The 144,179-nt window shown below is 37.9% G+C and overlaps 9 protein-coding genes and 4 pseudogenes across 14 annotated transcripts; 12 read left to right on the forward strand and 1 right to left on the reverse strand.

Moving 5' to 3' along the window:
• The first annotated feature begins 561 nt into the window (after positions 1-561).
• LOC129900163 (uncharacterized) lies at positions 562-1,141 on the forward strand (annotated as a pseudogene).
• Positions 1,142-4,483: 3,342 nt separating this feature from the next.
• On the forward strand, positions 4,484-5,660 carry LOC129900164 (uncharacterized; annotated as a pseudogene).
• A 7,750-nt stretch (positions 5,661-13,410) lies between these two features.
• LOC129899197 (uncharacterized) lies at positions 13,411-20,372 on the forward strand. Its single transcript, XM_055974058.1, has 9 exons — positions 13,411-13,692; positions 15,081-15,285; positions 15,589-15,679; positions 15,767-15,912; positions 18,463-18,706; positions 18,806-18,910; positions 18,997-19,179; positions 19,266-19,470; positions 19,733-20,372. The coding sequence occupies exons 1-9, from the start codon at positions 13,473-13,475 to the stop codon at positions 20,218-20,220; spliced, it is 1,887 nt and encodes a 628-aa protein (XP_055830033.1). The 5' UTR covers positions 13,411-13,472; the 3' UTR covers positions 20,221-20,372.
• Positions 20,373-29,637: 9,265 nt separating this feature from the next.
• On the reverse strand, positions 29,638-30,478 carry LOC129900165 (uncharacterized). Its single transcript, XM_055975105.1, has 2 exons — positions 29,761-30,478; positions 29,638-29,642 (listed from the first exon to the last, which is right to left on the reverse strand). The coding sequence occupies exons 1-2, from the start codon at positions 30,476-30,478 to the stop codon at positions 29,638-29,640; spliced, it is 723 nt and encodes a 240-aa protein (XP_055831080.1).
• Positions 30,479-36,849: 6,371 nt separating this feature from the next.
• On the forward strand, positions 36,850-39,587 carry LOC129900166 (uncharacterized). Its single transcript, XM_055975106.1, has 4 exons — positions 36,850-37,174; positions 38,528-38,653; positions 38,749-38,799; positions 38,935-39,587. Exons 1-4 carry the CDS (start codon positions 36,850-36,852, stop codon positions 39,585-39,587), a joined length of 1,155 nt encoding a protein of 384 aa, XP_055831081.1.
• A 2,039-nt stretch (positions 39,588-41,626) lies between these two features.
• On the forward strand, positions 41,627-60,852 carry LOC129900167 (uncharacterized). Its single transcript, XM_055975107.1, has 5 exons — positions 41,627-41,864; positions 59,309-59,394; positions 59,481-59,663; positions 59,750-59,954; positions 60,217-60,852. Exons 1-5 carry the CDS (start codon positions 41,627-41,629, stop codon positions 60,702-60,704), a joined length of 1,200 nt encoding a protein of 399 aa, XP_055831082.1. The 3' UTR covers positions 60,705-60,852.
• Positions 60,853-63,081: 2,229 nt separating this feature from the next.
• On the forward strand, positions 63,082-72,608 carry LOC129899194 (uncharacterized). 5 transcript variants are annotated; one of them, XR_008769486.1, is made up of 12 exons: positions 63,082-63,114; positions 63,244-63,490; positions 64,881-65,085; positions 65,389-65,479; positions 65,567-65,712; positions 66,245-66,292; positions 66,448-66,691; positions 66,791-66,895; positions 66,982-67,164; positions 67,251-67,455; positions 71,767-71,858; positions 71,939-72,608. XR_008769486.1 is itself a non-coding variant. In XM_055974054.1 (11 exons), exons 2-11 carry the CDS (start codon positions 63,271-63,273, stop codon positions 71,200-71,202), a joined length of 1,554 nt encoding a protein of 517 aa, XP_055830029.1. In that variant the 5' UTR covers positions 63,082-63,114; positions 63,244-63,270; the 3' UTR covers positions 71,203-71,660. The 5 variants fall into 5 exon arrangements, 3 of the variants coding, with proteins under 3 accessions (XP_055830029.1, XP_055830027.1, XP_055830028.1); XR_008769487.1 differs by having other exon boundaries at positions 72,195-72,608; XM_055974054.1 differs by lacking the exons at positions 71,767-71,858; positions 71,939-72,608 and adding an exon at positions 71,096-71,660.
• On the forward strand, positions 72,313-73,252 carry LOC129900168 (uncharacterized; annotated as a pseudogene).
• Positions 73,253-84,783: 11,531 nt separating this feature from the next.
• LOC129900169 (uncharacterized) lies at positions 84,784-94,906 on the forward strand (annotated as a pseudogene).
• A 15,755-nt stretch (positions 94,907-110,661) lies between these two features.
• LOC129899192 (uncharacterized) lies at positions 110,662-115,993 on the forward strand. 2 transcript variants are annotated; one of them, XM_055974049.1, is made up of 11 exons: positions 110,662-110,760; positions 110,890-111,136; positions 112,527-112,731; positions 113,035-113,125; positions 113,213-113,358; positions 113,891-113,938; positions 114,094-114,337; positions 114,437-114,541; positions 114,628-114,810; positions 114,897-115,101; positions 115,364-115,993. In XM_055974049.1, the coding sequence occupies exons 1-11, from the start codon at positions 110,671-110,673 to the stop codon at positions 115,849-115,851; spliced, it is 2,052 nt and encodes a 683-aa protein (XP_055830024.1). In that variant the 5' UTR covers positions 110,662-110,670; the 3' UTR covers positions 115,852-115,993. The 2 variants fall into 2 exon arrangements, with proteins under 2 accessions (XP_055830024.1, XP_055830025.1); XM_055974050.1 differs by lacking the exon at positions 113,891-113,938.
• A 2,134-nt stretch (positions 115,994-118,127) lies between these two features.
• Positions 118,128-129,323, forward strand: LOC129900171 (uncharacterized). Its single transcript, XM_055975108.1, has 4 exons — positions 118,128-118,516; positions 118,611-118,705; positions 120,349-120,447; positions 128,742-129,323. The coding sequence occupies exons 1-4, from the start codon at positions 118,128-118,130 to the stop codon at positions 129,314-129,316; spliced, it is 1,158 nt and encodes a 385-aa protein (XP_055831083.1). The 3' UTR covers positions 129,317-129,323.
• A 2,133-nt stretch (positions 129,324-131,456) lies between these two features.
• Positions 131,457-132,511, forward strand: LOC129900172 (uncharacterized). The gene is made up of 3 exons (XM_055975109.1): positions 131,457-131,538; positions 131,634-131,684; positions 131,844-132,511. Exons 1-3 carry the CDS (start codon positions 131,457-131,459, stop codon positions 132,509-132,511), a joined length of 801 nt encoding a protein of 266 aa, XP_055831084.1.
• A 6,969-nt stretch (positions 132,512-139,480) lies between these two features.
• On the forward strand, positions 139,481-140,630 carry LOC129900173 (uncharacterized). Its single transcript, XM_055975110.1, has 3 exons — positions 139,481-139,562; positions 139,658-139,708; positions 139,856-140,630. Exons 1-3 carry the CDS (start codon positions 139,481-139,483, stop codon positions 140,506-140,508), a joined length of 786 nt encoding a protein of 261 aa, XP_055831085.1. The 3' UTR covers positions 140,509-140,630.
• Positions 140,631-144,179: the final 3,549 nt, after the last annotated feature.

The following is a 144,179-nucleotide window of genomic DNA, read 5'->3' on the forward strand; positions in this document are numbered from 1 at the left end:
TCATAATGACAATGCAGGGATTGGGGGGATAGCCAGAGACTGCAATGGGGATTTTATTTCCGCTTTTACTATTCCTGGACAGTGCCAAAATCATAATATAGAAGAGACTCTGGCTGCTCAATATGTAGGCCAATGGATCAAAGACAACAATCACAGGTTGTGCACAATTGAGATAAAAAACTCTTTGATTATAGTGAATATGCCGAAGAAGAAGAAGACCAACAACCTGAATTTGAAGACTTTTGTGGATGAAACTGTGGGCTTGATTGATGGAGCAGGTGTTACCTTCTCACACTGTTATAGAGAAGCTAATAAAGTGGCAGATTATCTAGCAAAGTTAGCCGCTATTCTTGATCCTGAACTAGTGTTATAAACTTTAGACCATATCTTTCTGATTTCCAGAACAGCTGCAACTTTTGCACTGTTTGAAGAATGATCTACAGATCGGCTGTGCACGTAAAGATTAATGCGACATTTGAATTTATTTAAGAGATCATGCTCGATGATCGTCAAAAATTGTAAATGAGAATTATCATTTCTTGTAGCATCAGACTGAACAAGCTCTCATATATATATATGGGGACAAATACAGGAACTACCATTTTAAATGCTGTGAAAAACACAATCCATCCATCTACACAAGTGGTCTACCAGGACAATCCAGACGTAAACTTTGTCAAGTCTAACCACTTCTCCTATGCCATTGTTGTCATGGTTGAGACACCCTACGCAGAGATGTCTGGCGATAGTGCAAACCTTACAATAGCTGAACCTGGTCCGAGCACCATATCCAATGTCTGTGGGGTTGTGAAGTGTGTGGTAGTTGTCATTTCTGGGCTTCCAGTTGTGATGGAGCAGTATCTTGCAAATATAAACAAGTGAAGGCCAAGGTGTTGCCGATGTTCTGTTTGATGACTATGGATTCAAAGGCAAACTCATGCGCACTTGGTTCAAGTCAGTTGATAAGCTTCCCATGAATGTTGGTGATCCACATTATGATCCTTTGTTTCCTTTTGGATTTGGTCTCACTACTGAGCCTCTTGAGCTAAAATTCACCAATGGGCCCGGACCATTAACTCCCCCACTCTCCCAATATCCCTACAAACTCCCAATAAATGGCTCCTACACCACCTGCAGATGATCGGTTAAACTTCACTTCTATTAAAAAAAAATAAAAAAAATTCACTAATGGGTTCGGACCATTAACTCCCTCACCCTCCCAACCAACTCCCAATAAATGGCTCCTATCCCAATCCGGCTGAATTAATTGCTGAATCTACTCAATAAAAAAAGAGATTTGTCTAATCCCAGGGGAAATCCCTAATTAATGAAGTGGAAGGGTCATCCCCTCTCTCCTCCTAAAAAGGCTTCAATGGTAGCGCGTCCTAACCTCTATCCTTACCAAAGCTTCTCATACTCTGAGGAAAATAATCATCATTCCGGTTCAGTTGAAGTGACCATGGCCATCGCATCAACAAAGCCCTCATTTACTATTAGTAGTAATGAACAAAGGCAACTTCTAACTCCTGTAGGAAACAACACTCCTAACCTACAGCCCAGAAATGGCAAACAACTTCCCATTTTCCCAGCAACCTCAAATCCCTTCGATAACACTCACAACGACACCGCTTTCTCCAGTCGTGGTTGGAGCTGGCTCTGCAAGACAGTTGCATCACCTTATAGGTGAATATCGGAGGGAGACAAGTCTCTCTGCTACTTCGGCACCTAGCCTTCCTAGCCCAAATAATCAAGGAAGGGATGAACCACGCGATAGAGGGACTAGGAGCCCAGATATGGATGGAGACACTAAGGCAGACCCAACAAGAGGGCAACATCAATAAGCATAAATTTTTTTATGAGAAGGCAACAAGACTGGTGGGACTTAGTGACCTTTATTAGTATCAATCTGTCATTTATTCACTTCACATGGAATTTTCTGTTATACTGGGCAAGTTTGGATTTGATGATCTAAGAATCAATGCTATTGACCAATACTTGTTGGCCACAACATATAACTGGTCCTATCATGGTCAAGTATATACAGTAATTATCTTGACAATGACCTTTATCTTTGTATCAAAAATAATTTAACGGTTTAAGTATTGTTTAAGTTATGTTAAAGTGAGTTAAAGTATTTTTCAAGATAATGTTTTTTGGTACTAGAATAATTCTAAACATGTTTCTATTTGAGTAACTGGTAAAATTGTTGCCATGTGACCAGGAGTCACAGGTTCAAACCTTGGAAACAGCCTCTGGCAGAAATGCAAGGTAAGGCTGCGTACAATAGACCCTTGTGGTCGGGCCCTTCCCCGGACCCTGCGCATAGCTGGAACTTTAGTGCACCGGACTGCCCTTTTTTTTCTATTTCTGTTGTCCTTTGTTGTGGAACATTTGCTTGATTGCACTTTAAACTGGTTAAGGTCAAAGGTAGCAGCCTGCGCCAAACATTATGTGGGAGATGGAGGCACACTGAGGGGAATCGATGAAAATAACACTATAATAAACTCATCCTAACTCATGCATACACTTCACAATTGTCGGGTTCGATCCTACAAGTATACGAAGAAGGGTTCGAATCCTAGAGAAGAATTTTGGGGGGTGTTACATTTAGCTTGCTGCGAACTTGCTTGTCCATCTTACTTATTTTTGAGTCGATTTTCTTCTTTTAAGATAATGGCTGTAACTTCATTGAAAACTAGATTGTCTGTATTATTCGTCAGGTTGATGATGAGTTGATCATACTAGTCAGACAGACTTTGAAGTAGAAGCTCCGCACGTTCAGTCCCCTCTATTTTGCAGCCCATTGTTATAAGTTGCGAAAACAGAGTATTCAAAGTATTGATGTGTTCAGTAACCGACACGGACTCTGCCATTTGAAGAGTATACAATCTTCTTTTAAAAAAGATTTTATTATACAAAGACTTGGCCTCGTATAATTCCATAAGAGTATCCCATATTTCCTTCGCCGTCCATTTTTCAGCCATACTAGACAACACTTGATCAGCCAGTGTCAAGTGTAGATCAGCAGCTGTGTTGCTGTCTATGTCCTTCCACTTGTTGTCATCAATAAAGTTTGTGGGCCTGCCTTCAATTGCAACTAAGCAATTGTCTTTTCTCAATATCGCTCTTATTTTCAATTTCTATAATGAGAAATTAGTCCCATTGAATTTCTCAACGTCAAACTTTATTGTACTTGACATTGTTATTTGCTTCACCCTTTTAGATTGTTTCTGAATATTTTTTGCGAACAATCGTGACAAACTATACTGTCACCAAAATTTACTATTCACAGATAGTACCTTTGCATAAACAGACAGAATAACCGAGGGCTCATATACAATTGTTAGGGGGAGGAAGCACCACAACTAAAGTTTGATATGATAATAAATAATGAAAATAAATTAGATACAAGAATTTTACGTGGAAATCCCTCAAACAGATAAAGGGGAAAAACCACAGGGTAGAAGGATCTTACTATGATAATATGGGAGTACATTGCTCTCAAATACAAGAAGAAAACAACAGTAAACACTTTTCTCTTGTAAAAGGAATAACTCACTAAAGAGGACACTCAAGACTACAATATTTATCTTGGTGTATAACTCTCTGTGCTCTTACTCTTTTGGATTATATTTTTGTGCACTGATATAAATGAGGGCAAGAGGCCCTCTATTTATAGGAAACTGAAAATGCGTAAAATACACATTTTCGTATAAAATACATGTTTTCTCGTCAAAAGTTGTTAAAGGAGGCAACAACTTTTGAAACGTAGTGTATATTGGAATTCATTTTGTTGTGTATGACCAAAATTCAAAAACAACTCGTAAGTTATTTATGACCAAAATTTGTTTTTCTCACTCTTAAACATTGAATGATTTTTCGTTGTTATTTTCATTCGATTATATATAACTTCTTGCATGATACATCTGCCATTATAAAAAGCAAATAGACTACCGTTTCGTAAAGAAAAAGTAGAAGCTTCTTAATTCTAGCTAGACATGAGATATTCGCAAATTGCAACCATAGCTAATAATGTTGGTAATCTTAACATTTAAATCATGTGTTGCATGCGAAATATTGAAGAAAAATGGAAAGAAACATGGCTAACTGCACATTCGGGTATATTGGAAATACAAAATTAAAATTGTTCGAACATTATTTTGTTGTAATGAATTTTAACAACAAATATAGGATATACTATTTCACATTCATGAAAGCAGTATACAATATAACTTGAATCTATTCATCAATTTCAACTGGCATTGTTTCTGGCCTTCAAATGTTATGTGTAACTCACCACACATTGTTCTAATAGTATTAATTCTAATTAGTATGGGATAAACGTGCAACACACATATCCAGAAACTAATATGTATAAATACACAATGTTTGAAGAATGATCTACAAAGCTGTGCACGTAAAGATTAATATGACATTTGAATTTATTTAAGAGATCATGCTCGATGATCGTAAAAAATTGTAAATGAGAATTATCATTTCTTGTAGAATCAGGCTGAACAAGATCTCATATATATATATATGGACAAATATAGGAACTACCATTTTAAATGCTGTGAAAAACACAGTCCATCCATCTACACAAGTGGTCTACCAGGACAATCCAGACGTAAACTTTGTCAAGTCTAACCATTTCTCCTATGCCATTGTTGTCGTGGGTAAGATACCCTATGCAGGGATGTCTGGTGATAGTGCAAACCTTATAATAGCTGAACCTGGTCTAAGCTTCATATCCAATGTCGGTGGAGTTGTGAAATGTGTGGTAGTGGTCATTTCTGGGCGTCCAGTTGTGATGGAGCCATATCTTGCAAATATAGACACCCTTGTGGCTGCTTGGCTTCCGAGAAGTGAAGGCCAAGGTGTTGTCGATGTTCTGTTTGGTGACTATAGATTCACAAGCAAACTCAGCGCACTTGGTTCAAGTCAGTTGATAAACTTCACATGAATGTTGGTGATCCACATTATGATCCTTTGTTTCCTTTTGGATTTGGTCTCACTACTGAGCCACTTGAGCTAAAATTCACCAATGGGCCCGTACCATTCACTCCCTCACTCTCCCAATATCCCTACAAACTCCCAATAAATGGCTCCTACACCACCGGGAGATGATCGGTTAAACTTCACTTTTATTAAAAAAAAGAAAAAGAAAATTCACCAATGGGCTCGGACCATTAATTCCCTCACCCTCCCAGCATCCCAACCAACTCCCAATAAATGGCTCCTATCCCAATCCGGCTGAATTAATTACTGAATCAACTCAACAAAAAAATAGATTTTTCTAATCCCAGAGGAAATCCCCAATTAATGAAGTGGAAGGGTCATCCCCTCTCTCCTCCTAAAAAGGCTTCAATGGTAGCGCATCCTAACCTCTCTCCTTACCAAAGCTTCTTATACTCTGAGGAAAATAATCATCACTCTGGTTCAGTTGAAATGACCATGGCCATCGCATCATAAAGCCCTCAATTACTATATTAGTAATGAACAATGGCAACTTCTAACTCCTGTAGGAAACAACACTCCTAACCTACAACCCAGAAATGGCAAACAACTTCCCATTTTCCCAGGAACCACAGATCCCTTCGATAACACTCACAACGACACCACTTTCTCCAGCCGTGGATGGAGCTAGATCTGCAAGATAGATGCATCACCTTATAGGTGAATATCGGAGGGAGACAAGTCTCTCTGCTACTTCGGCACCTAGCCTTCCTAGCCCAAATAATCCAGGAAGTGATGAACCACGCGATAGAGGGACTAGGAACCCAGATATGGATGGAGAAACCAAGGCAGACCCAACAAGAGGGCAACATCAATATGATATCCATGTAGGAGATGGTCGGTTAAACTTCACTTCTATTAAAGCTTTAATTTCTCCATTCTATTCTCTATTTTTCTCACTCTTAAATCCTTTATGGGGAGTGATTTTTCGTTGTTACTTTCATTCGATTATAACTTCTTGCATGATACATATGCCGCTAAAAAAGCAAATAGACTACTGTTTCATAGAGAAAAAGTAGAAGCTTCTTACTTCTAGCTAGACATGAGATATTTGTAAATTGAAACCATAACTAATAATGTTGGTAATGTTAACATTTAAATCATGTGCTGCATGCAAAATATTGAAGAAATATGGAAGGAAACATGGCTAACTACACATTCGGGTATATTGGAAATACAAAATTAAAGTTGTTCGAACATATACCCCTACCGTCACAAATGACCCAGAAATACCGTTTTGGTCTAACGGGAGTGGAAAGATTAATGCTGTGAAAAACACATTCCATCCACCTACACAAGTGGTCTACTAGGATAATCCAGACGTAAACTTTGTCAAGTCCAACCACTTCTCCTATGCCGTTGTTGTTGTGGGTGAGACACCCTACGCAGAGATGTTTGGTGATAGTGCAAACCTTACAATAGTTGAACCTGGTACAAGCATCATATCCAATGTCTGTGGGGGTTGTGAAGTGTGTGGTAGTTGTCATTTCTGGGCGTCCAGTTGTGATGGAGCCATATCTTGCAATTATAGATGCCCTCGTAGCTGCTTGGCTTCAAGGAATTGAAGGATGGGCCACGCGATAGAGGGATTGGAACCTAGATATAGATGGAGACACTAAAGCAGACCCAAGAAGCGAGCAACATCAATATGATGTCCATGTAAGAGATGGTTGGTTAAACTTCACTTTTATTAAAAAAAGATGGAAAAAAAGAAAAAGAACAAGAAAATTCACCAATGGGCCTGGACCATTAACTCCCTCACCCTCCCAACATCCCAACCAACTCCCAATAAATGGCTCATGCCCCATCTCTTACACCACCTGGAGATGGCCGATTAAACTTCACTTCTATTAAAAAAAAGAAAAAAAAAAGAAACAAATTCACCAATGGGGTCGGATCATTAACTCCCTCACCCTCCCAACATCATAACCAACCCCCAATAAATGGCTCCTACCCCAATCTGGCTGAATTAATTACCGAATCTATTTAACAAAAGAATGGATTTGGTAAATCTCGGGGGAAATCCCCAATTAATGAAGTGGAAGGGCCATCCCCTCTCTCTCCTACAAAAGAGGCTTCAATGGTAGAGCATCTTGAAACCTTTCCCTACCAAAGTTTCTCATACTTTGAAGAAAATAATTATCACACTGGTTCAGTTGAAGTGACCATGGACATCGCATCAACAAAGCCCTCAATTACTATTAGTACTAATGAACAGAGGCAACTTCTAACTCCTGTAGGAAACAACACTTCTAACCTAAAGCCTAGAAATGGGAAACAACTTCCCATCTTCCCAACAACTACAGATCCCTTGAGTAACACTCACAAAGGCACTGCTTCCTCTAAACAACTTGTCACGACCCGAGTTCGGGTGTGATGACACTCGCCTAACCCACCAAGACGAGTCAACCTAAGAGTCTGAACAATTCTAAATAAGCGAAAATGAACACGGAGATATAAAGTTTAATATGATATAATAAGGATAAGCGAAAAATAGATTCTACACTACCCAAGACTTGGTGTCACATGTACAAGCCACTATTTCAACAAAAATGAAAAAGGTACAAATATATATGTCTCAGTTCTTAAGTAGAATAAAACATAATGTAAATGGATGACGAGAGTCTACCGAAGAGGACAAGTTGCTACCTCTCAAATGTCCAGAAGCTCAGCCTGATCAAGGAGTACTAAGATCAAGAGGTGCCGAGCACAGATCCTACATAAATGTAGAAGCAAGGGGTGAGCACTAACAAGACGGTACTTAGCAAAACGGAAACTAAACCCTAATTAAAGCAATGCGGAACACAAGTACCCTGCACTCAAACAGCCCAATCTATATAGACTATATCACAATTATACCAGAATACTAGATAGTTCATGAATAGAAAGTACAAATACGTTCTCACTACCATTCTCTGGCAAACACAGGAAATCTCAAATCATAATCAATCACAGGTTGATATAGATGCAAATGCAATGTCAGATAATCGTGATGCATATCTGTACTATGATACACATCCACTGATCACCTCAGATTGGAACTCATGGGGGCCTCACATAGACCATGTATCCACCAGAAAAGACCTCGGCCAATATCTGCCGGAAGAGACCTCGGCCATAATATCCGTCGCCGAAAGAAATCTCGGCAAATCACTTCGACCGGTAGAAACCTCGATCCCAATATCCAGTACCTCACTCACACCATTTCTCAGCCATCACAGATAGAACATATGCACAATAATGAGTGAAACAGGATAAATGTTCACATAAGATGTCATATATTCCACAATCACATCATAGATCAATGCCTCGTAATTGACAACACTTAGACAATTACCCCTATTCAAATTCTACTATCACACTTCAAATAATATAATTCAATTCAATCTAAGGACCCAACACACCCTAATCCCCTCACATAGGAAAATACAAGGTTCAACATACTTAACAAATCTTAGAATTCTACTTGTCTTAGCCAAACGTCACAAACAATCCGAATTCAAAGCTTTTAACCTCGGATGATACTCCATATCACCACAATATAATCAAATATAGACTCAGAATCACATTTCGAAACTATTGACACTAAAATCAAGCAATTTGGGTGAAAAGGGTAAAATGGTCAAAAAATCCATATCGGAAATCAAACTCAGAATCTGATTATTTCCTTAAGTAATCAGGAATCTAGTGGTGAAAACCATTTCAAAATGAGGTTAAAATGATTTCAAAATCCTCATTTCTCCTTCAAAAGTTCATGTTCAAGAAAATTCAAAATCTCCGATTTGAAATCCACAATTTAAAGTTAAAATACAAAATTATTAAATGGAATTTAAGGAAAAGTGTTAGAAATACATTACCCAATGGTTTTGTCATGAAAAATCTCTAAGAAATTGCCTAAACTGAGCTTGGAATGTTAAAAATTGTGAAAATACCTTAAACCTCGTCTAAACCCCTTCAAATGTCGCTCAAGCGACTGGACCTTCGTTTTAACAGAGGTTTGCTTTCGCGAACCCCGCCTAAGTGAGTCCCTTCACTTAAGCGATGGGTCTCTCTTAAGCGAAGGTTCTCTTTGGCAAACCTGGTTCGCTTAAGCAGACCCTGCCTCCGATCGAACCCTTGAGATTTGATCGGAACCCCGTATACACATACCATATATGCAACCCTATTAAATTCAATATTCCAGACTCAATGGAATCATCATAATTTGAATTCGATTCCTCCTTGACCCGGAATACGATAAGTAGAAATTAAACTAGTTTCGATACTTGAAATACCCAAAATACCCTCAGGATCTCTAAAAATTATAACGAAGCCATTTCTAGCGTAAGAATCACACCCCGAAACCATTGGAACCATCAAAAATCCAATCCAAGCACTCAAACCTAAAATGTTGACCAAAGTCAAACTTGGATCAAATTTTAACTCAATTTCCAACTTCGGACCTAAATTCCATGTTTGAACTCCAAATCTAATTCCGACAACTCTCTTAGACCAATTTCCACATTTTGGAGCTGATGAAATCGACGGAATTCCATTCTGAGACTCGAAACTCCAAGTGACTTCGAAACTCAAATTTTGACTACTTAAGCCTTTAAAACACATTTATCAAGCAAAACCTCATTTTTCACAAGATTTCCCAAAAACTAACTTTCACACCCAAAGTAAAGTGACTTGGGGAAACTAACGGGAGGGTTAAATGGTAATTTTATCAAAAATGTCAAAAATGACCTTCAGGGTCATTACACAACTTCCCCAAGTCGTGGTTAGAGCTAGTACTACAAGACAGAGGCATCACCTTACAGGTGAATATCAGAGGGAGACAAGTATCTCTAGTACTTCGGGACCTAGCCTTCTTAGACCAAATAATAAAGGAAGGGATGGGCTACGTGATGGAGGGACTAGGAACCCAGATATGGATGGAGACACTAAGGCAGACCCAACAAGCGAGCAACATCAATATGATGTCCATGCAGGATAAGGCTAGTTAAACTTCACTTCTATTAAAAAAAAGAAAAAAAAAGAAAAAAGAAAATCCACCAATATTCCTGGACCATTAACTCCCTTACCCTCCCAACATCCCAACCAACTCCCAATAAATGGCTCCTTCCCCATTTCCTACACATCTCGGAGATGGCAGGGTAAACTTCACTTCTATTAAAAAAAAAAATTCACCAATGGGCCCGGAACATTACCTTCCTCACCTTCCTAACATTCCAACCTACTCCAATAAATGGCTGCTATCCCAATCTAGATGAATTAATTACTGAATCTACTCAACAAAAATATGGATTTGGCAAATCTAGGGTAAATCCCCAATTAATGAATAGTAAGGGTCATCCCCTCTCTCTCCTCCCTAAGAGGCTTCAATGGTAGCTAGTCCTGAGCTTCTCATACTCCGAGGAAAATAATCATCACGCCAATTTCGCATCACCAAATCCCTCAATTACTATTTGTAGTAATGAACAGAGGCAACTTCTAATTCCTGTAGGAAACAACACTTCTAACCTAATGCCTAGAAATTGGAAACAACTTCCCTTCTTCCCATCAACTACAGATCCCTCCAGTACCACTCATAACAACACTGCTTCCTCCAAACAACTTCCCCAAGTCTTGGTTGGAGCTAGTACTACAAGATAGATGCATCACCTTACAGGTGAATATAGTACGGAGGCAAGTCTCTCTACTACTTCAGCACCCAACCTTCTTATCCCAAATAATCAAGGAAGGGATAGACCACGCGATAGAAGGATTAGGAACCCAGATATGGATGAAGACACTAAGGCAGACCCAACAAGCGAGCAACATCAATATGATGTCCATGCAGGAGATGGTCGGTTAAACTTCAGTTCTATTAAAAAAAAGAAAAAAAAAAGAAAAAAGAAAATTCACCAATGGGCCCGAACCATTAACTCCCACACCCTCCCAACATCCCAACCAACTCCCAATTAATGACTCCTACTCATCTCCTATACCACTTGGAGATGGCCGGTTAAACTTTACTTCTCTTTAAAAAATGAAAAAAAAATCACCAATGGTCCCGGGTCATTTACTCATTCACCCTCCCAACATCCCTATTAACTCTCAATAAATGGCTGCTATCCCAATCAGGCTGATTAATTACTGAATCTACTCAACAAAAAAATGGATTTGACAAATATCGGGGGAAATCCCCAATTAATGAAGTGGAAGGGTCATCCCCTCTCTCTCCTCCCAAAGAGGCTTCAATGGTAGCGCGTCCTAAACCCTCTCCCTACCAAAGCTTCTCATACTCTGAGGAAAATAATCATCATGTCAGTTCAGTTGAAGCGACCGTGGTCGTCGCATCAACAAAGCCCTCAATTCCATAGGAATTAAGTTATGGAAAATTTCATGGGAATCAAATTATGGAATATTTCTTTGGAGTTAAATATAGAAAGTTTTGAAAAAAATTTATTCCTACAAATTATGGAAAAACTATAGTTGGAACCAAATTATGGTAAGTTTCTATTGAAATAAATTATGGAAAATTTGCCTTGGACTCAATTATGGAAAGGTTTGAAAAGCTTCCTACGAAAAAAATATATCTACTTCACAATACTTCAAACATTGTCTTTGAATATTCGACAAGTCGAGCACCCCCAACAAGGCTCAAAGCAGGTGGCATTTTTAGACAGTGAAATTTTATAGATAAATCCATATTATGTTTTTGATTAATCCTTAAATTCATGATATACTGACCAAGTCAAATTATTGAATAATAAAGTTGGATCAATATTTATGTTAAATTATATGACTTAAATGAAGTTCAAATTATATTTGGGCCAGTCAGCGAAGTTGACAAGACGAACCCAACTCATGCTCTTCTAATCCAAGGTCCTGTAAAATTACTTGAAGTCCAAAATAAACCAAAAAACCCTAGCGCACACATATATAAAGGGGTGTTCATAAGAGTAAAAAGAAAGACAGATGAAGAACAAGAAGAAATACATAAAAAAGCTCTGCTCTTCAGTGGCGGTCCCAAGTCTTCCGCATACAGAAGTCTTCGTCTCTAAGTTGTGAGCCGCAAATTTCCATACCTCTGCGATTGTGATCAAAGCTTGGCTCTGCATTCGTAGTAAAGTTCCAACAAGTATTCCGTCGATTCAAGAATAAAGCAAAACTCTTGAGTTGACAATCTTGCGGATAAATATTAGAGGATTACGTCTTTTCATTAGCTTTTATAAAGATTGTAACCTTCACATAAATTCTTGATATAAATATCAATATTTGTTGCTATTTTTCTTTCTTGATTACTATTTTCAGGAACGAAACTTAGTCGGATACATGGAGTATATATGAGCCACTTTTATAATAATAAAGGATATATGTGAACCACTTTTGAACAAGGAGTATATCAGTTTTAAATTGTAAAGTTTAGGCGTATATCATGCTTTTTTTTCAATATTAAATTTAGAACCCAGTTATTAACACTTAAAGTAGTAATTTCAAAACCCATAAAATTGGTTTCTCATTCCTTAACTAGAGGTCTCGGGTTCGAGCCTGGGTGAGGAAAAATTCTTAGTAGGAAGCGTTTCCCACGAATGGGCCCCTACACGACGCGAACCAGAATGGTCAGGCTCCAATACGGGTAACGGAAACCGAGTGGGAAAACAAAAAAATCATAAGATTGAAATCCTTACTCGCCTCTACCAAGTACCCGTAGCCACTATAATCTTTGGCACAATCTTTATTCTTCTGATGAGCACTATGGGATGAACACTTTGTGTGCACCAGATAACCTCTCACTATGTAATAGACTGCAAATCACATACGGAATGTAAACCGCACTAGACAAGTCCTATGTGATCGACTCGACTCATAAAATATTAAAGAGAGATCGATTCCAAATTATTCGTGTAGATGACCACCTTCCAAAGTCCAAACCAACTGAGCCATCCCAAAGACTAGTTTAATTTTTTGTGATAGTCCAAAGTATTTTTTTGTCCTTTTTGGGTATAAATTAATGTTTTTAAGACAATGGGAATCACAAAAAAAAAGTACATATTTGTTGTAGGTATGGTTGACGAAATAGTGTAAGGGGAAGTTCACATTCATGAGTGCGAAATTTTCCAATTTCAAGGTACGCATTCAGTATTATTCAATCGTGTGGAATTTCTATTTCTTTTACGGAATTAATCATTTATGATTATTTGAATGGAGCTTAGCTGCAACATGCTTCTTCTTTCACTCAATGTGCATGGTGTGTGTAATGTGTATATATTCTGACCAACTCCAGCTTATTCTCAACAAAATTGCTTGTTTCAAAGTAGAAGCTCAACAAGTAAGTTATCCATTTCTTGTTTATAGCTGTTTCTTTTTTCATACTTCTCAACAAACTTGTTTCTTGTTTGTTCACATTTTTTTTTTGTAATGCTCTTCAATGTGTGCTATTCTTTTGTGAGTTTTACCAGATTGTCCAAGAAGAAGGCACAAAAAGAATGGGAAGATTTTCAATATCCATGAAGGGTTTTGTGTTGTTCTGCCTATGGGCAGTTATTGCGGAAGCAGAGTACCTAAAATACAAAGACCCAAAACAGCCAATGGTTACAAGAATTAAGGACTTGATGAAAAGGATGACTGTTGAGGAAAAGATTGGTCAGATGTCTCAGATTGATGACAGATTAGCCTCAGCTAATGTTACGAAGCAATATTTCATTGGTATGTTTTGAAAAATTCATTCTTTATTTGTTTATCACTATGTTTATAATCGGAAGCAACCTCTCAACCCAATAAAAGTTCGAGTAAGATTTGTGTTCATCCCAATGTTATCAAAGGCGCGCTTAAGTCCTAAAGTGAGGCTCAAAATGTGTTGAGCGCTCACCTCGCTTAACGTGCCTTTCAGTGTCGTCATCAAGGTTCTAAGGCATACTTTCCTCGCCAATGAACCTCTTTAAGAGTCGACACCACTAAACAATTGATATTTCACTTTATCGTAATTGTTTTTCAATTTCTTTGTTTATAAATTTGTCATTCATGCTTATAAATTATTAGTGTTGGACTAACATATACATTTGTATTTTTTCTCCCCTTGCGCCTTTTTTTGTTAAAGTCCACGCTTTATCTGCGCTTTGCGCTTAAAGCCCCAACAGACCTTAGAGTTTTTTTGCGCTTTTTGCTTTTGATAACACTGGTTCATCCTAACCTCTCCATACCCCGCTTGTGGGATTACATTGAGTATAGCTGCTTATTATAAATGTCATACAGATTACAGAAAACTGATTTAAATCAAAGCGATTGATCCTAGGATGATAGAATCTTTTGTAATAACATTAGCGTTTAAATGAATGGAGCCTTGGAGCGACAATAAAGTTTTTTATATGTGAAATACGTCAAGTGGTTTGAACCGTGAATAGAAATACTAAAGTTGCTTATGTCTGACCTATGTCACATGGTTCGAACCGTAAATTTAGTCACGGCTTGTCTCAAGGTAGGTTGCCTACATCACACCCCCTTGGGTGCGGCCACTCCCCAGATCGTGCGTGAACTCCGGATGCACAAGACATGGATTCAGCAACTTATGCTTGTTTCAGGGTAGGACACCTACATCACACTCCCTTGGGGTGCTTCCCTACCCAAAACTCTACTTGAACGCAAGATACTTCATGTACTGGGAATAGCCTATGTTATACCAAAAGATTTTATCTTTTTAATCCTAATTTGAGGGGAAAAAAAGATATTTAAAGAGAACATGGGAAAGGGGGTAGCCTATTTTCTTTATCCATTGTTATCCTGCATATTGGAGTTCATTTTATCTCTAGATTGACATGACCAGTCTTAAAAACATGCTTGTATGTTCACCAGATATTCCAGAACTTTGCTCATTTGTTGTTAGAAATATCACGTTTTTAGATGTATATTTGATTACATATGTTATCTCATACAGCTTACAGAAGAGTGATTCTAAATCAGGGTGCTTTATCGTGAAAATGGAGGATCTTTTTTTTGTAGTAACATATGCATATTATGGAAAAAAGAAAAAGGGGATTGTTCTGCCTTTTACTGTAGTGCATATTGGAATTCATCTTTTATAAAAATTCTTCTGGCAGGGAGTGTGTTGAATGTTCCAGTGCATGTTGCTGCACCTAAGGCCTCTGCTGAGGATTGGGTGAATAAGGTAAACAAGATTCAAAAGGATGCTCTTTCGACCCGCCTTGCTATTCCAATGATTTATGGGATTGATGCAATTCATGGACACAACAATGTCTATAATGCTACTATCTTTCCTCACAATATTGGGCTTGGTGTCACCAGGCAAGTATATAAATTATGCATCTGATTTTTGTTCTGACTATCGGAAGGTACTAATTTTGCGTGCTTTAAGAATGTAGTGAGAGCTCATCTTCTAAATTTGATTAATAAAGATGCATGATAGGTAGTTTTCACATTTGTCAATCATTTGATACCTTAGGATCAAGAAATGATCCTCAGGAGGTCAATTATGTTCCAAAAAGAAAATAATCCTGCTATGTATTTTCAACTTCTCCTAATGCTTCATGAATCTCCTGATGCTTGTCTTTCACCTATTTGAGTTAAAAGTTTGTAACTTTAATGCAGGGACCCTTCTCTTGTCAAACGGATTGGTGCTGCAACTGCACTTGAAGTTAGAGCCACAGGAATCCCATATGCTTTTGCTCCCTGCATTGCAGTAAGTTGATATGATATTATTTGAATGAACTTTTTGGTAAAGTTGCATTTCAATTTCTTTGTTATCTGAATCACTGTATTATGGTAGGTTTGCAGAGATCCTAGGTGGGGCCGTTGTTATGAAAGCTACAGTGAAGATGTCAAAATTGTGCGAGCCATGACAGAGATAATTCCTGGTTTACAAGGAGATGCGCCAGCTAATTTTAGCAAGGGTGTTCCCTTTGTTGGAGGAAAGTATGAATCTTTATCAATTTTCACATCAACTACTTTCCTATTCCTATTAGTGATTTACACCAGTTGCATGCTTAGAAATGAAAATGAAGATCACTTCATCAGAAAACAAAAACAAAACAACAAATGATGATTATGTTACAAACTCCTTAATAAGCATAATTTTTTTTATGAGAAGGCAACAAGACTGGTGGGACTTAGTGATCTTTATTAGTATCAATCTGTCATTTATTCACTTCACATGGAATTTTCTGTCATACTGGGCAAGTTTGGATTTGATGATCTAAGAATCAATGCTATTGACCAATACTTGTTGGCCACAACATATAACTGGTCCTATCATGGTCAAGTATATATAGTAATTATCATGACAGTGACCTTTATCTTTGTATCAAAAATAATTGAACGGTTTAAGTATTGTTTTTTTTTTTTTTAATGAAATTTTCCTTTTATATATAAAATAAAAGTACAAGTACAAGGAGGGGGACATGAAAACCTTACCTCCAAACTTAAGATGAATGATAACTTATGAGAGGACTCCTCTCGATACAATGTGACTAAGGAAAACGAAAATGAGGGAGACTCTCCCCTTCCATGTAAATACGAGAAAGAAACCTACACTAGTCCTATTCAACTAAGCTACACTCAAATAGCTAAACTGAAGAAGAACAAGTATACGAAACTTCCCATTCGCATGGATCGAGATCGTTCATGTCATCTTTGTCCTTCTTAATCTTTTCATACCGAGTTTGTCCATGAGTCGTGTGATCATCATGCAAAGGTAGTGCATGGTGCTGCTGATTTGGATATGTAGACAGTATACCTCATTGATGAAACTTAAGTCGGCTAACTTTTTCAGGGTCTCTCGACTAACGTTTCCAAGTATCCATTCGAGCTGCAACTTCTTGGGTTTTGCAGATGCTGGTTCAAGAAATCCAAGATCAGCTGTAACTCCAATACAAGGCTCAAGGTAGCAGGACACCTGTACCAAGAGACACACAACAGTGAACAAAAATAGAAAACTAGTTTCATTTTTGATGGCTGTTGTGTGTGGCTCCAAGTATTGGATGTTGCGTTGCTGGTCTGGATTCTTGTTATTGTTGTTGTAGGGTTCATGGAATCTGCATAAGCTGGATGAAGGTGTTTTTGTTGGTGTTGCAGCTTGTTGGTGTTACCCTGCAGCTTCTTGTACCTAGCTGCATCTTCAGTTTGGTTAACTTGTTGGTAAAAACAGCTCCTCTTGTTGTTGTTCTTGGCATCTGCACAGAGAAACAACCAGAGGCCATTCCACATGTTGGCCCAATGGATGCAGAGATGCAGATCAGCCTTGAAGCTTAGACTGCATTTCTGAAGTTGTTGTTGTTGGATATGTTGTATCTTTGCTTCTGCTTTGTGAAGGTGCTGTGAATCAGCTGCTGTGATTGTTGCTCCTCCTCTTGTTTTGGTATTGGAATTTGCATGTTGAAGCATTTGTGTTGTTGTCCAGGAACCTGCAGCTTTGGATGTGCTGCATTTTCCTGCAATTCCAAATACATGTAAGCTGCAACCTATAAGTTGAATTACATACAGCCTGCTCATGCTCTGCGTAGCCATATTTTTCCTGTGCCATTAATAGCACAATTCAAAAATGAAAATCCAGAATTCTGAAGTAGTTGTGCTACTTATTTTCCCAATTCAACTACTGTTTCCCCTAAGTACGCACAATCAGTTGGGACTTGAATAAAATTAAGTCTCCTGTGGGATCTGTCTTTGAACAACTTGCTGCAATTGTGGTGTTGCTGCTCCTCCAATTCCTCATCATCATCAACCTCCACAGTAACCATGTGGACAACAGTAGCATTTTCATTATGATCATGTGGATTCTCTTTCAAAGACTCAAATAACTCAACCATTCTATCTACAGTAAATGGCCCTGAAGTAGTGCTGCCCCCTTATCTCCTCAATGGAGCAACTCTTAAATATGGGATGTTTAACTTATCGTTGTTTATTATTCCCCTTCCTTTTATCTCTAGGCTGCTGAAATCTCCATATTTGCAATTTCCCTTTTCTAAAGCAATGTTAGCTAGGTAGTCTGCCAGCTGATTTCCCTCCCTCATGATATGCTGAAACTGATAATGTCTTCCTTGTAAGCATGCTTTGATTTCTTCTACAATGTCATTTATTATCGGTTTAAGTATTGTTAAGTTATGTTAAAGTGAGTTAAAGTATTTTTCAAGATAATGTTTTTTGGTACTAGAATAATTCTAGACATTTTTCTATTTGAGTACCCGGACCCTGCGCATAGCGGGAGCCTTAGTGCACCGGGCTGCCCTTTTTTTTTTTTTAACTGGTAAAGTTGCTGCCATGTGACCAGGAGGTCATGGTTTCAAGCCTTGGAAACAGTCTCTGGCAGAAATGCAAGGTAAGGCTGCGTACAATAGACCCTTGGGGCGGGCCCTTCCCCGGACTCTGCGCTCAGCGGGAGCTTTAGTGCACCGGACTACCCTTTTTTTTGCTATTTCTGTCGTCCTTTATTGTGGAACATTTGCTTGATTGCACTTTCAACTGGTTAAGGTCAAAGGTAGCAGCCTGCGCCAAGCATTATGTGGGAGATGGAGGCACACTGAGGGGAATCGATGAAAATAACACTGTAATAAACTCAACTACATTACATGGCATCCACATGCCTGCATATATTGATTCCATCATAAAGGGTGTTTCAACGGTGATGGTGTCTTACTCAAGCTTGAATGGGGAAAAGATGCACGCTAACCGAAAACTTGTCACTGGCTACCTAAAGAACCAGCTCAACTTCAGGGTAATAATGATTAGCTCGACTCATTCAGAATCAGGAAGTTAAGGTCAAGTAAGGATATATCCATGTATAACACCTATTTTGGCCTTGCATCTTTTTCAGGGTTTCATCATTTCTGATTCGGAAGGCATTGACCGGATTACAAGCCCACCTCATGCTAATTACACTTATTCAGTATTAGCTGGAATTTTAGCAGGAATTGACATGGTTGGTTTGTTATGTTTGATCTCGAATCATTTTTATCAACATGATAGTTTTAGTTACTCTATATGATTGTTTCATCTATGATGCAGGTTATGATTCCAGTGAATTATGCAGAATTTATTGGTAATCTTACTCGACTAGTGAAAGATAATATCATTCCCATGAGCAGAATTGATGATGCTGTAAAGCGGATATTGAGAGTTAAGTTTACCATGGGTCTCTTTGAGAACCCACTGGCTGACCTAAGCTTGGTAAACCAACTTGGTAGCCAGGTAACTTTGATATTCAGAAACTGTTTCAATTCTTGGGATCTAAGTCTGTTATGTGTGATCTATGATGCTTCAACGCCTCTCTGCAGGAGCATCGAGAGTTGGCAAGGGAAGCAGTAAGGAAATCACTTGTCCTTTTGAAGAATGGCAAGAGCACTAGTCGTCCATTACTTCCCATTCCAAAGAAAGCACCAAAGATACTTGTAGCTGGAACTCATGCTGACAATTTGGGTTACCAATGTGGAGGCTGGACAATACATTGGCAGGGCGTCGCAGGCAATGATTTAATAGTTGGTATGTCTTCTCATGTCCTATAGTTTCCACTTCACCACAAGTGACATTTTTGGGCCCTCTTTTGGTAAGGAATCTGCTATTTCGCTAGATAGCAGAAACATGCGTTTTCAGGTTTTACTAATTCCATTTTTTCGTGGGAGATTAATTGTTGGACCTGATAATATGACAATTCTTTTACATGACAATGTATAGAATTTAAACTGATAATTGTTGGACCTGATAATATGACAACTCAAATGTAGCATTATTCTACATTTGACAGGAACCACCATTTTAAGCGCTATCAAGAAAACTGTAGATCCGTCCACGCAAGTAGTGTACCAGCAGAATCCTGATGCAAACTTTATGAAGTCAAACGAATTCGACTATGCCATTGTTGTAGTAGGTGAAGTCACATATGCAGAGATGTATGGTGACAGCTCAAATCTTACAATACCAGAACCTGGTCCGAGCACTATTAACACTGTCTGTGGGGCTGTGAAATGTGTTGTAGTTGTCATCTCTGGTCGTCCAGTCGTGATAGAACCTCACGTCGATAAAATAGATGCACTCATCGCTGCTTGGCTTCCGGGGACTGAAGGCCAAGGTGTTGCAGATGCTTTATTTGGTGACTATGGTTTCAGTGGTAAACTTGCTAGGACCTGGTTCAAGTCAGTTGACCAGCTTCCTATGAACGTAGGTGATGACCACTACAATCCCCTCTTTCCCTTTGGATTTGGACTCAGAACTCAGCCAGTGAAGATGAATTAATAGACAGTATTGATACTATAGTGTGTACTTGCAAGAAAAGCTAGTAGTAAGTTATTATCATTAATAAAACTGGAAGAAAGAGCAGAAGGCAGAAAATTGTATTGAGGGCTTCCCTTTGAATATATATTATTATTATTATTAATTGCTATTAATTACGATTTTGATGGGTTGTTACTGCTACAAAAGTATTTGTAGGGTGGTCATGTCTCTTTAAATTTGAGAGTACTTAAGACAAAAGATAAATCAAAGGACGAAATATAATTTCCTAAAGAAACAACAAGGTTTTAGAAAATACAATGCTTAAAATTTCCACAAATGGGGTGGGTCTTAATGCTACATCATTTTCCTTTATTTTGTAATCTACTAGAAACTAACCAGTATTAGTATGAAACATGTTGAAAACTATGTAGACTCATTCAAGTAAACTGAATACATGGGAAATCCCCTAATGAATTTATCGATAATACAGATATTAGTTCACCTGGGAACTCTTGAGGACTTGGTTTAAGGCTATCCATGACTGTTGGAGATCCACACTATGATCTACTAACTCCGCACCCCCTACCAAATCCCTCCCTTGAGATTACTACAATAAGCAAGTAAGCAAGAACCTATTGCTTCTAGATAGAGATGGATCTGAGAAGACAATGACAATGATGATATCTATTTCCTAGTTCTTATTTCAATTCTATTTAGTTTATGTGTCTTTAAAAAAAGGACATGCTCTTTCTGTAGCACCCAACAATTTCGATTGATCTTATATGTAGTACTGTACAAAGTACTCCAAGATTTGAAGTTCTCTGCATTTATTTTACATGAATCTGTTGAATTTGCTTTTATTTATGCACTAGTTTTTCGTAAAATAAGTTGTTTAGTTTAAGATAAATTTTAATTTTGAATTTTAGTTAGGTTGTTGAGATATTTTAGGTTGTTTTAAATTTCAAATTATTCTGATTATGTGTTTTATGTTGGCTATTTAAAGCCCCTCACTAATAAAATTATTGAAAGTTATTTCAATCCATTGAGAGTCATTTTAACTTCTTTTTTGTGCCTCATCTTTTAAAAAACCCAATAGAATCAAGATGTTAATTGAGTAAAAAGATAATTCACAAGTACCCCTCAACTATAAACGAAATCGCTAGGACACACCTTAACAAGTACCCCGGGAGGGTACCCTAGGCGTGGCCGGCACTCGAAGGTTATTTCTGACCTCCGAGCGAACCACCTGGTCCAGTCACACATTCAATCAATCACATTTTCTTAGCGGAAAACTCAATTAAAGAAATACTATTCATATATGGGGGCCGAGGGCCAAACATTTACAACCCAACAAGACAATAAAATAAGACTCCTCAAAATAACAGTTCGACCTCCCCACACTCCAGTCTATGAAGTCTCTATCAAAGTCTAAGAGGTGTCAATGACAAGTCCATGGCTACCAACAATAAAAATAAAGGAAATGTCAACAAAACTGTACATGAAGGCTCAACATCCTCCGGAAACTAGGAGGACTCACCAACTAGCTGAGGGTGTATGTGGATCTTCAACGGAGCGCTAGTTGATGATCTCTAGTACCTGTCTCTGCATCATGAAACGATGGAGGCCAAATGGCATCAGTACATGGAATGTACGAGTATGTAAAATGGCCGAATACAACGAACATCAAGGAAGAATTAATCAACTCGGAAGCTCAACTCAAGAGGAATAACAACTCAATCAAATGTCCTAAGTCTAAACAAGAATATGATTTAGACGGGACCAATCACATACAATTCAACTCAATCTGACTCAGAGTACTATCAAAACCTATTTGGGAGTTTCTCTTAACCGACAACCATCACTTATGAGCCAGTGAAAGTACAACAAACCGACGTTGTTGCCGCGTCCGTTCATACCTTGCCAGGGTATGAATGAATCAACCAATCATGGATCCAATCCAACCAGGTCCTATAATGTCAGGACAAACATTTTGGGGAAACATCCGACTTTAACGGTTCAATCCCCTCCTACGTTTGGCGACGTAGTTATTGGGCTCGAGTATGGACTTTACTCTTTCCCAATTTGGTGCTCGATACTCCTCCCAAGACTCAATGCTCATAAAACTCCATCCAATCAACTCAATCAAATCATATCGACAAGTTTCATTACAACCTTGTCAACTCATCAACTCTATCATGATCAAATCTTTTCCAATCATACTATCCGGTCAATCTCAGTCATATCTTTCAAAAGAAATTTGAATGCACATTTATAGCAACATGTAAGCACAACCAATCATTTCCTCTATCCATTTACTCAATCTTTGAAACTCATCACAACTCTAAGGCTTCAAGTCAACAATTGAAGATAAGCAACATTTTTAAGAAAATAGCATCCTTCATCATAATCCACATAATTAAGAAGATCAATAAAACATATTTAACAACTCATTTTCATCGACTCATACTCACATAAAGGCTCAATTTAGGAACTTCTTGTCTCCACAACATCAACACATATAGAATCAAATACATAGGGAACAAAGTTCATACAAGCATAAACCATACCAAGAAACTCCATTTTTATGGACATCTAACCTCAAAGCAAGAGTAGGGCACATGGGTGGACTCACCCCATGTTTTAGATGGCCTTACATACCTTAGGGAAGACTTGGAGAAACCCTTGATGTTGGGTCTTCAATGGAGGACTCAAATCTTGAAGCTCTTGGGACAAATCCTTGTTGAGAATGGAGAAGAAGAAGGAGATGAAGAAGAGAGAGAGGAACTTCTAGGGCTTTTAGAGAGAGAGGGCTGGAAATTTTGATCCCAAAATGACCAATGGCAATACATATATAACTTGGGTAAGTTCCCAAATTACCCCTCCTCAAAAGTTCTGAAAATAGGCTAAAAATGCACCTGGCGCGATAGTGGCGCGTCGCGCCATTGCAGCGCCAGGCCAATTATGCCTAAAATCTGTACACCTCGTAGTGGCACGCCGCGCCAATGACCAAACTACTGAGGCATGTTTCTGGCGCGATAGTGGCGCGTCGCGCCCTTATAGCGCCAAGGCCAAAGTTTCTGGGTTCTGGAAATTTGTCCTGAAAAACCCTGCACAACTTTTAGTGGCACGTCGCACCAAGGACCAAACTACTGAGGCATGTTTCTGGCGCGATAGTGGCGCGTAGCGCCCTTACAGCGCCAAGACCATTTCCCCAGCAGTTGCAACCCAGGCCAAAAATGAAATTCCTGCCGCGCTAGTTAGTCTTAGGAGCGTCATATCTTTCGACTCCGAACTCCAAAATTCGCATTCTTAGTAGCGTTGGAAAGAAGACTTGACGACCTTTGATTTAATAGATTGTGGGCTACCCAGATCATCATCTATCAAAAGATAGGGTCGTTAGAAGTCAACCCCTCAAGCGAACTCCTCCTCGAACTTAGTCACGACGAATCCTTGGGTTAAATTTGGTCCTAGGGGTCCTTCATGACCCCACATCACCTCTAATGCTGCAACATTTCTCAACAACTCATCTTACTCACACGAAGTCTCCACAATAATCGAGTCCGACCCTATCCGAACACAAGAAGGATCCGAATCTTAGGGAAAACTTTTGGGGGGTGTTACAGTTGTTGAGATATTTTAGGTTGTTTTAAATATGTTGTGAAAAAAATATTTATATTTCTAAAAATGATAAAATTGGGTTATATTTCAAAATGAAAAAAAAGAAATTTTAATTAAAAAATATCAACTTAAGTTTTAATGTTAACTACTTATGTGTATTATTTAATAATGAAAATGGACATGTGTCCAAATTAATAAGATTTTAATATTATTTTTTTCGTCTCTCACATGCCTCCAAGAGAGTGAACAAACTCTTTGTGCCACCCCAGCACTAAAGGGTGTGTTTATTACACTTTAAAATAATTCAGGGGGGTAATAGGATCATGTATAGTTAAGGTGTGTCCTGGCGATTTCGGTTATAGTTGAGGAGGGCACTTGTATATTATCCCTTTGAGTAAACAAGTCAAAAATACAAAATATACGTATATACATGGAAAACTTTAGTGATTTAAGCTTTCCTCGAAACCAAATTTTCAAGCATGATGGAATAGACGAATAAACAAAGCCATCTTTGTTCATATATTACATAAGTACGTTTGTATGAAGTAAACGTTACATCAATAAAGTTGTCAACATTTACAGAAATGATCAACACCCATTTCTCATTAAAGTTAGCATTAGTAATCCACAAAACCAACTAAGATGTAGTTGATGTAATGTATATGTATATAAAGTTTGTACTAATTGCTGCACAAGGTGTTGTTAAGCTTTTAGATTTACCTTTGTCGTGGTGGTTGAATGAAAAGCTATTTTTCTATGGTTTTAGTGAAGTGTGAATATTCTGATGGTGGCCGGGAGTGTACTGAGTGGTGGAGGAAGTGTGCCATTTCCACAGCATTCTTCGCAGATTTTGAAATGTTTATACAAATGTGAAATTCAAAGTAACATACATTGATTAACGATTGTGATATATAGTCTAGACTTGAATATTTGGACACAATATGGCTTAAAAGTTTGTTCTTTTCTCATTTTGGTTCTATGCCTGTGGATTCCTTAGATCACATTGCATATATGTGGGGGGAGGGGCTGACATGTTGATTTAGAAAATTTCCGAGTCTCTCATCAGGAGTAGTTTCGAGAGGATGAGTATTTGAAACCAGCACACTCTTGGGAAGAATTGAAATTAGATCCTGTGTTGGAAATCTTTCTTTAAACCTTTGATCAATTTTGCTGACAGAAATGGGGGTGATGCTTAGACATCCCCTATCTATCTTTACTGATCGGGATGAGATTGGAAGCGTGACTTCAAGAGTCTGGCTGAAAATTTATTATGCCGTAAGTGTTATTCTCAGGGAATTTGGAAAGATCACACTCAAATAAGAGATATTTTGTTGATATATAAGAGATTTAACAATTTAATTGGTTATTTTACTACTTTTTCTTGAAGTTCTTTCATCTCATTTGCTGATTCTTGGAATTATCTCAACTTTGTAATAGAGACCTACAACTTGTGAAGCGGATTGGGGCTGCAACTACCCTCTGAGGGCAGAACCACAGGAATCCCTTACACTTTTGCATGGTGCATCGCAGTGAGTACCATCACATCATATGCAATCTATATATTCTTTATTTGATATCTTTCATCATAGGTCTGTGTGTTCGTCTGCAGTAAAACACTTTGAACATATTTTCAATCTTAAACCTCCTATTATGGATCTCACAATTCTTGATTGCATTCCTACTTTTATTGTCATGAGGATAATACAATTAGCAGTGTGATCCTTTGGACAATGCCAAACCAAGGAAGTATCAATAATATTAATACCGATGGGAGATACACAGATCATAATGACAATGCAGGGATTGGGGGGGATAGCCAGAGACTGCAATGGGGATTTTATTTCCGCTTTTACTATTCCTGGACAGTGCCAAAATCATAATATAGCAGAGGCTCTGGCTGCTCAATATGTAGGCCAATGGATCAAAGACAACAATCACAGGTTGTGCACAATTGAGATAAAAAAACTGAAGAAAATAAGGAAATGAAGACAGATTTTTTGAACTTTTTCTTTTGATGATCTCCCCTCTACAACCTTCATGTCTATATATACAAATATAAAAGATAAACACCAATAAAAGCCCATACTAGTTTAAATAACAATAAAACCCATAAAAGATAAATAACAATAAAAAAACCCATACTAGTTATATTAACAATAAACCCATACTAGTTAACAATAAACCCATACTAGTTTGCTTATCTTTGTCTTCTCTTCTTTTCTTCTCTTCTTTTTATTCCAACATCCCCCTCAAGTTGGAGGAGAGAGAATTAACCCCCAACTTGCGAAGAATGGTATTGTGAGCTGGTCCTGATAAAGGCTTTGTGAAGATATCTGCAACTTGAGATGCAGATGGAACGAAATTTAGAGAAATGAGACCTGCGGTGAACTGTTGACGCAAAAAGTGGCAGTCAAGTTCGACGTCCTTTGTGCGTTCATGAAACACAGGGTTTCTAGCAATATGGAGTGCCGATTGACTATCAGAATGGACCGGGATTGGTAGCTTAGGTGGAGCTGATAGATCTCGAAGAAGACGATTCAACCATGTGACTTCAGCAAAAACTCGTTGCATTGATCTATATTCTACTTCCGCAGATGAAAGTGATACTGAAATTTGTTTCTTGGATTTCCAAGAAATCGGAGAGCCACCCATGCTTATAAAATACCCGCTGACAGATCTTCTCGTATCCAAACACGAGGCCCAATCGGCGTCACAGAAAGCAAGAATGGAAAAAGAAGGATTGCTACTGAAGAACAATCCTTGACCTGGAGATTTTCGAAGATATCGAAGAACACGAATTGCAGCATCGTAATGAGGTAACCTTGGGGACTGCATATACTATGACAAATGCTGAACCGCAAAGGCTAAATCTGGACGAGTGTGAGTTAAATAGTTGAGTTTTCCGATCAATCTTCGATAGGAAAAAGGATCTGTGAGTGGTGTCCCTTCATCAGCAGAGAGTTTTTGCGAAGGATCAAGTGGAGAAGGTACTTCAGCTAAGTCATCACAGTTGTACTCAGACAGAAGTTCAAGAGTGAATTTTCTCTGATTCACTATCAGACCATGGTCTTCTCGTACCACCTCCAATCCAAGGAAATAATGTAAGCTTCCTAGGTCTTTTATCTTAAATTCAGTGTCCAAAAATTGCTTGAGGTTAGACAACTCTGTAGAATCATTCCCAGTAATAATTATATCGTCGACATAGACTGCAACTAAAGAAACTGAGTGACCTGAATGCTTGTAGAATAAAGAGTAATCATTCAGAAATGAAACATACCCCTTGAAATTAAGAGCAGCCCTTAATTTTGCATACCATTGTCTTGAGGCTTGTCTCAATCCATACAAAGATTTGTTTAGTTTGCAAACTAAGTTAGGATTAGAAGATTCCATACCTGGAGGAAATTTCATATACACCTCTTCTTGCAATTCACCATGCAAGAAGGCATTATTGACATCTAGTTGAGATATATTCCAACCTTTCTTGACTGCTACTGCAAGTAAGCATCTTATTGTTGTCATTTTGACAACAGGAGAATACATTTCATTGAAGTCGATGCCTTCTCTTTGGATGTCTCCTCTTACCACCAATCTTGCCTTTAATCTCTCTATAGACCCATCTGCTTTGTGCTTTACTTTGTAAACCCATTTACAGGGTAAAGCTTTCTTATTTGGAGGTAGACTCACAATTTCCCAAGTGTTGTTGGAATTTAATGCCTCAAATTCAGTGTCCATAGCTTTTAACCAACCAGGATCCATAGTTTCCTGGGAATAATTCTTTGGTTCACTTATACTTGAAATTGCATTCAAAACCTGCTGATTAGAGATAGATAAAGCAGCAAAATAGAAAATAGGAGGATCAATGGGATCAGTAAAACATGAAGTGGAAAGATCAGTGAGATAAACTGAGTTGCAAACATACTCATCTAGATACACAGGCCTTTTAGGAATCCTCTCTGATCTTCTTTCAGGTGCAACAGAGACGGGATCCACATCATGAATTTGAAGACTATTAGATGAGGAAGATAGACTTGGGGAAGGTGGAGGAACATCAATAGATGAGCTAGATGAAGGAAGTGAGCTAGGAATGGACCCTAAGGAATCATATTCATCAGGGTTAGAAACCAATGGAGATAGTGTAGGAGAAAAAGAATTAGATGGTCCTGAACCAGCTGTGGTTGTAGTGAAAATACGAGGAGAAGGAGTTTGAGTGTGAAAAGGAAATGTAGTTTCATGAAAAACTACATTCCTTGAAACGATGATTTTCTTAGAATTCATTTCCATGACTTTATACCCTTTCTTCCCTATAGGATATCCAAGAAATATACAAGGGACTGCCCTAGGAGCAAATTTGGGTCTGTTATGTGAAGGAGTTGAAACAAAACACAAACATCCAAAACTTCTCAAAAACTTGTACGAAGGACAAGTTCCAAAAATCAATTCAAAAGGTGTTTTTCCTTTTGAGCACAGATGAGGGAAACCTATTTATTAGAAAAGTTGCGGTCAATAAACAATCACCCCAGTAGCAAATAGGCACTTTAGATTGGTGTAACAAAGCTCTAGAAGTCTCCAAAAGGTGTCTGTGTTTCCTTTCCACAACTCCATTCTGTTGTGGAGAGGAAGTGCAAGAAGTTTGGTGGATGATTCCTCTTAAGAGAAAATATTCTGAAAGAATCACTCCACTGCCTAACTCAAGAGCATTATCTGACCTTATCATTTTTATCTTAGCCCCAAATTGTGTGTAAGCTAGGTAGTTCTTTAGTGTAGGAAAAGCATTGCTTTTAGTAGTCAAGAGGTAAGTCCAAGTTGCTCTACTAAAATCATCTGCAATAGTAAGAAAATACTTGTATCCATTATAGGTAGATGATTTATAGGGTCCCCAAGTGTCCACATGGATTAACTCAAAAATTGCTTTAGTTTTGATGCAACTAGAAGGGGATGGCAGTTTAGTTTGTCTAGCAACAGGGCATATATCACATTTGTGATCAAAATGAGAAAAGGAAGAAGAAGAACTGATGTTTTTCATTGAATCAAAAGGCATGTGGCCCAATCTAATGTGCCACAATTTTACATCATCCCTATTGTTTACTGGAATAGAAAAAGAGCTAGGAAAAGAACTACAACTGGAGAGTAAAACATCAGATTTAGAACTAGACTTGACAAGACTTTGTAGACCTGAAGTGGTGGTCATGATATAGATTCCATCCTTTGCTTCACCAATAACCAGAGGGGTCCTCATTGAATGGCCCTGCATAACACAACGAATGGAAGAAAAATTTAGTGTGCAATAGAATTGTTTGCAGAATTGATGAATTGATATCAAGTTGATTTTAAAAAGAAGGGACAAGCAAAACATTCTTTAGTAGCAAATTATGAGGGAGAGTGACAGTTCCTCCATGTGTCACCCTTACCCTGAAAGAATTTGGGAGATTGACATAAATAGGAGAAGACAAAAGTGTAAGAGTAGTAAAGAAAGCAGGGTCAAAAGACATATGAGCAAAAGCTCCTGAATCTAATATCCAGTAGCTAGAGCTAGCATGGGTTTGATATAGTCTTGGATCACTGAAAGTGTTACCAGAAAAACAGTGCACCATGTTAGCTGAAACCTCACTTCCTGCAAATGGCACATCTCCAATCTGTGCATTCTGAAACTCTTCTCCCAAACCACCATAGTTCTCCTGAGCAACAAATCCATTTGCTTGTTCCTATTTGTTGCGTAACCTGAGCATCCACCTGTTGTCACTGCATTAGCCATAGAGTTCCCTTTGTTGTTTGGTTGTGATTTTGGCCCCTTGGTGAACTTAAAATCAGGTGGATAACCTATTATTCTGTAGCATTTTGCAATTGAGTGCCCAGATTTCTTACAATTTGTGCAATACAGATTATTGTTGTAGTTATTGCTGTTGTTCTTTCTTGCTCTAAAATCAGTATTGTTGTACCTCTGACCTGAGAAATTCTGATGTGTTGCAAGAAATGAAGATGTGTCACCTGGAAAGTTAGGATTAACATATGCCTCTCTCTGTTTCTCATCTTGAATGAGGAGAGAGTACGCATGATTCACATTTGGGAGAGGTGACATCATGAGTATGTTGCTTCTTACTGCTGCATAAACATCATTAAGTCCCATTAGAAATTGGATCAATCTTTTGTCCTGCTTGGATTTGACTACTTTCTTCTTTCCTCCACAGGTGCAGTTGCAAGAACATATTTCTCTGCTAGAGAGAGCATCCAGCTCATCCCAAATCCTCTTGATTCTTGTGAAATATCCTGCTACATCAGCTGTTCCTTGCATCAGATCTGTGAGGCCTTTTTGAAGGTGATAGAGTTGAGCTCCATTGGACTGACCAAACCTGTCATGAAGGTCAGTCCAGAGATCTTTAGCGGATTTAGAGTATATCACACTCCCTGCAATTTCTTTTGAAAGAGAGTTAAGCAACCAAGAAATCACCATATTATTGCACCTAGTCCAAAACTTGAACTCAGGTGTATCAGCAGATGGTATTTCGGAAGAACCATCAATAAAACTCATCTTGTTCTTAGCTGATAGAGAAATAATGATGGACCTTCTCCACGCAGCAAAACCAGTTCCATCGAAAACGAAATTCACAAGATTCATTCTTGGAGAATCTAAGGGATGAAGATAATATGGACTGCTAGAATCCATTACTGCAGATGAAGAAGAAGAAGAGTTTCCCTCATATAATTGTGATGTGTTTTCCATTTGGATTGAAAGAACAAAAATAAAGAAAAGATTTGGATCCTACTGCTGCTCTGATACCATGAAGAAAATAAGGAAATGAAGACAGATTTTTTGAACTTTTTCTTTTGATGATCTCCCCTCTACAACCTTCATGTCTATATATACAAATATAAAAGATAAACAACAATAAAAGCCCATACTAGTTTAAATAACAATAAAACCCATAAAAGATAAATAACAATAAAAAAAACCCATACTAGTTATATTAACAATAAACTCATACTAGTTAACAATAAACCCATACTAGTTTGCTTATCTTTGTCTTCTCTTCTTTTCTTCTCTTCTTTTTATTCCAACAAAAACTCTTTGATTATAGTGAATATGCCGAAGAAGAAGAAGACCAACAACCTGAATTTGAAGACTTTTGTGGATGAAACTGTGGGCTTGATTGATGGAGCAGATATTACCTTCTCACACTGTTATAGAGAAGCTAATAAAGTGGTGGATTATCTAGCAACGTTAGCCACTATTCTTGATCCTGAACTAGTGTTACAAACTTTAGATCATATCTTTCTGATTTCCAGAACAACTGCAACTTTTGCACTGTTTGAACAATGATCTACAGATCGGCTGTGCACGTAAAGATTAATGCGACATTTGAATTTATTTAATAGATCATGATCGATGATCGTCAAAAATTGTAAATGGGAATTATCATTTCTTGTAGCATCAGACTGAACAAGCTCTCATATATATATATGGACAAATACAGGAACTACCATTTTAATGTTAGAAAATGAGATTTTCTAGATAGTTTTTTTAGTCTAATAGTGTTCTCTTTTAAATATTATGTTTGGTTTGTAAAGGAAGGGTAATCCTTGTTTTATGGAATTTGTTTTGTAAGTGGTTGGATAGGTATAGACTCTACTTACTTTTTGAAAAAGCTTATATAGCTATATGTATTCAAGCCTTATGTAAGATGTCATATGAATGTAAAATCTGTTGCAAAACCTTATTTTTTTCTTATCTGTTTAAAAATCTAACAGTGGTATCAAGAGCCCTTCTTCTTGAGGGATCTGTGAAGGCAAGAAAGCCAAGGTTTTCTCCAGTTCTTCTAAGGTGAGCTGAGCAGTGAGCAGCAGTAACATGGCATCCAACAGCTTCTTGGGTGCAGGCCCTCCTATGTTTACAGGAGAAAATTATCACATATGGGTGATAAAGATGAAGGCTTATTTCAAAGCTCTTAGTCTATGGGAAACAATTGAAAGAGAAGATGATCCTCCTCCACTTGGACCAAATCCAATAGTTGCACAAATGAAGATTTATGAAGATGCGAAGTCAAGGAAACCAAAGGCTCTCACATGTCTTCATTCAGCACTTTCAGATGTGATTTTCACAAGAATAATGACTTGTGAAACACCTAAAGAAGCATGGGATAAGCTAAAAGAGGAGTTCGATGGAAGTGATAGAGTGAAGGCTATCAAACTCTTAACTCTCAAAAGAGAATTTGAGATGTTAAGGATGAAAGAAGGAGATACTGTGAAAGAGTATTCTGCCAAACTTGTGGAAGTTGTAAACAAAATAAGGTTGTTTGGTGAAATCTTTCCAGATTCAAAGGTGGTGGAGAAGATGATGATAAGCTTACCAGCAAGGTTCGAGTCCAAGATTTCAGCAATAGAGGAATCTTGTGATTTAAAGACTTTATCAGTTGCAGAACTGATCAGCAAGTTGCAAGCCCAAGAACAAAGATCAAGCATAAGAGATGGAGAAGTAGCAGAAATGGCATTTCAGGCACAACATAAAGGCAAGAAGCTTGTGAAGGACAATAGAAAGATGGAAGGAGATAAAGTAGCAAAGGGAAAACCATGGAAGGAATCTTCAAAGAAAGGGAAGTTTCCACCTTGCAGCCACTGTAAAAGAACCAATCATCAAGAAAAAGATTGCTGGTTCAAAGGAAAGCCATCCATTCAATGTAGATTCTGTAAAAAGATGGGTCATATTGAGAAAAATTGCAGGGTCAAGCAGAATCAGCCACAACAACATCATGCGCAGCAGGCAAATTTTGTTGAAGAGTCGGAAAAGGAAGAAGAAAGCTTGTTTATGGCTTCTCACGAAGAAAACACAAGCAACAAATCCTCATGGTTCATAGACAGTGGATGTACGAGTCATATGTCACACAATGAGCTCTTGTTTCACACACTTGACAAGTCGTTCAAAGCTAAAGTTAGGATGGGAAATGGTGAATCAGTCGATGCATATGGAAAGGGTTCAGTTACCTTTCAAACTACACAAGGTACAAAGTTTATACATGATGTGTTGTATGTTCCTTGTTTAGTATGTAACTTGTTAAGTGTGGCTCAAATGATGTCGAAAGGTTGTTCCTTAATTTTTAAGGGCAAACATTGTTTGGTTTTTGACTCAAAAGATAGTTTGATTGTTACAGTAGAAATGGTGGATAAATCTTTTCCTTTAGATGGGAAGTTTGATAATGCAAATTTTGCAAGTATGGATGAGTCATGGTTGTGGCACAAAAGATATGGGCATTTTAACTATGCTACTTTAAAGTCTATGTATGAGAAAAACTTGACTAAAGAGTTACCTGAGATCACACTGTCTAAAGAAGTATGTGAGGCATGTCAGATGGGTAAGGTACACAGAAAATCATTTCCTAAAAGTGCTACCTGGAGGGCAACTGAAAAACTTGAACTAGTTCATACTGATGTGTGTGGACCTATGCAGACATCATCTTTAGGACAAAATAAATATTTTGTTCTCTTTATTGATGACTTAACAAGGATGACTTGGGTGTATTTTTTGAGTAACAAGTCCCAAGTATTTTCAGTTTTTAAGAAATTTAAAGCTTTTGTTGAAAGACAAAGTGGTTGTAAGCTGAAGTCTTTGAGATCGGACAATGGTGGTGAATACACTTCAAATGAGTTCAATAAGTATTGTGAAGATATGGGGATTGATCACAAGTTGACAGTAAGTTATTCACCCGAACAAAATGGAGTCTCGGAGAGGAAAAACAGGACTGTTGTTGAAATGGCTAGATGTTTGTTGCTTGAAAAGAAACTACCGCAAAGCTTTTGGGCAGAAGCTGTTTATACTTCAGTATATCTTTTAAATAGGTTGGCAACTAAAGCTGTGGATAAGAAAACTCCTATTGAGGCTTGGAGTGGAATAAAACCATCTGCCAAGCACTTAAAAATCTTTGGTTCGATTTGCTATTCTTATGTTCCTTCAGTCAAAAGAAGCAAACTTGAACCGAAAGGTGAATTGGGGATCTTTATTGGTTATTCATCGCAAGCCAAAGGTTATAGAGTTTTCAGCTTGCAAACAAAAAGTATTTCCATCAGAAGAGATGTTGTAGTAGATGAGCATGCTTTTTGGAACTGGGATAAGGAGCAAATTGAGAAAGATAATGCAGATTTTCAGAACTTGCGTCCGCTGCCTGAAATCCAATCATTTGGCTCTGAAAATTTGGAAAAAGATGAAGAATCAGATGGGGAATCCTCACTTGATTCGCCCATTTTGAAAACAAAGTCCCTTTCTGAGATATATGAAAGATGTAATGTTGCAATCTCAGAGCCAAATGGCTATCAAGAAGCATCAAGACATGAAGTTTGGATTGAAGCTATGAAGGAAGAGATTGGTATGATAGAGAAGAATGATACTTGGAAGCTGGTTGATAAACCAAAAGACAGAAATGTAATAGGGGTGAAATGGGTTTATCGAACCAAACTTAATCCAGATGGTTCAGTTTATAAATACAAGGCAAGACTTGTTGTGAAAGGTTATGCGCAAGTTGCAGGTCTGGATTATGGAGACACATTTGCACCAGTTGCACGACATGATACAATAAGGCTTCTATTTGCTTTGGCAGCTCAATCAAATTGGAAATTGTATCATTTGGATGTGAAATCAGCATTCTTAAATAGACAGCTACAGGAGGAGATTTATATCGACCAACCAGAAGGATTTCAAGTTGCAGGAATGGAGGATAAAATCTACAAGCTACATAAGGCATTGTATGGATTAAAGCAGGCTCCTCGAGCCTGGTACAGTAAGATTGATTCTCATCTTATTTATTGTGGCTTCAAGAGAAGTGAAAATGAAGCCACTTTATATGTGAAGAAGGCTAAAAGAGGAGATGTGCTTTTGGTGTCACTCTATGTTGATGATCTTCTATTAACAGGAAGCAATGAAGCTATGATAAATCAATTCAAGCAAGAAATGGAGACCAAGTTTGAAATGTCTGATTTGGGTGAAATGAATTACTTTCTGGGAATGGAGATTCGTCAAGCTACAAATGGAATCTTCATTTCACAGAGAAAATATGCATGGGATATTCTTAAAAGATTCAAGATGGAGAGATGCAAGCCTGTATCGACCCCACTAGTTCACAATGAAAAGATTTCGAAGTTTGAAGGAGGTTATAGGGCTGATCCTGCAGTTTATAGAAGTTTAATAGGTAGTTTGCTGTATTTGACAGCAACAAGACCTGATCTCATGTTCACAGCAAGTCTTCTGTCGAGATTTATGCATGCTCCGAGTCAAGTTCATCTTGGCGTCGCTAAGCGGACATTGAGGTATATCAAGGGAACTGCTGATTTTGGTATTTGGTTTAAAAAGGAAGAGCAAGGGAAATTGATGGGTTATTCAGATAGTGATTGGGCAGGAAGCATTGATGATATGAAAAGTACTTCTGGATATGCTTGTACACTTGGTTCAGGCATGTTCTCATGGAATTCAAAGAAGCAAGAGGTGGTAGCTCAATCTTCTGCAGAAGCTGAATACATCGCCGCTGCTGGTGCAACTAATCAAGCTCTATGGTTAAGAAAGATTCTATGTGATCTGGAGCAAAATGACATTGAAGCTACTGTCATTAAGGTTGACAACAAGTCAGCAATATCTATGGCCAAAAATCCAGTGCAACATGGTCGTAGCAAGCATATAAATGTGAAGTTTCATGCTATCAGACAAGCAGAGAAGGATGGCGAAGTTAAACTTGTTCATTGCAGCTCAGATCAGCAGATTGCAGACATCATGACCAAGGCTCTTCCTAAGGGGAAATTTGAAGTTCTAAGGGCTAAGCTGGGAGTATCCAAGAAAAATCTCAAGGAGGAGTGTTAGAAAATGAGATTTTCTAGATAGTTTTTTTAGTCTAATAGTGTTCTCTTTTAAATATTATGTTTGGTTCGTAAAGGAAGGGTAATCCTTGTTTTATGGAATTTGTTTTGTAAGTGGTTGGATAGGTATAGACTCTACTTACTTTTTGAAAAAGCTTATATAGCTATATGTATTCAAGCCTTATGTAAGATGTCATATGAATGTAAAATCTGTTGCAAAACCTTATTTTTTCTTATCTGTTTAAAAATCTAACATTTAAATGCTATGAAAAACACAGTCCATCCATCTACACAAGTGGTCTACCAGGACAATCCAGACGTAAACTTTGTCAAGTCTAACCACTTCTCCCATGCCATTGTTGTCATGGGTGAGACAGCCTACGCAGAGATGTCTGGCGATAGTGCAAACCTTACAATAGCTGAACCTGGTCCGAGCACCATATCCAATGTCTGTGGGGTTGTGAAGTGTGTGGTAGTTGTCATTTCTGGGCGTCCAGTTGTGATGGAGCAGTATCTTGCAAATATAGACAAGTGAAGGCCAAGGTGTTGCCGATGTTCTGTTTGATGACTATGGATTCACAAGCAAACTCATGCGCACTTGGTTCAAGTCAGTTGATAAGCTTCCCACCATGAATGTTGGTGATCCACATTATGATCCTTTGTTTCCTTTTGGATTTGGTCTCACTACTGAGCCTCTTGAGCTAAAATTCACCATTGGGCCCGGACCATTAACTCCCTCACTCTCCCAATATCCCTACAAACTCCCAATAAATGGCTCCTACACCACCTGGAGATGATCGGTAAACTTCACTTCTATTAAAAAAAAAAATTCACCAATGGGTTCGGACCATTAACTCCCTCACCCTCCCAACTCCCAATAAATGGCTCCTATCCCAATCCGTCTGAATTAATTACTGAATCTACTCAATAAAAAAATAGATTTGTCTAATCCCAGGGGAAATCCCTAATTAATGAAGTGGAAGGGTCATCCCCTCTCTCCTCCTAAAAAGGCTTTAATGGTAGCGCATCCTAACCTCTCTCCTTACCAAAGCTTCTCATACTCTGAGGAAAATAATCATCACTCCGGTTCAGTTGAAGTGACCATGGCCATCGCATCAACAAAGCCCTCAATTACTATTAGTAGTAATGAACAAAGGCAACTTCTAACTCCTGTAGGAAACAACACTCCTAACCTACAGCCCAGAAATGGCAAACAACTTCCCATTTTCCCAGCAACCTCAGATCCCTTCGATAACACTCACAACGGCACCGCTTTCTCCAGTCGTGGTTGGAGCTAGCTCTACAAGACAGATGCATCACCTTATAGGTGAATATCGGAGGGAGACAATTTTATCTGCTACTTCGGCACCTAGCCTTCCTAGCCCAAATAATCAAGGAAGGGACGAACCACGCGATAGAGGGACTAGGAACCCAGATATGGATGGAGACACTAAGGCAGACCCAACAAGAGGGCAACATCAATATGATATCCATGCAGGAGATGGTCGGTTAAACTTCACTTCTATTAGTTGTGAGTGTTTTTCAAGTGATTTGTATATATATAGATGAGTAGATGTGTATTAGTAAGTAAGAGAGGCAATGTAACAGTGATATGTGAAGCTAAAAATATTTAGATCTAGTTTTCCCTCTCTATTTTTCTCTCCCTCTTCTTCTTCTCTTTCTGTAAACATACTCCCATTAACGAAGTTATCATCTTCCTCTTCTTTATTCCAGTAAGCAGTTACTCCAACTTTTACTCTTCCATCATTTATTTTTTTCAGAGCCCATTTTCAAGGACCATTAAATAGCCATCTCTCTCTTCTTTTTTTAAAATTCCTAATTTTGGTTGTTTTTCTATTCGAAGTCTCTCCCAGCCGGTCTTCTACTTTTACGACAAGAATTTGCATGTGTGTTATCCGTCACTCATGAAGAGTTTATGCAACAAAATAGTTCTTGCAGGAAGATATAGTCATTATGGCCTTTGTGTATCACTCATATTTATATGTACTGTCAAAAGGTTTAAAAATCAACTTCTTAATGAAGTAATGGACCAACCTTTTTGTTTTAATCTTGTACCTTTACCTTTCTATCTCTTGGCAAAATTAAAGCTTTAATTTCTCCATTCTATTCTCTATTTTTCTCACTCTTAAATCCTTTATGGGGAATGATTTTTCGTTGTTACTTTCATTCGATTATAACTTCTTGCATGATACATATGCCACTAAAAAAGCAAATAGACTACTGTTTCATAGAGAAAAAGTAGAAGCTTCTTACTTCTAGCTAGACATGAGATATTTGTAAATTGCAACCATAACTAATAATGTCGGCAATCTTAACATTTAAATCATGTGTTGCATGCGAAATATTGAAGTAAAATGGAAGGAAACATGGCTAACTGCACATTCGGGTATATTGGAAATACAAAATTAAAATTGTTCGAACATATACCCCTACCGTCAGAAATGACCCAGAAATACCGTTTTGGTCTAACGGGAGTGGAAAGATTAATTTTTTAAAATTTTTAATTTTTTTAAAAATATTTTTTGAATTTATTACTTTGATGGTCAAATTATTTATTCACTCATTTTCTTGTAAAATTTATCATAGATTTGGCTTCAACACCTTAGATTTTGGTAAGACACATACATGTGGCTTCAGCCAAAGTGATAACAGAACAACTTGGACTCTAATTCAGTAGGGCTATTGAATCTTAGCACCATCTTTTTTAGTGGAATTAGTTAAAGACGCGTTTAAAGTATTGGTTAAAAATGGGTGACAGTGTGAGAGTTTACCCAAGGGTGACATCAAGAGTATAATAACATAGACTCATCTTCTATTTTTTTGATGAAAAGGTAGAGATTTTTTTTTGTAAGTTACCAAGAAGGTACCAAAAGAAGTGCATCAGATAAAGGAACATCCTTCTATATAATGAAAGAGAGCAAGAGATCTGATAGTGAAGCTTTTTCATTAGCAAAGTATAAAGTAGCTCGAAATGGAGTAAACTGGGAAGGTGAATGAAATAGGCTTTGGTAGCATCAGTCTTGGATAGTTGGATATTGCCTGGCTACTTCTATAAACGTTAGACCATATCTTTCTGGTTTCCAGAACAGTTGCAACTTATGCACTGTTTGAAGAATGGTCTACAAAGCTGTGCACGTAAAGATTAATGCGACATTTGAATTTATTTTAGAGATCATGCTCGATGATCGTCAAAAATTGTAAATTAGAATTAGCATTTCTTGTAGCATAGACTGAACAAGCTCTCATACATATATATATAGACAAATACAGGAACTACCATTTTAAATGCTGTGAAAAACACAGTCCATCCACCTACACAAGTGGTCTACCAGGATAATCCAGACGTAAACTTTGTCAAGTCCAACCACTTCTCCTATGCCATTGTTGTCATGGGTGAGATACCCTACGCAGAGATGTTTGGTGATAGTGCAAACCTTACAATAGCTGACCCTGGTACGAGCATCATATTCAATGTCTGTGGGGTTGTGAAGTGTGTGGTAGTTGTCATTTCTGGGCGTCCAGTTGTGATGGAGCCATATGTTGCAAATATAGACGCCCTCGTGGCTGCTTGGCTTCCGGGAATTGAAGGACAAGGTATTGCTGATGTTCTGTTTGGTGACTATGGATTCACTGGCAAACTCACGCGCACTTGGTTCAAGTCAGTTGATAAGCTTCGCATGAATGTTGGTGATCCACATTACTATCCTTTGTTTCCTTTTGGATTTGGTCTCACTATTGAGCCTCTTGAGCTAAAATTCACCAATAGGCCCGGAGCATTAACTCCCTCACTCTCCCAACATCCCAGCCAACTTCCAATAAATGGCTCCTACCCCATCTCCTATACACCACCTGGAGATGACCCGTTAAACTTCACTTCTATTAAAAAAAAATCAAAAACAAGAAAAAAGATAATTCATCATTGAGCCCGGACCAGTAAGTCCTGCACCGTACCAAAATCCCAACCAACTCCCAATAAATGACTCCTATCTCAGTCCAGCTGAATTAATTACTGAATCTACTCAACAAAAAAATGGATTTATCTAATCTCGGGGGAAATCCCCAATTAATGAAATGGAAGGGTCATCCCCTCTCTCTCCTCCCAAAACGGCTTCAATGGTCGCACACCCTAACCTCTCTCCCTACCAAAGCTTCTTATACTCTGAGGAAAATAATCATCACGCTAATTCAGTTGTAGTGACCATGGTCGCCGCATCAACAAAGCCCTCAATTACTATTAGTAGTAATGAACAGAGGTAGCTTTTAACCCCTGTAGGAAACAACACTCCTAATCTAAAGCTCAGAAATGGCAAACAACTTCCCATCTTCCCAGCAACCACAGATCCCTTCGATAACACTCATAACAGCACCGCTTCCTCCAGTCGTGGTTGGATCTAGCTCTGCAAGAAAGATGCATCACCTTAAATGTGAATATCAGAGGAAGACAAGTCTCTCTGCTACTTCGGCACCCAGCCTTCCCGACCCAAAAAATCAAGAAAGTGATGAACCACGCGATAGAGGGACTGGGAACCTAGATATGGATGTAGTCGCTAAGGCAGACCCAACAAGCGAGAAACATCAAAATGATGTCCGAGATGGACTGTTAAACTTCACTTCTATTAAAAAAAAGAAAAAAGAAAATTCACCAATGGGCCCGGACTATTAACTCCCTCACCCTCCCAACATCCCAACCAACTCCCAATAAATGACTCCTACCCCATCTCCTACACCACTTGGAGATGGCCGGTTAAACTTCACTTTGATTAAAAAACATGAAAAAAGTAATTTAAAGAAAATTCACCAATGGGGCCAGAGCATTAACTCCCTCACCCTCCCAACATCCTGGCCAACTCCCAATAGATGGCTCCTACCCCAATCCGGCAGAATTAGTTAGTGAATCTACTAAAAAAAATGGATTTGGCAAATCTCCAATTAATGAAGTGGAAGGGTCATCCCCTCTCTCCTCCCAAAGAGGATTCAATGGTAGCACGTCCTAGCCCCTCTCCCTACCAAAGCTTCTCATACTCGGAGGAAAATAATCATCGCGCCATTTTAGTTGAAGTGACCATGGTCGTCCCATAAACAAATCCCTCAATTACTATTAGAAGTAGTGAACAAAAGCAACTTCTAACTCTTGTAGAAACATCACTCCTACCCTAAAGCCCAAAAATGGGAAACAACTTCCCATATTCCCAGCAACCACAGATCCCTAAAATAACACTCACAATGGCACCACTTCCCCGTGTTGTGGGTTGAGCTATCACTGAAAAAAATATGTATCACCTTACATGTGAATACCAAAAGGAAAAAAGTCTCTCTACTACTTTGGCACCTAGCCTTCCTAGCCCCAATAATCAACGAAGGGATGGACCACGCGATAGAGGGATTGGGAACCTAGATATAGATGGAGAGACTAAGGCAGACCCAAGAAGCACTCAACATCAATATGATGTCTATGTGGAAGATGGTCGGTTAAACTTCACTTTTATTAAAAAAAGACGAAAAAAAAGGAAAAAAAAGAAAATTCACCAATGGACCCGGACCATTAATTCCCTCACCCTCCCAACATCCCAACACACTCCCAATAAATGGTTCATGCCCCATCTCTTACACCACCTGGAGATGGCCGATTAAACTTCACTTCTATTAAAAAAAAAAGAAAAAAAAAAGAAAAAAATTCACCAATGGGGCCGGATCATTAACTCCCTCACCCTCCCAACATCATAACCAACTCCCAATAAATGGCTCCTACACCAATCTGGCTGAATTAATTACTGAATCTACTTAACAAAAAAATGGATTTGTTAAATCTCGGGGGAAATCTCCAATTAATGAAGTGGAAGGGCCATCCCCTCTCTCTCCTACCAAAGAGGTTTTAATGGTAGCGCATCCTGAAACCTTTCCCTACCAAAGCTTCTCATACTTTGAAGAAAATAATTATTACACTGGTTCAGTTGAAGTGACCATGGCCATCGCATCAACAAAGCCCTTAATTACTATTAGTACTAATGAACAGAGGCAACTTCTAACTCCTATAGGAAACAACACTTCCAACCCAAAGCCTAGTAACGGGAAACAATTTCCCATCTTCCTAGCAACTACAGATCCCTCGAGTAACACTCACAACGGCACCGCTTCCTCTAATCATAATCAATCACAGGTTGATATAGATGCAAATACAATGTCAGATAATTGTGATGCATGTCTGTCCTATGATACACATCTGCTGATCACCACAGATTGGAACTCATGGGGGCCTCACATAGACCATGTATCCACCGAAAAAGACCTCGGCCAATATCTGCCGGAAGAGACCTCGACCATAATATCCATCAAAAAAGACCTTGGCCGCCGGAAGAAACCTTGGCAAATCACCTCGACCGGTAGAAACCTCGATCCCAATATCCAGTATGTCACGCCCCAGGAGGGTACCCTAGACGTAACCGGCACTCAGGAACCATTTCTGGCTCCCAAGCGAACCACATAGCCTGATCACACATCCGTTCATTCATTCATTCAGCGGAAATTTTAAAAATAAAGAATAAATTAGCGGGCAACTCAAATCACCCATCCAACTCAAAGAATAAAGGCCATGGGCCGATAGATCAACTAAAATATTTGTCATTTAAAAGTAGTTTGACAAGAATAACTCAAGGATAAAAATACTCAATCGACTCATCACTATCTAGTCTATGAAGCCTCTATCACTACTATCTAATTGGTGCCAATGACAAGTTCATGGCTACCTCAAATAAAAATGGAAAGGGCTAACTCGATGCAAGATTACATAAGCGGTGTCCTCCGAATGTAGGGGAGGACTCACCAATACGCTGAGTGTGTATAGATCCTCAATGGTGCTCCTATTAACGATCTCTTAAACCTGCCTCTGCATCATGAAACGATGCAGGTCCAAATGGACGTCAGTACGTGGAATGTACGAGTATGTAATATGGCAGAATAAAACATACCTCAAGGAAGAATAACATTGGATCAACTATCTCGAATCAGAAAGGTAGGAGAGACTCACATAAGACGTCATAAGTCTAAAGTAAGAATATATTTCTAGACAAGGACCAATCACACATCATAAAATCCAATCCAATCATACACGATACAGTTCAATCAAATCATATATTATCCGATTCAATCCAATCGTATACCATCGGTTCAACCCGGTCATATACGATCCGATCCAATCCAATCATATATCCTTCCATTCATCCCAATCAACCTATCATCTAATCCAATCCATTCCAATTGTACACTATCAAATCACAATTCATCTAATCAAATCCGATCAATGCAATCAACTCACAATCAACTCAAAGGGCTCAACTCAATAAATATGCAAATTAAGTAATGCAATGTCTTACAATTCAACTCAATCATCTACAATCACAATCAAACCAATCAGATCAAGCACAATCCATTCAATTGGGAGTTTCTCTAACCGACAACCATCACCATATGAGCGAGTGATAGTACAACAAGCCGACGTTGTTGCCGCGTCCGTTCATACCTTGCCAGGGTATGAACGCATCAACCAATCATGGATCCGTCAATCAATCAAGTCCTATCATTTCAGGACAATAAATTAGGGAAACATCCGACACGGTACAATCCCCTCCTACGTTTGGCGACGTAGTTTATTGGTTCGAGTATGGACTATACTCTTACCCAATTCGGTGCTCGATACTCCTCCCAAGACTCAATATGCTCATATCTATCAAATGAGTAAAATACTCAAAATGTTCATTGAGTCTCATCGGACTCTTTTCAAAACTCAATCAAATCTGGCCTCATTGGACGTTCTTTCAAATCGACTCATCTCAAATCATCAAACTCTTCTCTTTAAAATCTATACAATCTCAAAAATCGTCATTTTAAAGTAAAAATACTCAACTCACTTATACTCAAAATACTCATGTTCAAAATAATTAAAAGACTTCTCAAACTCAACTCATGCTTAAACTCTTTTCAAATCATAGATGAAATAATTACTCTTTAAACTCAAAATAGTATATAAATAGTTTATGCAAAAATAGTTTCAAAATCGTTTATTTTCAAAATGCTCATGAGACTCCAACCACATCAAATTTGGCAAATCACATATCACATAATCACATTATACTCCAATCCACTTCATCACATAACATCCTCATCAATATACCTCTACATCAATTATTCTACACATATTAAATAAGCACCATTCACGTCATCACTCACATCGTCATCAAAACATCATCATCACATCATCATCATATATTATCATTTATATCATCATCAAACATTATCATCACATCATTGTCAAGTATCATCATCACATCAATCATCAAACCTCTACTCCCAATCCTTATTTTAGTCCTATGTTCATTTTATAGAAGCAAAAGGACATTCTTAACTATCTAATTCATTCTTTTTATTCCAATCAATACATATATACACGAAGCCATCCACCTCAATTCAAGACAAATTATGACCAAAGAAATCTCATCTTGGGTTCATGTGAATGAAACATGAATTCATACTCTCAACAAAACTCAACTCAATAATATCGTCAACATCTATATACAAAGCTACATTTATAATCAATAATATGAAAGATAACTACTTAGTAACTCAAATCATTAAAAACATCAATCAACTAATAGTACTTAAAAACCTTCTATAGTTTAGGAAAACTTTCAAGGAAACCTTCTTAGAAGGTTCAACTCTTTCACAACTCCTATTCAACACATTTATGGGCATATGGAAGAACTAAATCCATATTTTAGGTTAGCCTTACATACCTTGTTTGAAGACTTTGAAGAAAACCTTGTGTTGGGTCTTCAATGGAGAACTCAAATCTTGAAGCTCTTGGACCCTTCTTGTTAGAAATGGAGAAGAAGAGTAGAGAGAAGGGAGAGGAGTTCTTAGGGCTTTTTAGAGAGAGAGTGAGGGCTGAAAAATGGTCCCAAAACGTTCAAGGATAGGGTATATATAATTAGGGAAAAAGTCCAATTTGTCCCTCTTCAAAAATCTGAAAAATGGGCAAAAATCTTGCTGGCGCTATAGTGGCGCGTCGCGCCACTGCAGCGCCAAGCCAAAATAGGCTTAAAAACCTGCACACCTAATAGTGGCGCGTCGCACCAAGCCCCAAACTACTGAGGCTGTTTTCTGGCGCTATAGTGGCGTGGGGCGCCACTGGAGCGCCAAGCCTAATTTCGCCCAGGCCTGAAATTTTCCTGCAGTACTAGTCTGTAGTAAAATGGCCATAACGTTTGCCTCCGAACTCCAAAAATTGCAATCTTGGTGGAGTTGGAAAGAAGACTCAAAGACCTTTAATGTGGTAGGTTGTGGGCCACCCAGTTCTTTATATACAAGGAGATATGGTCGTTTGAAGTTTACCCTTAAACTAACTCGTCCGAAAACTTAATCAATTTGAGTTCTTTGGACTCGACTTGGTGTTAGATTAGAGATCCCTTATGACACCTAAACACATCTAACACACTTCAAATACTTAGGAATTAATCCTAACTCATGTGCAGAATTACAAGTCCTCCGGTCCGGGTCTACCCACACGGGAAGAAATGTTCGAATTTTAGCAAAACAAATTTTGGGGGGTGTTACAATATCTCCCCCTTGGGATCATTTGTCCTCGAATGATGAGTAAACCAATAGTGGACTCGAGGCACGAATAGGAATCGAGACTCAATCAAATCAACCAATCGACCACATCAAACAATCTAGACAATCAACTATTTCGACTCAAGAATAGGCAAACTACTTCAAGTCAAGAATAAGAACATCACCCTCAACATTCTCATCATTAGGCACGAATAGAACATCGAAACTCTATCAACCGAATCATTCCAACCTCTAGATCGTCAATTGTAGAACTCCAATTCATGAGCGACATTCCTAATCCTCTTCACAATTTCATAAGGTCAATATATCGGTGTCCAAACTTCCCCTCCTTTCCAAGCCTCATTACGCCCTTCATGAACCTCCAATCTTTCCCCCAAATGCAATCGTTAGCCTACTACCATCACTCTCACAGTGACAATCATACTCTCAAGCTTATCACTCTAACTACCTCACTCTCATCTAAGAATTCTAGGTCTTACCTTACTACTTCTACCTTCATTATTGTATGAGCTCTCACCCAGAGACATACTAACATACTCTTACCTATCTATCGCTCATCACAAGGTCTCATCTCACTCCTCCTCCACACATCTATCCTCAACTAGACAAGTACAACACAACTATCACAATCGGGAAGCACTCACTCTCCCTCATCTACTCTTACTCAACTCCATCTACTATCATCTTGGCCAACTCATCACTATCAAAAGCTCAAGACTTACTTTGGATCATTACCCTATCATCTCCCCCTTAGCTTAAAGGCATCAACTAAAGGATACTAACTAGTCACCCCCAAAGCAACTCATAAAATTAGAGCCTCATTCAAATCTATACTATTTCATATACACATCCTAAGCCTCTTCTTATAAAATGACTTAGCCTCAACTCACTATTTACATTTGAGGGTCACATACACCTCCATTCATAGCACACATTTCTCTCAAGTTAATATCTTAATCTCTCACATACGTCGTGTCAAACCTACCAAATCAAATCTTAAAACTAGCACTATCACAATCATCCATTACATCTCGTTACTCACCTCATAAATACTTCACCCTAATTGTAGGACTCAATCAACCACCTTTCACACTATTTGAGTTCTACTCCTCTAACTCCCTCTTTCTAACTCTACAATCATCCCATCAACCATAGGTCTCCATGCCTCGGATCACACTTCATCGGATGGTGACACTTATCACTTAGATACGCAACTTCCCCCTCGAAGGTAACATTTAAATCAAGATATAGGGACAAGATTCTAGAATACATCTCGCTCTGACTCAACGCACGATTCATTTGAATGAGAGTGCATTCTTTCAATCAATAGAGTTAAGCACATTAATCGGCTCCTCTCAAGCCTTGTGCAGTCTCTTCATCTCCTCAAAACTTTATCTTAACTCACCAATAAGAATCTTATATCTACTATTTCAACTACCTTGAGTATGGGGAGTAGTCAAATGGATTTGAGAAACGCACGAACTAGAAGGGAACATTCATAGAGTTAAACTCTATCGCACGAATCTAGAATATGAAAGAAGGGAAACAATTCCTAATGTCCTATAGCCTCCTGATTATAAGTGTGGTGCACAACACACCCATAAGCAAGACTCTACTAGACACGACTTCATAGACTCCCTAGGACACTTGAACTCTGTGCTCTGATACCATGTTTGTCACGCCCCGGGAGGGTACCCTAGACGTAACCGGCACTCAGGAACCATTTCTGGCTCCCAAGCGAACCACATAGCCTGATCACACATCCGTTCATTCATTCATTCAGCGGAAATTTTAAAAATAAAGAATAAATTAGCGGGCAACTCAAATCACCCATCCAACTCAAAGAATAAAGGCCATGGGCCGATAGATCAACTAAAATATTTGTCATTTAAAAGTAGTTTGACAGGAAAAACTCAAGGATAAAAATACTCAATCGACTCATCACTATCTAGTCTATGAAGCCTCTATCACTACTATCTAATTGGTGCCAATGACAAGTTCATGGCTACCTCAAATAAAAATGGAAAGGGCTGACTCGATGCAAGATTACATAAGCGGTGTCCTCCGAATGTAGGGGAGGACCCACCAATACGCTGAGTGTGTATAGATCCTCAATGGTGCTCCTATTAACGATCTCTTAAACCTGCCTCTGCATCATGAAACGATGCAGGTCCAAATGGACGTCAGTACGTGGAATGTACGAGTATGTAATATGGCAGAATAAAACATACCTCAAGGAAGAATAACATCGGATCAACTATCTCGAATCAGAAAGGTAGGAGAGACTCACATAAGACGTCATAAGTCTAAAGTAAGAATACATTTCTAGACAAGGACCAATCACACATCATAAAATCCAATCCAATCATACACGATACAGTTCAATCAAATCATATATTATCCGATTCAATCCAATCGTATACCATCGGTTCAACTCGGTCATATACGATCCGATCCAATCCAATCATATATCCTTCCATTCATCCCAATCAACCTATCATCTAATCCAATCCATTCCAATTGTACACTATTAAATCACAATTCATCTAATCAAATCCGATCAATGCAATCAACTCACAATTAACTCAAAGGGCTCAACTCAATAAATATGCAAATTAAGTAATGCAATGTCTTACAATTCAACTCAATCATCTACAATCACAATCAAACCAATCAGATCAAGCACAATCCATTCAATTGGGAGTTTCTCTAACCGACAACCATCACCATATGAGCGAGTGATAGTACAACAAGCCGACGTTATTGCCGCGTCCGTTCATACCTTGCCAGGGTATGAACGCATCAACTAATCATGGATCCGTCAATCAATCAAGTCCTATTATTTCAGGACAATAAATTAGGGAAACATCCGACACGGTACAATCCCCTCCTACGTTTGGCGACGTAGTTTATTGGTTCGAGTATGGACTATACTCTTACCCAATTCGGTGCTCGATACTCCTCCCAAGACTCAATATGCTCATATCTATCAAATGAGTAAAATACTCAAAATGTTCATTCAGTCTCATCGGACTCTTTTCAAAACTCAATCAAATCTGGCCTCATTGGACGTTCTTTCAAATCGACTCATCTCAAATCATCAAACTCTTCTCTTTAAAATCTATACAATCTCAAAAATCGTCATTTTAAAGTAAAAATACTCAACTCACTTATACTCAAAATACTCATGTTCAAAATAATTAAAAGACTTCTCAAACTCAACTCATGCTTAAACTCTTTTCAAATCATAGATGAAATAATTACTCTTTAAACTCAAAATAGTATATAAATAGTTTATGCAAAAATAGTTTCAAAATCGTTTATTTTCAAAATGCTCATGAGACTCCAACCACATCAAATTTGGCAAATCACATATCACATAATCACATTATACTCCAATCCACTTCATCACATAACATCCTCATCAATATACCTCTACATCAATTATTCTACACATATTAAATAAGCACCATTCACGTCATCACTCACATCGTCATCAAAACATCATCATCACATCATCATCATATATTATCATTTATATCATCATCAAACATTATCATCACATCATTGTCAAGTATCATCATCACATCAATCATCAAACCTCTACTCCCAATCCTTATTTTAGTCCTATGTTCATTTTATAGAAGCAAAAGGACATTCTTAACTATCTAATTCATTCTTTTTATTCCAATCAATACATATATACACGAAGCCATCCACCTCAATTCAAGACAAATTATGACCAAAGAAATCTCATCTTGGGTTCATGTGAATGAAACATGAATTCATACTCTCAACAAAACTCAACTCAATAATATCGTCAACATCTATATACAAAGCTACATTTATAATCAATAATATGAAAGATAACTACTTAGTAACTCAAATCATTAAAAACATCAATCAACTAATAGTACTTAAAAACCTTCTATAGTTTAGGAAAACTTTCAAGGAAACCTTCTTAGAAGGTTCAACTCTTTCACAACTCCTATTCAACACATTTATGGGCATATGGAAGAACTAAATCCATATTTTAGGTTAGCCTTACATACCTTGTTTGAAGACTTTGAAGAAAACCTTGTGTTGGGTCTTCAATGGAGAACTCAAATCTTGAAGCTCTTGGACCCTTCTTGTTAGAAATGGAGAAGAAGAGTAGAGAGAAGGGAGAGGAGTTCTTAGGGCTTTTTAGAGAGAGAGTGAGGGCTGAAAAATGGTCCCAAAACGTTCAAGGATAGGGTATATATAATTAGGGAAAAAGTCCAATTTGTCCCTCTTCAAAAATCTGAAAAATGGGCAAAAATCTTGCTGGCGCTATAGTGGCGCGTCGCGCCACTGCAGCGCCAAGCCAAAATAGGCTTAAAAACCTGCACACCTAATAGTGGCGCGTCGCACCAAGCCCCAAACTACTGAGGCTGTTTTCTGGCGCTATAGTGGCGTGGGGCGCCACTGGAGCGCCAAGCCTAATTTCGCCCAGGCCTGAAATTTTCCTGCAGTACTAGTCTGTAGTAAAATGGCCATAACGTTTGCCTCCGAACTCCAAAAATTGCAATCTTGGTGGAGTTGGAAAGAAGACTCAAAGACCTTTAATGTGGTAGGTTGTGGGCCACCCAGTTCTTTATATACAAGGAGATATGGTCGTTTGAAGTTTACCCTTAAACTAACTCGTCCGAAAACTTAATCAATTTGAGTTCTTTGGACTCGACTTGGTGTTAGATTAGAGATCCCTTATGACACCTAAACACATCTAACACACTTCAAATACTTAGGAATTAATCCTAACTCATGTGCAGAATTACAAGTCCTCCGGTCCGGGTCTACCCACACGGGAAGAAATGTTCGAATTTTAGCAAAACAAATTTTGGGGGGTGTTACAATATCTCCCCCTTGGGATCATTTGTCCTCGAATGATGAGTAAACCAATAGTGGACTCGAGGCACGAATAGGAATCGAGACTCAATCAAATCAACCAATCGACCACATCAAACAATCTAGACAATCAACTATTTCGACTCAAGAATAGGCAAACTACTTCAAGTCAAGAATAAGAACATCACCCTCAACATTCTCATCATTAGGCACGAATAGAACATCGAAACTCTATCAACCGAATCATTCCAACCTCTAGATCGTCAATTGTAGAACTCCAATTCATGAGCGACATTCCTAATCCTCTTCACAATTTCATAAGGTCAATATATCGGTGTCCAAACTTCCCCTCCTTTCCAAGCCTCATTACGCCCTTCATGAACCTCCAATCTTTCCCCCAAATGCAATCGTTAGCCTACTACCATCACTCTCACAGTGACAATCATACTCTCAAGCTTATCACTCTAACTACCTCACTCTCATCTAAGAATTCTAGGTCTTACCTTACTACTTCTACCTTCATTATTGTATGAGCTCTCACCCAGAGACATACTAACATACTCTTACCTATCTATCGCTCATCACAAGGTCTCATCTCACTCCTCCTCCACACATCTATCCTCAACTAGACAAGTACAACACAACTATCACAATCGGGAAGCACTCACTCTCCCTCATCTACTCTTACTCAACTCCATCTACTATCATCTTGGCCAACTCATCACTATCAAAAGCTCAAGACTTACTTTGGATCATTACCCTATCATCTCCCCCTTAGCTTAAAGGCATCAACTAAAGGATACTAACTAGTCACCCCCAAAGCAACTCATAAAATTAGAGCCTCATTCAAATCTATACTATTTCATATACACATCCTAAGCCTCTTCTTATAAAATGACTTAGCCTCAACTCACTATTTACATTTGAGGGTCACATACACCTCCATTCATAGCACACATTTCTCTCAAGTTAATATCTTAATCTCTCACATACGTCGTGTCAAACCTACCAAATCAAATCTTAAAACTAGCACTATCACAATCATCCATTACATCTCGTTACTCACCTCATAAATACTTCACCCTAATTGTAGGACTCAATCAACCACCTTTCACACTATTTGAGTTCTACTCCTCTAACTCCCTCTTTCTAACTCTACAATCATCCCATCAACCATAGGTCTCCATGCCTCGGATCACACTTCATCGGATGGTGACACTTATCACTTAGATACGCAACTTCCCCCTCGAAGGTAACATTTAAATCAAGATATAGGGACAAGATTCTAGAATACATCTCGCTCTGACTCAACGCACGATTCATTTGAATGAGAGTGCATTCTTTCAATCAATAGAGTTAAGCACATTAATCGGCTCCTCTCAAGCCTTGTGCAGTCTCTTCATCTCCTCAAAACTTTATCTTAACTCACCAATAAGAATCTTATATCTACTATTTCAACTACCTTGAGTATGGGGAGTAGTCAAATGGATTTGAGCAACGCACGAACTAGAAGGGAACATTCATAGAGTTAAACTCTATCGCACGAATCTAGAATATGAAAGAAGGGAAACAATTCCTAATGTCCTATAGCCTCCTGATTATAAGTGTGGTGCACAACACACCCATAAGCAAGACTCTACTAGACACGACTTCATAGACTCCCTAGGACACTTGAACTCTGTGCTCTGATACCATGTTTGTCACGCCCCGGGAGGGTACCCTAGACGTAACCGGCACTCAGGAACCATTTCTGGCTCCCAAGCGAACCACATAGCCTGATCACACATCCGTTCATTCATTCATTCAGCGGAAATTTTAAAAATAAAGAATAAATTAGCGGGCAACTCAAATCACCCATCCAACTCAAAGAATAAAGGCCATGGGCCGATAGATCAACTAAAATATTTGTCATTTAAAAGTAGTTTGACAGGAAAAACTCAAGGATAAAAATACTCAATCGACTCATCACTATCTAGTCTATGAAGCCTCTATCACTACTATCTAATTGGTGCCAATGACAAGTTCATGGCTACCTCAAATAAAAATGGAAAGGGCTGACTCGATGCAAGATTACATAAGCGGTGTCCTCCGAATGTAGGGGAGGACCCACCAATACGCTGAGTGTGTATAGATCCTCAATGGTGCTCCTATTAACGATCTCTTAAACCTGCCTCTGCATCATGAAACGATGCAGGTCCAAATGGACGTCAGTACGTGGAATGTACGAGTATGTAATATGGCAGAATAAAACATACCTCAAGGAAGAATAACATCGGATCAACTATCTCGAATCAGAAAGGTAGGAGAGACTCACATAAGACGTCATAAGTCTAAAGTAAGAATACATTTCTAGACAAGGACCAATCACACATCATAAAATCCAATCCAATCATACACGATACAGTTCAATCAAATCATATATTATCCGATTCAATCCAATCGTATACCATCGGTTCAACTCGGTCATATACGATCCGATCCAATCCAATCATATATCCTTCCATTCATCCCAATCAACCTATCATCTAATCCAATCCATTCCAATTGTACACTATTAAATCACAATTCATCTAATCAAATCCGATCAATGCAATCAACTCACAATTAACTCAAAGGGCTCAACTCAATAAATATGCAAATTAAGTAATGCAATGTCTTACAATTCAACTCAATCATCTACAATCACAATCAAACCAATCAGATCAAGCACAATCCATTCAATTGGGAGTTTCTCTAACCGACAACCATCACCATATGAGCGAGTGATAGTACAACAAGCCGACGTTATTGCCGCGTCCGTTCATACCTTGCCAGGGTATGAACGCATCAACTAATCATGGATCCGTCAATCAATCAAGTCCTATTATTTCAGGACAATAAATTAGGGAAACATCCGACACGGTACAATCCCCTCCTACGTTTGGCGACGTAGTTTATTGGTTCGAGTATGGACTATACTCTTACCCAATTCGGTGCTCGATACTCCTCCCAAGACTCAATATGCTCATATCTATCAAATGAGTAAAATACTCAAAATGTTCATTGAGTCTCATCGGACTCTTTTCAAAACTCAATCAAATCTGGCCTCATTGGACGTTCTTTCAAATTGACTCATCTCAAATCATCAAACTCTTCTCTTTAAAATCTATACAATCTCAAAAATCGTCATTTTAAAGTAAAAATACTCAACTCACTTATACTCAAAATACTCATGTTCAAAATAATTAAAAGACTTCTCAAACTCAACTCATGCTTAAACTCTTTTCAAATCATAGATGAAATAATTACTCTTTAAACTCAAAATAGTATATAAATAGTTTATGCAAAAATAGTTTCAAAATCGTTTATTTTCAAAATGCTCATGAGACTCCAACCACATCAAATTTGGCAAATCACATATCACATAATCACATTAGACTCCAATCCACTTCATCACATAACATCCTCATCAATATACCTCTACATCAATTATTCTACACATATTAAATAAGCACCATTCACGTCATCACTCACATCGTCATCAAAACATCATCATCACATCATCATCATATATTATCATTTACATCATCATCAAACATTATCATCACATCATTGTCAAGTATCATCATCACATCAATCATCAAACCTCTACTCCCAATCCTTATTTTAGTCCTATGTTCATTTTATAGAAGCAAAAGGACATTCTTAACTATCTAATTCATTCTTTTTATTCCAATCAATACATATATACACGAAGCCATCCACCTCAATTCAAGACAAATTATGACCAAAGAAATCTCATCTTGGGTTCATGTGAATGAAACATGAATCCATACTCTCAACAAAACTCAACTCAATAATATCGTCAACATCTATATACAAAGCTACATTTATAATCAATAATATGAAAGATAACTACTTAGTAACTCAAATCATTAAAAACATCAATCAACTAATAGTACTTAAAAACCTTCTATAGTTTAGGAAAACTTTCAAGGAAACCTTCTTAGAAGGTTCAACTCTTTCACAACTCCTATTCAACACATTTATGGGCATATAGAAGAACTAAATCCATATTTTAGGTTAGCCTTACATACCTTGTTTGAAGACTTTGAAGAAAACCTTGTGTTGGGTCTTCAATGGAGAACTCAAATCTTGAAGCTCTTGGACCCTTCTTGTTAGAAATGGAGAAGAAGAGTAGAGAGAAGGGAGAGGAGTTCTTAGGGCTTTTTAGAGAGAGAGTGAGGGCTGAAAAATGGTCCCAAAACGTTCAAGGATAGGGTATATATAATTAGGGAAAAAGTCCAATTTGTCCCTCTTCAAAAATCTGAAAAATGGGCAAAAATCTTGCTGGCGCTATAGTGGCGCGTCGCGCCACTGCAGCGCCAAGCCAAAATAGGCTTAAAAACCTGCACACCTAATAGTGGCGCGTCGCGCCAAACCCCAAACTACTGAGGCTATTTTCTGGCGCTATAGTGGCGTGGGGCGCCACTGGAGCGCCAAGCCTAATTTCGCCCAGGCCTGAAATTTTCCTGCAGTACTAGTCTGTAGTAAAATGGCCATAACGTTTGACTCCGAACTCCAAAAATTGCAATCTTGGTGGCGTTGGAAAGAAGACTCAAAGACCTTTAATTTGGTAGGTTGTGGGACACCCAGTTCTTTATATAAAAGGAGATATGGTCGTTTGAAGTTGACCCTTAAACTAACTCGTCCGAAAACTTAATCAATTTGAGTTCTTTGGACTCGACTTGGTGTTAGAGATCCCTTATGACCCCTAAACACATCTAACACACTTCAAATACTTAGGAATTAATCCTAACTCATGTGCAGAATTACAAGTCCTCCGGTCCGGGTCTACCCACACGGGAAGAAATGTTCGAATTTTAGCAAAACAAATTTTGGGGGGTGTTACATAGTACATCACTCACATCATTTCTCAGCGGTCACAGATAGAACATATGCACAAGTAATGAGTGAAACAGGATAAATATTCACATAAGATATCATATATTCCACAATCACAAAATAGATCAATTCCTCGTAATTCACAATACTTAGACAATTATCCCTATTCAGATTCTACTATCACACTTCAACTCATATAATTCAATTCAATTTAAGGACCCAACACACCCTAATCCCCTCACATAGGAAAATACAAGGTTCAACATACTTAACAAATGTTAGAATTCCACTTGTCTTAGCCAAAAGTCACGAACAATCTGAAATCAAAGCTTTTAACCTCGGATGATACTCCATATCACCACAATCTAATCAAATATAGACTCACAATCACATTTAGAAACTATTGACACTAAAATCAAGCAATTTGGGTGAAAAGGGTAAAATGGTCAAAAATCCCATATCGGAAATCAAACTCGGAATCTGATTATTTCCTTAAGTAATCAGGAATCTAGTGGTGAAAATCATTTCAAAAATGAGGTTAAAATGAGTTCAAAATCCCTATTTCTCCTTCAAAAGTTCATGTTCAAGAAAATCCAAAATCTCCAATTTGAAATCCACAATTCGAAGTTAAAATACGAAATTATTCGATGGAATTTAAGGAAAAGTGTTAGAAATACATTACCCAATGGTTTTGTCGTGAAAAATCTCTAAGAAATCGTTTAAACCGATCTTGGAATGTTAAAAATTGTGAAAATACCTTAAACCTCGTCTAAACCCCTTCAGATGTCGCTTAAGCGACTGGACCTTCATTTTAATGGAGGTTCGCTTTCGCGAACCCCGCCTAAGTAAGTCCCTTCACTTAAGCGATGGGTCTCTCTTATGTGAAGGTTCTATTTAGCAAACTTGGTTCGGTTAAGCGGACCTTGCAACAATACCAGTAAAATAAGCTGTCACAACCCAAGCCTCCGATCGAACCCTCGAGATTTGATTGGAACCCCGTATACACATACCATATATGCAACCCTATTAAATTTAACGTTCTAGACTCAATGGAATCATCGGAATTTGAATTTGATGGCTCCTTGACCCGTAATACGATAAGTAGAAATTAAACTAGTTTCGACACTTGAAATACCCAAAATACCCTCAGGACCTCTTAAAATTATAACGAAGCCATTTCTATCGTAAGAATCACATCCCAAGACCATTGGAACCATTAAAAATCCAATCCGAGCACTCGAACCTCAAATGTTGACAAAAGTCAAACTTGGATCAAACTTTAACTCAATTTCCAACTTCGGACCTAAATTCCACGTTTCAACTCCAAATCTGATTCCGACAACTCTCTTAGACCAATTTCCAAATTCTGGAGCTGATGGAATGGACGAAATTCCATTCTGAGACTCGAAACTCCAAGTGACTTTGAAACTCAAATTTTGACTACTTAAGCCTTTAAAACACATTTCTCAAGCAAAATCTCATTTTTTCATAAGATTTCCCAAAAACTAACTTTCACACCCAATGTAAAGTGACTCAGGGAAACTAATGTGAAAGGTAAAATGATAATTTTATCAAAATGTCAAAAATAAACTTCAGGGTCATTACACAACTTCTCCAAGTCTTGGTTGGAGCTAGTACTGCAAGATAGATGCATCACCTTACAGGTGAATATCGGAGGGAGACAAGTCTCTCTACTACTTCGGCACCCAACCTTCTTATCCCAAATAATCAAGGAAGGGATAGACCACGCGATAGAAGGATTAGGAACCCAGATATAGATGAAGACACTAAGGCAGACCCAACAAGCGAGCAACATCAATATGATGTCTATGCAGGAGATGGACGGTTAAACTTCAGTTCTATTAAAAAAAAAGAAAAAAAGAAAAAAGAAAATTCACCAATGGGCCCATACCATTAACTCCCACACCCTCCCAACATCCCAACCAACTCCCAATTAATGACTCCTACTCATCTCCTAAACCACTTGGAGATGGCCGGTTAAACTTAACTTCTATTTAAAAAATGAAAAAAAAAATCACCAATGGTCCCGGGCCATTTACTCATTCACCCTCCCAACATCCCAATTAACTCTCAATAAATGGCTGCTATCCCAATCAGGCTGATTAATTACTGAATCTACTCAACAAAAAAATGGATTTGACAAATCTCGGGGGAAATCCCCAATTAATGAAGTGGAAGGGTCATCCCCTCTCTCTCCTCCCAAAGAGGCTTCAATGGTAGCGTTTCCTAACCCCTCTCCCTACCAAAGCTTCTCATACTCTGAGGAAAATAATCATCACGTCGGTTCAGTTGAAGTGATCGTGGTCGTCGCATCAACAAAGCCCTCAATTCCATAGGAATTAAGTTATGGAAAATTTCATGGGAATCAAATTATGGAATATTTCTTTGGAGTTAAATATAGAAAGTTTTGAAAAAAATTTATTCCTACAAATTATGGAAAAACTATAGTTGGAACCAAATTATGGTAAGTTTCTATTGAAAAAAATTATGGAAAATTTGCCTTGGACTCAATTATGGAAAGGTTTGAAAAGCTTCCTACGAAAAAAATATATCTACTTCACAATACTTCAAACATTTTCTTTGAAGATTCGACAAGTCGAGCACCCCCAACAAGGCTCAAAGTAGGTGGCATTTTTAGACAATGAAATTTTATAGATAAATCCATATTATGTTTTTGATTAATCCTTAAATTCATGATATATTGACCAAGTCAAATTATTGAATAATAAAGTTGGATCAATATTTATGTTAAATTATATGACTTAAATGAAGTTCAAATTATATTTGGGTCAGTCAGCGAAGTTGACAAGACGAACCCAACTCATGCTCTTCTAATCCAAGGTCTTGTAAAATTACTTGAAGTCCAAAATAAACCAAAAAACCCCAGCGCACACATATATAAAGGGGTGTTCATTAGAGTAGAAAGAAAGACAGATGAAGAACAAGAAGAAACACATAAAAAAGCTCTGCTCTTCAGTGGTGGTCCCAAGTCTTCCGCATACAGAAGTCTTCATCTCTAAGTTGTGAGCCGCAAATTTCAAGACCTCTGCGATTGTTATCAAAGCTTGGCTCTGCATTCGTAGTAAAGTTCCAACAAGTATTCCGTCGGTTCAAGAACAAACCAAAACTCTTGAGTTGACAATCTTGGGTAGAAAAATCAGAGGATTATGTCTTTTCATTAGCTTTTATAAAGATTGTAATTTTCACATAAATTCTTGATATAAATATCAATATTTGTTGCTGTTTTTCTTTCTTGATTACTATTTTTCAGGAACGAAACTTAGTCGCATACAAGGAGTATATGTGAGCCACTTTTATAATAATAAAGGATATATGTGAACCACTTTTGAACGAGGAGTATATCAGTTTTAAATTGTAAAGTTTAGGAGTATATCATGCTTTTTTTTCACTATTAAATTTAGAACCCAGTTATTAACACTTAAAGTAGTAATTTCAAAACCCATAAAATTGGTTGCTCCTCCCTTAACTAGAGGTCTCGGGTTCGAGCCTGGGTGAGGAAAAATTCTTGGTAGGAAGCGCTTCCCACGAATGGGGCCCTACGCGATGTGAACCAGAATAGTCAGGTCCAATACGGGTAACGAAAAACGAGTGGGAAAACAAAAAAATCATAAGATTGAAATGTAACACCCCTCAAAAATTTTCCCCTAGAATTCAAACCCTTCTTGTATACGGGTAGGGTCGAACTCGAGTATTGAGGAGCGTATGCATGAGTTGAAATGATTCTTTGAGAATTTGAGCAGCGTTAGAGGTGAGGTGGGGTCATGAAGGACCCCTAGGATCAAATTAAATCTAAAAGATTCATCGTGGCTAAGTTTGGGTAGGAGTTCGCATAAGGGGTCGACTTCTAACGACCCTATCTTTTGAAAGACGTCAATCTGGGTGGCCCATGACCCACCAAATCAAAGTTCGTTGATTCTTCTTTCCAACGCCACCAAGAATGAAACTTTTAGAGTTTGAAGTAGAAAGGTATGACGATCCTAAGATGAACTAGCACAATAGAGATTTTCAAGCCTAGGTTGCAATTATTGGAAAACTGGGCTTGGTGCCGCAGTGGTGTGACGCGCCACTATCGCGCCAGAAATATGCCTCAGTAGTTTGGGCTCTGGCGCGGTGCGCCACTAAAAGTTGTGCAGGGTTTTTCAGGCCAAATTCCCAGAACTCAGAACAATGGCCTTGGCGTTGTAAGGGCGCGACGCGCCACTATCGCGCCAGAAACATGCCTCAGTAGTTTGGTCTCTGGCGCGGATTACAAGCCCACCTCATGCTAATTACACTTATTCAGTATTAGCTGGAATTTTAGCAGGAATTGACATGGTTGGTTTGTTATGTTTGATCTCGAATCATTTTTATCAACATGATAGTTTTAGTTACTCTATACGATTGTTTCATCTATGCTGCAGGTTATGATTCCAGTGAATTATGCAGAATTTATTGGTAATCTGACTCGACTAGTGAAAGATAATATCATTCCCATGAGCAGAATTGATGATGCTGTAAAGCGGATATTGAGAGTTAAGTTTACCATGGGTCTCTTTGAGAACCCACTGGCTGACCTAAGCTTGGTAAACCAACTTGGTAGCCAGGTAACTTTGATATTCAGAAACTGTTTCAATTCTTGGGATCTAGGTCTGTTATGTGTGATCTATGATGCTTCAACGCCTCTCTGCAGGAGCATCGAGAGTTGGCAAGGGAAGCAGTAAGGAAATCACTTGTCCTTTTGAAGAATGGCAAGAGCACTAGTCGTCCATTACTTCCCATTCCAAAGAAAGCACCAAAGATACTTGTAGCTGGAACTCATGCTGACAATTTGGGTTACCAATGTGGAGGCTGGACAATACATTGGCAGGGCGTCGCAGGCAATGATTTAATAGTTGGTATGTCTTCTCATGTCCTATAGTTTCCACTTCACCACAAGTGACATTTTTGGGCCCTCTTTTGGTAAGGAATCTGCTATTTCTCTAGATAGCAGAAACATGCCTTTTCAGGTTTTACTAATTCCATTTTTTCGTGGGAGATTAATTGTTGGACCTGATAATATGACAATTCTTTTACATGACAATAAATAGAAGTTAAACTGATAATTGTTGGACCTGATAATATGACAACTCAAATGTAGCATTATTCTACATTTGGCAGGAACCACCATTTTAAGCGCTATCAAGAAAACTGTAGATCCGTCCACGCAAGTAGTGTACCAGCAGAATCCTGATGCAAACTTTATGAAGTCAAACGAATTCGACTATGCCATTGTTGTAGTAGGTGAATTCACATATGCAGAGTGGCATGGTGACAGCTCAAATCTTACAATACCAGAACCTGGTCCTAGCACTGTTAACAATGTCTGTGGGGCTGTGAAATGTGTTGTAGTTGTCATCTCTGGTCGTCCAGTCGTGCTAGAACCTTACGTCGATAAAATAGATGCACTCATCGCTGCTTGGCTTCCGGGGACTGAAGGCCAAGGTGTTGCAGATGCTTTATTTGGTGACTATGGTTTCACTGGTAAACTTGCTTGGACTTGGTTCAAGTCAGTTGACCAGCTTCCTATGAACGTAGGTGATGACCACTACAATCCCCTCTTTCCCTTTGGATTTGGACTCACAACTCAGCCAGTGAAGATGAATTAATAGACAGTATTGATACTATAGTGTACTTGCAAGAAAAGCTAGTAAGTTATTATCATTAATAAAACTGGAAGAAAGAGCAGAAGGCAAGAAAATTGTATTGAGGGCTTCCCTTTGAATATATATTATTATTATTATTAATTGCTATTAATTACGATTTTGATGGGTTGTTACTGCTACAAAAGTATTTGTAGGGTGGTCATGTCTCTTTAAATTTGAGAGTACTTGAGAAAAAAGATATATCAAAGGACGAAATATAATTTCCCAAAGAAACAACAAGGTTTTAGAAAATACAATGCTTAAAATTTCTACAAATGGGGTGGGTCTTAATGCTACATCATTTTCCTTTATTTTGTAATCTACTAGAAACTAACCAGTATTAGTATTAAACATGTTGAAAACTATGTAGACTCATTCAAGTAAACTGAATACATGGGAAATCCCCTAATGAATTTATCGATAATACAGATATTAGTTCACCTGGGAACTCTTGAGGACTTGGTTTAAGGCTATCCATGACTGTTGGAGATCCACACTATGATCTACTAACTCCGCACCCCCTACCAAATCCCTCCCTTGAGATTACTACAATAAGCAAGTAAGCAAGAACCTATTGCTTCTAGATAGAGATGGATCTGAGAAGACAATGACAATGATGATATGTATTTCCTAGTTCTTATTTCAATTCTATTTAGTTGATGTGTCTTTAAAAAAAGGACATGCTCTTTCTGTAGCACCCAACAATTTCGATTGATCTTATATGTAGTACTGTACAAAGTACTCCAAGATTTGAAGTTCTCTGCATTTATTTTACATGAATCTGTTGAATTTGCTTTTAGTTATGCACTAGTTTTTCGTAAAATAAGTTGTTTAGTTTAAGATAAATTTTAATTTTGAATTTTAGTTAGGTTGTTGAGATATTTTAGGTTGTTTTAAATTTCAAATTATGTTGATTATGTGTTTTATGTTGGCTATTTAAAGCCCCTCACTAATAAAATTATTGAAAATTATTTCAATCCATTGAGAGTCATTTTAACTTCTTTTTTGTGCCTCATCTTTTAAAAAACCCAACAGAATCAAGAAGTTAATTGAGTAAAAAGATAATTCACAAGTACCCCTCAACTATAAATGAAATCGCTAGGACACACCTTAACTATACATGAGTCCTATTACCCCTCCTGAATTATTTTAAAGTGTAATAAACACACCCCAAAACCTATATAATCACTCACATGAAGGGAGGTGCTTTACACTCGTCTCCACATCATCCTTACGTCAGTGCCACATCACTAAATCGACAGATCTAAAAAAATCAAAAAATCTATGTCATTTAATCCCTCCTCCTCCATTACTATCACTACACCCACCATAACCACTAAACCCACTATTTCCACCATTAAAACTTAGTCGCATACATGGAGTATATATGAGCCACTTTTATAATAATAAAGGATATATGTGAACCACTTTTGAACAAGGAGTATATCGGTTTTAAATTGTAAAGTTTAGGCGTATATCATGCTTTTTTTTCAATATTAAATTTAGAACCCAGTTATTCACACTTAAAGTAGTAATTTCGAAACCCATAAAATTGGTTTCTCGTTCCTTAACTAGAGGTCTCGGGTTCGAGCCTGGGTGAGAAAAAATTCTTAGTAGGAAGCGTTTCCCACGAATGGGCCCCTACACGACGCGAACCAGAATGGTCAGGCTCCAATACGGGTAACGGAAACCGAGTGGGAGAACAAAAAAAATCATAAGATTGAAATCCTTACTCGCCTCTACCAAGTACCCGTAGCCACTATAATCTTTGGCACAATCTTTATTCTTCGGATGAGCACTATGGGATGAACACTTTGTGTGCACCAGATAACCTCTCACTATGTAATAGACTGCAAATCACATACGGAATGTAAACCGCACTAGACAAGTCCTATGTGATCGACTCGACTCATAAAATATTAAAGAGAGATCGGTTCCAAATTATTCGTGTAGATGACCACCTTCCAAAGTCCAAACTAACTGAGCCATCCCAAAGACTAGTTTAATTTTTTGTGATAGTCCAAAGTATTTTTTTGTCCTTTTTGGCTATAAATTAATGTTTTTAAGACAATGGGAATCAAAAAAAAAGAGTACATATTTGTTGTAGGTATGGTTGACGAAATAGTGTAAGGGGAAGTTCACATTCATGAGTGCGAAATTTTCCAATTTCAAGGTACGCATTCAGTATTATTCAATCGTGTGGAATTTCTATTTCTTTTACGGAATTAATCATTTATGATTATTTGAATGGAGCTTAGCTGCAACATGCTTCTTCTTTCACTCAATTTGCATGGTGTTTGTAATGTGTATATATTCTGACCAACTCTAGCCTATTCTCAACAAAATTGCTTGTTTCAAAGTAGAAGCTCAACAAGTAAGTTATCCATTTCTTGTTTATAGTTGTTTCTTTTTTCATACTTCTCAACAAACTTGTTTCTTGTTTGTTCACATTTTTTTTTGTAATGCTCTTCAATGTGTGCTATTCTTTTGTGAGTTTTACCAGATTGTCCAAGAAGAAGGCACAAAAAGAATGGGAAGATTTTCAATATCCATGAAGGGTTTTGTGTTGTTCTGCCTATGGGCAGTGATTGCAGAAGCAGAGTACCTAAAATACAAAGACCCAAAACAGCCAATGGTTACAAGAATTAAGGACTTGATGAAAAGGATGACTCTTGAGGAAAAGATTGGTCAGATGTCTCAGATTGATGACAGATTAGCCTCAGCTAATGTTACGAAGCAATATTTCATTGGTATGTTTTGAAAAATTCATTCTTTATTTGTTTATCACTATGTTTATAATCGGAAGCAACCTCTCAACCCAATAAAAGTTCGAGTAAGATTTGCGTTCATCCCAATGTTATCAAAGGCGCGCTTAAGCCCTAAAGTGAGGCTCAAAACGTGTTGAGCGCTCACCTCACTTAACGTGCCTTTCAGTGTCGTCATCAAGGTTCTAAGGCATACTTTCCTCGCCAATGAACCTCTTTTGAAGAGTCGACACCACTAAACAATTGATATTTCACTTTATTGTAATTGTTTTTCAATTTCTTTGTTTATAAATTTGTCATTCATGCTTATAAATTATTAGTGTTGGACTAACATATACATTTGTATTTTTTCTCCCCTTGCGCCTTTTTTTGTTAAAGTCCACGCTTTATCTGCTCTTTGCGCTTAAAGCCCCAACAGACCTTAGAGTTTTTTTGCGCTTTTTGCTTTTGATAACACTGGTTCATCCTAACCTCTCCATACCCCGCTTGTGGGATTACATTGAGTATAGCTGCTTATTATAAATGTCATACAGATTACAGAAAACTGATTTAAATCAAAGTGATTGATCCTAGGATGATAGAATCTTTTGTAATAACATTAGCGTTTAAATGAATGGAGCCTTGGATCGACAATAAAGTTTTTTATATGTGAAATACGTCAAGTGGTTTGAACCGTGAATAGAAATACTAAAGTTGCTTATGTCTGACCTACGTCACATGGTTCGAACCGTAAATTTAGTCACGGCTTATCTCAAGGTAGGTTGCCTACATCACACCCCCTTGGGTGCGGCCACTCCCCAGATCGTGCGTGAACTCCGGATGCACAAGACATGGATTCAGCAACTTATGCTTGTTTCAGGGTAGGACACCTACGTCACACTCCCTTGGGGTGCTTCCCTACCCAAAACTCTACGTGAACGCGAGATACTTCATGTACTGGGAATAGCCTATGTTATACCAAAAGATTTTATCTTTTTAATCCTATTTTGAGGGGAAAAAAAGATATTTAAAGAGAACATGTGAAAGGGGGTAGCCTATTTTCTTTATCCATTGTTATCCTGCATATTGGAGTTCATTTTATCTCTAGATTGACATGACCAGTCTTTAAAACATGCTCGTATGTTCACCAGATATTCCAGAACTTTGCTCATTTGTTGTTAGAAATATCACGTTTTTAGATGTATATTTGATTACATATGTTATCTCATACAGCTTACAGAAGAGTGATTCTAAATCAGGGTGCTTTATCGTGAAAATGGCGGATCTTTTTTTTGTAGTAACGTATGCATATTATGGAAACAAGAAAAAGGGGATTTTTCTGCCTTTTACTGTAGTGCATATTGGAATTCATCTTTTATAAAAATTCTTCTGGCAGGGAGTGTGTTGAATGTTCCAGTGCATGTTGCTGCACCTAAGGCCTCTGCTGAGGATTGGGTGAATAAGGTAAACAAGATTCAAAAGGATGCTCTTTCGACCCGCCTTGCTATTCCAATGATTTATGGGATTGATGCAATTCATGGACACAACAATGTCTATAATGCTACTATCTTTCCTCACAATATTGGACTTGGTGTCACCAGGCAAGTATATAAATTATGCATCTGATTTTTGTTCTGACTATCGGAAGGTACTAATTTTGTGTGCTTTAAGAATGTAGTGAGAGCTCATCTTCTAAATTTGATTAATAAAGATGCATGATAGGTAGTTTTCACATTTTTCAATCATTTGATACCTTAGGATCAAGAAATGATCCTCAGGAGGTCAATTATGTTCCAAAAAGAAAATAATCCTGCTATGTATTTTCAACTTCTCCTAATGCTTCATGAATCTCCTGATGCTTGTCTTTCACCTATTTGAGTTAAAAGTTTGTAACTTAAATGCAGGGACCCTGCTCTTGTCAAACGGATTGGTGCTGCAACTGCACTTGAAGTTAGAGCTACAGGAATCCCATATGCTTTTGCTCCCTGCATTGCAGTAAGTTGATATGATATTATTTGAATGAACTTTTTGGTAAAGTTGCATTTCAATTTCTTTGTTATCTGAATCACTGTATTATGGTAGGTTTGCAGAGATCCTAGGTGGGGCCGTTGTTATGAAAGCTACAGTGAAGATGTCAAAATTGTGCGAGCCATGACAGAGATAATTCCTGGTTTACAAGGAGATGTGCCAGCTAATTTTAGCAAGGGTGTTCCCTTTGTTGGAGGAAAGTATGAATCTTTATCAATTTTCACATCAACTACTTTCCTATTCCTATTAGTGATTTACACCAGTTGCATGCTTAGAAATGAAAATGAAGATCACTTCATCAGAAAACAAAAACAAAACAACAAATGATGATTATGTTACAAACTCCTTAATAAGCATAATTTTTTTTATGAGAAGGCAACAAGACTGGTGGGACTTAGTGATCTTTATTAGTATCAATCTGTCATTTATTCACTTCACATGGAATTTTCTGTCATACTGGGCAAGTTTGGATTTGATGATCTAAGAATCAATGCTATTGACCAATACTTGTTGGCCACAACATATAACTGGTCCTATCATGGTCAAGTATATATAGTAATTATCATGACAGTGACCTTTATCTTTGTATCAAAAATAATTGAACGGTTTAAGTATTGTTAAGTTATGTTAAAGTGAGTTAAAGTATTTTTCAAGATAATGTTTTTTGGTACTAGAATAATTCTAGACATTTTTCTATTTGAGTAACTGGTAAAGTTGCTGCCATGTGACCAGGAGGTCACGGGTTCAAGCCTTGGAAACAGCCTCTGGCAGAAATGCAAGGTAAGGCTGCGTACAATAGAGCCTTGTGGTCGGGCCCTTTCCCGGACCCTGCGCATAGCGGGAGCTTTAGTGCACCGGACTGCCCTTTTTTTTTTGCTATTTCTGTTGTCCTTTGTTGTGGAACATTTGCTTGATTGCACTTTAAACTGGTTAAGGTCAAAGGTAGCAGCCTGCGCCAAGCATTATGTGGGAGATGGAGGCACACTGAGGGGAATCGATGAAAATAACACTGTAATAAACTCAACTACATTACATGGCATCCACATGCCTGCATATATTGATTCCATCATAAAGGGTGTTTCAACGGTGATGGTGTCTTACTCGAGCTTGAATGGGGAAAAGATGCACGCTAACCGAAAACTTGTCACTGGCTACCTAAAGAACCAGCTCAACTTCAGGGTAAGAATGATTAGCTCGACTCATTCAGAATCAGTAAGTTAAGGTCAAGTAAGGATATATCCATGTATAACACCTATTTTGGCCTTGCATCTTTTTCAGGGTTTCATCATTTCTGATTCGGAAGGCATTGACCGGATTACAAGCCCACCTCATGCTAATTACACTTATTCAGTATTAGCTGGAATTTTAGCAGGAATTGACATGGTTGGTTTGTTATGTTTGATCTCGAATCATTTTTATCAACATGATAGTTTTAGTTACTCTATACGATTGTTTCATCTATGCTGCAGGTTATGATTCCAGTGAATTATGCAGAATTTATTGGTAATCTGACTCGACTAGTGAAAGATAATATCATTCCCATGAGCAGAATTGATGATGCTGTAAAGCGGATATTGAGAGTTAAGTTTACCATGGGTCTCTTTGAGAACCCACTGGCTGACCTAAGCTTGGTAAACCAACTTGGTAGCCAGGTAACTTTGATATTCAGAAACTGTTTCAATTCTTGGGATCTAGGTCTGTTATGTGTGATCTATGATGCTTCAACGCCTCTCTGCAGGAGCATCGAGAGTTGGCAAGGGAAGCAGTAAGGAAATCACTTGTCCTTTTGAAGAATGGCAAGAGCACTAGTCGTCCATTACTTCCCATTCCAAAGAAAGCACCAAAGATACTTGTAGCTGGAACTCATGCTGACAATTTGGGTTACCAATGTGGAGGCTGGACAATACATTGGCAGGGCGTCGCAGGCAATGATTTAATAGTTGGTATGTCTTCTCATGTCCTATAGTTTCCACTTCACCACAAGTGACATTTTTGGGCCCTCTTTTGGTAAGGAATCTGCTATTTCTCTAGATAGCAGAAACATGCCTTTTCAGGTTTTACTAATTCCATTTTTTCGTGGGAGATTAATTGTTGGACCTGATAATATGACAATTCTTTTACATGACAATAAATAGAAGTTAAACTGATAATTGTTGGACCTGATAATATGACAACTCAAATGTAGCATTATTCTACATTTGGCAGGAACCACCATTTTAAGCGCTATCAAGAAAACTGTAGATCCGTCCACGCAAGTAGTGTACCAGCAGAATCCTGATGCAAACTTTATGAAGTCAAACGAATTCGACTATGCCATTGTTGTAGTAGGTGAATTCACATATGCAGAGTGGCATGGTGACAGCTCAAATCTTACAATACCAGAACCTGGTCCTAGCACTGTTAACAATGTCTGTGGGGCTGTGAAATGTGTTGTAGTTGTCATCTCTGGTCGTCCAGTCGTGCTAGAACCTTACGTCGATAAAATAGATGCACTCATCGCTGCTTGGCTTCCGGGGACTGAAGGCCAAGGTGTTGCAGATGCTTTATTTGGTGACTATGGTTTCACTGGTAAACTTGCTTGGACTTGGTTCAAGTCAGTTGACCAGCTTCCTATGAACGTAGGTGATGACCACTACAATCCCCTCTTTCCCTTTGGATTTGGACTCACAACTCAGCCAGTGAAGATGAATTAATAGACAGTATTGATACTATAGTGTACTTGCAAGAAAAGCTAGTAAGTTTTTATCATTAATAAAACTGGAAGAAAGAGCAGAAGGCAAGAAAATTGTATTGAGGGCTTCCCTTTGAATATATATTATTATTATTATTAATTGCTATTAATTACGATTTTGATGGGTTGTTACTGCTACAAAAGTATTTGTAGGGTGGTCATGTCTCTTTAAATTTGAGAGTACTTGAGAAAAAAGATATATCAAAGGACGAAATATAATTTCCCAAAGAAACAACAAGGTTTTAGAAAATACAATGCTTAAAATTTCTACAAATGGGGTGGGTCTTAATGCTAGTTTGGTCAAATTTTGTCCCAAAAATGAGTTTTGTTGCAACAAACTTCAATGAATATTGAAGTAAGCCTAAGAAAGGTATAGTAACTACAAGTTGAAACCAAAATAGAAAGGATATCTTTGAAAAACATTTTCATTGGAGCTAACATACCCTAAAAACTACAATAAGCCTTTTACAAGATCAATAATGCAAAATGTTTTTTCCCCTATATTTCTTCATGCAACTTGTAAAAAGAAATAAAAAGGTATAATTAGCAAATCAATATACTAATACTACACGGCATACATAGTAAAATCTCACAAAATGGAGTATGAGGAAGTTAAATAATAATTAGCAAATCAATATAATAATACTACACAGCATACATAGTAAAATCTCATAAAGTGGAGTATGAGGAAGTTAAATAATAATTAGCAAATCAATATAATAATACTAACCAGTATTAGTATTAAACATATTGAAAACTATGTAGACTCATTCACTTTTTTATAAAGTATACTGAATACATGGGAAATCCCCTAATGAATTTATCGATAATGAATTTATTGATAATCCACACTATGATCTACTAACTCCGCACCCCCTACCAAATCCCTCCCTTGGGATTAATACAATAAGCAAGTAAGCAAGAACCTATTGCTTCTAGATCTGAGAAGACAATGACAATGATGATATGTATTTCCTAGTTCTTATTTCAATTCTATTTAGTTGATGTGTCTTTAAAAAAAGGACATGCTCTTTCTGTAGCACCCAACAATTTCGATTGATCTTATATGTAGTACTGTACAAAGTACTCCAAGATTTGAAGTTCTCTGCATTTATTTTACATGAATCTGTTGAATTTGCTTTTAGTTATGCACTAGTTTTTCGTAAAATAAGTTGTTTAGTTTAAGATAAATTTTAATTTTGAATTTTAGTTAGGTTGTTGAGATATTTTAGGTTGTTCTAAATTTCAAATATGTTGGTTATTTAAAGCCCCTCAATGACTAATAAAATTATTGAAAGTCATTTCAATCCATTGAGAGTCATTTTAACTTCTTTTTTGTTGCCTCCTATTTTAAAAAACCCAACAGAATCAAGAAGTTAATTGAGTAAAGGGATAATACACAACTACCCCCTCAACTATAACCGAATTCGCTAGGACGGAACTTAACTATACATGTGTCCTATTACCCCTCCTGAATTATTTTAAAGTGCAATAAACACTCTAAAACTTATATAATCACTCACATGAAGGGAGGTGCTTTACACTCGCCTCCACATCATCCTTACGTCAGCGCCACATCACTAAATCGACAGATCTAAAAAAAAATCAAAAAATCCATGTCATTTAATTCCTCCCCCTCCATTACTATCACTACACCCACCATAACCACTAAACCCACTATTTTCACCATTAAAACTTATAGAAACCACATGAAAATTGTAACCCACCTCCAAATTCATTCATTCACCACCACCGAAATAATATATTTTATCACCTATCTCCAAATCTACCACAAAATATCACTCAAATGGTCAAAAACTCAAGCTATTCAATTTGAATTTAAAATGTTGGATCTCTTGTATCCAACTAAAATTGTGACCTAACAAAAAATGTAAAAAATAAATCTCATAAAACTTGATCTAAAATCTCTATCAAAGAAGTTACCCCAAAATTGAAATTCCAATTCGAGAAAAATTGAACATTGGGGTCCTTTTGTTGATCGAATTTGGGTTATGAAATACAATAGTTCTCATTCAAAAATTATTTGGGAAAGATGAAGTGAATGGCAAATATACAGATCATGTTTTAGTTAGGTTGTTGAGATATTTTAGGTTGTTTTAAATATGTTGTGAAAAAAATATTTATATTTCTAAAAATGATAAAATTGGGTTATATTTCAAAATGAAAAAAAAGAAATTTTAATTAAAAAGATATCAACTTAAGTTTTAATGTTAACTACTTATGTGTATTATTTAATAATGAAAATGGACATGTGTCCAAATTAATCAAATTTTAATATTATTTTTTTTGTCTCTCACATGCCTCCAAGAGAGTGAACAAACTCTTTGTGCCACTCCAGCACTAAAGGGTGTGTTTATTACACTTTAAAATAATTTAGGGGGTAATAGGATCATGTATAGTTAAGGTGTGTCCTGGCGATTTCGGTTATAGTTGAGGAGGGCACTTGTATATTATCCCTTTGAGTAAACAAGTCAAAAATACAAAATATACGTATATATATGGAAAACTTTAGTGATTTAAGCTTTCCTCGAAACCAATTTTTCAAACATGATGGAATAGACGAATAAACAAAGCCATCTTTGTTCATATATTACATAAGTACGTTTGTATGAAGTAAACGTTACATCAATAAAGTTAACATTTACAGAAATGATCAACACCCATTTCTCATTAAAGTTAGCATTAGTAATCCACAAAACCAACTAAGATGTAGTTGATGTAATGTATATGTATATAAAGTTTGTACTAATTGCTGCACAAGGTGTTGTTAAGCTTTTAGATTTACCTTTGTCGTGGTGGTTGAATGAAAAGCTATTTTTCTATGGTTTTAGTGAAGTGTGAATATTCTGATTGTGGCCGGGAGTGTACTGAGTGGTGGAGGAAGTGTGCCATTTCCACAGCATTCTTCGCAGATTTTGAAATGTTTATACAAATGTGAAATTCAAAGTAACATACATTGATTAGCGATTGTGATATATAGTCTAGACTTGAATATTTGGACACAATATGGCTTGAAAGTTTGTTCTTTTCTCATTTTGGTTCTATGCCTGTGGATTCCTTAGATCACATTGCATATATGTGGGGGGAGGGGCTGACATGTTGATTTAGAAAATTTCCGAGTCTCTCATCAGGAGTAGTTTCGAGAGGATGAGTATTTGAAACCAGCACACTCTTGGGGAGAATTGAAATTAGATCCTGTGTTGGAAATCTTTCTTTAAACCTTTGATCAATTTTGCTGACAGAAATGGGGGTGATGCTTAGACATCCCCTATCTATCTTTACTGATCGGGATGAGATTGGAAGCGTGGCTTCAAGAGTCTGGCTGAAAATTTATTATGCCGTAAGTGTTATTCTCAGGGAATTTGGAAAGATCACACTCAAATAAGAGATATTTTGTTGATATATAAGAGATTTAACAATTTAATTGGTTATTTTACTACTTTTTCTTGAAGTTCTTTCATCTCATTTGCTGATTCTTGGAATTATCTCAACTTTGTAATAGAGACCTACAACTTGTGAAGCGGATTGGGGCTGCAACTACCCTCTGAGGGAAGAACCACAGGAATCCCTTACACTTTTGCACGGTGCATCGCAGTGAGTACCATCACATCATATGCAATCTATATATTCTTTATTTGATATCTTTCATCATTGGTCTGTGTGTTCGTCTGCAGTAAAACACTTTGAACATATTTTCAATCTTAAACCTCCTATTATGGATCTCACAATTCTTGATTGCATTCCTACTTGTATTGTCATGAGGATAATACAATTAGCAGTGTGATCCTTTGGACAATGCCAAACCAAGGAAGTATCAATAATATTAATACCGATGGGAGATACACAGATCATAATGACAATGCAGGGATTGGGGGGATAGCCAGAGACTGCAATGGGGATTTTATTTCCGCTTTTACTATTCCTGGACAGTGCCAAAATCATAATATAGCAGAGGCTCTGGCTGCTCAATATGTAGGCCAATGGATCAAAGACAACAATCACAGGTTGTGCACAATTGAGATAAAAAAACGCTTTGATTATAGTGAATATGCCGAAGAAGAAGAAGACCAACAACCTGAATTTGAAGACTTTTGTGGATGAAACTGTGGGCTTGATTGATGGAGCAGATATTACCTTCTCACACTGTTATAGAGAAGCTAATAAAGTGGCGGATTATCTAGCAAAGTTAGCCGCTACTCTTGATCATGAACTAGTGTTATAAACTTTAGACCATATCTTTCTGGTTTCCAGAACAGCTGCAACTTGTGCACTGTTTGAAGAATGATCTACAGATCCGCTGTGCACGTAAAGATTAATGCGACTTTTGAATTTATTTTAGAGATCATGCTCGATGATCGTCAAAAATTGTAAATTAGAATTATCATTTCTTGTAGCATCAGACTGAACAAGCTCTCATATATATATATGGACAAATACAGGAACTACCATTTTAAATGCTGTGAAAAACACAGTCCATCCATCTACACAAGTGGTCTACCAGGACAATCCAGACGTAAACTTTGTTAAGTCTAACCACTTCTCCTATGCCATTGTTGTCATGGGTGAGACAGCCTACGCAGAGATGTCTGGCGATAGTGCAAACCTTACAATAGCTGAACCTGGTCTGAGCACCATATCCAACGTCTGTGGGGTTGTGCAGTGTGTGGTAGTTGTCATTTCTGGGCGTCCAGTTGTGATGGAGCAGTATCTTGCAAATATAGACAAGTGAAGGCCAAGGTGTTGCCGATGTTCTGTTTGATGACTATGGATTCACAAGCAAACTCATGCGCACTTGGTTCAAGTCAGTTGATAAGCTTCCCATGAATGTTGGTGATCCACATTATGATCCTTTGTTTCCTTTTGGATTTGGTCTCATTACTGAGCCTCTTGAGCTAAAATTCACCAATGGGCCCGGACCATTAACTCCCTCAGTCTTCCAATATCCCTACAAACTCCCAATAAATGGCTCCTACACCACCTGGAGATGATCGGTTAAACTTCACTTCTATTAAAAAAAAAAAAAAAAAATTCACGAATGGGTTCGGACCATTAACTCCCGCACCCTCCCAACATCCCAACCAACTCCCAATAAATGGCTCCTATCCCAATCCGGCTGAATTAATTACTGAATCTACTCAATAAAAAAATAGATTTGTCTAATCCCAGGGGAAATCCCCAATTAATGAAGTGGAAGGGTCATTCCCTCTCTCCTCCTAAAATGGCTTCAATGGTAGCGCGTCCTAACCTCTCTCCTTACCAAAGCTTCTCATACTCTGAGGAAAATAATCATCACTCCGGTTCAGTTGAAGTGACCATGGCCATCGCATCAACAAAGCCCTCAATTACTATTAGTAGTAATGAACAAAGGCAACTTCTAACTCCTGTAGGAAACAACACTCCTAACCTACAGCCCAGAAATGGCAAACAACTTCCCATTTTCCCAGCAACCTCAGATCCCTTCGATAACACTCACAATGGCACCGCTTTCTCCAGTCGTGGTTGGAGCTAGCTCTGCAAGACAGATGCATCACCTTATAGGTGAATATCGGAGGGAGACAAGTCTCTCTGCTACTTCGGCACCTAGCCTTCCTAGCCCAAATAATCAAGGAAGGGACGAACCACGCGATAGAGGGACTAGGAACCCAGATATGGATGGAGACACTAAGGCAGACCCAACAAGAGGGCAACATCAATATGATATCCATGCAGGAGATGGTCGGTTAAACTTCACTTCTATTAGTTGTGAGTGTTTTTCAAGTGATTTGTATATATATAGATGAGTAGATGTGTATTAGTAAGTAAGAGAGGCAATGTAACAGTGATATGTGAAGCTCAAAATATTTAGATCTTTTTTTCCCTCTCTATTTTTCTCTCCCTCTTCTTCTTCTCTTTCTGTAAACATACTCCCATTAAAGAAGTTATCATCTTCCTCTTGTTTATTCCAGTAAGCAGTTACTCCAACTTTTACTCTTCCATCATTTATTTTTTTCAGAGCCCACTTTCAAGGACCATTAAATAGCCATCTCTCTCTTTTTTTTTTACAATTCCTAATTTTGGTTGTTTTTGTATTCGAAGTCTCTCTCAGCCGGTCTTCTACTTTTACGACAAGAATTTGCGTGTGTGTTATCCGTCACTCATGAAGAGTTTATGCAACAAAATAGTTCTTGCAGGAAGATATAGTCATTATGGCCTTTGTGTATCACTCATATTTATATGTACTGTCAAAAGGTTTTAAAATCAACTTCTTAATGAAGTAATGGACCAACCTTTTTGTTTTAATCTTGTACCTTTACCTTTCTATCTCTTGGCAAAATTAAAGCTTTAATTTCTCCATTCTATTCTCTATTTTTCTCACTCTTAAATCCTTTATGGGGAGTGATTTTTCGTTGTTACTTTCATTCGATTATAACTTCTTGCATGATACATATGCCGCTAAAAAAGCAAATAGACTACTGTTTCATAGAGAAAAAGTAGAAGCTTCTTACTTCTAGCTAGACATGAGATATTTGTAAATTGCAACCATAACTAATAATGTCGGCAATCTTAACATTTAAATCATGTGCTGCATGCGAAATATTGAAGAAAAATGGAAGGAAACATGGCTAACTGCACATTCGGGTATATTGGAAATACAAAATTAAAGTTGTTTGAACATATACCCCTACCGTCACAAATGACCCAGAAATACCGTTTTGGTCTAACGGGAGTGGAAAGATTAATTTTTTTTAATTTTTAATTTTTTTAAAAATATTTTTTGAATTTATTACTTTGATGGTCAAATTATTTATTCACTCATTTTCTTGTAAAATTTATCATAGATTTGGCTTCAACACCTTAGATTTTGGTAAGACACATACATGTGGCTTCAGCCAAAGTGATAACAGAACAACTTGGACTCTAATTCAGTAGGGCTATTGAATCTTAGCACCATCTTTTTTAGTGGAATTAGTTAAAGACGCGTTTAAAGTATTGGTTAAAAATGGGTGACAGTGTGAGAGTTTACCCAAGGGTGACATCAAGAGTATCATAACATAGACTCGTCTTCTATTTTTTTGATGAAAAGGTAGAGATTTTTTTTTGTAAGTTACCAAGAAGGTACCAAAAGAAGTGCATCAGATAAAGGAACATCCTTCTATATACTGAAAGAGAGCAAGAGATCTGATAGTGAAGCTTTTTCATTAGCAAAGTATAAAGTAGCTCGGAATGGAGTAAACTGGGAAGGTGAATGAAATAGGCTTTGGTAGCATCAGTCTTGGATAGTTGGATATTGCCTGGCTACTTCTATAAACGTTAGACCATATCTTTCTGGTTTCCAGAACAGTTGTAACTTATGCACTGTTTGAAGAATGATCTACAAAACTGTGCACGTAAAGATTAATGCGACATTTGAATTTATTTTAGAGATCATGCTCGATGATCGTCAAAAATTGTAAATTAGAATTATCATTTCTTGTAGCATCAGACTGAACAAGCTCTCATACATACATACATACATATATATATATATATATATATATAGAGAGAGAGAGAGAGAGAGATACAAATACAGGAACTACCATTTTAAATGCTGTGAAAAAACAGTCCATCCACCTACACAAGTGGTCTACCAGGATAATCCAGACGTAAACTTTGTCAAGTCCAACCACTTCTCCTATGCCATTGTTGTCGTGGGTGAGATACCCTACGCAGAGATGTTTGGTGATAGTGCAAACCTTACAATAGCTGACCCTGGTACGAGCATCATATCCGATGTCTGTGGGGTTGTGAAGTGTGTGTTAGTTGTCATTTCTGGGCGTACAGTTGTGATGGAGCCATATCTTGCAAATATAGATGCCCTCGTGGTTGCTTGGCTTCCGGGAATTGAAGGACAAGGTGTTGCTGATGTTCTGTTTGGTGACTATGGATTCACTGGCAAACTCACGCGCACTTGGTTCAAGTCAGTTGATAAGCTTCGCATGAATGTTGGTGATCCACATTACGATCCTTTGTTTCCTTTTGGATTTGGTCTCACTATTGAGCCTCTTGAGCTAAAATTCACCAATAGGCCCGGAGCACTAACTCCCTCACTCTCCCAACATCCCAGCCAACTTCCAATAAATGGCTCCTACCCCATCTCCTATACACCACCTGGAGATGACCCGTTAAACTTCACTTCTATTAAAAAAAAATTCAAAAACAAGAAAAAAGATAATTCACCATTGAGCCCGGACCAGTAACTCCCGCACCGTCCCAAAATCCCAACCAACTCCCAATAAATGGCTCCTATCTCAGTCCAGCTGAATTAATTACTGAATCTACTCAACAAAAAAATGGATTTATCTAATCTCGGGGGAAATCCCCAATTAATGAAGTGGAAGGGTCATCCCCTCTCTCTCCTCCCAAAACGGCTTCAATGGTCGCACGTCCTAACCTCTCTCCCTACCAAAGCTTCTTATACTCTGAGGAAAATAATCATCACGCCCTCAATTACTATTAGTAGTAATGAACAGAGGTAGCTTTTAACTCCTGTAGGAAACAACACTCCTAACCTAAAGCTCAGAAATGGCAAACAACTTCCCATCTTCCCAGCAACCACAGATCCCTTCGATAACACTCATAACGGCACCGCTTCCTCCAGTCGTGGTTGGAGCTAGCTCTGCAAGAAAGATGCATCACCTTATATGTGAATATCAGAGGGAGATAAGTCTCTCTGCTACTTCGGCACCCAGCCTTCCCGACCCAAAAAATCAAGAAAGTGATGAACCACGCGATAGAGGGACTGGGAACCTAGATATGGATGGAATCACTAAGGCAGACCCAACAAGCGAGAAACATCAAAATGATGTCCATGCAGGAGATGGACTGTTAAACTTCACTTCTATTAAAAAAAAGAAAAAAGAAAATTCACCAATGGGCCCGGACCATTAACTCCCTCACCCTCCCAACATCCCAACCAACTCCCAATAAATGACTCCTACCCCATCTCCTACACCACCGGGAGATGGCCGGTTAAACTTCACTTTGATTAAAAAACATGAAAAAAGTAATAAAAAGAAAATTCACCAATGGGGCCAGAGCATTAACTCCCTCACCTCCCAACATCCCAGCCAACTCCCAATAGATGGCTCCTACCCCAATCCGGCAGAATTAGTTAGTGAATCTACTAAAAAAATGGATTTGGCAAATCTCCAATTAATGAAGTGGAAGGGTCATCCCCTCTCTCCTCCCAAAGAGGCTTCAATGGTAGCGCGTCCTAGCCCCTCTCCCTACCAAAGCTTCTCATACTCGGAGGAAAATAATCATCGCGCCATTTTAGTTGAAGTGACCATGGTCGTCCCATAAACAAATCCCTCAATTACAATTAGAAGTAGTGAACAAAAGCAACTTCTAACTCTTGTAGAAACATCACTCCTACCCTAAAGCCCAAAAATGGGAAACAACTTCCCATATTCCCAGCAACCACAGATCCCTAAAAGAACACTCACAATGGCACCACTTCCTCCAAATCACTTCCCCATGTTGTGGGTTGAGCTATCACTGAAAAACATATGTATCACCTTACATGTGAATATCAAAAGGAAAAAAGTCTCTCTACTACTTCGGCACCCAGCCTTCCTAGCCCAAATAATCAACGAAGGGATGGATCACGCGATAGAGGGATTGGGAACCTAGATATAGATGGAGATACTAAGGCAGACCCAAAAAGCGCGCAACATCAATATGATGTCCATGTAGAAGATGGTCGGTTAAACTTCACTTTTATTAAAAAAAGACGAAAAAAAAAGAAAATTCTCCAATGGGCCCGGACCATTAATTCCCTCGCCCTCCCAACATCCCAACACACTCCCAGTAAATGGCTCATGCCCCATCTCTTACACCACCTGGAGATGGTCGATTAAACTTCACTTCTATTAAAAAAAAGAAAAAAAATCACCAATGGGGCCGGATCATTAACTCCCTCACCCTCCCAACATCATAACCAACTCCCAATAAATGGCTCCTACCCCAATCTGGCTGAATTAATTACTGAATCTACTTAACAAAAAAATGGATTTGGTAAATCTCGGGGGAAATCCCCAATTAATGAAGTGGAAGGGCCATCCCCTCTCTCTCCTACCAAAGAGGCTTCAATGGTAGCGCATCCTGAAACCTTTCCCTACCAAAGCTTCTCATACTTTGAAGAAAATAATTATCACACTGGTTCAGTTGAAGTGACCATGGCCATCGCATCAACAAAGCCCTCAATTACTATTAGTACTAATGAACAGAGGCAACTTCTAACTCCTGTAGGAAACAACACTTCTAACCCAAAGCCTAGAAATGGGAAACAACTTCCCATCTTCCCAGCAACTACAGATCCCTCGAGTAACACTCACAATGGCACCGCTTCCTCTAATCATAATCAATCACAGGTTGATATAGATGCAAATACAATGTCAGATAATCGTGATGCATGTCTGTCCTACGATACACATCTGCTGATCACCACAGATTGGAACTCATGGGGGCCTCACATAGACCATGTATCCACCGGAAAAGACCTCGGCCAATATCTGCCGGAAGAGACCTCGACCATAATATCCACCGGAAAAGACCTTGGCCGCCAGAAGAAACCTCGGCAAATCACCTCGACCGGTAGAAACCTCGATCCCAATATCTAGTACCTCACTCACATCATTTCTCAGCCGTCACAGATAGAACATACACAAAAGTAATGAGTGAAACAGGATAAATATTCACATAAGATGTCATATATTCCACAATCACATAATAGATCAATGCCTCGTAATTCACAACACTTAGACAATTACCCCTATTCAGATTCTACTATCACACTTCAACTCATATAATTCAATTCAATCTAAGGACCCAACACACCCTAATCCCCTCACATAGGAAAATACAAGGTTCAACATACTTAACAAATGTTAGAATTCCACTTGTCTTAGCCAAAAGTCACGAACAATCCCAATTCAAAGCTTTTAACCTCGGATGATACTCCATATCACCACAATCTAATCAAATATAGACTCACAATCACATTTCGAAACTATTGACACTAAAATCAAGCAATTTGGGTGAAAAGGGTAAAATGGTCAAAAATCCCATATCGAAAATCAAACTCGGAATCTGATTATTTCCTTAAGTAATCAGGAATCTAGTGGTGAAAACCATTTCAAAAATGAGGTTAAAATGAGTTCAAAATCCCCATTTCTCCTTCAAAAGTTCATGTTCAAGAAAATCCAAAATCTCCAATTTGAAATCCACAATTCGAAGTTAAAATACGAAATTATTCAATGGAATTTAAGGAAAAGTGTTATAAATACATTACCCAATGGTTTTGTCGTGAAAAATCTCTAAGAAATCGTCTAAACCGAGCTTGGAATGTTAAAAATTGTGAAAATACCTTAAACCTCGTCTAAACCCCTTCAGATGTCGCTTAAGCGACTGGACCTTCGTTTTAATGGAGGTTCTCGACTAAGTGAGTCCCTTCACTTAAGCGATAAGTCTCGCTTAAGCGAAGGTTCTCTTTAGCAAACTTGGTTCGGAACCCCGTATACACATATCATATATGCAACCCTATTAAATTCAACGTTCTAGACTCAATGGAATCAACGGAATTTGAATTTGATGCCTCCTTGACCCGTAATACGATAAGTAGAAATTAAACTAGTTTCGACACTTAAAATACCCTCAGGACCTCTAAAAATTATAACGAAGCCATTTCTAGCGTAAGAATCACATCCCAAAACCATTGGAACAATCAAAAATCCAATCTGAGCACTTGAACCTCAAATGTTGACCAAAGTCAAACTTGGATCAAACTTTAACTCAATTTCCAACTTTGGACCTAAATTCCACGTTTTAACTCCAAATCTGATTCCGACAAATCTCTTAGACCAATTTCCAAATTCTAGAGCTGATGGAATCGAGGGAATTTTATTCTGAGACTCGAAACTCCAAGTGACTTCGAAACTCAAATTTTGACTACTTAAGCCTTTACAACACATTTCTCAAGCAAAATCTCATTTATTCATAAGATTTCCCAAAAACTAACTTTTACACCCAATGTAAAGTGACTTAGGGAAACTAATGGGAAGGGTAAAATGATAATTTTATCAAAATGTCAAAAATAAACTTCAGGGTCACTACACAACTTCTCCAAGTCTTGGTTGGAGCTAGTACTGCAAGATAGATGCATCACCTTACAGGTGAATATCGGAGGGAGACAAGTCTCTCTACTACTTCGGCACCCAACCTTCTTATCCCAAATAATCAAGGAAGGGATAGACCACGCGATAGAAGGATTAGGAACCCAGATATGGATGAAGACACTAAGGCAGACCCAACATGCGAGCAACATCAATATGATGTCCATGCAGGAGATGGCCGGTCAAACTTCAGTTCTATTAAAAAAATGAAAAAAAGAAAAAAGAAAATTCACCAATGGGCCCATACCATTAACTCCCACACCCTCCCAACATCTCAACCAACTCCCAATTAATGACTCCTACTCATCTCCTATACCACTTGGAGATGGCCGGTTAAACTTAACTTCTATTTAAAAAATGAAAAAAAAAATCACCAATGGTCCCGGGTCATTTACTCATTCACCCTCCCAACATCCCAACTAACTCTCAATAAATGGCTGCTATCCCAATCCGGCTGATTAATTACTGAATCTACTTAACAAAAATATGGATTTGACAAATCTCGGGGGAAATCCCCAATTAATGAAGTGGAAGGGTCATCCCCTCTCTCTCCTCCCAAAGAGTCTTCAATGGTAGCGCGTCCTAACCCCTCTCCCTACCAAAGCTTCTCATACTCTGAGGAAAATAATCATCACGTCGGTTCCGTTGAAGTGACCATGGTCTTCGCATCACCAAATCCCTCAATTACTATTTGTAGTAATGAACAGAGGCAACTTCTAATTCCTGTAGGAAACAATACTTCTAACCTAATGCCTAGAAATTGGGAACAACTTCCCATCTTCCCAGAAACTATAGATCCCTCCAGTAACACTAACAACGGCACTGCTTCCTCCAAACAACTTCCCCAAGTCTTGGTTGGAGCTAGTACTGCAAGATAGATGCATCACCTTACAGGTGAATATCGGAGGGAGACAAGTCTCTCTACTACTTCGGCACCCAACCTTCTTATCCCAAATAATCAAGGAAGGGATAAACCATGCGATAGAAGGATTAGGAACCCAGATATGGATGAAGACACTAAGGCAGACCCAACAAGCGAGCAACATCAATATGATGTCCGTGCAGGAGATGGCCGGTTAAACTTCAGTTCTATTAAAAAAAGAAAAAAAGAAAAAAGAAAATTCACCAATGGGCCCGTACCATTAACTCCCACACCCTCCCAACATCCCAACCAACTCCCAATTAATGACTCCTACTCATCTCCTATACCACTTGGAGATGGCCGGTAAAACTTAACTTCTATTTTTAAAAAAAAATCACCAATGGTCCCGGGTCATTTACTCATTTACCCTCCCAACATCCCAACTAACTCTCAATAAATGGTTGCTATCCCAATCCAGCTAATTAATTACTGAATCTACTCAATAAAAATATGGATTTGACAAATCTCGGGGGAAATCCCCAATTAATGAAGTGGAAGGGTCATCCCCTCTCTCTCCTCCCAAAGAGGCTTTAATGGTAGCGCGTCCTAACCCCTCTCCCTATCAAAGCTTCTCATACTCTGAGGAAAATAATCATCACGTTGGTTCAGTTGAAGTGACCGTAGTCGTCGCATCAACAAAGCCCTCAATTCCATAGGAATTAAGTTATGGAAAATTTCATGGGAATCAAATTATGGAATATTTCTTTGGAGTTAAATATAGAAAGTTTTGAATTTTTTTTTATTCCTACAAACTATGGAAAAACTATAGTTGGAACCAAATTATGGTAAGTTTCTATTGAAAAAAATTATGGAAAATTTGCCTTGGACTCAATTATGGAAAGGTTTGAAAAGATTCCTATGAAAAAAAATATCTACTTCACAATACTTCAAACCTTGTCTTTGAAGATTCGACAAGTCGAGCAACCCCAACAAGGCTCAAAGCAGGGGGCATTTTTAGACAGTGAAATTTTATAGATAAATCCATATTAGGTTTTTGATTAATCCTTAAATTCATGATATATTGACCAAGTCAAATTATTGGATAATAAAGTTGGATCAATATTTATGTTAAATTATATGACTTAAATGAAGTTCAAATTATATTTGGACCAGTCAGCGAAGTTGACAAGACGAACCCAACTCATACTCTTCTAATCCAAGGTCCTGTAAAATTTCTTGAAGTCCAAAATAAACCAACAAACCCTAGCACACACCTATAGGGGTCTTCATAAGACTAGAAAGAAAGACAGATGAAGAACAAGAAGAAATACATAAAAAAGCTCTACTCTTCAGTGGTGGTCCCAAGTCTTCCTCATACAGAAGTCTTCGTCTCTAAGTTGTGAGAAAATTTCCATACCTATGTGATTGTGATCAAAGCTTGGCTCCGCATTCGTAGTAAAGTTCCAACAAGTATTCCATCGATTCAAGAACAAAGCAAAACTCTTGAGTTGACAATCTTGGGGAGAAATATTAGAGGATTACGTTTTTTCATTAGATTTTATAAAGATTGTAACCTTCACATAAATTCTTGATATAAATATCAATATTTGTTGCTATTTTTCTTTCTTGATTACTTTTTTTCAGGAACGAAACTTAGTCGCATACAAGGAGTATATATGAGCCACTTTTATAATAATAAAGGATATATGTGAACCACTTTTGAATGAGGAGTATATCAGTTTTAAATTATAAAGTTTAGGAGTATATCATGCTTTTTTTTCAATATTAAATTTAGCACCTAGTTATTAACACTTAAAGTAGTAATTTCAAAACCCATAAAATTGGTTGCTCCTCCCTTAACTAGAGGTCTCGGGTTCGAGTCTGGGTAAGGAAAAATTCTTGGTAGGAAGCGCTTCCCACGAATGGGGCCCTACGCGATGCGAACCAAAATAGTCAGGTCCAATACGGGTAACGAAAACCGAGTGGGAAAACAAAAAAAATCATAAGATTGAAATCCTTACTCGCCTCTACCAAGTACCCTGTCACTCAATGTGCATGGTGTGTGTAATGTGTATATATTCTGACCAACTCCAGCTTATTCTCAACAAAATTGCTTGTTTCAAAGTAGAAGCTCAACAAGTAAGTTATCCATTTCTTGTTTATAGCTGTTTCTTTTTTCATACTTCTCAACAAACTTGTTTCTTGTTTGTTCACATTTTTTTTTGTAATGCTCTTCAATGTGTGCTATTCTTTTGTGAGTTTTACCAGATTGTCCAAGAAGAAGGCACAAAAAGAATGGGAAGATTTTCAATATCCATGAAGGGTTTTGTGTTGTTCTGCCTATGGGCAGTGATTGCGGAAGCGGAGTACCTAAAATACAAAGACCCAAAACAGCCAATGGTTACAAGAATTAAGGACTTGATGAAAAGGATGACTCTTGAGGAAAAGATTGGTCAGATGTCTCAGACTGATGAAAGATTAGCCTCAGCTAATGTTATGAAGCAATATTTCATTGGTATGTTTTGAAAAAGTCATTCTTTATGTGTTTATAGTGATGTTTATAATAGGAAACAACCTCTCAACCCAATAAAAGTACGAGTAAGATTTGCATTCATCCCACTTCCGAATTCTATGGTTTTAATAAATCTCCTACTGCAGTTCGTCTTGGACCAGATCTAGTTCACTGTTCCAAGCGCTAAAGTGAGGCTCAGGATGATGTGGACCTCCTTTACTTGATCGTCAAGAAGCGCTAAAGTGAGGCTCAAAACGTGTTGACTGCTTCACCTCGCTTAACGTGCTCTTCAGTGTCGTCATCAAGGTTCTAAGGCATACTTTCCTCGCCAATGAACCTCTTTTGAAGAGTCGACACCACTAAACAATTGATATTTCACTTTATCATAATTGTTTTTCAATTTCTTTGTTTATAAATTTGTCATTCATGCTTATAAATTATTAGTCTTGGACTAACATATATATTTGTATTTTTTCTCCCCTTGCGCCTTTTTTTGTTAAAGTCCACGCTTTATCTGCGCTTTGCGCTTTAATCCCCAACAGTCCTTAGAGTTTTTTTGCGCTTTTTGCTTTTGATAACACTGGTTCATCCTAACCTCTCCATACCCCGCTTGTGGGATTACATTGAGTATAGCTGCTTATTATAAATGTCATACAAATTACAGAAAACTGATCTAAATCAAAGTGATTGATCCTAGGATGATAGAATCTTTTGTAATAACATTGGCGTTTAAATGAATGGAGCCTTGGAGCAAGAATAAAGTTATTTATGTGTGAAATACGTCACGTGGTTTGAACTGTGAATAGAAATACTAAAGTTGTTTATGTCTGACGTACGTCACATGGTTCGAATCGTAAATTAAGTCACGGCTTGTCTCAAGGTAGGTTGCCTTCACCATACCCCCTTGGGTGCGGCCACTCTCCAGATCGTGCGTGAACTCCGGATGCACAAGACATGGATTCAGCAACTTATGCTTGTTTCAGGGTAGGACACCTACGTCACACTCCCTTAGGGTGCTTCCCTACCCAAAACTCTACGTGAACGCGAGATACTTCATGTACTGGGAATCGCCTTTGTTATACCAAAAGATTTTATCTTTTTAATCCTATTTTGAGGGGGAAAAAAGATATTTAAAGAGAACATGGGAAAGGGGGAAGCCTACTTTCTTTATCCATTGTTATCCTGCATAGTGTAGTTCATTTTATCTCTAGATTGACATGACCAGTCTTAAAAACATGCTCGTATGTTCACCAGACATTCCAGAACTTTGCTCATTTGTTGTTAGAAATATCACGTTTTTAGGTGTATATTTGACTACATAGGTTATCTCATTCAGCTTACAGAAAAGTGATTCTAAATCAGGGTGCTTTATCGTGAAAATGGAGGATCTTTTTTTTGTAATAACATATGCATATTATGGAAAAAAGAAAAAGGGGATTGTTCTATCTTTTACTGTAGTGCATATTGGAATTCATCTTTTATAAAAATTCTTCTGGCAGGGAGTGTGTTAAATGTTCCAGTGCATGTCGCTGCACCTAAGGCTTCTGCTGAGGATTGGGTGAATAAGGTAAACAAGATTCAAAAGGATGCTCTTTCGACCCGCCTTGGTATTCCAATGATTTATGGGATTGATGCAATTCATGGACACAACAATGTCTATAATGCTACTATCTTTCCTCACAATATTGGGCTTGGTGTCACCAGGCAAGTATATAAATTATGCATCTGATTTTTGTTCTGACTATCGGAAAGTACTAATTTTGTGTGCTTTTAGAATGTAGTGAGAGCTCATCTTCTAAATTTGATTAATAAAGATGCATGATAGGTAGTTTTCACATTTGTCAATCATTTGATACCTTAAGATCAAGAAATGATCCTCAGGAGGTCAATTATGTTCCAAAAAGAAAATAATCCGGCTATTTATTTTCAACTTCTCCTAATGCTTCGTGAATCTCCTGATGCTTGTATTTCACCTATTTGAGTTAAAAATTTGTAACTCTAATGCAGGGACCCTGCTCTTGTCAAACGGATTGGTGCTGCAACTGCACTTGAAGTTAGAGCCACAGGAATCCCATATGCTTTTGCTCCCTGCATTGCAGTAAGTTGATATGATATTATTTGAATGAACTTTTTGGTAAAGTTGCATTTCAATTTCTTTGTTATCTGAATCACTGTGTTATGGTAGGTTTGCAGAGATCCTAGGTGGGGCCGTTGTTATGAAAGCTACAGTGAAGATGTCAAAATTGTGCGAGCCATGACAGAGATAATTCCTGGTTTACAAGGAGATGTGCCAGCTAATTTTAGCAAGGGTGTTCCCTTTGTTGGAGGAAAGTATGAATCTTTATCAATTTTCACATCAACTACTTTCCTATTCCTATTAGTGATTTACACCAGTTGCATGCTTAGAAATGAAAATGAAGATCACTTCATCAGAAAACAAAAACAAAACAACAAATGATGATTATGTTACAAACTCCTTAATAAGCATAAATTTTTTTATGAGAAGGCAACAAGACTGGTGGGACTTAGTGATCTTTATTAGTATCAATCTGTCATTTATTCACTTCACATGGAATTTTCTGTCATACTGGGCAAGTTTGGATTTGATGATCTAAGAATCAATGCTATTGACCAATACTTGTTGGCCACAACATATAACTGGTCCTATCATGGTCAAGTATATACAGTAATTATCATGACAGTGACCTTTATCTTTGTATCAAAAATAATTGAACGGTTTAAGTATTGTTAAGTTATGTTAAAGTGAGTTAAAGTATTTTTCAAGATAATGTTTTTTGGTACTAGAATAATTCTAAACATGTTTCTATTTGAGTAACTGGTAAAATTGCTGCCATGTGACCAGGAGGTCAAGGTACAAGCCTTGGAAACAGCCTCTGGCAGAAATGCAATGTAAGGCTGCGTACAATAGACCCTTGTGGTTGCCTTTTTTTTAATATATCTGTCGTCCTTTGTTGTGGAACATTTGCTTGATTGCAGTTTCAACTGGTTAAGGTCAAAGGTAGCAGCCTGCGCCAAGCATTATGTGGGAGATGGAGGCACACTGAGGAGAATCGATGAAAATAACACTGTAATAAACTCAACTACATTACATGGCATCCACATGCCTGCATATAATGATTCCATCATAAAGGGTGTTTCAACGGTGATGGTGTCTTACTCGATCTTGAATGGGGAAAAGATGCACGCTAACCGAAAACTTGTCACTGGCTACCTAAAGAACCAGCTCAACTTCAGGGTAATAATGATTAGCTCGACTCATTCAGAATCAGTAAGTTAAGGTCAAGTAAGGATATATCCACGTATAACACCTATTTTGGCCTTGCATCTTTTTCAGGGTTTCATCATTTCTGATTCGGAAGGCATTGACCGGATTACAAGCCCACCTCATGCTAATTACACTTATTCAGTTCAAGCTGAATTTTAGCAGGAATTGACATGGTTGGTTTGTTATGTTTGATCTCGAATCATTTTTATCAACATGATAGTTTTAGTTACTCTATATGATTGTTTCATCTATGCTGCAGGTTATGATTCCAGTGAAGTATGAAGATTTTATTGGTAATCCGACTCGCCTAGTGAAAGATAATATCATTCCCATGAGAAGAATGCTGTAAAGCGGATATTGAGAGTTAAGTTTACCATGGGTCTCTTTGAGAACCCACTGGCTGACCTAAGCTTGGTAAACCAACTTGGTAGCCAGGTAACTTTGATATTCAGAAACTGTTTCAATTCTTGGGATCCAAGTATGTTACGTGTGATCTATGATGCTTCAACGCCTCTCTGCAGGAGCATCGAGAGTTGGCAAGGGAAGCAGTAAGGAAATCACTTGTCCTTTTGAAGAATGGCAAGAGCACTAGTCGGCCATTACTTCCCATTCAAAAGAAAGCACCAAAGATACTTGTAGCTGGAACTCATGCTGACAATTTGGGTTACCAATGTGGAGGCTGGACAATACATTGGCAGGGCGTCGCAGGCAATGATTTAATAGTTGGTATGTCTTCTCATGTCCTATAGCTTCCACTTCACCACAAGTGACATTTTTGGGCCCTCTTTTGGTAAGGAATCTGCTATTTCGCTAGATAGCAGAAACATGCCTTTTCAGGTTTTACTAATTCCATTTTTTCGTGGGAGATTAATTGTTGGACCTGATAATATGACAATTCTTTTACATGACAATGTATAGAAGTTAAATTGATTAATAGTATAGCCGAGAGGAATTCTTTGGATTTGGCTTGATTTTTGGGATCCCTTATGACCCTAAATCACATATAATATACTTTAAATACTTATGAATCAATCATAGATCATATATACAATTTGAAGCCTTCGAGTTCAAGTCTATACGCATACGAAGAACAGTCCGAATCTTAGTGTAGAAATTTTGAGGTGTCACATATACGTGGGTCCTATTACCTCTCCTGAATTATTTTAAAGTGTAATAAACACACCCTAAAACCTATATAATTACTCACATGAAAGGAGATGTTCTACACTCGCCTCCACATCATCCTTATGTCAGCGCCACATCACTAAATCGGCTGATCAAAAAAAATCAAAAAATCCAATTGAAGTAACTGGCCAATTGAATTGGAAAAAGAAGAAAAGGAGGCAAGGTGTCACTATATTGGAGAATCGAACCGAAACTGGAGTGGGTTGGAGGTGAGGGCTAGGGCGAGGGTGGGGCTAGGAGTGGTGGGGGTAGGTTGGGATATGACGTAGATAATTGATGAATGGGAGGATAAATAAAAATTATTTTTAAAAAAAAAGAATTTAATTTAAATTGTGTTCACCATATATTGCCTAAACTAAATCTCTAATATGCAAAAAAAAATCGAATTTCATGTTAAATGTTTGAGTAAAAAATAAAAAAAATAAAAATTCTTCCGATATTATACAAATTGATGAAATATCTTTAAAAAGATCACCGGCAATTTAAGTATGTTGTGAAAAAAATATTTATATTTCTAAAAATGATAAAATTGGGCTATATTTCATAATGAAAAAAAGAAATTTTAATTAAAAAGTTATTAACTTAAGTTTTAATGTTAACTACTTATGTTTATTAATTAATAATGAAAATGTCCGATTGAAAATGGATATGTGTCCAAATTAATCTGATTTTAATACTTCTTTTTCGTCTCTCACATGCCTCCAAGAGAGTGAACAAACTCTTTGTGCCACCTCAGCACTGAAGGGTGTTGTAACACCCCAATTTTTTTCGCCAAGACTCGAACCATTCTTCATGTGCGTGTAGGATCGAACTCGGTGACTTCTAGTTGTATATATGAGTTAGGATTAATTCCTAAGTATTTAAAGTGTATTAGATGTGGTTTAGGGTCATAAGGGATCTCTAACACCAGGCCGATTCCAAAGAATTTCTATCGGCTAAGTTTTCCGATGAGTCCATATAAAGGTCAACTTCAAACGACCATATCTCCTAGAATATAAAGAATTGGGTGGACTATAACCTATCAAATTAAAGGTCTTTGACTCTTCTTTCCAACTCCACCAAGATTGCATTTTTCTGAGTTCGGAGTCAAAATTTATGCATAGTTGACTAGAGAGGTCTGCGACAAGTCCACGTTGCGGACCTGCAACGAACTTGGACAATTTTTCTAGATTTTATTTTTTTTGTCGACCAAAAAGGTAAGCGACAAGTACGCGTCTCGTACCTGTCACGAAATTGTCCAGTTTTTCAGATTTTGTAGGGGCATCTTGGGAAAATTACCTAATAATATACATATGATCTTGGACGCATTTTAGGGCAAAATTCCATCCCCATCTCAGTTTCTAAGGAGTTTTTCTCTCCAAAACACCAAGAACATTGAGAGCAAAGATTAGAGAAGAGGGAGAGGGCTAGAGTTCAAGTTCTTTAAGTAAGGCCATCAAATCCTCTCTTTGTTCTTCAAGTCAAGTATGTAAGGCTAACCTAAAATATGGATTGAGTTCTTCCATATGCCCCATAGATGTGTTGTATGAAGATTGTGAAAGGCTTGAACCTTCTTTGAAGATTTTCTTGAAATTTTCCTAAAACTCTAGAATATTCTTATATACTATTAATTGATTGATGATTTTCATGACTTGAATTCTTGAATAATTATCTTTCCTATTTATTTCACAAACCGTAGTTACATACTGACTACAATAAATTTTTGTATATAAATTCATACGTATTGATGGTGTTCTCGAGTTGAGTTTTGTTGAGAGTATGAATTCATGTATTCATTCACATAAACTCAAGATGAGATTTCTTTATGTTATAATTTGTCTTGAGGTTGAGATTGATAGTTTTTATGTAAATATTGCTTTCAAAGGGAGATGATGTATTTTTGTTAATGAGTGTGAATGAAATTGAATATAGAGATAAATGGAAATTTTGGAGCAAGATATTTGATGATGATGTGAATGATGGTTATCTTTAACATAGGCAGAATGATTGATGAAGAGGTATGTTGATGATGATGTTTGAGATGAAATGGATTGGAGTCTAATGTGACTACATGATATGTGATTTCCATAATTTAATTTGATTGGAGTCATATGAGTATAAATGATTGTTTGAGAAGGAGTTTTAAATAAATGATTTGTGAACATTTTTGCATAAATTATTTATACAATATTTTGAGTTTAAGGAATGATTATTTTCATCTTTGATTTAAAAAGAGTTTAAGCATGAGTTGAGTTTGAGAAATCTCTTAATTATCATTTTGAACATGAGTATTTTGAGTATAAACGAGTTGAGTATTTTTACATTAAAATGTCTATTTTGAGTTTGAGTTAAGGAGTTAAAATTATGTTTTAAATGCATATAGTATTTTCTGCATTCATTGAGTTGAGATGGTAACAAATTCAAAAAGAAGAGTTTTATGATTCAGATGAGTTGAATATGAATGAAGATCCAATGAGACCAGTTGATTGAGTTTTGAAAAGAGTCCAATGAGACTAAATGAGTTGATTTGAAACTAAGTCCTAAGAGACTAAATGAGTATTTTGAATATTTTACTCGCTTGATAGATATGTACATATTGAGTCTTGGGAGGAGAATTGAGCACCGAATTGAGTAAGAGTATAGTCCATACTCGAACCCCATGAACTATGTAGCCAACGTAGGAAGGGATTGGACCGTTAAAGTCGGATGTTTCCCATGAGATTAGACCGTTAAAGTCAGATATTTCCCATTTCATCGTCCTGAAATGATAGACTTGATTGATTGATGGAACCATAATTGGTTGATTCGTTCATACCCTGGCAAAGTATGGGAGGACATGTCAATGACGTGGCTCGTTGTACATCACCTATTTATAGGTGGTGGAATTGTTGTCGGTTAGAGAAACTCCCAAATTGAGTAGATTGTGCATGATATGATTGGTTTGATTGTGATTGTAGATGATGAGTCGAATTGTAAAACATTGCTAAATTCTAATTTGCATATCTATTGAGTTGAGTCCTTTGACTTTGTTGTTGAGTTGATTGTATATGTTGGATTGGATTGGAGGGTATGTGATTGAATTAGATTAAATTGGATTGTACATGATTGGATTGAATTGGATTGGATTGGATAGTACGTGATCAAATTGTAAATGATTGAATTGAATTGGATTGTACATGATTGGATCGGATTGTATATGATTGGATTGGATCGGATTATATATGATTGGATTGGATTGTATATGATTGGATTGGGTTGGATTGTATATAATTGGATTGGATCGAATTGTAAGTGATTGGATTGAATTGGATTGTATATGATTGGTCTTTGTCTAAACTGTGTTCTTACTTTAGACTTATGACATCATGATTGAGTCTCTCTTATCTTTATGACTTGATATATTTGAACCTGTATTGTTCTATCTTGACACATGTTTCATTCTTCCATATTACATACTCGTACATTCCAAATATTGACGTCCATTTGAACCTGCATCGTTGCATGATGCAGAGACAGGTTTAAGAGATCATCATAGGTGCACCGTTTAGGATCTGTTCACACTCAGCTTATTGGTGAGTCCTCCCCTACATTCGGAGGACACCACTTATGTTATTCTTGCGTTGAGTTTAGTCTTTTCATTCTAATTTGAGGTAGACATGAACTTGTCATTGGCACCAATTAGATAGTAGTGATAGATGCTTCATACACTAGATAGTGATGAATCGATTGAGTATTTTATTTTCTTGAATTGTTTTTGTCAAACTATTTAATGACATAGATTGGAGTTCGATTTGTTGGCCCCTGGCCTTTCTTTATTGAGTTAGATTGTTGATTGGGATTGTCCACCTAATTATTTCTTTATTTTAAGTCTTCCGCTAATTGAATAAATGAACGGATGTGTGATCAAGTCAAGTGGTTCGCTTGGGAGCCAGTAATGGTTTCTGAGTGCCGGCCACGTCTAGGGTACCCTCCCGGAGCGTGACAGGTGTGTTTATTACACTTTAAAATAATTCAGGTGGGTAATAGGATCATGTATAGTTAAGGTGTGTCCTGGCGATTTCGGTTATAGTTGAGGAGGGCACTTGTATATTATCCCTTTGAGTAAACAAGTCAAAAATACAAAATATACGTATATATATGGAAAACTTTAGTGATTTAAGCTTTCCTCGAAACCAATTTTTCAAACATGATGGAATAGACGAATAAACAAAGCCATCTTTGTTCATATATTACATAAGTACGTTTGTATGAAGTAAACGTTACATCAATAAAGTTAACATTTACAGAAATGATCAACACCCATTTCTCATTAAAGTTAGCATTAGTAATCCACAAAGCCAACTAAGATGTAGTTGATGTAATGTATATGTATATAAAGTTTGTACTAATTGCTGCACAAGGTGTTGTTAAGCTTTTAGATTTACCTTTGTCGTGGTGGTTGAATGAAAAGCTATTTTTCTATGGTTTTAGTGAAGTGTGAATATTCTGATTGTGGCCGGGAGTGTACTGAGTGGTGGAGGAAGTGTGCCATTTCCACAGCATTCTTCGCAGATTTTGAAATGTTTATACAAATGTGAAATTCAAAGTAACATACATTGATTAGCGATTGTGATATATAGTCTAGACTTGAATATTTGGACACAATATGGCTTGAAAGTTTGTTCTTTTCTCATTTTGGTTCTATGCCTGTGGATTCCTTAGATCACATTGCATATATGTGGGGGGAGGGGCTGACATGTTGATTTAGAAAATTTCCGAGTCTCTCATCAGGAGTAGTTTCGAGAGGATGAGTATTTGAAACCAGCACACTCTTGGGGAGAATTGAAATTAGATCCTGTGTTGGAAATCTTTCTTTAAACCTTTGATCAATTTTGCTGACAGAAATGGGGGTGATGCTTAGACATCCCCTATCTATCTTTACTGATCGGGATGAGATTGGAAGCGTGGCTTCAAGAGTCTGGCTGAAAATTTATTATGCCGTAAGTGTTATTCTCAGGGAATTTGGAAAGATCACACTCAAATAAGAGATATTTTGTTGATATATAAGAGATTTAACAATTTAATTGGTTATTTTACTACTTTTTCTTGAAGTTCTTTCATCTCATTTGCTGATTCTTGGAATTATCTCAACTTTGTAATAGAGACCTACAACTTGTGAAGCGGATTGGGGCTGCAACTACCCTCTGAGGGAAGAACCACAGGAATCCCTTACACTTTTGCACGGTGCATCGCAGTGAGTACCATCACATCATATGCAATCTATATATTCTTTATTTGATATCTTTCATCATTGGTCTGTGTGTTCGTCTGCAGTAAAACACTTTGAACATATTTTCAATCTTAAACCTCCTATTATGGATCTCACAATTCTTGATTGCATTCCTACTTGTATTGTCATGAGGATAATACAATTAGCAGTGTGATCCTTTGGACAATGCCAAACCAAGGAAGTATCAATAATATTAATACCGATGGGAGATACACAGATCATAATGACAATGCAGGGATTGGGGGGATAGCCAGAGACTGCAATGGGGATTTTATTTCCGCTTTTACTATTCCTGGACAGTGCCAAAATCATAATATAGCAGAGGCTCTGGCTGCTCAATATGTAGGCCAATGGATCAAAGACAACAATCACAGGTTGTGCACAATTGAGATAAAAAAACGCTTTGATTATAGTGAATATGCCGAAGAAGAAGAAGACCAACAACCTGAATTTGAAGACTTTTGTGGATGAAACTGTGGGCTTGATTGATGGAGAAGATATTACCTTCTCACACTGTTATAGAGAAGCTAATAAAGTGGCGGATTATCTAGCAAAGTTAGCCGCTACTCTTGATCCTGAACTAGTGTTATAAACTTTAGACCATATCTTTCTGGTTTCCAGAACAGCTGCAACTTGTGCCCTGTTTGAAGAATGATCTACAGATCCGCTGTGCACGTAAAGATTAATGCGACTTTTGAATTTATTTTAGAGATCATGCTCGATGATCGTCAAAAATTGTAAATTAGAATTATCATTTCTTGTAGCATCAGACTGAACAAGCTCTCATATATATATATGGACAAATACAGGAACTACCATTTTAAATGCTGTGAAAAACACAGTCCATCCATCTACACAAGTGGTCTACCAGGACAATCAAGACGTAAACTTTGTTAAGTCTAACCACTTCTCCTATGCCATTGTTGTCATGGGTGAGACAGCCTACGCAGAGATGTCTGGCGATAGTGCAAACCTTACAATAGCTGAACCTGGTCTGAGCACCATATCCAATGTCTGTGGGGTTGTGAAGTGTGTGGTAGTTGTCATTTCTGGGCGTCCAGTTGTGATGGAGCAGTATCTTGCAAATATAGACAAGTGAAGGCCAAGGTGTTGCCGATGTTCTGTTTGATGACTATGGATTCACAAGCAAACTCATGCGCACTTGGTTCAAGTCAGTTGATAAGCTTCCCATGAATGTTGGTGATCCACATTATGATCCTTTGTTTCCTTTTGGATTTGGTCTCATTACTGAGCCTCTTGAGCTAAAATTCACCAATGGGCCCGGACCATTAACTCCCTCAGTCTCCCAATATCCCTACAAACTCCCAATAAATGGCTCCTACACCACCTGGAGATGATCGGTTAAACTTCACTTCTATTAAAAAAAAAAAAAAAAAATTCACCAATGGGTTCGGACCATTAACTCCCTCACCCTCCCAACCAACTCCCAATAAATGGCTCCTATCCCAATCCGGCTGAATTAATTGCTGAATCTACTCAATAAAAAAATAGATTTGTCTAATCCCAGGGGAAATCCCCAATTAATGAAGTGGAAGGGTCATCCCCTCTCTCCTCCTAAAGAGGCTTCAATGGTAGCGCGTCCTAACCTCTCTCCTTACCAAAGCTTCTCATACTCTGAGGAAAATAATCATCATTCCGGTTCAGTTGAAGTGACCATGGCCATCGCATCAACAAAGCACTCATTTACTATTAGTAGTAATGAACAAAGGCAACTTCTAACTCCTGTAGGAAACAACACTCCTAACCTACAGCCCAGAAATGGCAAACAACTTCCCATTTTCCCAGCAACCTCAGATCCCTTCGATAACACTCACAACGGCACCGCTTTCTCCAGTGGTGGTTGGAGCTAGCTCTGCAAGACAGTTGCATCACCTTATAGGTGAATATCGGAGGGAGACAAGTCTCTCTGCTACTTCGGCACCTAGCCTTCCTAGCCCAAATAATCAAGGAAGGGATGAACCACGCGATAGAGGGACTAGGAACCCAGATATGGATGGAGACACTAAGGCAGACCCAACAAGAGGGCAACATCAATATGATATCCATGAAGGAGATGGTCGGTTAAACTTCACTTCTATTAGTTGTGAGTGTTTTTCAAGTGATTTGTATATATATAGATGAGTAGATGTGTATTAGTAAGTAAGAGAGGCAATGTAACAGTGATATGTGAAGCTCAAAATATTTAGATCTATTTTTCCCTCTCTATTTTTCTCTCCCTCTTCTTCTTCTCTTTCTGTAAACATACTCCCATTAATGAAGTTATCATCTTCCTCTTCTTTATTCCAGTAAGCAGTTACTCCAACTTTTACTCTTCCATCATTTATTTTTTTCAGAGCCCATTTTCAAGGACCATTAAATAGCCATCTCTCTCTTTTTTTTTTACAATTCCTAATTTTGGTTGTTTTTCTATTCGAAGTCTCTCTCAGCCGGTCTTCTACTTTTACAACAAGAATTTGCATGTGTGTTATCCGTCACTCATGAAGAGTTTATGCAACAAAATAGTTCTTGCAGGAAGATATAGTCATTATGGCCTTTGTGTATCACTCATATTTATATGTACTGTCAAAAGGTTTAAAAATCAACTTCTTAATGAAGTAATGGACCAACCTTTTTGTTTTAAGATTGTACCTTTACCTTTCTATCTCTTGGCAAAATTAAAGCTTTAATTTCTCCATTCTATTCTCTATTTTTCTCACTCTTAAATCCTTTATGGGGAGTGATTTTTCGTTGTAACTTTCATTCGATTATAACTTCTTGCATGATACATATGCCGCTAAAAAAGCAAATAGACTACTGTTTCATGGATGGAGTCACTAAGGCAGACCCACCAAGAGAGAAACATCAATATGATGTCCATGCAGGAGATGGACGGTTAAACTTCACTTCTATTAAAAAAATGAAAAAAGAAAATTCACCAATGGGCCCGGACCATTAACTCCCTCACCTCCCAACATCCCAACCAACTCCCAATAAATGACTCCTACCCCATCTCCTACACCACCGGGAGATGGCCGGTTAAACTTCACTTTGATTAAAAAAATATGAAAAAAGTAATAAAAAGAAAATTCACTAATGGGGCCAGAGTATTAACTCCCTCACCCTCCCAACATCCCAACCAACTCCCAATAGATGGCTCCTATCCCAATCCGACAGAATTAGTTAGTGAATCTACTAAAAAAAATGGATTTGGCAAATCTCCAATTAATGAAGTGGAAGGGTCATCCCCTCTCTCCTTCCAAAGAGGCTTCAATGGTAGCGCATCCTAGCCCCTCTCCCTACCAAAGCTTCTCATACTCGGAGGAAAATAATCATCACGCCAGTTTAGTTGAAGTGACCAAGGTCGTCCCATAAACAAATCCCTCAATTATTATTAGAAATAGTGAACAAAAGCAACTTCTAGCTCTTGTAGAAACATCACTCCTACCCTAAAGCCCAATGGCACCACTTCCTCCAAATCACTTCCCCGTGTTGTGGGTTGAGCTATCACTGAAAAACATATGTATCACCTTACATGTGAATATCAAAGGGAAAAAAGTCTCTCTACTACTTCGACACCCAGCCTTCCTAGCCCAAATAATCAACGAAGGGATGGACCACGCGATAGAGGGATTAGGAACCTAGATATAGATGGAGACACTAAGGCAGACCCAAAAAGCGAGCAACACCAATATGATGTCCATGTAGAAGATGGTCGGTTAAACTTCACTTTTATTAAAAAAAAAGACGAAAAAAAAAGAAAAAGAAAAAGAAAATTCACCAATGGGCCCGGACCATTAACTCCCTCACCCCCCAACATCCCAACCAAGTCCCAATAAATGTCTCATGCCCCATCTCTTACACCACCTGGAGATGGCAGATTAAACTTCACTTCTATTAAAAAAAAGAAAAAAGAAAGAAAAGAAATTCACCAATGGGGCCGGATCATTAACTCCCTCACGCCCCCAACATCATAACCAACTCCTAATAAATGGCTCCTAACCCAATCTGGCTGAATTAATTACTGAATCTACTTAACAAAAAAATGGATTTGGTAAATCTCGAGGGAAATCCCCAATTAATGAAGTGGAAGGGCCATCCCCTCTCTCTCCTACCAAAGAGACTTCAATGGTAGCACATCTTGAAACCTTTCCCTGCCAAAGTTTCTCATACTTTGAAGAAAATAATTATCACACTGGTTCAGTTGACGTGACCATGGCCATCGCATCAACAAAGCCCTCAATTACTATTAGTACTAATGAACAGAGGCAACTTCTAACTCCTGTAGGAAACAACACTTCTAACCTAAAGCCTAGAAATGGGAAACAACTTCCCATCTTCCCAGCAACTACAGATCCCTTGAGTAACACTTACAAAGGCACCGGTTCTTCTAAACAACTTGTCACGACCCGAGTTCGGGTGTGATGACACTCGCCTAACCCACCAAGACGAGTCAACCTAAAAGTCTGAACAATTCTAAATAAGCGAAAATGAATGCGGAGATATAAAGTTTAATATGATATAATAAGGATAAGGGAAAAATTGATTCTAAACTACCCAAGACTTGGTGTCACGTGTACAAGCCACTATTTCAACAGAAATGAAAAAGGTACAAATATATATGTCTCAGTTCTTAAGTAGAACAAAACATAAAGTAAATGGACGATGAGAGTCTGCCAGAGAGGACAAGCTGCTACCTCTCAAGCGTCCAGAAGCTCGGGCTGATCAAGGAGTACTAAGAGCAAGAGGTGCCGGGCACAGATCCTACATAAATGTAGAAGCAAGGGGTGAACACCAACAAAATGGTACTCAGAAAAATGGAAACTAAACCCTAATTAAAGCAATGCAGAACACAGGTACCCTGACATCCCAACCATAATCCTTCACAACTACATACCTGCACTTAAACAACCCAATCTATATAGACTATATCACAATTATACCAGAATACTAAATAGTTCACGAATAGAAAGTACAAATATGTTCTCACTACCATTCTCAGGCAAACACAGGAAATCTCAAATCATAATCAATCACAGGTTTATATAGATGCAAATGCAATGTCAGATAATCGTGATGCATGTCTGTCCTACGATACACATCCGCTGATCACCTCAGATTGGAACTCATGGGGCCTCACATAGACCATGTATCCACCAAAAAAGACCTCGGCCAATAACTGCCGGAAGAGACCTCAGCCATAATATCCGCCGGAAAAGACCTTGGTCGCCGGAAGAAACCTCAACAAATTACCTTGACTGGTAGAAACCTCGATCCCAATACCCAGTACCTCATTCACATCATTTCTCAGCCATCACAGACAGAACACATGCACAAGTAATGAGTGAAACAAGATAAATATTCACATAAGATGTCATATATTCCACAATCACATAATAGATCAATGCCTCGTTATTCACAACACTTGGACAATTAACCCTATTCAGATTCTACTATCACACTTCAACTCATATAATTTAATTCAATCTAAGGACCCAACATACCCTAATCCCCTCACATAGGAAAATAAAAGGTTCAACATACTTAACAAATGTTAGAATTCTACTTGTCTTAGCCAAAAGTCACGAACAATCCGAATTCAAAGCTTTTAACCTCGGATGATACTCCAAATCACCACAATCTAATCAAATATAGACTCGCAATCACATTTCGAAACTATTGACACTAAAATCAAGCAATTTGGGTGAAATAGATAAAATGGTCAAAAATCCCATATCGGAAATCAAACTCGGAATATGATTATTTCCTTAAGTAATCAGGAATCTAGTGGTGAAAACCATTTCAAAAATGAGGTTAAAATGAGTTGAAAATCCCCATTTCTCCTTCAAAAGTTCATGTTCAAGAAAATCCAAAATCTCCGATTTGAAATCCATAATTTAAAGTTAAAATACGAAATTATTCAATGGAATTTAAGGAAAAGTGTTAGAAATACATTACCCAATGGTTTTGTCTTGAAAAATCTCTAAGAAATCGCCTAAACCGAGCTTGAAATGTTAAAAATTGTGAAAATACCTTAAACCTCATCTAAACCCCTTCAAATGTCGCTTAAGCAACTGGACCTTCATTTTAATGGAGGTTTGCTTTCGCGAACCCTGCCTAAGTGAGTCCCTTCACTTAAGAGATGGGTCTCTCTTAAGCGAAGGTTCTCTTTAGCAAACCTGGTTTGCTTAAGCGGACCCTGCAACAGTACCAGTAAAATAAGTTGTCACAATCCAAGCTTCCGATCGAACCCTTGAGATTTGATCAGAATCCCGTATACACATACCATATACGAAACCCTATTAAATTCAACATTTCAGACTCAATGGAATCATCAGAATTCGAATTCGATGCCTCCTTGACCAGTAATATGATAAGTAGAAATTGAACTAGTTTCGACACTTGAAATACCCAAAATACCCTCAGGATATCTAAAAATTATAACGAAGCCATTTCTAGCGTAAGAATCACATACCGAAACCATTTGAATCATCAAAAATCCAATTCGAGCACTCGAACCTCAAATGTTAACCAAAGTCAAACTTGGATCAAATTTTAACTCAATTTCCAACTTCGGACCTAAATTCCACATTTGAACTCCAAATCTAATTCCGACAACTCTCTTAGACCAATTTCCAAATTCTGGAGTTGATGGAATCAACAGAATTTCATTCTGAGACTCGAAAGTCCAAGTGAGTTCGAAACTCAAATTTTGACTACTTAAGCCTTTAAAACACATTTACCAAGCAAAACCTCATTTTTTCACAAGATTTCCCAAAAACTAACCTTCACACCAAATGTAAAGTGACTCGGGGAAACTAATTGAGGGGTAAAATGATAATTTTATCAAATTGTCAAAAATGACCTTCAAGGTCATTACACAACTTCTCCAAGTCGTGGTTGGAGCTAGCACTACCAGACAGAGGTATCACCTTACAGGTGAATATCAGAGGGAGACAAGTATCTCTACTACTTCGGGACCCAACATTCTTATCCCAAATAATCAAGGAAGGGATAGACCACGCGATAGAAGGATTAGGAACCCAGATATGGATGAAGACACTAAGGCAGACCCAAGAAGAGAGCAACATCAATATGATGTCCATGCAGGAGATGGCAGGTTAAACTTCAGTTCTATTAAAAAAAAAGAAAAAAAAAAGAAAAAAGAAAATTTACCAATAGGCCCGGACCATTAACTCCCATACCCTCCCAACATCCCAACCAACTCCTAATTAATGGCTCCTTCCCCATTTCCTACACATCTTGCAGATGGCAGGGTAAACTTCACCAAAATTAAAAAAAAAAGAAAAACAATTCACCAATGGGCCCGGAACATTACCTCCCTCACCTTCCCAACATTCCAACCTACTCCCAATAAATGGCTCCTATCCCAATCTAGATGAATTAATTACTGAATCTACTCAACAAAAATATGGATTTGGCAAATCTAGGGTAAATCCCCAATTAATGTATAGTAAGGGTCATCCCCTCTCTCTCCTCCCGAAGAGGCTTAATGGTAGCTAGTCCTGACCCCTTTCTTACCAAAGATTCTCATACTCCGAGGAAAATAATCATCACGCCGATTCCATTAAAGTTACCATGGTCTTCGCATCACCAAATCCCTCAATGACTATTTGTAGTAATGAACAGAGACAACTTATAATTCCTGTAGGAAACAACACTTCTAACCTAATGCCTAGAAATTGGAAACAACTTCCCATCTTCCCAACCACTATAGATCCCGCCAGTAACACTAACAACGGCACCGCTTCCTCCAAACAACTTCCCCAAGTCTTGGTTGGAGCTAGTACTGCAAGATAGATGCATCACCTTACATGTGAATATCGGAGGGAGGCACGTCTCTCTACTACTTTGGCACCCAACCTTCTTATCCCAAATAATCAAGGAAGGGATAGACCACGCGATAGAAGGATTAGGACCCAGATATGGATGAAGACACTAAGGCAAACCCAACAAGCGAGCAACATCAATATAATGTCCATGCAGGAGATGTCCGGTTAAACTTCAGTTCTATTAAAAAAATGAAAAAAAAAAGAAAAAAGAAAATTCACCAATGGGCCCGGATCATTAACTCCCACACCCTCCCAACACCCCAACCAACTCCCAATTAATGACTCCTCCTCATCTCCTATACCACTTGGAGATGGCCGGTTAAAGTTAACTTCTATTTAAAAAATGAAAAAAAAATCACCAGTGGTCCCGGGTCATTTACTCATTCACCCTCCCAACATCCCAACTAACTCTCAATAAATGGCTGCTATCCCAATCAGGCTGATTAATTACTGAATCTACTCAACAAAAAAATGGATTTGACAGATCTCGAGGGAAATCCCCAATTAATGAAGTGGAAGGGTCATCCCCTCTCTCACCTCCAAAAGAGGCTTCAATGGTAGTGTTTCCTAACCCCTCTCCCTACCAAAGCTTCTCATACTCGGAGGAAAATAATCATCATGTCGGTTCAGTTAAAGTGACTGTGGTCGTCGCATCAACAAAGTCCTCAATTCCATAGGAATTAAGTTATGGAAAACTTCATGGGAATCAAATTATGGAATATTTCTTTGGAGTTAAATATAGAAAGTTTTGAAAAAAATTTATTCCTACAAATTATGGAAAAACTATAGTTGGAACCAAATTATGGTAAGTTTCTATTGAAAAAAATTATGGAAAATTTGCCTTGGGCTCAATTATGGAAAGGTTTGAAAAGCTTCCTACGAAAAAAAATATCTACTTCACAATACTTCAAACCTTGTCTTTGAAGATTCGACAAGTCGAGCACCCCCCCCCCCCCCAACAAAGCTCAAAGCAGGGGGCATTTCTAGACAGTGAAATTTTATAGATAATACCATATTATGTATTTGATTAATCCTTAAATTCATGATATATTGACCAAGTCAAATTATTGGATAATAAAGTTGGATCAATATTTATGTTAAATGTATGACTTAAATGAAGTTCAAATTATATTTGGGCCAGTCAGCGAAGTTGACAAAACGAACCCAACTCATGCTCTTCTAATCCAAGGTCCTGTAAAATTACTTGAAGTCCAAAATAAACCAAAAAACCCTACCATACACATATATAAAGGGGTCTTCATAAGACTAGAAAGAAAGACAGATGAAGAACAAGAAGAAATACATAAAAAAGCTCTGCTCTTCAGTGGTGGTCCCATGTCTTCCACATACAGAAGTCTTCGTCTCTAAGTTGTGAGCCGCAAATCTCCATACCTCTGCGATTGTTATCAAAGCTTGGCTCCGCATTTGTAGTAAAGTTCCAACAAGTATTCCGTCGATTCAAGAACAAAGCAAAACTCTTGAATTGACAATCTTGGGTAGAAAAATCAGAGGATTACGTCTTTTCATTAGATTTTATAAAGATTGTAACCTTCACATAAATTCTTGATATAAATATCAATATTTGTTGTTGTTTTTCTTTCTTGATTACTATTTTTCCGGAACGAAACTTAGTCGCATACAAGGAGTATATATGAGCCACTTTTATAATAATAAAGGATATATGTGTACCACTTTTGAACGAGGAGTATATCAATTTTAAATTGTAAAGTTTAGGAGTATATCATGCTTTTTTTCAATATTAAATTTAGAACCCAGTTATTAACACTTAAAGTAGTAATTTCAAAACCCATAAAATTGGTTTCTCCTTCCTTAACTAGAGGTCTCGGGTTCGAGCCTGGGTGAGGAAAAATTCTTGGTAGGAAGCGCTTCCCACGAATGGGGCCCTACACGACACGAACTAGAATAGTCAGGCTTCAATACGGGTAACGGAAACCGAGGGGAAAAACAAAAAAAATCATAAGATTGAAATCCTTACTCGCCTCTACCAAGTACCCTGTCACTCAATGTGCATGGTGTTTGTAATGTGTATATATACTGACCAACTCCTGCTTATTCTCAACAAAATTGCTTGTTTCAAAGTAGAAGCTCAACAAGTAAGTTATCCATTTCTTGTTTATAGTTGTTTCTTTTTTCATACTTCTCAACAAACTTGTTTCTTGTTTGTTCACTTTTTTTTTTGTAATGCTCTTCAATGTGTGCTATTCTTTTGTGAGTTTTACCAGATTGTCCAAGAAGAAGGAACAAAAAGAATGGGAAGATTTTCAATATCCATGAAGGGTTTTGTGTTGTTCTGCCTATGGACAGTGATTGCAGAAGCAGAGTACCTAAAATACAAAGACCCAAAACAGCCAATGGTTACAAGAATTAAGGACTTGATGAAAAGGATGACTCTTGAGGAAAAGATTGGTCAGATGTCTCAGATTGATGACAGATTAGCCTCAGCTAATGTTACGAAGCAATATTTCATTGGTATGTTTTGAAAAATTCATTCTTTATTTGTTTATCACTATGTTTATAATCGGAAGCAACCTCTCAACCCAATAAAAGTTCGAGTAAGATTTGCGTTCATCCCAATGTTATCAAAGGCGCAATTAAGCCCTAAAGTGAGGCTCAAAACGTGTTGAGTGCTTCACCTCTCTTAACGTGCCCTTCAGTGTCGTCATCAAGGTTCTAAGGCATACTTTCCTCGCCAATGAACCTCTTTTGAAGAGTCGACACCACTAAACAATTGATATTTCACTTTATCGTAATTGTCTTTCAATTTCTTTGTTTATAAATTTGTCATTCATGCTTATAAATTATTAGTCTTGGACTAACATATACATTTGTATTTTTTCTCCCCTTGCGCTAAAGTCCAACCAAGGTATGAACGAATATGATGGAGGGATTGGGAACCTAGATATAGATGGAGACACTAAGGCAGACCCAAGAAGCGAGCAACATCAATATGATGTCCATGTAGGAGATGGTTGGTTAAACTTCACTTTTATTAAAAAAAGATGGAAAAAAAGAAAAAGAACAAGAAAATTCACCAATGGGCCCGAACCATTAACTCCCTCACCCTCCCAACATCCCAACCAACTCCCAATAAATGGCTCATGCCCCATCTCTTACACCACCTGGAGATGGCCAATTAAACTTCACTTCTATTAAAAAAAAGAAAAAAGAAAGAAAAAAATTCACCAATGGGGTCAGATCATTAACTCCCTCACCCTCCCAACATCATAACCAACTCCCAATAAATGGCTCCTACCCCAATCTGGCTGAATTAATTACCGAATCTATTTAACAAAAGAATGGATTTGGTAAATCTCGGGGGAAATCCCCAATTAATGAAGTGGAAGGGCCATCCCCTCTCTCTCCTACAAAAGAGGCTTCAATGGTAGAGCATCTTGAAACCTTTCCCTACCAAAGTTTCTCATACTTTGAAGAAAATAATTATCACACTGGTTCAGTTGAAGTGACCATGGACATCGCATCAACAAATCCCTCAATTACTATTAGTACTAATGAACAGAGGCAACTTCTAACTCCTGTAGGAAACAACACTTCTAACCTAAAGCCTAGAAATGGGAAACAACTTCCCATCTTCCCAACAACTACAGATCCCTTGAGTAACACTCACAAAGGCACTGCTTCCTCTAAACAACTTGTCACGACCCGAGTTCGGGTGTGATGACACTCGCCTAACCCACCAAGACGAGTCAACCTAAGAGTCTGAACAATTCTAAATAAGCGAAAATGAATGCAGAGATATAAAGTTTAATATGATATAATAAGGATAAGCGAAAAATAGATTCTAAACTAGCCAAGACTTGGTGTCACATGTACAAGCCACTATTTCAACAGAAATGAAAAAGTTACAAATATATATGTCTCAGTTCTTAAGTAGAATAAAATATAAAGTAAATGGACGACGAGAGTCTGCCGAAGAGGACAAGTTGCTACCTCTCAAACGTCCAGAAGCTCAGCCTGATCAAGGAATACTAAGAGCAAGAGGTGCCGAGCACAGATCCTACATAAATGTAGAAGCAAGAGGTGAGCACTAACAAGACGGTACTCAGCAAAATGGAAACTAAACCCTAATTAAAGCAATGTGGAACCCTAATAAAATGATAATTTTATCAAATTGTCAAAAATGACCTTCAAGGTCATTACACAACTTCCCCAAGTCTTGATTGGAGCTAGTACTGCAAGATAGATGCATCACCTTACAGGTGAATATCGTAGGGAGGCAAGTCTCTCTACTACTTCGGCACCCAACCTTCTTATCCCAAATAATCAAGGAAGGGATAGACCACGCGATAGAATGATTAGGAACCCAGATATGGATGAAGACACTAAGGCAGACCCAACAAGCTAGCAACATCAATATGATGTCCATGCAGGAGATGGCCGGTTAAACTTCAGTTCTATTAAAAAAAAGAAAAAAAAAGAAAAAAGAAAATTCACCAATGGGCCCGGACCATTAACTCCCACACCCTCCCAACATCCCAACCAACTCCCAATTAATGACTCCTACTCATCTCCTATACCACTTGGAGATGGCCGGTTAAACTTTACTTCTCTTTAAAAAATGAAAAAAAAAATCACCAATGGTCCCGGGTCATTTACTCATTCACCCTCCCAACATCCCAATTAACTCTCAATAAATCGCTGCTATCCCAATCAGGCTGATTAATTACTGAATCTACTCAACAAAAAAATGGATTTGACAAATCTCGGGGGAAATCCCCAATTAATGAAGTGGAAGGGTCATCCCCTCTCTCTCCTCCCAAAGAGGCTTCAATGGTAGCGTTTCCTAACCCCTCTCCCTACCAAAGCTTCTCATACTCTGAGGAAAATAATCATCACGTCGGTTCAGTTGAAGTGACCGTGGTCGTCGCATCAACAAAGCCCTCAATTCCATAGGAATTAAGTTATGGAAAATTTCATGGGAATCAAATTATGGAATATTTCTTTGGAGTTAAATATAGAAAGTTTTGAAAAAAATTTATTCCTACAAATTATGGAAAAACTATAGTTGAAACCAAATTATGGTAAGTTTCTATTGAAAAAAATTATGGAAAATTTGCCTTGGACTCAATTATGGAAAGGTTTGAAAAGCTTCCTACGAAAAAAATATATCTACTTCACAATACTTCAAACCTTGTCTTTGAAGATTCGACAAGTCGAGCACCCCCCCCCCCCAACAAAGCTCAAAGCAGGGGGCATTTCTAGACAGTGAAATTTTATAGATAAATCCATATTATGTTTTTGATTAATCCTTAAATTCATGATATATTGACCAAGTCAAATTATTGAATAATAAAGTTGGATCAATATTTATGTTAAATTATATGACTTAAATGAAGTTCAAATTATATTTGGGCCAGTCAGCGAAGTTGACAAGACGAACCCAACTCATGCTCTTCTAATCCAAGGTCTTGTAAAATTACTTGAAGTCCAAAATAAACCAAAAAACCCCAGCGCACACATATATAAAGGGGTTTTCATTAGAGTAGAAAGAAAGACAGATGAAGAACAAGAAGAAACACATAAAAAAGCTCTGCTCTTCAGTGGTGGTCCCAAGTCTTCCGCATACAGAAGTCTTCATCTCTAAGTTGTGAGCCGCAAATTTTAAGACCTCTGCGATTGTTATCAAAGCTTGGCTCTGCATTCGTAGTAAAGTTCCAACAAGTATTCCGTCGGTTCAAGAACAAACCAAAACTCTTGAGTTGACAATCTTGGGTAGAAAAATCAGAGGATTACGTCTTTTCATTAGCTTTTATAAAGATTGTAATCTTCACATAAATTCTTGATATAAATATCAATATTTGTTGCTTTTTTTCTTTCTTGATTACTGTTTTTCAGGAACGAAACTTAGTCGCATACAAGGAGTATATGTGAGCCACTTTTATAATAATAAAGGATATATGTGAACCACTTTTGAACGAGGAGTATATCAGTTTTAAATTGTAAAGTTTAGGAGTATATCATGCTTTTTTTTCACTATTAAATTTAGAACCCAGTTATTAACACTTAAAGTAGTAATTTCAAAACCCATAAAATTGGTTGCTCCTCCCTTAACTAGAGGTCTCGGGTTCGAGCCTGGGTGAAGAAAAATTCTTGGTAGGAAGCGCTTCCCACGAATGGGGCCCTACGCGATGCGAACCAGAATAGTCAGGTCCAATACGGGTAACGAAAAACGAGTGGGAAAACAAAAAAAATCATAAGATTGAAATGTAACACCCCTCAAAAATTTTCCCCTAGAATTCAAACCCTTCTTGTATACGGGTAGGGTCGAACTCGAGTATTGAGGAGCGTATGCATGAGTCGAAATGATTCTTTGAGAATTTGAGCAGCGTTATAGGTGAGGTGGGGTCATGAAGGACCCCTAGGATCAAATTAAATCTAAAAGATTCATCGTGGCTAAGTTTGGGTAGGAGTTCGCATAAGGGGTCGACTTCTAACGACCCTATCTTTTGAAAGACGTCAATCTGGGTGGCCCATGACCCACCAAATCAAAGGTCGTTGAGTCTTCTTTCCAACGCCACCAAGAATGAAACTTTTAGAGTTTGAAGTAGAAAGGTATGACGATCCTAAGATGAACTAGCACAGCAGAGATTTTCAAGCCTGGGTTGCAATTATTGGAAAACTGAGCTTGGTGCCGCAGTGGTGCGACGCGCCACTATCGCGCCAGAAATATTCCTCAGTAGTTTGGGCTCTGGCGCGGTGCGCCACTAAAAGTTGTGCAGGGTTTTTCAGGCCAAATTCCCAGAACTCAGAACAATGGCCTTGGCGCTGTAAGGGCGCGACGCGCCACTATCGCGCCAGAAACATGCTTCAGTAGTTTGGTCTCTGGCGCGGCGCGCCACTACGAGGTGTGCAGGTTTTAGGCGTATTCAGCCTGGCGCTGCAATGGCGCGACGCGCCACTATCGCGCCAGGTGCATTTTTAGCCTATTTTCAGAACTTTTAAGGAGGGGCAATTTGGGGACTTACCCAAATTATATATGTATTGCCTTTGGTCTTTTGGGAACACATTTCTCAGCCTCACTCTCTCTCTAAAAAGCCCTAGGAGCTTCTCTCTCTCTCTTTTCTTCTTCTCCTCCATTTCCAACAAAAGAGTCCAAGAGCTTCAAGATTTGAGTCCCCCATTGAAGACCCAACATCAAGGTTTTCTTCAAGTCTTCACCAAGGTATGTAAGGCTATCCAAAACATGGGCTAAGTCCACCCATGTGCCCTACTCTTACTTTAAGGTTAGATATCTATGAAAAATGTAGTTTCTTGGTATGATTCATGTTTGAATGAGTTTTGCCCCCTATTTATTTAATGCCATATGTGTTGATGTTGTTGAGCTAAGGAATTCCTAAAACCTTCATGTTAGTATGAGTTGGTGGAGATGACTTGTTATTATGTTTTGTTGATCTTTTTAGCCAAGTGATTATGTTGCTTAAGTCATTTTTCCTTAAATGTGTTATTCTACTTGAATTGTGAGCTAAAGTCATAGATTGGTGATGAGTCTTGAGGAGGTGGCATAAATGCTTGTCTAAATAAGGCTTGATTGAGTTAATTGGAGGATAGAATTGACGAGTGGACTAGGTCCTAAATAGAACTTGCCATTATGACTTAATTGAGTTGAAATGAGAATAGAGTTGATGAGTTGGCAATGTCCCATATGAAACTAGCCGTGAGGGCTTGTTTGAGATGACTGGAGGGAGTCTTATGAGCATAGAGTCATGGGAGGAGTATCGAGCACCGAAGCGGGTAAGAGTATAGTCCATACTCGAACCCCAAAAACTACGCCACCAATGTAGGAAGGGATGGAACCGTTAAAGTCGGATGCTTTCCATGGGATTGAATCATTAAAGTCGGATGTTTCCCATTTATTGTCCTGACATGATAGGACTTGACTAATCGATGGTATCCATGATTAGGGAGGCGTTCATGCCCTAGCAAGGTATGAATGGACGTGGCAACGACGTCTGATTATTGTACTATCACTGGCTCATAAGTGATGGTTGTCGGATAAGAGAAACTCCCATTTAGGTCTTGCTAGTACTCCGAGTCAGTTGAGTTAGGTGGCATGAGATTTGGTCCGGTCTAGAACACTTCTTGTTAGACTTAGGACTCTTGAGTGAGATATTGTGTACATATACATGAGTTGAGATCCTGAGTTGATGATTGATGTTTTCTTGATGTTTGTTTCATCCGGCCATTTTACATACTCGTACATTCCATGTACTGACGCCATTTGGCCTGCATCGTTTCATGATGCAGAGACAGGTACTAGAGATCATCAACTGGCGCTCCGTTGAAGATCCACATTCGTTCTAAGCTAGTCGGTGAGCCCTCCTAGTCTCCGGAGGATATTGAGCCTTCTTGTATAGTTTTGTTGTCATTTCCTTTATTTTGATTATTGGTAGCCATGGACTTGTCATTGGCACCTCTTAGACATTGGTAGAGGCTTCATAAACTGGAGTGTGGGGAGGTTGAACTGTTATTTTGAGGAGTCTCGGTATATTGTATTTGATGGCTTGAAATGTTTGGCCTTCGACCCCATATTGTGAATGATATTTCATTAATTGAGTTTCCGCTAAGAGAATGTTATTGAATGAATGTATGACTGGACCAAGTGGTTCGCTCGAAGGTCAGAAATGGTCTTTGGGTGCCGGTCACGTCTAGGGTACCCTCCCGGGGCGTGACATGAAATCCTTACTCGCCTCTACCAAGTACCCGTAGCCACTATAATATTTGGCACAATCTTTATTCTTCGGATGAGCACTATGGGATGAACACTTTGTGTGCACCAGATAACCTCTCACTATGTAATAGACTGCAAATCACATACGGAATGTAAACCGCACTAGACAAGTCCTATGTGATCGACTCGACTCATAAAATATTAAACAGAGATCGATTCCAAATTATTCGTGTAGATGACCACCTTCCAAAGTCCAAACCAACTGAGCCATCCCAAAGACTAGTTTAATTTTTTGTGATAGTCCAAAGTATTTTTTTGTCCTTTTTGGCTATAAATTAATGTTTTTAATACAATGGGAATCAAAAAAAAAAGTACATATTTGTTGTAGGTATGGTTGACGAAATAATGTAAGGGGAAGTTCACATTCATGAGTGCGAAATTTTCCAATTTCAAGGTACGCATTCAGTATTATTCAATCGTGTGGAATTTCTATTTCTTTTACGGAATTAATCATTTATGATTATTTGAATGGAGCTTAGCTGCAACATGCTTCTTCTTTCACTCAATGTGCATGGTGTTTGTAATGTGTATATATTCTGACCAACTCCAGCTTATTCTCAACAAAATTGCTTGTTTCAAAGTAGAAGCTCAACAAGTAAGTTATCCATTTCTTGTTTATAGTTGTTTCTTTTTTCATACTTCTCAACAAACTTGTTTCTTGTTTGTTCACTTTTTTTTTTGTAATGCTCTTCAATGTGTGCTATTCTTTTGTGAGTTTTACCAGATTGTCCAAGAAGAAGGCACAAAAAGAATGGGAAGATTTTCAATATCCATGAAGGGTTTTGTGTTGTTCTGCCTATGGGCAGTGATTGCAGAAGCAGAGTACCTAAAATACAAAGACCCAAAACAGCCAATGGTTACAAGAATTAAGGACTTGATGAAAAGGATGACTCTTGAGGAAAAGATTGGTCAGATGTCTCAGATTGATGACAGATTAGCCTCAGCTAATGTTACGAAGCAATATTTCATTGGTATGTTTTGAAAAATTCATTCTTTATTTGTTTATCACTATGTTTATAATCGGAAGCAACCTCTCAACCCAATAAAAGTTCGAGTAAGATTTGTGCTCATCCCAATGTTATCAAAGGCGCGCTTAAGCCCTAAAGTGAGGCTCAAAACGTGTTGAGCGCTCACCTCACTTAACGTGCCTTTCAGTGTCGTCATCAAGGTTCTAAGGCATACTTTCCTCGCCAATGAACCTCTTTTGAAGAGTCGACACCACTAAACAATTGATATTTCACTTTATCGTAATTGTTTTTCAATTTCTTTGTTTATAAATTTGTCATTCATGCTTATAAATTATTAGTGTTGGACTAACATATACATTTGTATTTTTTCTCCCCTTGCGCCTTTTTTTGTTAAAGTCCACGCTTTATCTGCTCTTTGCGCTTAAAGCCCCAACAGACCTTAGAGTTTTTTTGCGCTTTTTGCTTTTGATAACACTGGTTCATCCTAACCTCTCCATACCCCGCTTGTGGGATTACATTGAGTATAGCTGCTTATTATAAATGTCATACAGATTACAGAAAACTGATTTAAATCAAAGTGATTGATCCTAGGATGATAGAATCTTTTGTAATAACATTAGCGTTTAAATGAATGGAGCCTTGGATCGACAATAAAGTTTTTTATATGTGAAATACGTCAAGTGGTTTGAACCGTGAATAGAAATACTAAAGTTGCTTATGTCTGACCTACGTCACATGGTTCGAACCGTAAATTTAGTTACGGCTTGTCTCAAGGTAGGTTGCCTACATCACACCCCCTTGGGTGCGGCCTCTCCCCGGATCGTGCGTGAACTCCGGATGCACAAGACATGGATTCAGCAACTTATGCTTGTTTCAGGGTAGGACACCTACGTCACACTCCCTTGGGGTGCTTCCCTACCCAAAACTCTACGTGAACGCGAGATACTTCATGTACTGGGAATAGCCTATGTTATACCAAAAGATTTTATCTTTTTAATCCTATTTTGAGGGGAAAAAAAGATATTTAAAGAGAACATGTGAAAGGGGGTAGCCTATTTTCTTTATCCATTGTTATCCTGCATATTGGAGTTCATTATATCTCTAGATTGACATGACCAGTCTTTAAAACATGCTCGTATGTTCACCAGATATTCCAGAACTTTGCTCATTTGTTGTTAGAAATATCACGTTTTTAGATGTATATTTGATTACATATGTTATCTCATACAGCTTACAGAAGAGTGATTCTAAATCAGGGTGCTTTATCGTGAAAATGGCGGATCTTTTTTTTGTAGTAACATATGCATATTATGGAAACAAGAAAAAGGGGATTTTTCTGCCTTTTACTGTAGTGCATATTGGAATTCATCTTTTATAAAAATTCTTCTGGCAGGGAGTGTGTTGAATGTTCCAGTGCATGTTGCTGCACCTAAGGCCTCTGCTGAAGATTGGGTGAATAAGGTAAACAAGATTCAAAAGGATGCTCTTTCGACCCGCCTTGCTATTCCAATGATTTATGGGATTGATGCAATTCATGGACACAACAATGTCTATAATGCTACTATCTTTCCTCACAATATTGGACTTGGTGTCACCAGGCAAGTATATAAATTATGCATCTGATTTTTGTTCTGACTATCGGAAGGTACTAATTTTGTGTGCTTTAAGAATGTAGTGAGAGCTCATCTTCTAAATTTGATTAATAAAGATGCATGATAGGTAGTTTTCACATTTTTCAATCATTTGATACCTTAGGATCAAGAAATGATCCTCAGGAGGTCAATTATGTTCCAAAAAGAAAATAATCCTGCTATGTATTTTCAACTTCTCCTAATGCTTCATGAATCTCCTGATGCTTGTCTTTCACCTATTTGAGTTAAAAGTTTGTAACTTAAATGCAGGGACCCTGCTCTTGTCAAACGGATTGGTGCTGCAACTGCACTTGAAGTTAGAGCTACAGGAATCCCATATGCTTTTGCTCCCTGCATTGCAGTAAGTTGATATGATATTATTTGAATGAACTTTTTGGTAAAGTTGCATTTCAATTTCTTTGTTATCTGAATCACTGTATTATGGTAGGTTTGCAGAGATCCTAGGTGGGGCCGTTGTTATGAAAGCTACAGTGAAGATGTCAAAATTGTGCGAGCCATGACAGAGATAATTCCTGGTTTACAAGGAGATGTGCCAGCTAATTTTAGCAAGGGTGTTCCCTTTGTTGGAGGAAAGTATGAATCTTTATCAATTTTCACATCAACTACTTTCCTATTCCTATTAGTGATTTACACCAGTTGCATGCTTAGAAATGAAAATGAAGATCACTTCATCAGAAAACAAAAACAAAACAACAAATGATGATTATGTTACAAACTCCTTAATAAGCATAATTTTTTTTATGAGAAGGCAACAAGACTGGTGGGACTTAGTGATCTTTATTAGTATCAATCTGTCATTTATTCACTTCACATGGAATTTTCTGTCATACTGGGCAAGTTTGGATTTGATGATCTAAGAATCAATGCTATTGACCAATACTTGTTGGCCACAACATATAACTGGTCCTATCATGGTCAAGTATATATAGTAATTATCATGACAGTGACCTTTATCTTTGTATCAAAAATAATTGAACGGTTTAAGTATTGTTAAGTTATGTTAAAGTGAGTTAAAGTATTTTTCAAGATAATGTTTTTTGGTACTAGAATAATTCTAGACATTTTTCTATTTGAGTAACTGGTAAAGTTGCTGCCATGTGACCAGGAGGTCACGGGTTCAAGCCTTGGAAACAGCCTCTGGCAGAAATGCAAGGTAAGGCTGCGTACAATAGACCCTTGTGGTCGGGCCCTTTCCCGGACCCTGCGCATAGCGGGAGCTTTAGTGCACCGGACTGCCCTTTTTTTTTTGCTATTTCTGTTGTCCTTTGTTGTGGAACATTTGCTTGATTGCACTTTAAACTGGTTAAGGTCAAAGGTAGCAGCCTGCGCCAAGCATTATGTGGGAGATGGAGGCACACTGAGGGGAATTGATGAAAATAACACTGTAATAAACTCAACTACATTACATGGCATCCACATGCCTGCATATATTGATTCCATCATAAAGGGTGTTTCAACGGTGATGGTGTCTTACTCGAGCTTGAATGGGGAAAAGATGCACGCTAACCGAAAACTTGTCACTGGCTACCTAAAGAACCAGCTCAACTTCAGGGTAAGAATGATTAGCTCGACTCATTCAGAATCAGTAAGTTAAGGTCAAGTAAGGATATATCCATGTATAACACCTATTTTGGCCTTGCATCTTTTTCAGGGTTTCATCATTTCTGATTCGGAAGGCATTGACCGGATTACAAGCCCACCTCATGCTAATTACACTTATTCAGTATTAGCTGGAATTTTAGCAGGAATTGACATGGTTGGTTTGTTATGTTTGATCTCGAATCATTTTTATCAACATGATAGTTTTAGTTACTCTATACGATTGTTTCATCTATGCTGCAGGTTATGATTCCAGTGAATTATGCAGAATTTATTGGTAATCTGACTCGACTAGTGAAAGATAATATCATTCCCATGAGCAGAATTGATGATGCTGTAAAGCGGATATTGAGAGTTAAGTTTACCATGGGTCTCTTTGAGAACCCACTGGCTGACCTAAGCTTGGTAAACCAACTTGGTAGCCAGGTAACTTTGATATTCAGAAACTGTTTCAATTCTTGGGATCTAGGTCTGTTATGTGTGATCTATGATGCTTCAACGCCTCTCTGCAGGAGCATCGAGAGTTGGCAAGGGAAGCAGTAAGGAAATCACTTGTCCTTTTGAAGAATGGCAAGAGCACTAGTCGTCCATTACTTCCCATTCCAAAGAAAGCACCAAAGATACTTGTAGCTGGAACTCATGCTGACAATTTGGGTTACCAATGTGGAGGCTGGACAATACATTGGCAGGGCGTCGCAGGCAATGATTTAATAGTTGGTATGTCTTCTCATGTCCTATAGTTTCCACTTCACCACAAGTGACATTTTTGGGCCCTCTTTTGGTAAGGAATCTGCTATTTCTCTAGATAGCAGAAACATGCCTTTTCAGGTTTTACTAATTCCATTTTTTCGTGGGAGATTAATTGTTGGACCTGATAATATGACAATTCTTTTACATGACAATAAATAGAAGTTAAACTGATAATTGTTGGACCTCATAATATGACAACTCAAATGTAGCATTATTCTACATTTGGCAGGAACCACCATTTTAAGCGCTATCAAGAAAACTGTAGATCCGTCCACACAAGTAGTGTACCAGCAGAATCCTGATGCAAACTTTATGAAGTCAAACGAATTCGACTATGCCATTGTTGTAGTAGGTGAAGTCCCATATGCAGAGATGTATGGTGACAGCTCAAATCTTACAATACCAGAACCTGGTCCTAGCACTATTAACAATGTCTGTGGGGCTGTGAAATGTGTTGTAGTTGTCATCTCTGGTCGTCCAGTCGTGCTAGAACCTTACGTCGATAAAATAGATGCACTCATCGCTGCTTGGCTTCCGGGGACTGAAGGCCAAGGTGTTGCAGATGCTTTATTTGGTGACTATGGTTTCACTGGTAAACTTGCTTGGACTTGGTTCAAGTCAGTTGACCAGCTTCCTATGAACGTAGGTGATGACCACTACAATCCCCTCTTTCCCTTTGGATTTGGACTCACAACTCAGCCAGTGAAGATGAATTAATAGACAGTATTGATACTATAGTGTGTACTTGCAAGAAAAGCTAGTAGTAAGTTATTATCATTAATAAAACTGGAAGAAAGAGCAGAAGGCAGAAAATTGTATTGAGGGCTTCCCTTTGAATATATATTATTATTATTATTAATTGCTATTAATTACGATTTTGATGGGTTGTTACTGCTACAAAAGTATTTGTAGGGTGGTCATGTCTCTTTAAATTTGAGAGTACTTAAGACAAAAGATAAATCAAAGGACGAAATATAATTTCCTAAAGAAACAACAAGGTTTTAGAAAATACAATGCTTAAAATTTCCACAAATGGGGTGGGTCTTAATGCTACATCATTTTCCTTTATTTTGTAATCTACTAGAAACTAACCAGTATTAGTATGAAACATGTTGAAAACTATGTAGACTCATTCAAGTAAACTGAATACATGGGAAATCCCCTAATGAATTTATCGATAATACAGATATTAGTTCACCTGGGAACTCTTGAGGACTTGGTTTAAGGCTATCCATGACTGCTGGAGATCCACACTATGATCTACTAACTCCCCACCCCATACCAAACTCCTCCCTTGAGATTATTACAATAAGCAAGTAAGCAAGAACCTATTGCAACTAGGTAGAGATGGATCTGAGAAGACAATGACAATGATGATATGTATTTCCTAGTTCTTATTTCAATTCTATTTGGTCGACGTGTCTAAAAAAAAGGACATGCTCTTTCTGTAGCAACCAACAATTTCGATTGATCTTATATGTAGTATTGTACAAAGTACTTCAAGATTTGAAGTTCTCTGCATTTAATTTACATGAATCTGTTGAAAACATAATTTTTTATATAATATTTATGTAATTCCTAAAAATTAGATAAGTACACGCGCAACGCGCGTGCTCAGAGACTAGTATATTACATAAATACGTTTGTATGAAGTAGGCGTTACATCAATAAAGTTGTCAACATTTACAGAAATGATCAACACCCATTTCTCATTAAAGTTAGCATCAGTATTCCACAAAACTAACTAAGATGTAATGTATATGTATATAAAGTTTGTATCAATTGCTACACAAGGTGTTGTTAAACTTTTAGATTTACCTTTGTCGTGGTGGTTGAATGAAAAGCTATTTTTCTATGGTTTTAGTGAAGTGTGAATATTTTGATTGTGGCAGGGAGTGTACTGGGTGGTGGAGGAAGTGTGCCATTTCCAAAGGCTACTGCTGCAGACTGAATGAAGATGGTAAATGAGATTCATAAGGGTTCACTTTCAATACGCCTTGGTATTCCCATGATTTATGGAATTGATAAAGTCCATGGGCACAACAATGTCTACAAAGCAACGATGTTTCCACAAGATGATGGTCTTGGAGTCACAGGGTAAGGGAAATCACGGTTATATATATTCATTTCTGCAGCATTCTTCACAGTTTTTGAAATGTTCATAAGTGTTATTCTCAGGGAATTTGGAAAGATCACTTTCAAATAAGAGATATTTTGTTGAATATATAAGAGATTTAACAATTTAATTGGTTATTTTACTACTTTTTCTTGAAGTTCTTTATCTCATTTGCTGATTCTTGGAATTATCTCAACTTTGTAATAGAGACCCACAACTTGTGAGCGGATTGGGGCTGCGACTACCCTTTGAGGGCAGAACCACAGGAATCCCTTACACTTTTGCACGGTGCATCGCAGTGAGTACCATCACATCATATGCAATCTATATATTCTTTATTTGATATCTTTCATCATAGGTCTGTGTGTTCGTCTGCAGTAAAACACTTTGAACATATTTTCAATCTTAAACCTCCTATTATGGATCTCACAATTCTTGATTGCATTCCTACTTGTATTTGTTATGAGGATAATACAAGTATGATCAGGTGTCCTAATGAAGAGGATATTTAAGGGGTTTGTGTTTGATATGAGCTCTGATAGTGCTGCTGGTCCTGATGGTTTTTCTGGTAAATTCTATAGTAGCTGTTGGGAAATCATTAAACAAGATGTGATAGAATTTGTTCAATTTTTCTTTATTAAAGGTAAACTGACCAAATTCTTCTCTCACACCTTGTTGGCCTTGATCCCTAAGGTGGAGGATCCCGCTAACTTCTCTGACCTAAGGCATTAGCCTTGGCAACTTCTCTAGCAAGATCATCACCAAGATTCTCTCCAAAGCTTATCCTAATCTTAAGCTAGACTATCCATGGGTCCAAATTTGTGACATTGTGGTGAGACTTAGGCCAAACACCATTAGCAGTGTGATCCTTTGGACAATGCCAAACCAAGGAAGTATCAATAATATTAATACCGATGGGAGCTACACATATCATAATGACAAGGCAGGGATTGGGGGGATAGCCAGAGACTGCAATGGGGATTTTGTTTTTGCTTTTGCTATTCCTAGCCAGTGCCAAAATTATAATATAGCAGAGGCTTTGGCTGCTCAATATGTAGGCCAATGGATCAAAGATAACAATCACAGGTTGTGCACAATTGAGATAAAAAACTCTTTGATTACAGTGAATATGCCGAAGAACAAGAAGACCAACAACCTGAATTTGAAGACTTTTGTGGATGACACTGTGGGCTTGATTGATGGAGCAGATGTTACCTTCTCACACTGTTATAGAAAAGCTGATAAAGCGACTGATTTTCTAGCAAAGTTAGCCGCTGCTCTTGATCTGAACTAGTGTTATAAACTTTAGACCATATCTTTCTGGTTTCCAGAACAGCTGCAACTTGTGCACTGTTTGAAGAATGATCTACAGATCAGCTGTGCACGTAAAGATTAAAGCGACATTTGAATTTATTTTAGAGATCATGCTCGATGATGGTCAAAAATTGTATAAAGGTTGCCTCAGCTGATGTAATGAAGCAATATTTCATTGGTATGTTTTGAAAAATTCATTCTTTATGTGTATATAGACTATAGAGCTTCTTATATTATATGTCATGCAGTTTACTTAAAAGTGATCTTAATCAGACATTTATCCTAAGATGATAAACTCTTTTGAAATAACATTGATGTTTAAATGGGCGGAAACTTGAAGCAACGGTAAAGTTATTTCTGTCAGTGGCGGAGCCAAGTGTCATTTGATACTCCTTTAGACACTGTTTAGCTAGGTCAAAATTTTAGTTTTATGTATATATGCTATATGTTGACTCCCCTTGTCTTTTAGGTATGCCTACCTTTTTTATATTTTGACACACTTCGTGAAATTTCTGGCTCTGCTATTGGTTTCTATGAGACCTAGGGGATGGGTTCGAACAGTGGATTTAGTGATCATGATATTTGCCTCAGGGTAGGCTGTCTACATCTCACTCTCTTGGTTGTGACCCTTCTCCAGACCGTGCGTGAAAGCCGGATGCATGAGCCGTGGATTCAGCAACTAATATTAAGGGGAGGAAGCATCACAACTAAAGTTTGATATGATAATAAATTGAACATGAAAATTTTACGTGGAAACCCCTCAAACAGATAGAGGGGAAAAACCACGAGGTAGAAGGATTTTAATATGATAATATGAAAGTACACTGCTCTCAAATACAACGAGAAAACAACAATAAACACTTCTCTCTTGTAAAAGAAATAACTCACTAAAGAGGATACTCAAGACTACAATATTTATCTTGGTGTATAACTCTGTTTGTGTTCTTACTCTTTTGAATTGTATTTTTGTGGAATTATCTAAATGAGGGCAAAAGACCCTCTATTTATACTGGAAATGCCTAAAATACGCGTTTTCGTGTAAAATACGCGTTTTCTTGTCAAAAGTTGCTAAAGGAGGCAACAACTTTTGAAACCCGTAAAATACGCATTTTCTTCTTGGATGGTGCATGTGCACCGCCCTTTTTGACTTTCTTGCATTCTCCCATTTGAAGATCTAATTGATAATCAATTAAGTCTTCACACCATCCTTTCTATCAATTACTGTAATATTACGTTTCTACTAGGCCAATAGAAGGTCGACACCATATAAACTTGTTACTATTGATCGGCTTCGTAAACATAACTGCTAGGTTGTCATTACTGTGAATTTTTTGAATATCCACACTGCCTTCTTCCACGTTCTTATGAACGAAGTGATACTGAACTCGTATGTGCTTTGTCCTTGAATGAAATATTTTTTGCTAGATGCAAAGTGCTCTGACTGTCACAAAATAGAGCAACCTTCTCTTGTTTGTGCCTGAGCTCCTCCAGTAACATCTGCATCCATATTGCCTCTTTGCTAGCTTGTGTAGCAGCTACATATTCTGCTTCCGTCGTAGATGTAGCCACGATAGACTGCAGTTTTGAAACCCATCTTACAGCTCGTCCAGCAAGAGTAAACACATAACCTATGGTGGACTTGCTTTTATCAAGATCACCCGCATAATCTGAATCAACAAAACCTTTAACAGTAAAGTCTGATCCTCCATAACACATTGCAACATCTGAGGTATCCTTGATATATCTCAGAATTCTCTTAACAATATTCCAATGCTCTCTACCAGGATTAGCCATGTATCGACTAACTACTCCTACTGCTTGTGCAATGTTGGGTCTTGTACATACCATGGAGAACAGTAAACTTCCCACTACTGATGTCTATGGTACTCGAGACAGTTCCATCCTCTCTGCTTCATTGCTAGGACTCATACTTGAGGATAACTTGAAATTAATAGGAAGTGGGGGTAGAAATTAACTTATAGTCTTGCATCTTGAAGCGTCACAAGATTTTCTTCAAATAGTTCTTTTGAGAAAGCCAATTCTTTCTATTATTTCTGTCTCGGTGAATTTGCAGTCCTAGAATCTTGTTTGCTGGTCCCAAGTCCTTCATTTCAAACTCCCTAGCAAACCGTGCCTTTAAATTTATGGGGCCTGCTACCAACATGTCATCAACATACAACAGCAAAATGATAAAATCGTTATCACCAAATCTTTTGTAATAAACATAAGTATCTGAGCTATGTTTGTTGTATCCAAGGCTTATAATGAAGGAATCAAATCTCTTATACTAACACCTCGGTGCTTGTTTGACACTGTATAGAGATTTGTTCAACCTGCAAACCAAGTTCTTATTTCCCTGTTCTTCAAAACCTTCTGGTTGGAGCATGTGAATTTCTTCTTCAAGATCTCCATGAAAAAATGTTGTTTTGACATCTAACTGCTCCAACTACAAGTCAAATGTAGCACACATTTCCAGGACCACTCGAATTGTTGTGAGTCGAACAACCAGAGAAAATATCTCATTGAAGTCTATACCTTCTTTCTGAGCGAATCCTTTTACCACCAATCTTGCACGATACTTCTCCACTTGATCATTACCATTGCATTTGATATTGTAAATCCATTTGTTTCCAATGGCCTTCCTTCCTTGTGGTAATTGAACAAGATCCCATATTTTATTTTTATGAAGAGCTTCAATTTCTCCTCGCATTGCTGCCATCCACAGAGATGATCCTTGGCCTTTTATAGCCTCGTGAAAAGTTGAAGGCTCTCCATCCTCTGTTAATAGACAGTATGCAATGCAACATGCCATCCATAGAATAATCTGAGTGCCAAGATGGTTCTCTTCTCTCCCTAGTTGACCGTCGAACTTGTGGAGTTTCGATCTCAACTTTCTCTTGTTCTTTATGCTCTGGTGTCGCTTCAGAAGAATCTGAAACTTCTTTTATTTATATAATTTCAACTAATTTTTCTTTCGAAGTGCTACCTTCTTTTACTTGTATCTCGTTTTCAACAAATACAACATCCCTAATGATTACTACCTTGCGGGCAGTAGAATCCCACAAGCAATACCCCTTGACTCCATCAGCATATCCTAAGAAAATGCATTCCCTAGATTTTGTATCCAACTTCAATTTTTCTTGGGTGTTGTACATAACATAAGTAGGACTTTCGAATATATGTAAGCAAGAATAATCAGCTGATTTTCTTGTCCACATCTCCATTGGCGTTTTCAGATCAGTTGTGGTTGATGGTGACTGATTGATCACATAAAAGGCGGTTTTGACTACTTCTGCCTAGAATGGTTTTTCTAATCCCGCAGTTGCTAACATAGCTCTTTTCCGTTATGAGAAGGTTCTGTTCATTTACTCTGCTACTTCATTTTGTTGTGGAGTATATGCCTCTATGAACTGCCTTTTAATACGTTCTTGTTTACAGAAGTTATCAAATTCATCACCAGTGTATTCTTCTCCATTATCTGTCCTCAAACACTTGATCTTTTTCTTAGATTCAAGTTCCACCCTCGCTTTGAACTCTTTGAAAATCGGGAAAACACTGCCTTTATCTTGATTGGATACACCCAACTTCTCTTGGAGTAGTTGTCGATAAATGACATAAAATATTTTGCTCCTCCTAGGAAATCTATCGGTGCTTGCCAGACATCAGAGTAGACTAGATCTAATATTTTCATGCTTTTAGCAAAGGAACTGCAAAACTTCAGTCTATGTTGCTTACTGGTAATACAATGCTCACAAAAGGGTAGTGTAACCTTTTTGAGCCCTGGAAGAAGCTTTTGCTCATCAAGAATCTTCAAACCTCATTCCTACGCGGTTGATGCTTCTCCTTCTTGGTGTGTTTTACCTTTAAGCACATATAGATTTGCAACAAGTTTTTTCGCTTTTATCACTATAAGCGCTCCTTTTGATATTTTCATGATTCTACCATGAGTCTTATATGAACATCCATTATTATCCCAAAGACAATAGATTCTTCCTCAAGTCTTTTACATGTCGTACCTCCTGGATGGTATGTACCGTGCCATCATACATCTTTATTTTGATGGACCCAATACTAATAACATCCAAAGCATGATCTTCTCCCATGAACACAAATCCTCCTGAGATAGGTTTATATGATGGAACTATTATCTCCTGGAAGTCATGTGCCATGTTGCTCCTGTGTCCAAGATCCAGATATCAGTGAAACATTTTCTGCCTTCATTATTTGATATTGCTTATATAAAATATCACCATCATCCGAGGTACTTGCAACATTCCCTTGAGCATTTGATGACTCAGGGTGTTCACTCTTCTTCTTGAACCAACAATCTTTCTTGATGTGCCCTTTCTTGCCATATTTGTGACACTTGATATTCTTCTTACTTCTTGATTTAGATCTACCATGATTGTGACTCCTACTAGGGCCATGTTCCATTGGTCTTCTCTCACCATCGTCAAAGCTTTAGCTTGCTGCGAACTTGCTTGTCAGTCTTCCTTATTTTTGAGTCCATTTTCTTCTTTTAAGATAATGGCTGTAACTTCATCGAAAACTAGATTGTCTGTATTGTTCATCAGGTTGATGATGAGTTGATCATACGAGTCAGGCAGACTTTGAAGTAGAAGCTCCACACGTTCAGTCCCCTCTATTTTGCAGCCTATTGTTATAAGTTGCGAAAATAAAACATTCAAAGTATTGATGTGTTCAGTAACCGACATGGACTCTGCCATTCGAAGAGTATACAATCTTCTTTTTAAGAAGATTTTATTATGAAAAGACTTGGCCTCGTACAATTCCATAAGAGTATCCCATATTTCCTTCGTCGTCCATTTTTTAGCCATACTAGACAACACTTGATCAGCTAGTGTCAAGTGTAGATCAACAGCTGTGTTGCTGTCTATGTCGTTCCACTTGCTGTCATCAGTAAAGTTTGTGGGCCTGCCTTCAATTGCAACTAAGCAATTGTCTTTTCTCAATATCGCTCTTATTTTTAATTTCTATAATGAGAAATTAGTCCCATTGAATTTCTCAACGTCAAACTTTATTGTACTTGACATTGTTATTTGCTTCACACCCTTCTAGATTATTTCTGAATATTTTTGCGAATAATCGTGACAAACTATACTGTCATCAAAATTTACTATTCACAGATAGTACCTTCGCATAAACAGACAGAATAACCGAGGGCTCATATACAACTGTTAGGGGGAGGAAGCACCATAACTAAAGTTTGATATGATAATAAATAATAAAAATAAATTAGACACGAGAATTTTACGTGGAAATCCCCCAAACAGATAGAGGGGAAAAACCACAGGGTAGAAGGATTTTACTATAATAATATGGGAGTACATTGCTCTCAAATACAAGAAGAAAACAACAGTAAACACTTCTCTCTTGTAAAAGGAATAACTCACTAAAGAGAACACTCAAGACTACAATATTTATCTTGGGGTATAACTCTCTGTGCTCTTACTCTTTTGGATTATATTTTTGTGGGATGATCTAAATGAGGGCAAGAGGCCCTTTATTTATAGGAAACTGGAAATGCGTAAAATACATATTTTCGTATAAAATACGTGTTTTCTCGTCAAAAGTTGCTAAAGGAGGCAACAACTTTTGAAACGCATAAAATGTGTGTTTTCTTCTTGGACGGTGCATGCGCACCTCCCTTTTTGACTTTCTTGCAACTAATGCTTGTTTCAGAGTAGGAAGCCTACATCATACTCCCTTGGGAGGCGGCCCTTCCTAGAACTTTGCACGAATGCGAGATACTTAGAATATTGGGAATAGCCTATGTTATACCAAAATAATTTATCTTTCAATCCTACTTTTGAAGAAAAAGAGGAAGGTACTTAAAGAGAACATGGGAAAGGGGGTGGCCTAATTTCTTTACCCATTGGTTATCCTGCATATTGGAGTTCATTTTATTTCTAGATTGACATGACCATTCTTGAATGTTTGTGTCACGCCCCGGGAGGATACCCTAGACGTAACCGGCACTCAAGAACCATTTCTGGCTCCCAAGCGAACCACATAGCCTGATCAGACATCCGTTCATCCATTTAATCAGTAGAAGACTTAAAATAAAGAGAATATTTGGTGGAAAATCCCAAATCTATAATCTAACTCAAGAAAGAAAAGCCATGGGCCAACAAATCAAACTTCAATCTTTGTCATTAAAATAGTTTGACAAGAATAAATTCAAGGAAATGAAATACTCAACCGATCCATCACTATCTAGTCTATGAAGCCTCCATCACTACTATCTAATTGGTGCCAATGACATGTTCATGGCTACCTCAAATCAAAATGAAAAGGGCTAAATCAATGCAAGAATGATATAAGTGGTGTCCTTCGGATGAAGGGAAGGACTCACCAATACACTGAGTGTGTATAAATCCTCAATGGTGCTTCTATTGACAATCTCTTAAACCTGTCTCTGCATCATGAAATGATGCAGGTCCAAATGGACGTCAGTACGTGGAATGTACGAGTATGTAATATGGTAGAATGAAACATACCTCAAGGAAGAGTAATGATGGTTCAATTATCTCAGCTCAGAAAGGTAAGAGAGACTCAATCAAAGTGTCATAAGTCTAAAGTAAGGATATAATTTAGACAAAGACCAATCATAAACCATTCAATCCAATCTGATCATGTACGATACAATTCAATTAAATCATTCAATTCAATCCAATTATATATCATTCTATTGAACCCAATCACATATCACCTAATCCAATCCATCACACATCAACTAACCCGATCCAATCGTACACAATCCAATCACATATCATCTAATCCAATCCGATCATATACAATCAACTCAACAATCAACTCAAAGGACTTAACTCAATAACTATGCAAATTAAATTATGCAATGTTTTACAATCCAACTCAATCATCAACCAATCTCAATCGAACCAATCATATCATGCACAAACCACTCAATTTGGGAGTTTCTCTAACCGACAACAATCCCACCACCTATATATAGGTGATGCATAATGAATCACGCCGTTGCTCTATCCATTCATACTTGCCAAGGTATGAACGACTCAAACCAATCATAGATCCGTCAATCAATCAAGTCCTATCATTTCAGGACAATAAAATAGGAAAACATACGACACGGTACAATCTCTTCCTACGTTGGCGGCGTAGTTTATGGGATTCGAGTATGGACTATACTCTTACCCAATTCGGTGCTCAATACTCCTCCCAAGACTCAATACGCGCATAGCTATTAAGTGAGTAAAATATTTAAATATTTAGCCTCATCGGACTCTTTCAAATCAACTCATTTAGTCTCATTGGACTCTTTTGAAAACTCAATCAAATCTGGCCTCATTGGACCCTCTTTCAAATCGACTCATCTCCAATCATCAAACTCTTCTCTTTAAAAATTTATACAAATCTCAAAATTTACATTTTAAAAGAAAAATAATGCTCAACTCATTTATACTCCAAATACTCATGTTCAAAATGATTAAAAGACTTCTCAAACTCAACTCATGCTTAAACTCTTTTTTTTACATCGTAGATGAAAATAATCATCCTTTAAAACTCAAAATAGTGTGTAAATAGTTTATGCAAAATGTTCACAAAACATTTATTTAAAACTCTTTCTCAAAAGATTATTTATTTTCAAAATATTCGTAAGACTCCAACCACATCAAATTAGGTAAATCACATATCACATGGTCACATTAAACTCCAATCCATTTCATCACACAACCTCCTCATCAACATAATCTCTTCATCAATCATTCTACATATATTAATTAATCACCATTCACATCATCATTCACACCATCATCAAAACATCATCATTCGCATCATTTTCAAAATCATCATCCACATCATCATCAATTATTATCCTCACCTCATTGTCAAATATCATCGTCACATCAATATCAAATGTCTACTCCACTATCTTCATTTTAGTACTATGTTCAATTTGTAGAAGCAAAAGGACATTCTTAACTATCCAATTCATTCTTTTCATTTCAATCAATACACATATACACAAAACCATCCATCTTAACCTCGAGACATTTATGACAAGAAATCTCATCTTGGGTTCATGGGAATGAAACATGAATCCATACTCTCAACAAAACTCAACTCAAGAATATCGTCACTGCCTATAAATCTATATACAAAGATACATTTGTAGTCAATAATATGAAAGATAACTATTTAGTAACTCAAGTCATTAAAATCATCAATCAACCAATAGTATCTAAAAACATTCTATAGTTTAGGAAAACTTTCAAGAAAACCTTCCTAGAAGGTTCAACTCTTTCACAACTCCTATCCAACACATCTATGGGCATATGGAAGAACTCAATCCATATTTTAGGTTAGCCTTGCATACCTTGTGAAGACTTTGAAGAGACCTAGTTGTTGGTTCTTCAATGGGAGACTTGAATCCTTGAAACTCTTGAAGGCACCCTTTGTTGGAGAAGGATTTGGAGAAGAAGAAGAAGAAGAAGAGAGAAAATATTAGGGCTTTTAGAGAGAGAGGGACTGAAAAATATGGTCCCAAAACGTCCAAGGATAGGTATATATAATTAGAAAAAAGTCCAAGTTGCCCCTCTTCAAAAAATCTGGAAAATTGGGCAAAAATCTTGCTGGCGCTATAGTGGCGCGTTGCGCCACTGCAGCGCCAAGCCAAAATAGGCTTAAAACCCTGCACATCTAATAGTGGCGCGTCGCGCCAAGGACCAAACTACTGAGACTGTTTTCTGGCACTATAGTGGCGCGTCGCGCCACTGGAGCGCCAAGCCTAATTTCGCCTAGGCCTGAAATTCCTGCAGCACTAGTCCGTAGTAAAATAGTCATAACTTTTGACTCCGAATTCCAAAAATGCAATCTTGGTGGCGTTGGAAAGAAGACTCAAAGACCTTTAATTTGGTAGGTAGTGGGCCACCTAGTTCATTATATTCTAGGAGATATGGTCGTTTGAAGTTGACCCTTATACTAACTCATCTGAAAACTTAATCGATTGGAGTTCTTTGGACTCGACTTGGTGCTAGAGATCCCTTATGACCCCTAAACACATCTAACACACTAAAAATACTTAGGAATTAATCCTAACTCATATATATAATTACAAGTCCTTCGGTTCGAGGCTACACACACATGAAGAAATGTTCGAGTCTTTGCGAAAAATTTTCTGGGGTGTTACAGTTTGCTCGTACATTCACCAGAGATTCCAGAACTTTGCTCATTTGGTGTTAGAAAAATCACTTTTTGACTACATGTTATCTCATACAGCTTACATCAGGGTGCTTTATCGTTAAAAGGTAGGATTTTCTGTAATAACATATACATTTAAAGGAAACAAGAAAAAGGGGTTGATCTGCTTTTTAATGTAGTGTATATTGGAATTCATTTTGTTGTGTATGACCAAAATTCAAAAACAACTCGTAAGTTATTTATGACCAAAATCTGTTTTTCTCACTCTTAAACATTGAATGATTTTTCGTTGTTATTTTCATTCGATTATATATAACTTCTTGCATGATACATCTGTCGCTATAAAAAGCAAATAGATTACCGTTTCGTAAAGAAAAAGTAGAAGCTTCTTAATTCTAGCTAGACATGAGATATTTGCAAATTGCAACCATAGCTAATAATGTTGGTAATCTTAACATTTAAATCATGTGCTGCATGCGAAATATTGAAGAAAAATGGAAAGAAACATGGCTAACTGCACATTCGGGTATATTGGAAATACAAAATTAAAGTTGTTCGAACATTATTTTGTTGTAATGAATTTTAACAACAAATATAGGATATACTATTTCACATTCATGAAAGCAGTATACAATATAACTTGAATCTATTTATCAATTTCAACTGGCATTGTTTCTGGCCTTCAAATGTTATGTGTAACTCACCACACATTGTTCTAATAGTATTAATTCTAATTAGTATGGGATAAACGTGCAACACACATATCCAGAAACTAATATGTATAAATACACAGTGTTTGAAGAATGATCTACAAAGCTGTGCACGTAAAGATTAATACGACATTTGAATTTATTTAAGAGATCATGCTCGATGATCGTCAAAAATTGTAAATGAGAATTATCATTTCTTGTAGCATAGACTGAACAAGCTCTCATACATATATATATATATATATATATATATATATATATAGGAACTACCATTTTAAATGCTGTGAAAAACACAGTCCATCCACCTACACAAGTGGTCTACCAGGATAATCCAGACGTAAACTTTGTCAAGTCCAACCACTTCTCCTATGCCATTGTTGTCGTAGGTGAGATACCCTACGCAGAGATGTTTGGTGATAGTGCAAACCTTACAATAGCTGACCCTGGTACGAGCATCATACCCAATGTCTGTGGGGTTGTGAAGTGTGTGGTAGTTGTCATTTCTGGGCGTCCAGTTGTGATGGAGCCATATCTTGTAAATATAGACGCCCTCGTGGCTGCTTGGCTTCCGGGAATTGAAGGACAAGGTGTTGCTGATGTTCTGTTTGGAGACTATGGATTCACTGGCAAACTCACGCGCACTTGGTTCAAGTCAGTTGATAAGCTTCGCATGAATGTTGGTGATCCACATTATGATCCTTTGTTTCCTTTTGGATTTCGTCTCACTACTGAGCCACTTGAGCTAAAATTCACCAATGGGCCCGTACCATTAACTCCCTCACTCTCCCAATATCCCTACAAACTCCCAATAAATGGCTCCTACACCACCGGGAGATGATCGGTTAAACTTCACTTCTATTAAAAAAAAAGAAAAAGAAAATTCACCAATGGGCTGGGACCATTAATTCCCTCACCCTCCCAGCATCCCAACCAACTCCCAATAAATGGCTCCTATCCCAATCCGGTTGAATTAATTACTGAATCAACTCAACAAAAAAATAGATTTTTCTAATCCCGGAGTAAATCCCCAATTAATGAAGTGGAAGGGTCATCCCCTCTCTCCTCCTAAAAAGGCTTCAATGGTAGCGCATCCTAACCTCTCTCCTTACCAAAGCTTTTGATACTCTGAGGAAAATAATCATCACTCCGTTTCAGTTGAAATGACCATGGCCATCGCATCAAAAAGCCCTCAATTACTATATTAGTAGTAATGAACAATGGCAATTTCTAACTCCTGTAGGAAACAACACTCCTAACCTACAGCCCAGAAATGGCAAAAAACTTCCCATTTTCCCAGCAACCACAGATCCCTTTGATAACACTCACAACGGCACCACTTTCTCCAGTCGTGGTTGGAGCTAGCTCTGCAAGATAGATGCATCACCTTATAGGTGAATATCGGAGGGAGACAAGTCTCTCTGCTACTTCGGTACCTAGCCTTCCTAGCCCAAATAATCAACGAAGGGATGAACCACGCGATAGAGGGACTAGGAACCCAGATATGGATGGAGACACTAAGGCAGACCCAACAAGAGGGCAACATCAATATGATATCCATGCAGGAGATGGTCGGTTAAACTTCACTTCTATTAGTTGTGAGTGTTTTTCAAGTGATTTGTATATATATATAGATGAGTAGATGTGTATTAGTAAGTAAGAGAGGCAATGTAACAGTGATATGTGAAGCTCAAAATATTTAGATCTATTTTTCCCTCTCTATTTTTCTCTCCCTCTTCTTCTTCTCTTTCTGTAAACATACTCCCATTAATGAAGTTATCATCTTCCTCTTCTTTATTCCAGTAAGCAGTTACTCCAACTTTTACTCTTCCATCATTTATTTTTTTCAGAGCCCATTTTCAAGGACCATTAAATAGCCATCTCTCTCTTTTTTTTTTACAATTCCTAATTTTGGTTGTTTTTCTATTCGAAGTCTCTCTCAACCAGTCTTCTACTTTTACGACAAGAATTTGCATGTGTGTTATCCGTCATTCATGAAGAGTTTATGCAACAAAATAGTTCTTGCTGGAAGATATAGTCATTATGGCCTTTGTGTATCACTCATATTTATATGTACTGTCAAAAGGTTTAAAAATCAACTTCTTAATGAAGTAATGGACCAACCTTTTTGTTTTAAGATTGTACCTTTACCTTTCTATCTCTTGGCAAAATTAAAGCTTTAATTTCTCCATTCTATTCTCTATTTTTCTCACTCTTAAATCCTTTATGGGGAGTGATTTTTCGTTGTTACTTTCATTCGATTATAACTTCTTGCATGATACATATGCCGCTAAAAAAGCAAATAGACTACTGTTTCATAGAGAAAAAGTAGAAGCTTCTTACTTCTAGCTAGACATGAGATATTTGTAAATTGCAACCATAACTAATAATGTCGGCAATCTTAACATTTAAATCATGTGCTGCATGAGAAATATTGAAGAAAAATGGAAGGAAACATGGCTAACTGCGCATTCGGGTATATTGGAAATACAAAATTAAAATTGTTCGAACATATACCCCTACCATCAGAAATGACCCAGAAATACCGTTTTGGTCTAAAGGGAGTGGAAAGATTAATTTTTTTAAAAAATATTTTTTGAATTTATTACTTTGATGGTCAAATTATTTATTCACTCATTTTCTTGTAAAATTTATCATAGATTTGGCTTCAACACCTTAGATTTTGGTAAGACACATACATGTGGCTTCAGCCAAAGTGATAACAGAACAACTTGGACTCTAATTCAGTAGGGCTATTGAATCTTAGCACCATCTTTTTTAGTGGAATTAGTTAAAGACGCGTTTAAAGTATTGGTTAAAAATGGGTGACAGTGTGAGAGTTTACCCAAGGGTGACATCAAGAGTATAATAACATAGACTCATCTTCTATTTTTTTGATGAAAAGGTAGAGATTTTTTTTTGTAAGTTACCAAGAAGGTACCAAAAGAAGTGCATCAGATAAAGGAACATCCTTCTATATAATGAAAGAGAGCAAGAGATCTGATAGTGAAGCTTTTTCATTAGCAAAGTATAAAGTAGCTCGAAATGGAGTAAACTGGGAAGGTGAATGAAATAGGCTTTGGTAGCATCAGTCTTGGATAGTTGGATATTGCCTGGCTACTTCTATAAACGTTAGACCATATCTTTCTGGTTTACAGAACAGTTGCAACTTATGCACTGTTTGAAGAATGATCTACAAAGCTGTGCACGTAAAGATTAATGCGACATTTGAATTTATTTTAGAGATCATGCTCGATGATCGTCAAAAATTGTAAATTAGAATTATCATTTCTTGTAGCATAGACAGAACAAGCTCTCATACATATATATATATATATATATATATATATATATATATATATATATAGGAACTACCATTTTAAATGCTGTGAAAAACACAGTCCATCCACCTACACAAGTGGTCTACCAGGATAATCCAGACGTAAACTTTGTCAAGTCCAACCACTTCTGCTATGCCATTGTTGTCGTGGGTGAGATACCCTACGCAGAGATGTTTGGTGATAGTGCAAACCTTACAATAGCTGACCCTGGTACGAGCATCATATCCAATGTCTGTGGGGTTGTGAAGTGTGTGGTAGTTGTCATTTCTGGGCGTCCAGTTGTGATGGAACCATATCTTGCAAATATAGACGCCCTCGTGGCTGCTTGGCTTCCAGGAATTGAAGGACAAGGTGTTGCTGATGTTCTGTTTGGTGACTATGGATTCACTGGCAAACTCAAGCGCACTTGGTTCAAGTCAGTTGATAAGCTTCGCATGAATGTTGGTGATCCACATTACTATCCTTTGTTTCCTTTTGGATTTGGTCTCACTATTGAGCCTCTTGAGCTAAAATTCACCAATAGGCCCGGAGCATTAACTCCCTCACTCTCCCAACATCCCAGCCAACTTCCAATAAATGGCTCCTACCCCATCTCCTATACACCACCTGGAGATGACCCGTTAAACTTCACTTCTATTAAAAAAAATTCAAAAACAAGAAAAAAGATAATTCACCAAAAAAATGGATTTATCTAATCTCGGGGGAAATCCCCAATTAGTGAAGTGGAAGGGTCATCCCCTCTCTCTCCTCCCAAAACGGCTTCAATGGTCGCACTCCCTAACCTCTCTCCCTACCAAAGCTTCTCATACTCTGAGGAAAATAATCATCACGCTGATTCAGTTGTAGTGACCATGGTCGCCGCATCAACAAAGCCCTCAATTACTATTAGTAGTAATGAACAGAGGTAGCTTTTAACCCCTGTAGGAAACAACACTCCTAATCTAAAGCTCAGAAATGGCAAACAACTTCCCATCTTCCCAGCAACCACAGATCCCTTCGATAACACTCATAACAGCACCTCTTCCTCCAGTCGTGGTTGGATCTAGCTCTGCAAGAAAGATGCATCACCTTATATGTGAATATCAGAGGGAGACAAGTCTCTCTGCTACTTCGGCACCCAGCCTTCCCGACCCAAAAAATCAAGAAAGTGATGAACCATGCGATAGAGGGACTGGGAACCTAGATATGGATGTAGTCGCTAAGGCAGACCCAACAAGCGAGAAACATCAAAATGATGTCTGAGATGGGCTGTTAAACTTCACTTCTATTAAAAAAAAAAAGAAAATTCACCAATGGGCCCGGACCATTAACTCCCTCACCCTCCCAACATCCCAACCAACTCCCAATAAATGACTCCTACCCCATCTCCTACACCACTGGGAGATGGCCGGTTAAACTTCACTTTGATTAAAAAACATGAAAAACGTAATTTAAAGAAAATTCACCAATGGGGCCAGAGCATTAACTCCCTCACCCTCCCAACATCCCAGCCAACTCCCAATAGATGGCTCCTACCCCAATCCGGCAGAATTAGTTAGTGAATCTACTAAAAAAAATGGATTTGGCAAATCTCCAATTAATGAAGTGGAAGGGTCATCCCCTCTCTCCTCCCAAAGAGGCTTCAATGGTAGCACGTCCTAGCCCCTCTCCCTACCAAAGCTTCTCATACTCGGAGGAAAATAATCATCACGCCATTTTAGTTGAAGTGACCATGGTCGTCCCATAAACAAATCCCTCAATTACTATCAGAAGTAGTGAACAAAAGCAACTTCTAACTCTTGTAGAAACATCACTCCTACCCTAAAGCCCAAAAATGGGAAACAACTTCCCATATTCCCAGCAATCACAGATCCCTAAAATAACACTCACAATGGCACCACTTCCTCCAAATCACTTCCCAGTGTTGTGGGTTGAGCTATCACTGAAAAACATATGTATCACCTTACATGTGAATATCAAAAGGAAAAAAGTCTCTCTACTACTTCGGCACCCAGCCTTCCTAGCCCAAATAATCAACGAAGGGATGGATCACGCGATAGAGGGATTGGGAACCTAGATATAGATGGAGATACTAAGGCAGACCCAAAAAGCGCGCAACATCAATATGATGTCCATGTAGAAGATGGTCGGTTAAACTTCACTTTTATTAAAAAAAGACGAAAAAAAAAGAAAATTCTCCAATGGGCCCGGACCATTAATTCCCTCGCCCTCCCAACATCCCAACACACTCCCAGTAAATGGCTCATGCCCCATCTCTTACACCACCTGGAGATGGCCGATTAAACTTCACTTCTATTAAAAAAAAGAAAAAAAAAAGAAAAAAATTCACCAATGGTCCCGGACCATTAATTCCCTCACCCTCCCAACATCCCAACACACTCCCAATAAATGGCTCATGCCCCATCTCTTACACCGCCTGGAGATGGCCGATTAAACTTCACTTCTATTAAAAAAAAGAAAAAAAAAAGAAAAAAATTCACCAATGGGGCTGGATCATTAACTCCCTCACCCTCCCAACATCATAACCAACTCCCAATAAATGGCTCCTACCCCAATCTGGCTGAATCAATTACTGAATCTACTTAACAAAAAAATGGATTTGGTAAATCTCGGGGGAAATCTCCAATTAATGAAGTGGAAGGGCCATCCCCTCTCTCTCCTACCAAAGAGGCTTCAATGGTAGCGCATCCTGAAACCTTTCCCTACCAAAGCTTCTCATACTTTGAAGAAAATAATTATCACACTGGTTCAGTTGAAGTGACCATGGCCATCGCATCAACAAAGCCCTTAATTACTATTAGTACTAATGAACAGAGGCAACTTCTAACTCCTGTAGGAAACAACACTTCTAACCCAAAGCCTAGAAATGGGAAACAACTTCCCATCTTCCCAGCAACTACAGATCCCTCGAGTAACACTCACAATGGCACCGCTTCCTCTAATCATAATCAATCACAGGTTGATATAGATGCAAATACAATGTCAGATAATCGTGATGCATGTCTGTCCTACGATACACATCCGCTGATCACCACAGATTGGAACTCATGGGGGAATCACATAGACCATGTATCCACCGGAAAAGACCTCAGCCAATATCTACCGAAAGAGACCTCGACCATAATATCCATCGAAAAAGACCTTGGCCGCCGGACGAAACTTCGGCAAATCACCTCGATCAGTAGAAACCTCGATCCCAATATCCAGTACCTCACTCACATCATTTCTCAGCCGTCATAGATAGAACATATGCACAAGTAATGAGTGAAACAGGATAAATATTCACATAAGATGTCATATATTCCACAATCACATAATAGATCAATGCCTCGTAATTCACAACACTTGGACAATTATCCCTATTCAGATTCTACTATCACACTTCAACTCATATAATTCAATTCAATCTAAGGACCCAACACACCCTAATCCCCTCACATAGGAAAATACAAGGTTCAACATACTTAACAAATGTTAGAATTCCACTTGTCTTAGCCAAAAGTCACGAACAATCCGAATTCAAAGCTTTTAACCTCGGATGATACTCCATATCACTACAATCTAATCAAATATAGACTCACAATCATATTTAGAAACTATTGACACTAAAATCAAGCAATTTGGGTGAAAAGGGTAAAATGGTCAAAAATCCCATATCGGAAATCAAACTCGGAATCTAATTATTTCCTTAAGTAATCAAGAATCTAGTGGTGAAAACCATTTCAAAAATGAGGTTAAAATGAGTTCAAAATCCCCATTTCTCCTTCAAAAGTTCATGTTCAAGAAAATCCAAAATCTCCAATTTGAAATCCACAATTCGAAGTTAAAATACGAAATTATTCAATGGAATTTAAGGAAAAGCGTTAGAAATACATTACCCAATGGTTTTGTCGTGAAATATCTTTAAGAAATCATTTAAACCGAGCTTGGAATGTTAAAAATTGTGAAAATACCTTAAACCTCGTCTAAACTCCTTCAGATGTCGCTTAAGCGACTAGACCTTCATTTTAATGGAGGTTCGCTTTCGCGAACCCCGCCTAAGTGAGTCCCTTCACTTAAGCGATGGGTCTCGCTTAAGTGAAGGTTCTCTTTAGAAAACTTGGTTCGCTTAAGCGGACCCTGCAACAATACCAGTAAAATAAACTGTCACAACCCAAGCCTCCGATCGAACCCTCGAGATTTGATTGGAACCCCATATACACATACCATATATGTAACCCTATTAAATTTAACGTTCTAGACTCAATGTAATAATTGGAATTTGAATTTGATGCCTCCTTGACCCGTAATATGATAAGTAGAAATTAAACTAGTTTCGACACTTGAAATACCCAAAATACCCTCAGGACCTCTAAAAATTATAACAAAGCCATTTCTAGCGTAAGAATCACATCCCAAAACCATTGGAACCATCAAAAATCCAATCCAAGCACTCGAACCTCAAATGTTGACAAAAGTCAAACTTGGATCAAACTTTAACTCAATTTCCAACTTCGGACCTAAATTCCACGTTTGAATCTCAAATCTGATCCCGACAACTCTCTTAGACCAATTTCCAAATTCTGGAGCTAATGGAATCGATGAAATTCCATTCTGAGACTCGAAACTCCAAGTGACTTCGAAACTCAAATTTTGACTACTTAAGCCTTTAAAACACATTTCTCAAGCAAAATCTCATTTTTTCATAAGATTTCCCAAAAACTAACTTTCACACCCAATGTAAAGTGACTCAGGGAAAATAATGGGAAGGGTAAAATGATAATTTTATCAAAATATCAAAAATAAACTTCAGGGTCATTACACAACTTCTCCAAGTCTTGGTTGGAGCTAGTACTGCAAGATAGATGCATCACCTTACAGGTGAATATCGGAGGGAGACAAGTCTCTCTACTACTTCAGCACCCAACCTTCTTATCCCAAATAATCAAGGAAGGGATAGAACACACGATAGAAGAATTAGGAACCCAGATATGGATGAAGACACTAAGGCAGACCCAACAAGCGAGCAACATCAATATGATGTCCATGCAGGAGATGGCCGGTTAAACTTCAGTTCTACTAAAAAAATGAAAAAAAAGAAAAAAGAAAATTCACCAATGGGCCCGTATCATTAACTCCCACACCCTCCCAAAATCCCAACCAACTCCCAATTAATGACTCCTACTCATCTCCTATACCACTTGGAGATGGCCGATTAAACTTAACTTCTATTTAAAAAATGAAAAAAAAATCACTAATGGTCCCAGGCCATTTACTCATTCACCCTCCCAACATACCAACTAACTCTCAATAAATGGCTGTTATCCCAATCCGGCTGATTAATTACTGAATCTTCTCAATAAAAATATGGATTTGACAAATCTCGGGGGAAATCCCCAATTAATGAAATGGAAGGGTCATCCCCTCTCTCTCCTCCCAAAGAGGCTTCAATGGTAGCGCGTCCTAACCCCTCTCCCTACCAAAGCTTCTCATACTCTGAGGAAAATAATCATCACGTCGGTTCCGTTGAAGTGACCATGGTCTTTGCATCACCAAATCCCTCAATTACTATTTGTAGTAATGAAAAGAGGCAACTTCTAATTCCTGTAGGAAACAATACTTCTAACCTAATGCCTAGAAATTGGGAACAACTTCCCATCTTCCCAGCAACTATAAATCCCTCCAGTAACACTAAAAACGTCACTGCTTCCTCCAAACAACTTCCCCAAGTCTTGGTTGGAGCTAGTACTGCAAGATAGATGCATCACCTTACAGGTGAATATCGGAGGGACACAAGTCTCTCTACTACTTCGGCACCCAACCTTCTTATCCCAAATAATCAAGGAAGGGATAGACCACGCGATAAAAGGATTAGGAACCCAGATATGGATGAAGACACTAAGGCAGACCCAACAAGCGAGCAACATCAATATGATGTCCATGCAGGAGATGGCCGGTTAAACTTCAGTTCTATTAAAAAAATGAAAAAAAAGAAAAAAGAAAATTCACCAATGGGCCCGTACCATTAACTCCCACACCCTCCCAACATCCCAACCAACTCCCAATTAATGACTCCTACTCATCTCCTATACCACTTGGAGATGGTCGGTTAAACTTAACTTCTATTTAAAAAATGAAAAAAAAATCACCAATGGTCCCGGGTCATTTACTCATTCACCCTCCAAACATCCCAACTAACTCTCAATAAATGGCTACTATCCCAATCCGGCTGATTAATTACTGAATCTACTCAACAAAAATATAGATTTGACAAATCTCGGGGGAAATCCCCAATTAATGAAGTGGAAGGGTCATCCCTTCTCTCTCCTCCAAATGAGGCTTCAATGGTAGCGCGTACTAACCCCTCTCCCTACCAAAGCTTCTCATTCTCTGAGGAAAATAATCATCACGTCGGTTCCGTTGAAGTGACCATGGTCTTTGCATCACCAAATCCCTCAATTACTATTTGTAGTAATGAACATAGGCAATTTCTAATTCCCATAGGAAACAATACTTCTAACCTAATGCCTAGAAATTGGGAACAACTTCCCATCTTTCCAGCAACTATAGATCCCTCCAGTAACACTAACAACGACACTACTTCCTCCAAACAACTTCCCCAAGTCTTGGTTGGAGCTAGTACTGCAAGATAGATGCATCACCTTACAGGTGAATATCGGAGGGAGACAAGTCTCTCTACTACTTCGGCACCCAACCTTCTTATCCCAAATAATCAAGGAAGGGATAGACCACGCGATAGAAGGATTAGGAACCCAGATATGGATGAAGACACTAAGGCAGACCCAACAAGCGAGCAATATCAATATGATGTCCATGCAGGAGATGGCCGTTAAACTTCAGTTCTATTAAAAAAATGAAAAAAAAGAAAAAAGAAAATTCACCAATGGGCCCGTACCATTAACTCCCACACCCTCCCAACATCCCAACCAACTCCCAATTAATGACTCCTACTCATCTCCTATACTACTTGAAGATGGCCGGTTAAACTTAACTTCTATTTAAAAACTGAAAAAAAAATCACCAATGGTCCCGGGTCATTTACTCATTCACCCTCCCAACATCCCAACTAATAATGTCGGCAATCTTAACATTTAAATCATGTGCTGCATGCGAAATATTGAAGAAAAATGGAAGGAAACATGGCTAACTGCGCATTCGGGTATATTGGAAATACAAAATTAAAATTGTTCGAACATATACCCCTACCATCAGAAATGACCCAGAAATACCGTTTTGGTCTAACGGGAGTGGAAAGATTAATTTTTTTAAAAAATATTTTTTGAATTTATTAATTTGATGGTCAAATTATTTATTCACTCATTTTCTTGTAAAATTTATCATAGATTTGGCTTCAACACCTTAGATTTTGGTAAGACACATACATGTGGCTTCAGCCAAAGTGATAACAGAACAACTTGGACTCTAATTCAGTAGGGCTATTGAATCTTAGCACCATCTTTTTTAGTGGAATTAGTTAAAGACGCGTTTAAAGTATTGGTTAAAAATGGGTGACAGTGTGAGAGTTTACCCAAGGGTGACATCAAGAGTATAATAACATAGACTCATCTTCTATTTTTTTGATGAAAAGGTAGAGATTTTTTTTTGTAAGTTACCAAGAAGGTACCAAAAGAAGTGCATCAGATAAAGGAACATCCTTCTATATAATGAAAGAGAGCAAGAGATCTGATAGTGAAGCTTTTTCATTAGCAAAGTATAAAGTAGCTCGAAATGGAGTAAACTGGGAAGGTGAATGAAATAGGCTTTGGTAGCATCAGTCTTGGATAGTTGGATATTGCCTGGCTACTTCTATAAACGTTAGACCATATCTTTCTGGTTTACAGAACAGTTGCAACTTATGCACTGTTTGAAGAATGATCTACAAAGCTGTGCACGTAAAGATTAATGCGACATTTGAATTTATTTTAGAGATCATGCTCGATGATCGTCAAAAATTGTAAATTAGAATTATCATTTCTTGTAGCATAGACAGAACAAGCTCTCATACATATATATATATATATATATATATATATATATAGGAACTACCATTTTAAATGCTGTGAAAAACACAGTCCATCCACCTACACAAGTGGTCTACCAGGATAATCCAGACGTAAACTTTGTCAAGTCCAACCACTTCTGCTATGCCATTGTTGTCGTGGGTGAGATACCCTACGCAGAGATGTTTGGTGATAGTGCAAACCTTACAATAGCTGACCCTGGTACGAGCATCATATCCAATGTCTGTGGGGTTGTGAAGTGTGTGGTAGTTGTCATTTCTGGGCGTCCAGTTGTGATGGAACCATATCTTGCAAATATAGACGCCCTCGTGGCTGCTTGGCTTCCAGGAATTGAAGGACAAGGTGTTGCTGATGTTCTGTTTGGTGACTATGGATTCACTGGCAAACTCAAGCGCACTTGGTTCAAGTCAGTTGATAAGCTTCGCATGAATGTTGGTGATCCACATTACTATCCTTTGTTTCCTTTTGGATTTGGTCTCACTATTGAGCCTCTTGAGCTAAAATTCACCAATAGGCCCGGAGCATTAACTCCCTCACTCTCCCAACATCCCAGCCAACTTCCAATAAATGGCTCCTACCCCATCTCCTATACACCACCTGGAGATGACCCGTTAAACTTCACTTCTATTAAAAAAAATTCAAAAACAAGAAAAAAGATAATTCACCATTGAGCCCGGACCAGTAACTCCCGCACCGTACCAAAATCCCAACCAACTCCCAATAAATGGCTCCTATCTCAGTCCAGCTGAATTAATTACTGAATCTACTCAACAAAAAAATGGATTTATCTAATCTCGGGGGAAATCCCCAATTAGTGAAGTGGAAGGGTCATCCCCTCTCTCTCCTCCCAAAATGGCTTCAATGGTCGCACTCCCTAACCTCTCTCCCTACCAAAGCTTCTCATACTCTGAGGAAAATAATCATCACGCTGATTCAGTTGTAGTGACCATGGTCGCCGCATCAACAAAGCCCTCAATTACTATTAGTAGTAATGAACAGAGGTAGCTTTTAACCCCTGTAGGAAACAACACTCCTAACCTAAAGCTCAGAAATGGCAAACAACTTCCCATCTTCCCAGCAACCACAGATCCCTTCGATAACACTCATAACAACACCGCTTCCTCCAGTCGTGGTTGGATCTAGCTCTGCAAGAAAGATGCATCACCTTATATGTGAATATCAGAGGGAGACAAGTCTCTCTGCTACTTCGGCACCCAGCCTTCCCGACCTAAAAAATCAAGAAAGTGATGAACCACGTGATAGAGGGACTGGGAACCTAGATATGGATGTAGTCGCTAAGGCAGACCCAACAAGCGAGAAACATCAAAATGATGTCCGAGATGGACTGTTAAACTTCACTTCTATTAAAAAAAAGATAAAAGAAAATTCACCAATGGGCCCAGACCATTAATTCCCTCACCCTCCCAACATCCCAACCAACTCCCAATAAATGACTCCTACTCATCTCTTATACCACTTGGAGATGCCGGTTAAACTTAACTTCTATTTAAAAAATGTTAGAATTCCACTTGTCTTAGCCAAAAGTTATGAACAATCCGAATTCAAAGCTTTTAACCTCGGATGATACTCCATATCACCACAATCTAATCAAATATAGACTCACAATCACATTTCGAAACTATTGACACTAAAATCAAGCAATTTGGGTGAAAAGGATAAAATGGTCAAAAGTCCCATATCGAAAATCAAACTCGGAATCTGATTATTTCCTTAAGTGATCAGGAATCTAGTGTGAAAACCATTTAAAAAATGAGTTCAAAATCCCCATTTCTCCTTCAAAAGTTCATGTTCAAGAAAATCCAAAATCTCTAATTTGAAATCCACAATTCGAAGTTAAAATACGAAATTATTCAATGGAATTTAAGGAAAAGTGTTAGAAATACATTACCCAATGGTTTTGTCGTGAAAAATCTCTAAGAAATCGTCTAAACCGAGCTTGGAATGTTAAAAATTGTGAAAATACCTTAAACCTCGTCTAAAACCCTTCAGATGTCGCTTAAGCGACTGGACCTTCGTTTTAATGGAGGTTCGCTTTCGCGAACCCCACCTAAGTGAGTCCCTTCACTTAAGCGATGGGTCTCGCTTAAGCAAAGGTTCTCTTTAGCAAACTTGGTTCGCTTAAGCGGACCCTACAACAATACCAGTAAAATAAGCTTTCACAACCCAAGCCTCCGATCGAACCCTCGAGATTTGATTGGAACCCCGTATACACATACAAGATATGCAACCTTATTAAATTCAACATTCTAGACTCAATGGAATCATTGGAATTTGAATTTGATGCCTCCTTGACCCGTAATACGATAAGTAGAAATTAAACTAGTTTCGACACTTGAAATACCCAAAATACCCTCAGGACCCCAAAACCATTGGAATCATAAAAAATCCAATCCAATTAGACCTTATCCAACATACTTAACAAATGTTAGAATTCCACTTGTCTTAGCCAAAAGTCATGAACAATCCGAATTCAAAGCTTTTAACCTCGGATGATACTCCATATCACCACAATCTAATCAAATATAGACTCACAATCACATTTCGAAACTATTGACACTAAAATCAAGCAATTTGGGTGAAAAGGATAAAATGGTCAAAAGTCCCATATCGAAAATCAAACTCGGAATCTGATTATCTCCTTAAGTAATCAGGAATCTAGTGTGAAAACCATTTAAAAAATGAGTTCAAAATCCCCATTTCTCCTTCAAAAGTTCATGTTCAAGAAAATCCAAAATCTCTAATTTGAAATCCACAATTCGAAGTTAAAATACGAAATTATTCAATGGAATTTAAGGAAAAGTGTTAGAAATACATTACCCAATGGTTTTGTCGTGAAAAATCTCTAAGAAATCGTCTAAACCGAGCTTGGAATGTTAAAAATTGTGAAAATACCTTAAACCTCGTCTAAAACCCTTCAGATGTCGCTTAAGCGACTGGACCTTCGTTTTAATGGAGGTTCGCTTTCGCGAACCCCACCTAAGTGAGTCCCTTCACTTAAGCGATGGGTCTCGCTTAAGCAAAGGTTCTCTTTAGCAAACTTGGTTCGCTTAAGCGGACCCTACAACAATACCAGTAAAATAAGCTTTCACAACCCAAGCCTCCGATCGAACCCTCGAGATTTGATTGGAACCCCGTATACACATACAAGATATGCAACCTTATTAAATTCAACATTCTAGACTCAATGGAATCATTGGAATTTGAATTTGATGCCTCCTTGACCCGTAATACGATAAGTAGAAATTAAACTAGTTTCGACACTTGAAATACCCAAAATACCCTCAGGACCCCAAAACCATTGGAATCATAAAAAATCCAATCCAATTAGACCTTATCCAACATACTTAACAAATGTTAGAATTCCACTTGTCTTAGCCAAAAGTCATGAACAATCCGAATTCAAAGCTTTTAACCTCGGATGATACTCCATATCACCACAATCTAATCAAATATAGACTCACAATCACATTTCGAAACTATTGACACTAAAATCAAGCAATTTGGGTGAAAAGGATAAAATGGTCAAAAGTCCCATATCGAAAATCAAACTCGGAATCTGATTATCTCCTTAAGTAATCAGGAATCTAGTGTGAAAACCATTTAAAAAATGAGTTCAAAATCCCCATTTCTCCTTCAAAAGTTCATGTTCAAGAAAATCCAAAATCTCTAATTTGAAATCCACAATTCGAAGTTAAAATACGAAATTATTCAATGGAATTTAAGGAAAAGTGTTAGAAATACATTACCCAATGGTTTTGTCGTGAAAAATCTCTAAGAAATCGTCTAAACCGAGCTTGGAATGTTAAAAATTGTGAAAATACCTTAAACCTCGTCTAAAACCCTTCAGATGTCGCTTAAGCGACTGGACCTTCGTTTTAATGGAGGTTCGCTTTCGCGAACCCCACCTAAGTGAGTCCCTTCACTTAAGCGATGGGTCTCGCTTAAGCAAAGGTTCTCTTTAGCAAACTTGGTTCGCTTAAGCGGACCCTACAACAATACCAGTAAAATAAGCTTTCACAACCCAAGCCTCCGATCGAACCCTCGAGATTTGATTGGAACCCCGTATACACATACAAGATATGCAACCTTATTAAATTCAACATTCTAGACTCAATGGAATCATTGGAATTTGAATTTGATGCCTCCTTGACCCGTAATACGATAAGTAGAAATTAAACTAGTTTCGACACTTATCCCAAATAATCAAGGAAGGGATAGACCACGCGATAGAAGATTAGGAACCCAGATATGGATGAAGACACTAAGGCAGACCCAACATGCGAGCAACATCAATATGATGTTCATGCAGGAGATGGCCGGT

Source organism: Solanum dulcamara, chromosome 8 (assembly GCF_947179165.1).
Source record: "Solanum dulcamara chromosome 8, daSolDulc1.2, whole genome shotgun sequence".
NCBI classification, from domain to species: domain Eukaryota; kingdom Viridiplantae; phylum Streptophyta; class Magnoliopsida; order Solanales; family Solanaceae; genus Solanum; species Solanum dulcamara.

What these genes read in the sequence shown, in the direction of transcription:
- LOC129900172 (XM_055975109.1), top strand. Translation starts at nt 131,457, where the DNA reads ATGAAAGAGAGCAAGAGATCTGATAGTGAAGCTTTTTCATTAGCAAAG. An exon ending in AAATGGAGTAAACTGGGAAG is followed by an intron (nt 131,539 to 131,633) that starts GTGAATGAAATA and finishes TCTGGTTTACAG; the next exon opens with AACAGTTGCAACTTATGCAC. An exon ending in TGATCTACAAAGCTGTGCAC is followed by an intron (nt 131,685 to 131,843) that starts GTAAAGATTAAT and finishes ATATATATATAG; the next exon opens with GAACTACCATTTTAAATGCT.
- LOC129900166 (XM_055975106.1), top strand. Translation starts at nt 36,850, where the DNA reads ATGGCAAACAACTTCCCATTTTCCCAGCAACCTCAGATCCCTTCGATA. An exon ending in AAACTTCACTTCTATTAGTT is followed by an intron (nt 37,175 to 38,527) that starts GTGAGTGTTTTT and finishes GTTACCAAGAAG; the next exon opens with GTACCAAAAGAAGTGCATCA. An exon ending in TGGTCTACAAAGCTGTGCAC is followed by an intron (nt 38,800 to 38,934) that starts GTAAAGATTAAT and finishes AGACAAATACAG; the next exon opens with GAACTACCATTTTAAATGCT.
- LOC129900173 (XM_055975110.1), top strand. Translation starts at nt 139,481, where the DNA reads ATGAAAGAGAGCAAGAGATCTGATAGTGAAGCTTTTTCATTAGCAAAG. An exon ending in AAATGGAGTAAACTGGGAAG is followed by an intron (nt 139,563 to 139,657) that starts GTGAATGAAATA and finishes TCTGGTTTACAG; the next exon opens with AACAGTTGCAACTTATGCAC. An exon ending in TGATCTACAAAGCTGTGCAC is followed by an intron (nt 139,709 to 139,855) that starts GTAAAGATTAAT and finishes ATATATATATAG; the next exon opens with GAACTACCATTTTAAATGCT.
- LOC129899194 (XM_055974052.1), top strand. Translation starts at nt 63,271, where the DNA reads ATGGGAAGATTTTCAATATCCATGAAGGGTTTTGTGTTGTTCTGCCTA. An exon ending in TACGAAGCAATATTTCATTG is followed by an intron (nt 63,491 to 64,880) that starts GTATGTTTTGAA and finishes TTCTTCTGGCAG; the next exon opens with GGAGTGTGTTGAATGTTCCA. An exon ending in GTTCCCTTTGTTGGAGGAAA is followed by an intron (nt 65,713 to 66,244) that starts GTATGAATCTTT and finishes CCATGTGACCAG; the next exon opens with GAGGTCACGGGTTCAAGCCT.
- LOC129899192 (XM_055974049.1), top strand. Translation starts at nt 110,671, where the DNA reads ATGTGCATGGTGTTTGTAATGTGTATATATTCTGACCAACTCCAGCTT. An exon ending in GTTCCCTTTGTTGGAGGAAA is followed by an intron (nt 113,359 to 113,890) that starts GTATGAATCTTT and finishes CCATGTGACCAG; the next exon opens with GAGGTCACGGGTTCAAGCCT. An exon ending in GCCTCTGGCAGAAATGCAAG is followed by an intron (nt 113,939 to 114,093) that starts GTAAGGCTGCGT and finishes AAACTGGTTAAG; the next exon opens with GTCAAAGGTAGCAGCCTGCG.
- LOC129900171 (XM_055975108.1), top strand. Translation starts at nt 118,128, where the DNA reads ATGCCAAACCAAGGAAGTATCAATAATATTAATACCGATGGGAGCTAC. An exon ending in GCGACTGATTTTCTAGCAAA is followed by an intron (nt 118,517 to 118,610) that starts GTTAGCCGCTGC and finishes CACTGTTTGAAG; the next exon opens with AATGATCTACAGATCAGCTG. An exon ending in TCCCACTACTGATGTCTATG is followed by an intron (nt 120,448 to 128,741) that starts GTACTCGAGACA and finishes ATATATATATAG; the next exon opens with GAACTACCATTTTAAATGCT.
- LOC129900165 (XM_055975105.1), bottom strand. Translation starts at nt 30,478, where the DNA reads ATGGATTCTAGCAGTCCATATTATCTTCATCCCTTAGATTCTCCAAGA.
- LOC129899197 (XM_055974058.1), top strand. Translation starts at nt 13,473, where the DNA reads ATGGGAAGATTTTCAATATCCATGAAGGGTTTTGTGTTGTTCTGCCTA. An exon ending in GTTCCCTTTGTTGGAGGAAA is followed by an intron (nt 15,913 to 18,462) that starts GTATGAATCTTT and finishes CAACTGGTTAAG; the next exon opens with GTCAAAGGTAGCAGCCTGCG. An exon ending in AGAACCAGCTCAACTTCAGG is followed by an intron (nt 18,707 to 18,805) that starts GTAATAATGATT and finishes CATCTTTTTCAG; the next exon opens with GGTTTCATCATTTCTGATTC.
- LOC129900167 (XM_055975107.1), top strand. Translation starts at nt 41,627, where the DNA reads ATGGCCATCGCATCAACAAAGCCCTTAATTACTATTAGTACTAATGAA. An exon ending in GTCAGATAATTGTGATGCAT is followed by an intron (nt 41,865 to 59,308) that starts GTCTGTCCTATG and finishes ATGCCTCAGTAG; the next exon opens with TTTGGTCTCTGGCGCGGATT. An exon ending in TAAACCAACTTGGTAGCCAG is followed by an intron (nt 59,664 to 59,749) that starts GTAACTTTGATA and finishes GCCTCTCTGCAG; the next exon opens with GAGCATCGAGAGTTGGCAAG.